This window comes from Symphodus melops (genome assembly GCF_947650265.1).
Source record: "Symphodus melops genome assembly, chromosome: 9".
Lineage (NCBI taxonomy): Eukaryota > Metazoa > Chordata > Actinopteri > Labriformes > Labridae > Symphodus > Symphodus melops.
Window position 1 is genome coordinate 22176983 of NC_136699.1, and position 144179 is coordinate 22321161.

At 41.2% G+C, this 144179-nt stretch overlaps 6 protein-coding genes across 12 annotated transcripts in view; 1 reads left to right on the forward strand and 5 right to left on the reverse strand.

The window, feature by feature from the left end:
- Positions 1 to 2262: 2262 nt before the first annotated feature.
- fmr1 (fragile X messenger ribonucleoprotein 1) lies at positions 2263 to 21424 on the reverse strand. Its single transcript, XM_079351912.1, has 15 exons — positions 21059 to 21424; positions 16676 to 16728; positions 16499 to 16592; positions 15665 to 15736; positions 14977 to 15125; positions 14320 to 14413; positions 14024 to 14140; positions 12382 to 12552; positions 12137 to 12215; positions 11812 to 11987; positions 11305 to 11391; positions 9089 to 9326; positions 8749 to 8949; positions 8417 to 8496; positions 2263 to 5264 (listed from the first exon to the last, which is right to left on the reverse strand). The coding sequence occupies exons 1-15, from the start codon at positions 21107 to 21109 to the stop codon at positions 5067 to 5069; spliced, it is 1860 nt and encodes a 619-aa protein (XP_079208038.1). The 5' UTR covers positions 21110 to 21424; the 3' UTR covers positions 2263 to 5066.
- Positions 21425 to 23024: 1600 nt separating this feature from the next.
- Positions 23025 to 43819, reverse strand: rab33a (RAB33A, member RAS oncogene family). Of its 3 annotated transcripts, XM_079352181.1 has the most exons (6): positions 43469 to 43819; positions 42679 to 42719; positions 32599 to 33147; positions 29285 to 29425; positions 26777 to 26857; positions 23025 to 26686 (listed from the first exon to the last, which is right to left on the reverse strand). In XM_079352181.1, the coding sequence occupies exons 3-6, from the start codon at positions 32992 to 32994 to the stop codon at positions 26462 to 26464; spliced, it is 843 nt and encodes a 280-aa protein (XP_079208307.1). In that variant the 5' UTR covers positions 32995 to 33147; positions 42679 to 42719; positions 43469 to 43819; the 3' UTR covers positions 23025 to 26461. The 3 variants fall into 3 exon arrangements, with proteins under 3 accessions (XP_079208307.1, XP_079208305.1, XP_079208306.1); XM_079352179.1 differs by lacking the exon at positions 42679 to 42719; XM_079352180.1 differs by lacking the exons at positions 42679 to 42719; positions 43469 to 43819 and having other exon boundaries at positions 32599 to 33551.
- Positions 43820 to 45908: 2089 nt separating this feature from the next.
- Positions 45909 to 73291, reverse strand: LOC306829858 (matrix-remodeling-associated protein 5). 2 transcript variants are annotated; one of them, XM_079353050.1, is made up of 17 exons: positions 72904 to 73291; positions 66107 to 66228; positions 65854 to 65990; positions 61630 to 61759; positions 60032 to 60270; positions 58659 to 58810; positions 54208 to 57225; positions 53745 to 54013; positions 53275 to 53515; positions 52637 to 52834; positions 51884 to 52402; positions 51539 to 51641; positions 50136 to 50402; positions 49877 to 50003; positions 49439 to 49519; positions 47411 to 48557; positions 45909 to 47007 (listed from the first exon to the last, which is right to left on the reverse strand). In XM_079353050.1, the coding sequence occupies exons 2-17, from the start codon at positions 66191 to 66193 to the stop codon at positions 46454 to 46456; spliced, it is 7269 nt and encodes a 2422-aa protein (XP_079209176.1). In that variant the 5' UTR covers positions 66194 to 66228; positions 72904 to 73291; the 3' UTR covers positions 45909 to 46453. The 2 variants fall into 2 exon arrangements, with proteins under 2 accessions (XP_079209176.1, XP_079209175.1); XM_079353049.1 differs by having other exon boundaries at positions 51539 to 51710.
- An 11405-nt stretch (positions 73292 to 84696) lies between these two features.
- Positions 84697 to 93084, forward strand: hdac3 (histone deacetylase 3). Its single transcript, XM_079353065.1, has 15 exons — positions 84697 to 84901; positions 85635 to 85717; positions 85836 to 85978; positions 86104 to 86185; positions 86625 to 86681; positions 86775 to 86830; positions 86911 to 87044; positions 88165 to 88245; positions 89336 to 89409; positions 89534 to 89598; positions 90713 to 90802; positions 90896 to 90954; positions 91121 to 91200; positions 91702 to 91859; positions 91949 to 93084. Exons 1-15 carry the CDS (start codon positions 84847 to 84849, stop codon positions 92016 to 92018), a joined length of 1287 nt encoding a protein of 428 aa, XP_079209191.1. The 5' UTR covers positions 84697 to 84846; the 3' UTR covers positions 92019 to 93084.
- Positions 93085 to 94012: 928 nt separating this feature from the next.
- myot (myotilin) lies at positions 94013 to 124511 on the reverse strand. Of its 2 annotated transcripts, XM_079353057.1 has the most exons (18): positions 124343 to 124511; positions 115094 to 115138; positions 114838 to 115003; positions 114149 to 114211; positions 113852 to 113993; positions 112191 to 112214; positions 110394 to 110513; positions 110086 to 110296; positions 102582 to 102792; positions 101501 to 102462; positions 101168 to 101318; positions 100763 to 100864; positions 99674 to 99711; positions 99200 to 99338; positions 98815 to 99022; positions 98481 to 98646; positions 97303 to 97436; positions 94013 to 95935 (listed from the first exon to the last, which is right to left on the reverse strand). In XM_079353057.1, the coding sequence occupies exons 2-18, from the start codon at positions 115099 to 115101 to the stop codon at positions 95793 to 95795; spliced, it is 2988 nt and encodes a 995-aa protein (XP_079209183.1). In that variant the 5' UTR covers positions 115102 to 115138; positions 124343 to 124511; the 3' UTR covers positions 94013 to 95792. The 2 variants fall into 2 exon arrangements, with proteins under 2 accessions (XP_079209183.1, XP_079209184.1); XM_079353058.1 differs by lacking the exon at positions 100763 to 100864.
- Positions 124512 to 130341: 5830 nt separating this feature from the next.
- Positions 130342 to 144179, reverse strand: part of LOC306829860 (mitogen-activated protein kinase kinase kinase kinase 4) — a 50843-nt gene continuing 37005 nt past the window's right edge. For all 3 annotated transcript variants that reach the window (XM_079353054.1, XM_079353055.1, XM_079353053.1), the window contains 12 exons: positions 143906 to 144000; positions 143407 to 143491; positions 142380 to 142544; positions 141319 to 141421; positions 140587 to 140742; positions 139780 to 139923; positions 139417 to 139551; positions 138453 to 138553; positions 137803 to 137952; positions 133989 to 134148; positions 132354 to 132493; positions 130342 to 132098 (listed from right to left, as the gene is read on the reverse strand). In XM_079353054.1, coding sequence (XP_079209180.1) covers positions 132015 to 132098; positions 132354 to 132493; positions 133989 to 134148; positions 137803 to 137952; positions 138453 to 138553; positions 139417 to 139551; positions 139780 to 139923; positions 140587 to 140742; positions 141319 to 141421; positions 142380 to 142544; positions 143407 to 143491; positions 143906 to 144000 — 1518 coding nt within the window. In that variant the 3' untranslated portion in view covers positions 130342 to 132014. The remainder of the gene's footprint in view (positions 132099 to 132353; positions 132494 to 133988; positions 134149 to 137802; positions 137953 to 138452; positions 138554 to 139416; positions 139552 to 139779; positions 139924 to 140586; positions 140743 to 141318; positions 141422 to 142379; positions 142545 to 143406; positions 143492 to 143905; positions 144001 to 144179) is intronic.

Sequence of the window (144179 nt, forward strand, 5' to 3'; positions counted from 1 at the left end):
AAATAGCTCCACTTCAGAAATCTTTGAAGTTCACCACCAAGTTACACTTGTAATAGCCACTTTTCTGTCTATATAAATTAAAACAGTGTTTTTTCTATGGAGATGACTACCATTGACTTTGGAAAGGGGTCAAGGGTCATGAGCTCTACTCAGACATTAATCCTTTTGATATCATGCTATATAAATATGAACATCCAAGACCAATAGCTCAATCAGGCCATAAGCCACAAGCTTATATTTGCTAACGTCATATACTACACTGAATAGAAAGCCTTCAATGTTGAACTGGATCAGCTGGTCCAAGCAGGCAGTTGTGAGGTGTGCAAATTCACCAATACAGTGCTTAGCCAGCCTTTGAAATGTGAGAGCACATGACGTATCAGCACGAAGACACTTTAATACGTAAGATTCATTATCGACTTCAATCATCCCGGATTTACATGTTTAAACTGTAAAACTAAACAACTAACCAAAGTTAAAGGCACAGTGCACACATTAGGAGATGTTTCTGGGAGTGTAGGAAAAGTTTGTGTAAATCCTAAAGGGTCTGTTTTTTTTTATTTACCCTAATATTTCAAGCAGCTGTTGAAGATGGGCCGCAGTGGATACTCTAAATAAGAAGTCAGGTATCTTATTTTGTCTGCTTGGGTGAAAGTATTAGGATCATTTTATTTATGTATTCAATGGTAAATCATTAATTTTTTTGAAGGATTAGAAAATGTTTTTGTCTTGTTGTATGTTTTTTACCCGCAGAGATTAATGAGCACATTGGTACCAGCTTGGTGGGTATGGAAAGGCCTACAAGGGTACAGGTTAGCATAAAAACTGGAAGCATGGAGAAGCTTATAAGAAAATCACCTTGCCAAAACAGAGATCCAGTCTGCTCTAAAACCACATATAGTCTATTAAAAAAAGAAATGTATATAGATTGTATACAGTTCAAAGAAACACAAAGTAATGATGTGATTTTACATATTGTACAAAATTCATTTTGAACATTAATATTTCCCTAGCCTGTGTATTACCTTCTTAAATCATGAGAAAAGTCCATCCTCTCTTTTTCCTGCTCTACTTCTCAGAAAATGTGTGCTCAAACAGGCTGTTTGGCAATTTTCCTTTCATGACATCACAAAGAGCAGTTACTCCTCCTCCAGGTGGGTGACACTCCCACAGCTAGGTGTTCGTTCTGCCCTCTGAATCTGTCATCTTACCGTAAACAATAGGAAATGGAGCGACAAAGCCCGAACCACCCAAACCCTTCCAGAGAGGGGCGTGGTCAGACACAGCTCATTTACATTTAAAGCTACAGACAGAGAAACAGCCTGTTCTGAGCAGGGCTGAAATAGAGGGGTTTATATACAGTACATGATCAAATACAGGATCAGACTGGATTTACAAGAGGACACTTCAAACAAATGTGAGGGGCTCTGACAATAATTACTTGTTTAACAGAAGGAGAAAACGTGACCTTTAAAATAGAGGCGAAGGGGGGAACTGTCCTGAGCTTTGGCGAGGCACAATTATACCTTTAAGGAGATGACCTGTTCTCTGGGCTGTGGAGACTTTTTTTTAAAGTTACAGGCATCAAACTGAAAACAGGCACATGATTACACGAAAACAATGAAACGTCTCAGTTGCGTTTGATGTTGGTTGTTTATGCTATTTTCATTTGTGTGGTTTCATTGGGCCCCATCACTAATATTATAGAAATGTCTGAAGCAATACTATAATAATAAAAGATGACGTTGAGGCTAATGGGGTATCATGGGAGTTCTTTTAGGAATTGAGATTAAGTAATTTGTTTAAGAATTCAACGTTTGCTCACACCAATGTGTCTACAAGAAATAAGTCAAACTGAATCAAATATGCAAGAAGCAACCCTGTTTGTGTATGAAAAACACTTGAGAGAGAATTGGAATATGAATGAAATGGAGGACCATAAATCCAAGGCACAGCATTTTTTTAAAGATGTCCGAACAAAAAACAGCGACATGACTGTGGCTCAAACGTTTGTTAATAAAGAGGAGATTTCACAAAGAGGCTGAGATATGGAGTCATGTGAATGGCACTTTACTACACCTGACTTGAAACTCTAGTTTGGGATAGTTTCAGAATATGTACTCGAGCTTTAACTTAGTCAGGTGATATGCAGCGTCGGGTTCTGTAGGAGCAGGAAGTAAATGCACAGGTGATATCTCACATGCAAAAAAGTTAAACACAAAAATGCATTGCAATGCTTCTGATCACTGAACAAGACCTGCATTTATGGTTTCAAAGATAACAATTTATTTTGACTCAAAGTCAGAGACCCTCCTCTCTATTTACACAAACATAGGCAAGAGAAAAGAACAATATAAGATGAACGACAACAGTTCAATAAGAAGGCGTATTAGCCCCACATCAGTTTGAAAACCAGGAAGTGAAAATATGAGAGCAAAGGTTTATTTAGTAAAGGTACACGTCGGTGAAACGTTTCTTCTACAACACTTCAAACAGGTTCTCTAGCTGCAAAACAAACAGTAAAGTACAAAACGTTTGTATAAATTAAAGAGAAGCTCGTGGGCTCACCCGACTACATTCATGAGGATGCCGCCTTAATCGTTCAACCTTATCAAGTTTGTCTGAGAAGCAGAACGTCACTGTACTCATTAAGATGGAAAACAAATGTCAACCTAACCAAGCAAAGAAAGTCCTGGTCACAGGCTAAGCCTTCTCTGTGTCAAACAGCCCCGCAAGAGACTTCAAAAAGGCTCCCATCAGTGTAGCGGGGGACACTTTTAACCCGCCGTTTCCAAGGAGATACTGAAAAATAAGCTCCTCCCTGTACAAAAAGGAGAGCCAGTGCAGAAGGGTACTACAAACATACTGTATATCAGAACATATGTATCACAACAGCTTGGATTCTCTGTACAACAAAGTTTTATTGATGACTGTTTATTTAATGGCTGTACACTGTTTGGGAATATAAAGGCTGAATCTGAGTTTTTAGACATTTTATTGTGAATTGATTATTTCTTTAGAGGTGCTACATGGTGTGAATTATTCACATATACAGCAGCTACTCTTCTCTTTTTTTGTTTGTTTGATTCCCATAAGCGTCGAGGCCAATCAGTCGAACGTTATTGGTGTAAACCACTCCTCCGTGTCAGCACAGACATGTTTGAAGCAGGAATAATGCTGCTGCCTCGTATGTAAAAAAAAAAAAAGCCTCACGTATGACTGCAATGGATCCGTGTTCACAGTTTCACCCTGGACTGAATAAGCTTACGATGAAAGAATCCATAAATAAAAACACTTTAGTCTTCTCTCTGTCTAATCCTCATGTAGCCTAACTTCAGACATGTTTACAGTAACTTCCTCGGCCAGCTCAGAGAACACGTTCAGGCTGTTTCCTGTCCACCCAGCCCCTCTGAGGTCTGTGCTGCAGGTTCTCAATACAACCAAGGGTTGGAGTCTGTGGGGACTAAATGGCTCATGTTTCATCAGTACTCACATATAGAAGAAAAATTAAAGTGAATTCACAGGGAGTCTTGACTTAGTCAAATGAAAGTAGAGCCCGGCCAATTCATCAGCCAGCCGATAATATCGGCCTCTATGAGCATATCGGTCAATTTTATTGCATGTATCCGCCGATATTACTTAATTTATTCACCAGTCTAATGGCATATCATTTGAGCATCGTTGTATTACAGTAGGAGCTCTCTTTCTGGTTGTCTCCAGCAGAGGGCGCTGTGTGGATGACAACACGCTTCATCACTCTCCAGAGGGTCAAGCAGTGATGCAGTATATGCTCAGTTACTCTCCAGTTTAGGGACCATCTTGTGTTCATGAAGTGCTTGATGACAGCGTCATGAGTGTATATCTGTATCTTTCTATTTCTACAGATCTAACATAGATCAGAGATAGATATCGGCCAACATATCGTTTTCAGGTTGTTTTTTTATCTCCTCAATGTCGACATCGCTATTGGCCCCATTATCGGTCCCTTATCCTTATTTTCATCGGTCTGGAACTGATGAAAAGTAATTATTTAAAATGAAACCCTGTTGGCTGACATTTTTGTGTCTTGGGTGTCTTTGCCTCTGACGTGCCTCAGATTTATGTCTCCACATTGGTGTCGCTGAATGAATGCTTGGTCACACAGTCGGGGAGACTGAAGATCTAAATACCCGAGTTAACAAAACACAGATGACATCAATGATGGAACAAGTAATTGTTGGAAATTCATTTGCATACCAGTATGCATTTCCATCTGCAACACTGAAACATCTCTCTGATCCCAAAAGCATTTATGATTTAGACACAACGATATCGGTGCTAGGATAACTATCTTATAAAAAAAGAAAGAAGAAAAAGTTAAGTGCTGAAAACATCTCTTCCCCCCCCAAACGTCTCCAGGTGACACCAAAACACACCTGCAACTTCTGAAGAAAAGGTTTCGGAATGAATCAAGAAAGCTCTAAAGTCTCTCTGGAGAAGCACCTGGAAGTTGCTGAATGGACTTTCTTCGTAGCAATGTTCTTTATGATTGCCAAGTGTTGGGGGGGCAGTGAAGCCGACACACAGTCAAAGTGGGAGGGGCACGTGGGCTCTTGTTTCCTCGTATGATTTCTTTGATTCTATTTTAATGTGAGAAATGTCAGGTCAATGAAAAAACAAAAAGTTTAGCCTTGAATGGAAAGGGGAGCACGTTTGACGTTATGCCTCTGTGAGTGATGAGCTGTAATCTACTTCGTTTCTGCTTTTTTTTTTTTTTTTTTTAACAAAGTGGTACTATTTTTTTTTAGTTTTCAATCAAGTAAGAACAGGAGAACCCAGACCAGTCAAGAGGAAATCCAGTTCAGGACACTCAGAAGTCCCCAAAGCAGACCAAACAGAACCCAGATCCCCTCTGCTCTTCACAGCAGTAAACTCGTCCATGCTGATGAAATATGTGTACCTGCGTGTTTGACAACAACAGAGAAAGAAAAAGCCGAAGAGACTCTATGATGCTTTTACGACGGGGTTGGTCGCGTGTGTGTTTCTGAGTGCGGTTCTCTATGTGAGAAGTTCCTCCAGTGGAGTTTCTACGACACTCCGTTCACCAGCGGAGGAGCGTCCTGTTTTTCCTTCTTCATCCCTCGCTCTCTGACCGGTCTCTGATGGTGATGGCGAGATGGGCCCTCGCTGCCCGCACTGATGCCAGCCTGGGATGAGTTCGGACCTCCTCCTCGGCCTCCTGAGGAGTGCTGCACGCTGCGCTCATTGTTACCGTCCACGCGGATCTGTGGAAGACATCAAGTACGACCTGATTTCACAGTGAACAGCTACAGCAGAGATCTATGAAGCTGACCATCAGAAGTCACTAATCCCATTCATACATCACCTACGAAGCACTTCAGGTTTAAACCAGAACCCATCGACATGAGGCTGCAGGAGCAGGGGATCGAACCCTCAACCTTCTGGTTAAAAGACGACCGACTCTACCACTGAGCAACAGCCGTTGGAACAAACGCATGATCAATGATAAATTGGGAGATTTTTTATCCAGCACCTCAGGAACAATCTGGGTGTGTAAACTGTTAATTCTTACTGTGAGTATTGTAAATACCAGAGATAAAGAGTGGAAGCGATATAAGCAGGAGGACACAGGGTCATGAAGTAAATCTGCAATGAAAGCCTCCATATATATGTGATTAGGTATATATGGAAAGCCTGTCATTCACTGACAGCACTAGTTATGACTGGAGCTGTCACTTTAACGCGTTAATTAGATTCATTAATTACAAATCCTGTAATTAATTAGATTCTTTTTTTAATCGTCTGACAGCACTAGTTATGACTTCATCTGAATTCACAAAGTATTTCAGAGAAGAAAATCAGCTCAAACTTATTTGATCCGACTTCGGCGTACAGAAGTCTAACTGAGGGAATGATCTGTCTTCAGAACTTTGAACAGCCGTTTAAAACAGCGACAGAAGTCGATTTAGACCAGACAGGAGAGAGTGCATGTCAACAGATGTTTCCACGGTTGAACACAGGATACCTCAGTGTGTGTGTGTGTGTGTTTCTTGTTCGAGGCAGACACACACACAGAGGAGTGATGGAGGGCAGACTGACTCATTAGTGAAGACACATCGTGTTCAGTAAAGTGTACAAAGTTCAGATTCTGTGTCGCTCTTTTCTTAGTTTGCACTCTGACGAGATAAAGTCTGGCAGATGAGCTACGGTGAAGTTGTGAAGCAAAATGGAGCACTTTATTTTGTTCATGTTTATTTAGGGAACAGTGTACCCCGGTGTTCAGTCACGTGGTGAGGGAGTAAAGCTGTGCAGACAGACTTCTGTCTTTCAGGCACAGCGTGCAGCCTGCTGTCAGTACACAAAGATGAGGGATGTGTTTTTAATCTCCACAGGTCGCACGCAGTGACAGCGCTTCTACCGCCGCCGTAACAACGGCACGTCTGCAATTAATTAGTGCTCATTTCTTCTACGTTATGTTTCCTTACATTTAAATACAGATGAACGTGTTCTTCTCACAGCCTCAGTAACAACACGTCTCATTTCATCATCTACAGGGACACGACTACACACAGAGAGGGTGTGTTATCTGTAGAGTGTGTGTGTGTGTGTGTGTGTGTTATCTGTAGTGTGTGTGTGTGTGTGTGTTACCTGTAGAGTGTGTGTGTGTGTTACCTGTAGAGTGTGTGTGTGTTACCTGTAGAGTGTGTGTGTGTGTGTGTGTGTTATCTGTAGTGTGTGTGTGTGTGTGTGTTACCTGTAGAGTGTGTGTGTGTGTTACCTGTAGAGTGTGTGTGTGTTACCTGTAGAGTGTGTGTGTGTGTGTGTAACCTGTAGAGTGTGTGTGTGTGTGTTACCTGTGGTGTGTGTGTATTACCTGTACAGTGTGTGTGTGTGTTACCTGTAGAGTGTGTGTGTGTGTTACCTGTAGAGTCTGTGTGTGTGTTACCTGTAGAGTGTGTGTGTTACCTGTAGAGTGTGTGTGTTACCTGTACAGTGTGTGTTAACTGTAGTGAGTGTGTGTGTGTTACCTGTACAGTGTGTGTGTGTGTGTGTTACCTGTACAGTGTGTGTGTTACCTGTAGAGTGTGTGTGTGTGTGTTACCTGTAGAGTCTGTGTGTGTGTTACCTGTAGAGTGTGTGTGTTACCTGTACAGTGTGTGTTAACTGTAGTGAGTGTGTGTGTGTTACCTGTACAGTGTGTGTTACCTGTAGTGAGTGTGTGTGTGTTACCTGTACAGTGTGTGTTACCTGTACAGTGTGTGTGTTACCTGTACAGTGTGTTACCTGTACAGTGTGTGTTACCTGTACAGTGTGTGTGTTACCTGTACAGTGTGTGTGTGTGTTACCTGTAGAGTGTGTGTTACCTGTAGTGTGTGTATATATGTGTGTGTTACCTGTAGAGTGTGTGTTACCTGTAGAGTGTGTGTTACCTGTAGAGTGTGTGTTACCTGTAGAGTGTGTGTGTGTGTTACCTGTAGAGTGTGTGTGTGTGTGTGTGTGTGTGTTACCTGTAGAGTGTGTGTGTGTGTGTTACCTGTAGAGTGTGTGTTACCTGTAGAGTGTGTGTGTGTGTTACCTGTAGTGTGTGTGTGTTACCTGTAGTGTGTGTGTGTGTTACCTGTAGTGTGTGTATATATGTGTGTGTTACCTGTAGAGTGTGTGTGTTACCTGTAGTGTGTGTATATATGTGTGTGTTACCTGTAGAGTGTGTGTGTTACCTGTAGTGTGTGTATATGTGTATATATGTGTGTCTTACCTGTAGTGTGTGTGTTACCTGTACAGTGTGTGTGTTACCTGCACAGTGTGTGTGTGTTACCTGTAGAGTGTGTGTTACCTGTAGAGTGTGTGTTACCTGTAGAGTGTGTGTTACCTGTAGAGTGTGTGTGTGTGTGTTACCTGTAGAGAGTGTGTGTGTGTGTGTGTGTTACCTGTAGAGTGTGTGTGTGTGTTACCTGTAGTGTGTGTGTGTTACCTGTAGTGTGTGTGTGTTACCTGTAGTGTGTGTATATATGTGTGTGTTACCTGTAGAGTGTGTTACCTGTAGAGTGTGTGTGTTACCTGTAGTGTGTGTGTTACCTGTAGAGTGTGTTACCTGTAGAGTGTGTTACCTGTAGAGTGTGTGTGTTACCTGTAGTGTGTGTATATGTGTATATATGTGTGTCTTACCTGTAGTGTGTGTGTTACCTGTAGAGTGTGTTACCTGTAGAGTGTGTGTGTTACCTGTAGTGTGTGTGTGTGTTACCTGTAGTGTGTGTATATATGTGTGTGTTACCTGTAGAGTGTGTGTGTCACCTGTAGTGTGTGTGTGTGTTACCTGTAGTGTGTGTATATGTGTATATATGTGTGTGATACCTGTACAGTGTGTGTGTGTGTGTGTGTGTGTGTGTGTGTTACCTGTAGTGTGTGTGTGTGTTACCTGTAGTGTGTCTTCTGGCCCTCTTGGCTTGGAGTCTCTAACCTGACGAGGTCTCGGGTCGCTCCACTGGATGTCTTCACCTGAGACGAGACAAACACATCCTTAAGTCTTCCTCTCTCTTCCTCTTCACCTCATGACATCATTTCAACCAACACGCTCTTTATATGAAATCTAAATAAAACGCTGCACAAGCCTCTTCATGTCAGGGAGTTTGTAACAGAGCCACTTTTAAACTCTTCAGCCTGAGAATCAGGAATCTCACGATTTGATCAAGACTTGGGCTTAACCTTATCATCCAAACTCGGTTACAGCCAATTAAAGACCCTACTAACCTTTGTAACCTCCCCCTCCTCTTCCTCTCCCCCCGCGGCCCCGCAGCCCTCCTCCGCCCCCTCTCCTTCTCCCGTCTGTTCGTCTTGGCATTGTCCCGCCTCCGGTCATCAGCTCCTCTGTTGGGGCGAGCGACCAATCACTGAGCTCCTCTCTGTGGTCGGACTCGGTCTCTGATGCATTTGACGCTTCTGAATTGGTGCCTGGAGAGTCGAGAGGACGTGTGTGACATTTAATTTAAACGTTTCATTCAGTAAACAGACTTGAACGAGCGTGCTACTTAAAAGGAAACATGATTATATTTATCATAGATTTTATTGATCAAAATGTCTCTTCTCTTACCTGAGGCAAAAGCTGCACCCCCGCCTCTTCGCCCTCGGCCTCCTCTTCCTCCTGCATAGGGCTTCCCTCCTCCTCCGGCTCCTCGTCCAATCCCCAGCCCGCCCATGCCATTATCAAACACGTAGGTCTTGTCTTTGAGGTTCCGAGGCCCCGTCCCTCCTCCTCCTCCACCTCCTCCTCCTATCTGCCTGAGCTGCTCGTCAATCTGAAGGCGCTCCAGACGAAGCTGATCCACCTCCTGGAAATCAAGGAGTTTAATCAATAATTCACCTAGTGTCTTTCAATGTGCACTTTTTAATCCCGATCAAGCATCTGAAGAGGCTGTGTGTAGTGGAGAGTCAGGCTGATGAGCTTCTCATCAGACGTTGTGCTCTCCTTGTGTTACGATTAGAGGTCTGTAAAGTCGCATCAACACATGCGCTCCACAAATAACTATCTTGATGACCGCTCAGGATGTAGCCTGAGGTAAGACGTGATGTAAAAAAAAAAAAAAAGACCCTGAAGTAGCAAGAGAACAATAGAAGGACAACGTTTGCCTTTTCAATCGTAGGCAAACCCTCTGTGCACCGTGCAGCAGGCAGAGGATAGAAACTTCACTCCCTCTCTCAGTGGCTCGAGGTGAATTCTCCTGATTATATCCTGCTGTGTTCTCACATCAGCTCACTTGGACTTGCTGCGGATCAAACACTCGGGGTCTGGCAGCTCATCAGGAGTTTTCTGCAAGTGTGAAAGCTTTATGAGAGGGAGGATCCTGAACTTGTGTGGCTGGGAAATTATAAAAGATCTGATCAAAGACCGATGATTAGAGAAAAAAAAATAACACACCTGAAGTGAAGGCCTCTTTAAAACACAACATACTATATTTATTTTAACAAACATGACCCACTAAACGATGAACAAGACACTGACATGTATCTGACCATATTAGCGGTTAATGCTAGACTTTCTTGTTGTCTTTGATTTTGACGGACAGGGTCGGAACATTTTAATGACCTGTCATTTTTCTTTTTTATATTTTTATGATAATGAGACACTGACTGTTTATTCATTAACTATTTATTTAAGCATTTATTACAGAAATCTTGATCACTCGCACACCAAGATTGTTCCCCCGCTGACTCACTATGTGAACCGGAGCAGGTTTACCTCTGTTTACCTAAAAAACACATGCATGGTTTAACCTTTACCAAAGGTTCCTATGATCATTCAAAGGCTCATTGTTAACCCACAGAAGGAAGCTTATCTCTTAAACCCATAAAGGATAAGTGAAAATTTTGAGTGCCTTGAATATAAAACTGCAAAGTGACCTCATCAGCACTTCTCTATCTCAGGGTCCTTTCATGTCTCGGTGTGTTTCATTTTAATACATAAAGCGATATTGTTCTCATCTCATGATGAACCGTCTGACACTTGTTATACACAAATGGCAGGAGGACTGAAGGAGATATACTTCTACCATTACACTTGTGTGTGTGTGTGTGTGTGTCTGTGTAATAGTCACGTTGATGCACGTCCGTGTCGCGCTGCCACCTTTGTGTTTTTATGTGAATTAAAACGGCCAGTTTTCTTGTTTCCACGCCTCAGCATGCTCAGTGTGTGCAGGCTGCAGGCGACACTGCTGAGCCACAGACTCACCAGCATGACGTCAGAGGCTCAAAAACGATCTGAAAGGAGTGTATCCCAGCTACCAGCAGCAGGTCGTCACAGCGTTGCATCAATGTGAGTCACAGGCAGCTCAGGACGGGGGGCTTTAGTCTGATTAGAGGGTACCAGGTTGTTTTAAATGTGCTGTAGAAATAAACTTTGATTGATTGATTGATACAATCACAGCACGAAACGCTCACTTTGGAAATGATTGATAGAAGAACAAACATGATGCCCCCCTTTTCTTCCTCTTACTCCATCTGTGTGTGTGTGTGTGTGTGTGTGTGCGCGCGCGAGTGTGTCAGACGGCTGAACCCAGCGTGTGCTGAAAGTAGGAGGGGCTTTAGATTTGAAATCAGAAGATGAAATAAAGACCAAAACAATCAAAGGCACATTATCTTATTTAAGAATCGACAGACGTACATTAAAAGAACCTGCATTCATCGAGTACTACATTTTTCTAAAAAGAATACATACATGTATGGCAATGTCCATTCTTTACTCTACTGTTCATCTATAAAAGGCAGAACGAAAAGCAAAGCACCCTGGGAGAAATGACTGATTAAACTCACCTTCAGGTAGTTGAGGTGATAGTCCAGCAGGACGGTGGCGTTGGAGATGCTCTCCTTTGTCCCAACAAACACAAACGGAACCATTCCCTGTGAAGGAGGGAGAGGAGAGCGTTCATTCCCAGGAGTCACGAAATGTCACTGTCCATCTTTAAACTCTCATTCAGTTCAAAGAGGACACTGCAGGTAACCACCCACAGGTAACTGTGTGTGTGTGTGTGTGTGTGTGTATACGTATGTATGGTTGGGGTGATCCTGTGTATGCAGTAGGAACATGAGCTGGTGATGCAGGGTTTTTTTAAAATGTGTTTCATGCTTTTGAATCTCTTTGTCTTTTTTCTATGAGTCTGTTTTTGTCATCTGTCACATTGACTTTACGTTTGTTTGTAATGTGCTCTGAAATAAAACAGAATTATTGGAATCTGAGGTCAGCCATTTAGGGTACGACAGTTAACCCTGACCTTGAGACTTCTTTCTTACAAAGGCTTGGATCTTTTTTCACACACTGACCTCATCTTCTTCTGCTGCTCCTGCCGCCACCGTCACTGCCGCTGCTGCTGCTGCTGCCGCCGCCGCCGCCGCCGCCAGGGGCTTTTTATCACTCTCAGGCTCAATACGAACACGCACCACACCAGATTTATCAACCACTTCCTGGATCAGTTTGCCGTTTTTGCCGATCACCTTCCCTGTTAGGGCAAAAACACATTCAGCTTCAAAAACACATTCAGCTTCATTCACTTTACATTCTGCTTAAGCATGAAGGTTCGGTACTCTTCTTCACTCTTTCATCCAACCCCGGACGGTTCTCATCGAGAAGGCGCAGCATCATTCTCACCTACTAAGTTCCGGGGAACTTTGATGACGTCTTCAGAGAACTCCAGGTAGCTCCTGGCCATACGGACAGCCTCCTGATCCTGAGACAAAAACACAGAAGAGAAAACACATCTGACCATACCTGCCCCCATTTTAACGTGCGTACGAAAATGTAAAGCTGACAAGTTTGAAAGTTGGTCGCACAGATGAACAGAACACACAGTGTACATGGGATGTAACACTTTAGTGTTTGGAAGGACATTGTACCTCTCCGTATATGTGGAAGGTGCAGGTCTCCTCATCCAGGTCTATGTTCGTAACTCCTGGGACTTTTCTCGCCTGCTGAATGTTGGCGCCGTGAGTCCCGATGGCCAAACCCATCAGATCATCCCGAACCACGAACTGTTCATGAAACCGTGACGCCAGCTGCCTGGAGCTCTGTGCAAACACCAGAGAAGGGACGAAAAGAGGAACACAAGAACACAGGATCATTGGCACAACAAGGGGAGGAGGTGTAACTGAAATGTAAAGTGAAACTCCTCCTGGAATAACTACATTATCTATTTATTCTTGTTTTGAACTGTGTATCTATCGGTGTGTTAAACTGGCAGATCGAACAGAGCGATGTGTAATCACACTTAGCACAGGTTTTCATCATTCACCTGCAAGAAGGACTCCAGACTGGTGTTCTGAGCTAAGCTAACATTAGCCACGACCGTCAAATCTATTTGAAAGGGTTTACTGATGGCCGTATTTAACCCGCCATGAACTACATTTCAGTTCACTTCAATGCTTTTGTCCGGTACGCTTTCTATCCATAGACTGTATTAATGGATGTCAGTCATCTGTTCCTGCAGGAGGCACATCAGCAGCAGCCGCCGCCGCGCTGGAGTTCCTGTCTCAGCCTAAAGCAGGGCAGATTTTGGGATTCCACTCTTCAAACCAAAGTCAACAAAGGCCTGTTTATCTGATGTTCCAAACATTAACTGTCCAGATTCTCCTGTGAGGTGTGTCAAGAATGATTTTTACCTCCCCGATCTCCTAAGAAGATGATCGGGGCCGTCCCGATTTGAAACTGTTGAACTATTAAATGTTTTCAATATTTACGATCAGAAATCCTGTTGTGTGGGGAGAACACTGAGGACGGCCAAGCACCGACAAACAAAGGTAACCATGGCGACATCAAGCGCAAAGCATGGAGATCGATCGATGTCAACGACGCGAGTTACATTGCAACGTGTTCTGTAAAACAAACTACGATCCAACTGACAAGAAAGGAAGTTGGATCAAAGTGTTTACTGTAATGGATCTACGAGCTAACAGCTAGCCACATTCAGCTAGCCATCATGTTTGGTTTACTCTTAAATCACGTCTTGCTGCGCGAGATGACACGTTGTGATAGTCGAGACTCTGCCTGTCGGCGAATTAATCGGTCAGTGTGTGTGTGTGTGTGTGTGTGTGTGTGTATGTGTGTGCTGAGTTGATCTTCTCAAGAAGATCTGAGCTGTAAATCTGTCATGATTGTTGTCACGTGTAGGCTCTCTCACATTTTCAAACCCGTTTAGTGTGTGACAGGCACTTTGAGTCAAAATAACCACAGACTGAGAGCTGGAGTGAGGCAGCTTTTAAACCTCATGACAAACTGTTCCATAGCGTCGACCTGTCAATCACGTCTGCTACACGCCTAAATTACACATATCGTTCATACAATCTAAACTGAAGCGTTGTAAAAAATCTGATCAAAGTCACATATGAGCAAAACCAACAGCTTGGGGTCACACTGCTGTTTGTGAATAAATATACGTATTGTTTGGGTAGACTGCAAAGAAAATCCCTTAGTGATGAATGAAGTGACACCTTACTGCAGAATAAATAAACACGAGCGTCCATCCTGTGTGTATATATTCACCTCCAGCTGTCTGCTGGCCTCTTCGTTCCTCAGCATGAGAGACAGTTTGGTGCGAAGGCTTCTGAAGTGCATGTCACTCATCATGTTGGCCCGCTTTGTTGTGACCTCGTTCACTGACTGCGAGAACAAGAAGAGCTTCATTCACACAAACACTTTGATTGATTGATCCTATCTGTAAATTATGACACAGAGTGTCGGTCACACTTGGCCATGACAGAAAACTTCAACGATGTACATAAAGAATCCTTTCAGAAGTAGACATGTACATGTTCTTCAAGTCAAAGTGATTCAGTTACCAAAATGACCAGCTGCTTCTTCTCAGAGTCGTAGGTGACACTGAACGCTCCCACAGCCTTTTTAAAGTCTTTGTGTGCCGATTCCTTGGAGCACCTATCAATGCAGAGTGAAACAAGCAATCATCATCACTATTAATGTTATTATCAATATTATTATTGAGGGACAAAGGCTGCATGTACATCCTCAAACAAGTGCAAGTCCCAGCCATTTCAAATCAAAACTGGCGTAAAAATATCGGCTTCCTAAACGTGCAAGTGAAATGTTTGCATGTCGTGTTGGAGCATTTAGCCCAATAGAAACCCACACTTCTGTTTTTAAGTTAAATCCCTTTGACAAGGCACTAACACCACTGTTGGACTAACACGGCCCAAGAGCTTTACAGAAGTTTCAGCTGGTTCTCTCTATGCTTTCTTTCTACTTCCACATGGACAGTGGACTTGAGCATGGACTGTGCCGTGCCACAGATCAGGCTTCAAGCGTGTTAAGCATGGTACGGATTGCCGAGCATGAGCGTACCTTAGTAAACATTTCAGTGCTTTTAAATCTGTGGTTCCTTAACGTCTCTCTCGGAGTCCAGAACATTCAGATAACAAACATCTTACGCTGACTTGGCGCTGGTGCATTTGCTGGACATAACAGGATGTGTGCAGACTCACATCTGTCGTAGATCCTCTGGTACATCCAGTCTGATCTTGATGAAGGTGCTTTTGTTGGCCGGTTTATTTGGGTTGACCGGCCGTAACCGCTCCAGTGTCACTATCTCGTTTAATGTGGCATCACATGCAGCATACTCTATGACATAAAACTGGAGAAACAGAGGAAACAATGATGTCACACTGAACTTTTTTAGACATTGTGAAAGTCAAACAAAGTGTCTTCTGTGGACTGTTGTAGCAACAAAGTGTGCGTTCTGTCTTTAGTTCTGGTGTTAAGTCCACAACGTTGAAACGAGCTTCTTTGCTTTATGCTAAAAAGTAGAACAGAACAGCCAAACCAGCCTTTCTCTGCGTAGTTTGTGCTTCCTGCAGCCAATCAGTGGAAAGCATTTTGTCGATGTGGTTTTCATTACAGTGCTAATTATCTCTGAACAAACGGCTACAAAGAAACTTCTGTATGAAAATGTATTTTAAACATGACAATGCTTCAAGATACAGTGAAAACAACCGTCATCAGAAATGAGAACCTCGTGAAGTGACATCTAAAGTCCTCCAGTGTGACTTCTGCACATGACGATGCCAAGAACCAATTAAAGTTAGTGACGTGAGAAGGGATGTTTTCGCCTTCTCGCTAATATCTGCTGTTCTGACTTGACTGTTAGCCATGATCTGATATGACTTTGCCTACCTCTCCTTTGACCATGCGAACCTTGGCCAGCCACCATCCACATGGCTCCTTGTCGTTCGCCCTGGAATACACCTGGAAGAAAAGACCCACACAGTTCACTTTGTTTCACGGGCAAGTCTGGAGTTACAGGTAAGTAACCACAAAGTATGTACTATGTGACATATATATATATATATATGACAAGAAAGGAAGGTATCTCCTGGCCATACGGTTTGTATTATATATAATGTGCACATACATATATGTACATATGCACATCATTTATAATTTAATTGAGTGCAGATTTGAGGATGTTTTGAAAAAAAGAGCATGTCCATGTTCCGTTGTCTGCTCAGCACATAATACGACATTAATAATCAATAATGTGTTTATAGAGAAGCTCTTTTCTCGTTCCAGTCTGATTCAGATACATTTGTACTGTTATTTTTCTTGCCATTAGACACATGGTTATTGATGGCAATATGGGGAAGGTCACATACAGCAGTAATAAATCCAGTTGTGTACTTCTTGTGAAAAGTGCAAAAAATAAACAAAGTGTCATAAAGAAGAGTGTGTGAACTGTGTGCTGGCTTCACGCACAAACAGGACGCAGCAACAACTGTGAGCTTTTCAAATGGAATCTTTTAAACTGACGTGTAAGAGTTGGACTTTTGATCGTATTGTCTCGTTTGAACGTCGTCATGGAGACGATTTGTGGACACTTATTGAGCCTCAACAAACTCTTTAGCCCACTCACACTGCACTCCTACTATCCTGGATTTCTAATGAAGTTCTATCTGATAGTAAAAAAAAACACTTTTCTGAGTCATTCACTCAGTACTTCGTCAGTCCCACCTCGACCTCGTCACTTTCGTTGATTTCCTTGCAGAACCCTGTTGGAGGAGGAAAACGCACATCCTGGAAAGGGATCTGACGTTCTGGTTGCCAGCTGTGACAGAGAAACGCACAATAAGCAGGGATTTCACGACGACCACAGAACATGAGGTTTTGTTGTGCTTGTGCGTTACTCACTTGTTTTCAAATGCCACAGTGACGGATCCTTCATGAACGTCCTTCACAAAGGCCTGCAAGAATTACAGGTGACAAAACAAAGGTAAGAATAACAAGAAGACATAGCGCAACAAATAAATCAATGCAGCTTTTTCCTGGCATCCAGAGTGTTAAAGGGCACATGTTTTTGGTTCTCAGCAGTGACTCAAACCTCAGCAGCTTTTGGCTTGAGTCAGGTTGGGCTCTGCTGCTACTTCAACGTGTGTCAAGTAGTGCAAGTAGGACATGCAATGCCTCGAAAGAAAAGGAGGAGATAGAGAGATAGGGAGCTTAGGCTAAAGGCCTGATTAGCTAACAGATAGCAAAAAAAATTAATAAAGACAATCTTTGACATGAAGAGAAACCTTTTTAAGCAGAGCTTCTCAAACCGAGGGGCGTGTCCACTGTGGGGACACAGAAACATGACAGATGACACAGAAGTGGCAGGGCAACAGACTGTGTAAAACGTGTCCCGCGCACAGACTTGTACCTGGCTCTGATGTCCAGGTATATCTGCAAACCTGTTTGTTCTTATTTCTCTATATGATCAAGATCTAAAATCATTAACTCTTATCTCTCACAAAGCTCCAGGGGGCGTGGCTTCAGAGCACCAGGTGAGGAAGAGGCTCCAAACGGGGCCGTGGTCCCTATTGAGGACACACAGGTCATGTCCTCAGTATTTTTCCCTAAGTTTCGTTTCATTAAAACCGAAAGTAAACATGGTCAAGTGACTGCAGGTCTATTTTTAGAGCGACAACTAAATGCATCGCAACAAAGATGTAACGTAGTGTTAAGAGGCTGAAACAATCATGTTATCATTTGTTGTAGCAAGAAAGGCAGAGGATGATCAGGCAAAGAGGAGGAAAGGTGAGAACTGTAAGACGCTAAGAGAATAAGAAACGTAGTGAAGGAGCCTTCAGATGCAACAGATAAACAGTAGAGATGTAAATGAAACCTAGACTGAAAAATGAAAGAACATGATAGAAAGATAGATAGATAGATAGATAGATAGATCGATAGATACTTTATTGATCACATGCGATGAATCTGAATATTTTCAGTTCATGTTCAGAATTTAAATATTACTTTGTTATTTAGATGGATAAATAATAATGTGACTAAACATGGCATTACAATGATAGTAGTCAGACAGGAGGATAGAGCGAGAAAGAACCAGTGAGATGCATGTGGAGTCAGGTCCAGCAAGCCCATTATCAGCCCAGGACCCAGAAACATACAAAGACCAGGACCCAGCTACATACAAAGACCAGGACCAGGACCCAGCTACATACAAAGACCAGGACCCAGCTACATACAAGGACCAGGACCCAGCTACATACAAGGACCAGGACCAAGCTACATAAAAAGACCAGGATCAAGCTACATACAAGGACCAGGACCAAGCTACATAAAAATACCAGGACCCAGCTACATAAAAAGACCAGGACCCAGCTACATAAAAAGACCAGGACCCAGCTACATAAAAAGACCAGGACCAAGCTACATACAAGGACCAGGACCCAGCTACATACAAAGAGTCTCTCAATCACCATAGCCTACCAAACACTTAATATAAAGATAGAGATCATCTCAGTTGTCATTTATTGTGAGGCAGCAACACACACACACACACACACACACACACACTTCAGTACATCATGGAAGTGCAACAAGTGGATAAAAGTCTGAGCCACACAGGACCACAGAATACTGAGTGACTTCTTCACTTAAGGAACAAACAAAGACTGAAGCTCATTCATGAATTAAAAAAAGCCAACAAGTCACACAACCAGATCATCACCAAACTCAGACAAAGAAGGAAAAAATATCCGCAATAACCTTCAACCCATTTGGCCCAGTTAAAACCTGTGTGGGCTTAATTTAACACTTCAGAGATTAACATCCTGGATCTTGGCTTCAAAGTCCACTTCATCACCAAATCCAGGAAATGTGCACCACCAGCACAGTCAGGTCAAATACACCTGCATCCTCTTCAGTTACATCTGTGAAGGGAAGCCATGACACACAAATCAAACCTAGAAACCAGGACCTGAAACTTGGAGCCGTTGGCCTGATTCTTCACGAGATAAACCAGGATGGGTTCAGGACATAAAAATGGTTTATTGGTGATCCAACAAAATTCCCATGAGGCACCTCTGCAGTATGTGTCACCTGCACTACATTTGTAATAAAGCAAAAGAAATAGGACTGGAAGAGTTTCTCTGTGCCATGACGTCCATCCCACAGGAAGATAACCATTTACTGAAACGCTTATCTTTTACTTGATCAAACTCCAACAAGATGAAACTTTTATCAGACAACAGGACGCTTTTATACCAACATCATCAAAGAAGCTTGTATAGGGCTTTTCCAGTCTTCTGACTACTCAAGGACATGTAGCTGCAGGAGCTGGGGGTCGAACCCTCGACCTTCTGGTTGAAAGACGACTACAAACTGAGCCTCAGCCCTGCATCAATCACACCACCAACCTTCATCAGGACAGGAGCGTTCATTTAATCAACACGTAGGGCTGGACAATATGACAAATTATCAGGATGAAAGTCAAATCATTACCGTACTGAAAGGCAGATTTCGACTCTTGAGTGAAAGTTGAAGAAACCAGATGGTTCATTGTGCTTTCATGATTCTATAGAAAGACAAATTATACTTAAAGAGAGGATTATTGCTGTTGTTTTATCGTCTCAACCGAAAGCAATCTACATGACAATGTCCAATCTTCGTTATTGTCCCGCCTTCACGTCAGCATGACATGATTGACATCATTCAAGGGTGATGATAATAAAAATAAAGTTCTGTTGTGAAGCAGCGGAGGCGTTTCTATCTCAGCGCTTCACTCAACAGCAGAAAAAAAGAAGTAGAATTTGCAGTACATGATCTCCAGTGATTACTGCATAACAAAACATAAATCATACAGCTGTATATTTGGTCATGCGGGTGAGGCGGGCCAGCAGCGTGAAGAAGGACAGACAGTGAGAGGAGAAATAGACTAATATGGTTACGTTACTTTAATACGACACACGATGTCCACAGAGTAAACAATTCTTTCTTCTCCTATCATGCTTGAACACACATCAGTACATATTAAAACTTGACATAAACTTTTGATTATTTTTATGGCAGAGCCGCGTTATGACACGTCCGATCCACAACATAGAAGCAATTTCCGTCGTTTGGACACATTTTGTCTTCGGGGAAGACGACACCGAACAAAAAGAAGTCAGAAGCGGAAAAACTGTTTGTAGAAATGCAAGTTACTTATAAAATAACCACAAACTAGTTAGTCAGATATGCACTTCGTCATTAGAAACAATATCTCAGCTTTAATAGTTAATAGACCCTGTGGGCCTACTATGAGGGCAAAGCAATAGGGCTGGTTAAAAAAAAATCAATTTATCAGTGCATTTAAAATATTATTTTACTAATTCAACATCGATTCAGGAAAATCCTGAGATTGTTTTTTTTTTGTTCTTGTAATGACTGACTCTCTACTGGGGGGGCACAATGCATCTGTGAATTCAGATCAGGCACAAACGTGTACTTTAGATCATATTGGTCTTTAATGTTTCATTCTTTGTTGTATGAAAGATTAACGCAACAACAAGTTTGTTCCAAAGCTCTATGCAAATATAATTATTTAACAAATACCAGAAGGTTCTGTGATGAGTTCTCTGGATGTTCTTGTCATCTGTTTGTATCATTAAACCGATATGATGTGCTGCTGTGATTAAAAATAATAAAAATCATGTAAATGATACTTGGATACATCCCTACTACTCATCGTCCCACATGTTGACTTGTTATTCGCTTGGACAACATGCAGCTCTAATGAAAGACAAACTAGCGGCCAGCTTAAGGAAACAAAACAAAATGTGTTGATGTTAGTCAGAGATCAGCGCTGATTAAAGTGACTGACTGACACATTTAATATCAAATGAAGAAAAACAACTCCTGTCTGATGCCCCAGTGGTTATTGTAGAGGTGCAAGAGGGCAGCCCAGGTTCGAGTCCAACCTGTGGATCCTTTCTTGTATGCAAGTCCCCACTCTCTCCCCTGATCCATCTCTACAGTAAAGGCAGATAATGTCCAAATGAACCCTCCGTCCTCCATCTCTGAACAGACCAGACGACTGTAAACAACAACGTTACTATGACATCAGCATATCCACACGATGAGGGACAGACACATCAATGAGGTGATGAGCAGTAGTTTAGTGACAGATTTTCAGCGTCCACGTCCCGGAGGCTGCTGGACCGCTGAGGCCCGAGGCTAATGCTAGTCCATCAGTTAGCCCAACGTTACGCTGTAAATAACACGATATAGTGTTTAAACATGCATTTATCTTACCTTATAAAATGCCCCACTTGTTCCCCTCACTTCAACGACTTGTTCATCCATGACGCAAGTAACCACAGCTCGCCAGCTAGCCAACCACCGTGAGCGACTTTAGTAGCTAGCTAGCTAGCTGGCTGGCTAGCCTTCTGCTGGACTCGATCTCTGGACTTCGCCGTAATCTTGTTCCCCGTTTTTCACAATCTGTGAATTTTGTTCCTGTGTTGTTTGTTTTTATAGATTTGACATTTCGGATGTAAAATAAATATAATTCGTAGGTATGTAGCACGCTATGTTAGCATGCACTGACTGGGGTTTGTTAATGTTGTGTGATTGGTAGTGAAGCAGCAGCTACTTCCGGTTTGTATTTTCCATGTGACGTCATTGCTCGCTTCATCTACGGAAACCGAAAGGCTGGTTTCACTCATCATTGCTGTTCTCAGCCATAGACTGTCAACATGCAACAGGGGGATGTCAGGAGAAGGGTGTACAGTACATTAAATACAATTGAGTTTTATAAAAGTTTAATAAGTGTATAGATCCTGTGGTATTGTTCATAGAGAACAAACTAAATGATGTAATTTTAATGGCCAACATGGAAGTAGCATCGCCATGGGGTCTTTTGAGAATTTCACCTGTGTATGGCGTTTAATGTGCTCTAAAACCACTGCAGTCTCATTTAGCCATTTGTTATCAACAGCCATTTTAAAGACACATACACATTTCAACATTTCAAAGAGGGGGTACTATGTCGTCTAACAAAACCCCAACATCTATTAAGCCACATTATTTCACGCATACCACAAACCCATCCAAAATCCCCATTGAGTTTGAGGAGATAGACCCAATGCCGCTAAAATGGTCACTGACTTCTGGGTTTTAGGACACATTCCTGTGGCGCATTATACACAAACTGTGCTCAGAGGAAAATGTGGTCCCTGTAAGTGTCTGAAGATAAACTGCAAAGCGAGAAGTTTTGGTGGTGGGCCTGTAACAAGGGATCCATTTTTTCTTTAAGTAAAGTATGTGTATTCAATTCAGAAAATACAGCATCGAATTGTTTCACTTCTCCAACTTGATTGATTGACTTTATTATTCTCAAAGTATTTGGACTATCACAATCAGTTTCCTGCCAGTTTTCCTGTTTTAGTTCTTGAAATAGCCTAACATTTATTTAAAAATTATAAGAGAATAATAAATGTTCTTGATAGCTGATTTACAATACCAACACATACTTTGCCAGAAAAATCTTAACGCTCAGATTATCTCAAAATGTCTATCCCTTTAAGAATTTAATTTTCTAGTGTTTTCTATTATGATGCATAGGGCAACTATGGGTCCATGCAATTACTCTTAAAAAATATCTTTATAAGACATAGCTTAAATAGCTTTTCATACTTCACTAATAGTGGTGTAGTGGTGCCTGTAGAAGTGGGTATAAGCGTAATATTTCCCCAACACATTTTTTTAAGTCACCCAGAAGTGGATTGATGGCCTCTGTCATAAAAGGTGATAACGAAGATTCCTCTCACATTTTTAGTAAGTGAATAATAGCCAATTAGAGACAGAGGAGTGAGAGTCACCCATTCACCATCCTAAAAAAAAAAGGCAGTGCAGCATATTTTTATTTTTGTCAATTAATCATTGGTGTGAATCAGAGGGGATTTAGAAGTGGGTATTCCACATGGAGACCGAAAAATAAGAGGGTATACTCTGTGTACCCTGCACTACACCACTGCTTATAGACCTGGAGACGTCTGCAGGCCAAAAGTTTTTATGGAAAAATTCACAAGATTAACTGCTTTGTGAATGAGAGAAAAATATCAACAATCCTACAGTGGTAAATAACAGGTAAAAAGAAGTGCATCACTGGTGACTGGAAAGGTCATTATGTTCATATTAAGATGTTAAAAAACAAAAAAACAGAGGTAAAAGTTAAATGTAAAATGCAACGCTCCAAAAAGGATTATCTGAGACGGGCTGAGTTACTTCAGCAGTTTTATCAGAAGTTTGTGAGATTGTAATGACAACAATGTTACATGAGAATTGTATTATAGAAAACGATCTTTTACAGCAGAGAACAATAATAAACTCATAGGCACACCCATTGTCAGTTTTAAACAACATTAAATTCACAACGAAAACAGTCAACTCGGATTTAGCTATTCTCATAAAATTCAGACAAGAAAGTAAAATATAGAAAGATGAGTGTTAAGGCGTTTTTGGAAGGAGAAACTTGGTATATTTATTTAAAAATAAATGTTTTGAAGTTGAGACTAAATTTATTGTTCTGTTTGAGGATTAGATTTCTGTTAAGAAGCATCATGCTGGAAAGAGCTGCTGTGCTGGGCTGACCTCAGAGCTTTTGGTTTGTAAAGCAAAACAGAGCCATATATTCATACAAAATAAACAAATAAACCATTTATCCATTAAAAAAGTTCACACAGGTTCCTGTAGATTGTCTTGAAACATAACCTAATCCTGTTAAACTTTTGTGATGGATTTAAAAATACAAATTGTACACTGAAACTGTAAAATCTGAAGAATCATGTAAAGTCAGAAAAACATAAATGTGAATATTTTCAAGCGTGATCCATTTCTTCTCTCTAAACTCACAGATGGCTTTCATCTTTCGAACATTACAGAACATCTCCAGTTAGTGGATTACAGATTTTGCACTGTTTCCCCCCCACACATTATAACTGTAATCTAACATTTCAATGTTTCTGTTGTGGAGTGGAAAAAATGTTTTTTTTTGTTTTGTTTGTTTTTTCGTGCAATAGTCCAAAATACAAAGTTATTCTGCGTACTTTCATACAGGACCAGGAAAAACAGCAAATATTCCTATTTCAAGCTGAAATCACATAAACAGCACAACTTATCAGGAGTCTGTGCTCTGATCACACAAGCACCACTTCCCCATACTGGCTCTGTGTGCTGATTCATTTACACTATATCCGTTCAATATTGAGACATCTCACAGATAACAACAAATACCTGACCACACTTGAAATGGATAAGGCATCCCTTTAACAGCAAACCTCTCATGTTGAATCATCATCAAATGCAAAAATAAACAAAACATAAGAGTAAGGAAGGCAGGAGAAAACATTTTCATTATACATTGTAAGACCCAGATAAAACACGACAAATTATCATTTTAAAAAAGAATATTAAATGTTAATAACAAGGTTAGCCAAACACTTCCCCTTTTTAAATAATTTCCATCCAACTTAAATGTTATCATACACAGGTCTGGTAGTTTATGAAGCTCATATAGACGTGTTATTATTTTTCTTCCTACTAAGCTTGTCCAGCTTTCTTACATGTATAATGGTGATTAATATTTCATGTTATGCTAATCTAATGTTAAACAAAGCCACAGATACTTTTTTTGCAGGTACACAGATGCAGGGTTTTACCCCTTCTCTCATGTACACTGCAACTGGATATGATCCCGCCTCCCAACGCTCCCAATTCATGTGTTCTTTTGCCCACTTGTTTGTCCGTGTAACACAAAGGAAATTTCAATAAAACATGAACTGAACCTGATAGACCTCTATGTATTTCACTTGCACAGTGTTTAGATTGCTTAAGGGTATAAACTGAACACCAAGGCCCCAAGGTGTTATGCTGGGCTGTGGAGTGAATTTGATATTGTGGTCAAACATGTAACTGCAGCCTCTGGGAGCGTCATGCACCGCACACTGACCCTTAAAACAACATTTTCCCAATCTGCTTTCAAAATGTGGACGTACATGTGTTCATTTGCGTATATTGAGTAATATCTCAGTAATACTGATGTAGAAAGCACATCTTCCAAGACAGACAAACAGCTGTTACTTTGACTGAATTAGGAGTTAATGTGGCCTACTGGATATATTAAAGCCATATTGTGCAAAGACTAAATCTTTTTGTATTTTCCCACAAAGTGATACCTTGATAAGCCACTCTGCTAAGAGGCATGGAGAGTATATGTTTACATCAAGATTAGTTGAGAGAAAAAGGTGCCCTGAATAACATCGACATTTGTTGTCCAATGGGCAAAAGGAACTTACAGCTGATAAGATAGTATGTGAAATGATGCCTGACTAACTTTTTCAGGAAACCTTGTTGCCAAGCTCTTCTTGCATAGGTCCTTTGAGCTTACCTAAGAAAAATCTTATTATTAAATCATATTATTATGAGCTTTATGTTTTCACACATGCACTGAAACATTTCTAGAAAATTTCAGGAAGGCCTCCATCTGATATCTTCCTGAGTCTCACACATACCTCACAGAGATCGACATGTGAATTGCCCCTAAATCAATGCTACGTGTATTTGGTCATATTCACAGTATCACGGGAATGAAGGAAAGGAACATGGTATGCTGAAAAAAGTATGAAGCTGGCACTGCTCTGTAACAATAATAAAACCAGTCGCCAACTGGTTGCATGATACAAACAATTTTACCCCCATCTGCTAAATTACAATGATTTTTCCTGAACATTTTCTACTTTTTTCACAATGGCTAAAATTTAACTCAGGGAATGGCAGGAAAAGCTTGGATAAAGCCAAGTTGAAAAACATGCAGCTCACCCTAAAAATGTTATGAAATTTTCAGTAATTTAGTGCATGTGTGAAAACAGCTTTACTGTGATTAAAGGTCAACTGTGAAGGTCAATAGATATCAGATACATTTCAGAAAACGAGTTAAAAAGAGTTTCATTAATCCTGGGAAATAGTCCATATTTAGACTGAAATCCTCCTAAGTGGTTACAATATTGAAAACCTTTGGGCCTATGCTTGTTGTGCCAGATTGATTTCACCTAAACAAGACAGATCAAGCTTTTTAAGGCAGGAAATACAAGTTTAAAAATGCTGCTTTCAGTTGAGTTTAAGATCAGCAAGGGTGTTATAATAACAACAAACTGAAGAAGGCTTAAAATATTAAATATGTAAATAAGAACATTTCTTGAGGATACCCAAATGATAAAGTGTAGTATGTTCCTTCACTCTAGGCAGACTGAAAATATTTTGGTATGTGTCTACATATCCATAAATTAATGAAAACATTTATTTTCTATACTGAAGTCAAAAAGGCAACATAGTTTTGGAATTGTTAGAAATTATACCCCTTAAAATCGGATCTATTTTCTATGTATCTCCACATCCACATTCCTTTATCGCCCCATCCTTTTGAACGAGACTACTGATATGTCAGTCCCTTGCAAAATCATAACTCCATATCCTCAGCTTCTAGAAGCACAAGGCTTTAAGTTCCAGGCTCAGCCCCTAATCTTCCTTCTTAACCAAGAAAAGTTACCCAAGGTTTAAAAGACATTCTCCATTTATTCTTGGTCTTCTCCTCTACTCTGACATGCACAGTTTTCCTTCTCTCTCTTCATTTATCATGCCTCAAATGTGTCAGTTTCCTCAACATGGACAATTACTTTTTGTTTCAGTCTGTTGTGTGAGTTGAACTTTCCCATTCTCTCTCTGTACATCTCTGTAAAGCAGGGATTTCTGTGCTTTAAGGCGGCACGCCAGCGCCATGAAGATGGAGTCAACGTTTTGACTCTCCCTTGGGTCCTTAGCTGATGTCTCAAACAGCAGCATGTTGTGGGCATCGGCGAACTTCAACGCGGTGTTTGAGGGCACCTGTGAAAGCACAATTTCTTGGTTGCAAACTCATATTAATACATAAGGGTCTCAAATGATCAGGTGTGTTCCTGTTTTGAGTTCACTCACCTGTATTTGGTCCACAAGGTCACACTTGTTTCCAACCAGGACTCGAGGTACTGATGCTGAGACACGGTGGCCGTTACACTCCTGAAACACAAGATATACAGTAATAATCAACATTCTTATCGTCAGTGGATTTATTTTTGGGAGTCCTTTAAACGTCCTACAGAATCCTCTAGAACAAAATAAATATTGGACTTACTCTACTGTTACCCAAAAGGCTCTCTAGCCACCTTCCCAAACAAGAGTTGGGTGGTTCCAGAAGAGTGACGATGATCCCTCCTCCATATGCAGATTTATGTTTGTAAATTGTACCTCCCTTCTCTGACCCTCAAAGTCCTCCTCTCCACATCCAGTGACGTCAAAATGTTTTACACCAGATCTTCTGTCACTAACTAATTCTACCAGTACAAGCACTAGAAACTACTGTTCAAAGCAGTGTTTAGAGAACTCCTGTCTAGTTTAAGTCACATCACAGTACCAAGTGATCCTTAAAATTAAAAATGATTGGTTGATAGCAGTTGACTTTTGACTAACACCAACACAAAGAGGGTGGAGCACATTACACCTGTGCTTCAATCACTGCACTGGCTGCCTGTGTGTCAGAGGATCGACTTTAAAATCTTACTACTGGTCTATAAAGCATTAAATGGTCTTGGCCCTAAGTACATGTCAGATCTACTTGTAGAATATAAAACATCCAGACCGCTCAGGTCCTCAGGAAGAAGTTTACTCAGTGTTCCCAGAGTCAGAATCAAACAAGGTGAAGCAGCGTTTAGTCACTACGCTCCTCAACTGTGGAACAAACTCCCTGAACAACTGAGGACTGCTGGCACACTCAACTCCTTTAAATCAGGCCTTAAAACTTTGTTATTCGCTCAGGCTTTCAATTAGAAATATACTGTCTGCCTTACTGCAACACATTCTTCCTTCTTTGATAGTTTTAACAGTTGTTCCTTTATCGAGTATTTTCACTTTCATCCCCGTCTTTTAATGATGTATTTTGCATTCTTTCCTTAAGCTCTGTTTTAATGTTTTTCTGTTTCTATGTCTGTAAAGCACTGTGAATTGCCTTGTGTCTGAACAGTGCTATATAAATAAACTTGACTTGACTTGACTAACAATCAGTGGTGTAGTGTATATGCAGGTATATTGGATATACCCACTTGTTTTTCAGTCTCCATGGGGTATACCCACTTTGAAATCCACTCTGATTCAGAGCATTGATTGACAATATTCAGGAGTTTGCTGTCTGTAATTGATTAGTACATACTAACTGAATGTGCTCCTTCTTGACAGATTAGCTTTTATCAGATTTCCTGTTAACGTTCTCACCTGCAAATCTTATCTTTCTGGCCACACACAGTTGGTCAAACTCAAAAATTACTGATCACTGCTCTCCCAATCACCACTGGTGTTCCTCAGGTCTCTGTCCTGGGGCCTCTCCTATTCATTGCCTACCTCACAATTTGGTGTTTATTTCATAGCTACGCTCTCGACACCCAGGCTCATCATCCAAGCCGAACTCTGCCCTTCCACCATCTTCCCTCTCCAACTGTCTACTTGAACTTAAATCCTGGTTCTCTTATAACTTTCTCAAAATGAATAGCAATTAAACATCTTTTGCTGTTACTTAAGTTCTGATTATGTGCTGTTTTTACTGTTATATTTGAAACGCAACTTTGATTGTTCTGAAAGCATACCTTAATAAAATGTAAACTTCATTATCATTATTACAATAAGTGATTCAATGCCAATGTTTCCCTTATTTAATATAAAAAATCACTTTCCCTAACTTCATAAATGTCCACAGTGTAATATTCAATAGGATTTTATTAAATTTTAAACAAATATATATATTTATCTCTACCACAACAACAAATTCGAAGTCACCTGTTATATTGTGACTTAAAATGAGGATGACACAAAAACCTGGAATAGTTCACGTTTGTCACGATTTATTTATCTATAAAAAACTAGGTGTTATTTTTAAACGTCTGCTTTGATTTTTTTCTGATGAAAGAGGCAGAGAACTAAAATAAACTGCGAGTATTTTATTAGTTTTAAACTGTTGTTGAGTAGTCTATACTCTATTAATCTTAATCAATTTCAGTTATGTAACTGTGTCCCACCAATATTTTGCATTGTTCATGTGTTTGTGTGACTTTAAACAGTGGAAACTCACAGCATCAGACTTAAAATAGCTTTGGAGTAAAACTATTTTTTGCCAGTGGGTGTCAGTAGCAGCAACGTAATTGCTTACTGTACTCCTGGTTTAGCAGAAAGTTAGCAGTAGTAGCAAAGGATGCCAATGTTAATAGTAGATTGTTTTTCTCATATGTCTGCAGGTCAAAAGCCCCTTTGCTGACAGGGACAACAAAAAAGAGTAAGTTGTGGCTGATCTGATCATAACATGAGAATAGAATACATGGCCATGAGATTATTTTTATTAGACACTTTTTGGGTCTTTGGGTTTTTTTAATTGTTTCTCAGTAATTTAAGCCAGATACCTACCTCAATCCATGTCTGTAAATTGCGAAAGGAAGCCATCTTGGTGACGTCATACACAAAAACCACTGCATGGACATTGCGGTAGTAGTGTTCGACCATGGACTTACGAAAACGCTCCTGGCCAGCTGTGTCCCAAACTTGCACCTGTAGAGAGATTCAAGTAAAGACAGTTTGTTTTTATATGATTGAAAAGGTATAGTATGTTCAGGTTCAGGTTTGTGATTTTAAAGACATCGGAGCGTGTCATAACCCATGGGCAGTGATAGATTTGGTTGTCAGAGAAACAACAGCATTGAGAGTAACACAATCCAGACAACAAAGGTAACTATGATCAATCACAGGAAAATACAAGAAAACAAAAATATAAAACTGGCAACAATGAGTTGTCCGCCTAATTGCTGGCAAGACACGGCACATGACAATGTACTTTATCAACTTGAAAGAGTGCAAAGAAATATTGGGCCATAGGGTCTCAAGAGAACACATTTCTATCATGATAGACCCAACCAGACTGAAACCAAACTTATACCTTTTACATCTTTGTAAGTTTTAAGCACTGAGTTTTCCAACATTTTGATAAAAAAAACAACAACTTATTTATCAGCTGTTTGAGAAAATTGATAATGAACAAAGTAGTTGTCACAAAAAAACAATAACACAGCTTTTTAAACCAACCAATTTTTCATTTACATATATTTTTTCTTAGCTTTTGTTATTACAGCTTTTTAAAAAAAGTTTATGCTTGGGCTTTTTATGCCATTATTTAGAGACAGGATAGGAAGAGTCAGAGGCAGAGAGACCAAAACCAGGCTGTCTGATTGGTGGACTACAGCCTCCCAACATGAGCGTGCATTCTATCCACGATGGCTGCTGCTGCCGCCACTATGCCTTACAACTTACACAACGCATACACAATGACTTATAGTATAAACACAGCAGGAGCTCCTGCAAACACACACACAATGAGACATGCACACACAGACAGCAGTGTTTAACCCTAGCAGCTTTGATATTATACATCACCACTCCCTCCATAACGCCTCTGTTACTAACTCAGATGGCGAATCAGGAGAAGGACTTCGCCCACCATTCTGTCTCTTTGTGTTTCACATTGTGTTCGTGGTGTCACAAGGTCGAAGCTTTGAATTTGCTTATCGCTTATTGACACATGATGAATGTTGACATAATTCTCCCAGTCAATCTATGAATCATAATCTTGGCTATATGTCACACATACCTGTAAATCATTACAACTATATATTTTCAACTCAATCCTACCTCCAGTCTTAGAGCTCAGTTCTGCTATTTTTAGTCCCCTGCAGCCTAAAACATTTTATGTTGTCGATTAGTGTGCTGCTTTTATGATCTGCCAGAGGACTTGAAAGCAAAAGAACAATCCAGTGAAATCCTTCAACAGTATAATTTACGCACATGTTGAGGTTATTCTACACAAATCCTGTTCCATGAACACTTTGAGCCAAACCTTTAACTTGAGCTGCTACTGTGAGCCTCCCTTTGAGCCCTAATTGATCAGTGAAGTAGTGTATACTTTCACTTTATGGATAGAATTGTGGAGGCAATGAGATCACCATCTGCATGATTACACACACACATAGAGCAGATGCAAAGGGAGGAATCTTCAAGTCACATCAGCCTCATTTCTTAATGACCCAAGAGTATGTTAATAGTCAGTTTGTAGTACTAAAAGGTATCTGCAGACTTCTGCACAAACTAATGGGCAACGTTTGGGTTCCCACACATTGCCAGTTAGTTCATCAGCAAGTGAGACAGAGTGCATAACTTTCTCATCCACCTGTTTTATGAAACAGATGTGCAAAGGTTTTTATATACAAATTAAAGTCTTCTGCAAAATATACCAAAATAGATTCAAGAAAAGGTAAATGGCCAAAGAAAGATTAGGATTTTTTGGGGTTTATCGGATAGTACAGAAGAGACAGGAAATGTTAGGTGTAGAGAGTGGAGGGCAACATGGAACAAAAGGTCGAAGTTGGATTCAAACCCACAGCCTCGTCAACAACAACTTTAGCCTGTGGGGCAGGCAACGTAAACGCACTGACACTCCCCTCAAGGTGCTTTTTAACCACAGGGCACACCTACACATTCATTCAAATTAAATTAACTAAAACATTCATTCATATGGCACTTAAAAAACTGTGTCTATTGTTTTGGCAGAGCCATTAAAAAATATTTAGTTGATATATTTTCAGTTCTTGAGTATTGTTCAAAGGACGTATCTGTCTCATGGCAAACAGTCAATATGATGCAGTTATTCTGCATCCTGATGCTGGGACTTAAAAGGTCAAGAGGTCACCATCCTCCTCTGGGGACCATAAATATCTGCAACAAAATGAACGGCCATGCAGTTTTGTTGTTGGCCAAAAGGGCAGACGTACAAACTCACATTAACATCGCTGGATATGTTGGGTTCAAATGAGCTTAACTGAGATAACAATATGAAAAGAAAACTTCAATAATCCAGGGATGCTGATAACAGGAGAGCTGAGAAGGTGTACACGGGACGGGTGAGTGTGTTTGTGAGTCAGCATTAGGGGGCACCTGGAGGACAGACAAGCTGTTTTACTGAGACTGAGGGGGGGGGGGGGCTACACATTCAGCTGTATGACAATAAACAACACAGAAAACAATCTTAACAAGGAGCACGACATGTGGGTGAAAAAATGCTGGAGTAACTAAAGTAAAGTAATTTCAAATGTCCTCTTACATGATTTTGCTGCTGTATTGACTGATATAGCTACATTTGCTAATGAGACTATACGGAGTAATACAAATAATAGCACTGCAATTCATTAATTCCAAATATATTTAGAGTGCTAATAGCCTATAATTAACATTTTACATGAAGAACATTTGTTGTGGCTGTTATCCGCTATACTCTGTCAACAAATTAGGTTTCACTCATGAGTCCAAAAATAAGTTTTAACAAACTGAAGACAAACAAGTGCTGCTTTTTTTTTCTTAACAGAAAAAAAAAAATCATCAAGGGAAGCTCTTGATTTAGACACTAAAATAAAATACAGCTGTAAACAATTTTATTTATCCCTGCTTTGGGGTAGGCCTATTAGAAATTAGGAAAGGCTATGTTCCCAAAACCAGTTATATTTCTCCCACAATAAGACATGAGAGTTTTTAGTCAGAAAAACATCCAAAGGAAAGAAAATGGCCTGAAGACTTTAGAGCAGCAGCTGCATAACAAGAAGAAGGGAAAAGGAGAGGGGGAGGAGGGGAGGAAAGAAGGAAACACAATTGATTAACATCCATCCTCTCTGTTTTCTTACCTTGATTGTTTCCCCTTCAATCTCCACCGCCTTCTCCCTGAAATCAACACCGATGGTGGCCTCGGTCTTGTCGGGGAAGCTCCCCCCGGTGAAGCGAAAGGTGAGGCAGGTCTTCCCCACGTTGGAGTCCCCGATGACGATGATCTTAAAGATCCGTGTCTGGATGCTCAGCTCCAGGGAGGAGGTGCTCAGATCCACGGAGGATGTAAGGCTTGGGGCGGCTTCGTTAGTGATGCTTGCTCGGCCCCGACTGGCTCGTTGTAAGTCCATGGAGGATGTTAGGATGGTGACATTGTCGTCCTCTCGGTTCCGTCGTGCGATTCCTTTTCCACCACCTCCTCCGCCGCCACCACCGCCGGGAGATCGGGTCTCCTCCTCCGGAGAATCGTTGGTCATAATGCCGGAGAAGGGTAAGCTCAGTCCGACGCGCGTTTGTGGAGAGGAGAGGGGGTGGGATGTGTAATCAAAGATAGAGTAGAGGAGGAGAAAGGAAGGAGGAGACCAGAGATGCAACAATACCAACGATGCCTTCTTTCAGCACAGAGCCGTCTTAAAGGGGGAAGCATTGTGAAACACAAGAATCATAGTTAAACCTCTTTACATTTGACATCTGATACTGTAGGTTATGTAACAGGCTAATCATGTAAGGTGTTAAATTATATAGCCGATAAATTATATGGATCAGATTGAAAGAATGTTGTTAGTTACCAAAAACTATAAATCAAAAACATTGCTGCAATTAAAGGGAGAGCAATAACTTAGTCCTACATTAGTCTCAAGAGATGTAAGGGAGAGGGATTTTTTCAGGATAATAAACCGTTAATAGTATTACTATTGAAACATTTGTGACCCCGAGCCCCAATTATGCATACATAATGCTGATACAGTCTTTGCTTTGGTTATTGTTTTGTTGGGACAAATGTAAGCCTACTTTTAATTCCTTTTCATTTCAGCCAGATGTCTCACCAATGTATGGTTGGAAATGGTAACTGCAGCAGGACAAACACAGTTTGTGTTTGTTGTCTAAAACTCCACCCTTACCCCTTTTTGCAGAATTAATTTGCATGCAGAATTTGTTGAGTGGTGAGATATAGGCTATCTTAACCCCCTGTTGGAGCTTGCAGGTCGATGCGGGGGGCGGTGATGAGGATGAAAGTTTAAGCACGGCAGTTATACAAGACAGCAATGGCAATGACGGTGCTGAGGGTGGACCAAAAACCTTGCAACTTAAGTAAATGGGAAATTAGCACGATATGTTGATGGGATATGATGATACAAAAGGTCAGGAGGTTCTCTCTCTCTATTTTTGTTAATGACATAAAACCTATTGACTGCCTTCAACAGCAGAACTGTTATTTAAACTTCCACATATGATTTAGTTTGTGCACAATCGTTCTTGATTGATTAAAGGCCCCTGACATAGCTGTATACTGTGAATGAATCGAGGCTGTCTGAGTCTATGCTTCAGATGATTTTTTAAATATCAATGTTTCTTTTTATTATTTTAATTGACAAAAGAAATCAAAAGTAACGGCTCCGAAGATGTTTCTTCATTACCCAGTGTCATTATTATTTTATTATTAAGCATACCAGCCCGCCTCACTATAGTAGCCTACTTCCCATCTAGTGTTTAAAATACACCTGCACACTCGCTCAAACACCACAAACAGTTTCACATAATCTCAATGTTTCAACTATGAGGTCTTCTTCAGCTTCCTTGTCTTGTGGAAGAATGTGAAACTTTTTTGATCCCATGCATATATCGCTCTCGAGCACAAGCATGAAACCAAAACAAACTGCTGTTTGGTGACACCTCCGCTCTCCTCCAGCGACACACCTCCAACCCTTCTCCACAATGCGGAAATGCTGAACCCTGCAGTTCACCTAGCGTCCACTTGAGGCTGCCTCCAGGAACACGGGAAGTCACACGCAATAGGCAAATAAGTTTTACAGCATAAATTCACATGTTTACAGCCTGCTACAAAAACCCAACATCGTTTTGATTAGTTTCTGTCCTCATGGGCACACTGTATGTTTTTGAACGGCTCCATTTTGAATTACGATGCGTGTTATCCAGGTGCGTATGTAACATGACTGACAGGTGGGTGTGATGTATTGTAGCTGGCGCTACAGAGTTGTGTATGGGTTGCCATGACGACAAGTGCGAGATTTCTTTCCGTTTTATTTTATCTTTTTGATAAATGCACAGTTGTCTGGGTAAATTGCGTGGCATCATAGTTTGTTTAGTTTGTTTTATATGTTTAGTTTTTGCAAGAAAATACCTTGAGCGGATATGACGAGAAGCGGAAATGTGTAACGGACAGCGGGAGAAGACGAGAGAAACTTAAGGAACGGAGGGAGAAAAAAGAGTAATAAGGTCGGAAAAAAACAGTGAAATAAGACAACAACGATTCCTACTCTACTGCTGGTCATACAGGCGCACACGGTAAAGTTTTATTTTGTAGTGCTTTGTTTAACTGAATTTGTAATTTATGTAAATAATGACATGAAGAGTTTAAAATGGTATTTGTCCTTTTTATTTTAGTTTTCACGGTGTTCCTTGACTTCAAAGATATAAAGAAGATAAATAAACGTCTGTGGACATCAGTCGAAACGTGAAGTCCTTTTTTGAGCTGGCCAGAGTAGCTAAAGTGAAAACGTGACCTGATCCATCGCACTGAGGCTGCCTCGTCCTGTATCCACACGGTGGCGCCAGAGTTCTTCGCATCCTGCAGCAAGCTACACGCTTCAGAGCAAGACCAAGTCGAAATGCGCAACCTAAGGTCAGATTGAGAAAACTGCATAAGGCCTCAGCTACTGATGGATAATTAAAGACTCAAATAAGTAACAAAATGACTTCCTATGATAATCCCTTGTTACAAAATGATGGCCAAATCGAGATTGAGCTTCAAGAACAAAGAGAGGTCTGTAAAGAGGCAGATGTAAGACCAAAAGAAAATGTAAAGTATGCCGTAACTGATCACTCTGAAACAGAAATAAGGAAATCCTCCCGTGAAAGACATTTTACTCCCAAAATGCAGGAACTGAAAGAGCAAGAGCTAGCTCAAAAGGAAAGAAAGTTCCAATCACTCTACGACAAGTGGAAAATTAAAGTAAGAGACATTCGCACAAGATTAAAGGAAGCATGTCCAGAAAAAGACTTATACAGCATGATGGATGATGTTGAAATACTAGATTCTGACTTGAAGGAAATCTATGACAATATCAGAAAGCAAATAGTCCCATGTCAAGATATCAGGAGAAAAGTTGATGCCTGCTCGGCTGTAACGTTGGACTTGTTGCGGTTAATGAGAGTACGGCTAACAGAAGAAGAAAGTGAGTTTGATGCTGTAGCAGAAAAAGCAAGATTACGCATGCTCCTTGAGAATGAATGTGCCAGATCAATATATGGATCTACTGCCAGCCGAGTAATTGCAAGCAACCCTCGTTCTGACCGTCTTTCAGACTCACCTAGCATCTCAAACAAGAGAGCAGAGACAGCTGCTCAACTAGCTGCAAAGAAAGCTGAAATAGAAATGGAAGAAACTATCGAAGCTCAACGTCAGCAACTGAAAAAACTTGAAAATCAAAGAGATATCGAAGTGATGCAAGCAAAACTGAAAGTCTACACTGAAGAAGAGATTAAAGAAAAAAGTGAAAGAGTTGTACATAGCAAAGTGAGTTCTTCCCTATCTGACTCTTACATTGAATGTGATGATCAGCCAGTCACAAAAAGTGAGTCTGCCATTGTGCAAGCAGTTCAAGAGTCAATAGCTCTCACTCGGTTACCAGTTCCAGAGCCTACTGTGTTTTATGGTGACCCTTTAAAGTTTGTAGAGTGGAGCACAAGCTTTAAGGCTCTTATAGAGGGGAGATGCTCAAACCCTGCAGAAAGACTATTTTACCTGCAAAAATACATAGCAGGAGAGGCTAAATCTACTCTCGAAGGCAGCTTCTATCGCAAAGATGAAGAAGCCTATAAGCAAGCATGGGATAGGCTAAACTCAAGATATGGACATTCATTTGTAGTGCAACGCGCCTTTAGAGAGAAACTCAACAAATGGCCGAAAATTGGTGGTAAAGAGTATGTCAAATTGAGATAATTCAGTGATTTCCTTCAAACATGTAGCGATGCAATGCCATATATAAAGGGTCTACAAGTGCTAGATGATTGTGAGGAGAACCAGAAGCTATTGGTCAAACTTCCAGATTGGATAACGTCCAGGTGGAATCGATATGTAACAGCACAGCTGGATGAAGGCAAGGATTACCCAAGCTTCAAAGACTTCACTGCCTTTATCTCTAAAGAGGTGCGCATAGCTTGTAATCCAGTGTCATCTTTACACGCGTTAAAGCCACCTGCAGAAATACCAGTAAGAGAAACAAAACACACAAAAGCAAACGCCTTTGTCACCAATGTAAGAGCTTCAGACACCTCAACCCTCGCAACTAAGCTCAACGTAGAGGAAACCATGCCAAGAGTCATTGATGAGAAAAGGAAAAGAGACATACCACCACAGAACTCAAGCACAATCAAGTGTATTTGCTGTGGAGAAAACCACACCATACATAAGTGTCCAAGGTTAACTGACATGTCTGCAGATGATAAGAAAAAATATGTCCATGAAAACAAACTGTGTTTTGCATGCCTAAGGAAAGGTCATAACTCAAAAGACTGTAAGAACAGAGCTACTTGCAGCATCTGCAGAAGGAGCCACCCAACTCCTCTGCACGAAGACCGCTCTCCAAGAGACAAACCTGCACAAAGCAAGGCAGAAGAAAATGTGTCCGCACTCTCTTGCTCTGTGGAAGGAGGAGAGAATGGGAGCACCTCAATGATTGTGCCAGTATGGGTTTCAACAACTAATTCTCCCGACACTGAAACCTTGGTGTATGCTTTATTAGACACACAAAGCACCCACACGTTTGTTGATCAGGAAGTGTGTGAAAGGCTGCAGGTAGTCTCAGAGCCAGTAAAACTAAAGCTCGCAACCATGGTCAAAAGAGACAGTATTGTGAAGAGTCAAAGAGCACAAGGACTTAAAGTCAGAGGATTCTTCTCCAGTACGCGCATTGACCTACCTCCAGCTTACACAAGAGACTTTATTCCACTCGAGCGCACGCACATTCCTACCTGTCATACAGCCAGCAAATGGAAGCATCTTGCAAACATTGCTCAAGAAATTCCTCCTTTAATGGACTGTACAGTTGGATTGCTGATAGGCTATGATTGCTCCAGAGCCCTAGCTCCCAGAGAGGTCATCACAGGAAATGACAACGAGCCCTATGCTGTTAAAACAGACCTAGGATGGAGTATCGTAGGAGGGGCACCACGGTTTATCAATGCAAGGGATGTAACTGGCCTATGTCATCGTGTGGCTGTGAAAGAGATACCCCCCATAACTCCATCTGCCATTATTAAGGTACTGGAGTCAGATTTTGCAGACACCAAATCAAGTGGCAGTGATATATCACAAGAGGATATCCGGTTCCTCCAAATCCTCAAAGAAGAAATTCATCAAAATGAGCATGGTCATCTTGAAATGCCTCTTCCCTTTAAAGCACGCCCCCAGCTCCCAAACAACAAAAGTCTTGCTCTAGTCCGTTTAAAGCACCTCAAAAGGAAACTTAACAAAGATCCGAAGTTTAAAAATGACTATGTCAAGTTCATGGAAGGAGTTCTCAGAGACGGTGATGCTGAAAAAGCAGACTCAGAGTCAACAAAAGGAAATGTCTGGTATATACCACACCAAGGCGTCTACCACCCTCGAAAGCCAGACAAGATAAGGGTGGTATTTGACTGCTCTGCAAAATTTGAAGGGACAGCTTTAAACGATCACTTGTTGACGGGGCCTGATCTCACAAATGGCCTGACAGGAGTGTTATGCCGTTTCCGTGAGCACCCTATTGCAGTTATGTGTGATGTAGAGAAGATGTTTCATAGGTTCCACGTCAGCTCAGCAGACAGAGACTATTTAAGGTTTCTCTGGTGGGAAAATGGGAACACAGACTTAGTGAAAGTCCACCTTTTCGGGGCATCCTCCTCCCCAGGCTGCGCTAATTATGGCATGAAGTGAATGAAATGCCATATGCCAATGAAAATGAGAAAGTGTACCCGTTGGCAGCTAACTTTGTCAAAAGGCATTTTTATGTGGATGATGGCCTCGCAAGTGTGGAAACTGTTAGAGAGGCAATTGAGCTTGTAAAGGAGGCTCAAGCTTTATGTGCCAGAGGGAAGCTGCACCTCCACAAATTTCTTTCCAACAGCAGAGACGTTCTAGACTCAATTGATGTGAACAACAGAACGTGCAGCTGAGATAAAGGACATTGACCTCAACTACACTGACCTTCCAGTGCAGCGAGTACTAGGTATCAGATGGAACATAGAAAATGACAGCTTCTTCTTCCAAGTGACACTCGATGAGAAACCAATGACACGCCGTGGCGTTCTCTCTGTTGTAGCATCTCTCTACGATCCCTTGGGTTTCCTTGCCCCTTTCATTTTCGAAGGAAAGAGAGTGTTGCAGGAAATGTGTCAGAAAGGCATTGGGTGGGATGATCCGCTACCTACTGAACTGAAGCTAAGGTGGGAGAGTTGGATGAAAGATTTAGAAAATCTCAAAATGATTCAGATCCCCAGGTGCTTCAAGCCCACGAACATCGGTGAAGTCCTGAGAGTTGAACTTCACCACTTCTCTGATGCAAGCAGTCATGGGTATGGCCAGTGCTCATGCCTCAGATTGGTGAGTGAACATCAAGTACACTGCACTTTAGTCATGGGTAAAGCAAGGGTTGCACCAACCAGAATAGTCACTATTCCTAGGTTAGAGCTGACAGCGGCCGTGACCTCAGCTGCTGTGAGCTGCATGCTAAAAAGAGAACTAGAGCTCCAAGTCGACAAAGAATACTTTTGGACAGATTCACAAGTCGTCCTAGGCTATATTAACAATGAGGCCAAAAGATTCCATGTTTTTGTAGCCAACCGTGTCCAAAGAATTCGTCAAACTACAAACCCAGAACACTGGTACTACATTGACACAGCAGAAAACCCAGCTGACCACGCCTCGCGTGGATTAACGGTATCTGACCTCACCAATTCGAACTGGCTCACAGGTCCCAAATTCTTATGGGACAGAGAGGTAGTAACAGAGCAAAGCATGCCAGAGCTGTTGGTGGGAGACCCAGAGGTGAAGACTGTACAAGTGCTGAATACTGAGGCTACACAACAATGTGACATTACAGAACATTTGGTACGGTTCTCAAAGTGGACTACTGCAGTTAATGTTGTTGCACGTATCCAACGCATGACGAAGAGAATAAAGACATCAGAGCCTCCAGATGTGGAACAAAGGAGACGAGCCACATTAACCCTTGTCAAACTTGTTCAACAAAAGGCCTTTCAGGAAGAGCTGAACACGCTCAAACAAAAAGCGCAAAAGTTGGCATGTAACAACAGACTCTATCAACTTGATCCATTCCTCCAGGATGGTGTAATTAGAGTTGGAGGTAGGTTGAGAAAGGCATCCACGCATTATGAGCTAAAGCATCCCGTAATACTCCCTAAAGATGGCGCTATTACACAGCTCATTATTGCACACTATCATGACAAGACGCAGCATCAAGGCCAAGGACAAACCTTGAATGAGATCAAAGCTAATGGATTTTGGATTGTTGGTGGAGGTAAAGCAGTAGCTAAGTACATCAGACAATGTGTGTGGTGCAGGAGAGCTCGTGCACCACCAGAGGAACAAAGAATGGCAGACCTGCCCGATGAGCGCACGGACCCTTCCCCACCATTCACCTACGTAGGTATGGACTGCTTTGGCCCCTTTAATACCAAACAAGGCCGTAAGGTGTACAAACGCTATGCCCTTCTCTTCACGTGTCTCAGCTCTAGAGCGATTCATTTAGAGATGCTGGAGGACATGACAACCGATGCATTTATTAATGCCTTACGCTGTTTTATGGCTATTCGTGGAGCTGTCAGACAAATCCGATCAGATCAGGGATCAAACTTCAAGGGAGCAAAAAATGAAATGGCAAAGGCTCTACAAGAAATCGACAAGGAGAAAGTAACATTATACTTGGCAAATAAGCAGTGCGACTTCCTCATGAATGCACCAAGCTCAAGCCATGCAGGAGGCGCATGGGAGCGTCAAATCAGGACGGTAAGGAGTGTGCTGAGTAAAGTTCTTGCCCAAAGTGCTGGAAGGCTGGATGATGCATCCTTAAGGACTTTTCTGTATGAAGCCATGTACATTGTAAACAGACCTCTTACTGTTGATAGCATCAGTGATCCCACAAGTTTAGAGCCTTTAACACCTAACCACCTTATCACCATGAAATGTGCTGTACCACTGCCCCCACCTGGCAAGTTTGTTCAAGAAGATGTGTATGCCACAAAACGTTGGAGAAGAGTCCAATATCTGTCAGAGCAGTTTTGGAACAGGTGGAAAAGAGAGTATCTCGCTAACATTATTCTTAGACAGAGATGGCATGCCCCAAGACGCAACATGAACGTTGGAGATATTGTAATCGTCAAAGATGAAAATATCCCTCGTAATGAATGGACACTTGGTAGAGTTGTAAATGTACACAAGGGCGATGACGGACTGGTTAGAAAAGTGACACTACAAGTTGGAGACAGGAAACTTGGACAGAAGGGTGAACGCTTACATAAGCCATCCATTATTGAAAGACCCATTCAAAAGTTGGTTGTTCTTGTGGAAAGCAGTTAAAGGGTATAACATACTGTTAGTGTACTGATGTTACTAAACACCCATATTGTTTATTTTCTGAATGTGTAAGGTTAGAGGAAGTTGTTTATTTAGAAATTACCATTGATTTATTTGTGTCAAGTGTAACATCATTGTGTATCAAAGGTAATTTGGTGGAAGTGTAGCTGGCGCTACAGAGTTGTGTATGGGTTGCCATGACGACAAGTGCGAGATTTCTTCCCGTTTTATTTTATCTTTCTAAATGTATGGGTCTGCTGGAGACCTAAAACCCGCCTCAGCTGCAGCTCTCAGCCTTCGTCATAGGTTGACTCAAAGAGACATTTACTGACAATATAAATATTCTGATGTATTTATGTGTAAAATTGGGATTTAAAATGTAACCTTCAAATATGTATGTTGTTTAAACTTGGACATGTATCTGTCTATAAAAATGAAAATATATAAATAAATGTATCCAAAAATCAATTCGAAAACGCTGACATAATGAACGCCTTTAATTCAACATATCAGATGTGTTCACTCTTTAAGCATTACTGTATGGTTTGGGGATTTGTCTTAGATGTTTTTGTAGGGAAACAATACTTTTTTAAACACCGTTTGAATGGATGGGCATGAAAGCAGGAAGCTGAACCACAAATAAATGACCTCCCATGAATTAAAGATCCCTTTTTAAAAAGCATTAACCTCTGATAAACACTTTCAAAAGCAACACAAAACTCAAAAGCAACTTAAAGCCATTATTCATTCTGCAAAAGAGGGCAATCAGGATTGTTCACAAGGTGGGGTTCAAGGAACACACGAACACACTGTTTTTAAGGTCACATGCATTATAGATCTGGTTAAATTTAAATCTGCAATAATGTACAAAGCAAGAAATAATGTACTTCCAGGCAACATTCAAAACATGTTTTGTGACAGGGAGGGGGGTTATGAGTTAAGAGGCAAATTAAATTTTAAAAAACAATGTGTTCGTACAACGAAGAAGAAGCTGAGTATTTCTGTATACGGGGTGGAGCTATGGAATGGGCTGGCTGAGGAGCTGAAACACAGCGCAAATATTATAAGATTTAAAAAACTTCACAAATAATCTATCTTTGATGAATAGGAAAGAGTAAAAATTGTATTAGGAGAAATACTTTATTATTTAACAACATTGAGGGATTAATAGGATTGTGATACACCGGGATTGTTATACCTTTCAGGGGGCAAACAATCAGGGAAATGTTTGTTTGCACATGTGTGTCAATATTCATTGACCACAGAGGTTAGCAAAAACATGATCTAACCTTAATGTAAGTATCAATGACCACATTTTATTTTACAACTAAATATTCACTATGACCTCTTAAAGGCAGAAATACAGTTAATAATAATTCATGTGCTCTGAAAAACAAACAAAAACAATTCGTCATTTCATTGGGTATAGATGTACCCAATAAATGTTAGCCCCCTCTTAAATGATATGAGCCTCTTTTAGTGTTTGTAATGTAACCAGTGTAAGCGGGCTAACATTAGCTAGGAGGCTAGCGTGACCACTACTGACCGAATGTGCATACTTTTATAGATAAATGAACAAGAAGATACACATTTAGAAACTATCTGTAGTCAATACAAGTGCTTCTAGCCTAGTAGAACAGTCCATTACTGATGGAAGTGAGCGAGACAAGGAGGTGAACATTTTGTTTTGATGGTAAAGCTGCAGAATGATGAGTAACGTTAAAGTGACTGCAATGAGGACATTTAGATTGAGTCCAGCCTGGATTTGCATACATGCATGTTTAAACTGTTTCAGGTGAATTGCCCTTAGGCCACCATAGTAAAAATACTTGATATTCTTTACATGCAAAAAATTAAGTAATTTCATGTATTTTCCATTTTAGTTAAGAGTCAATAATCATGCCACTGCTTGTGGTGGCCCTGTTATACCATATATAGCTTATTTGAAAATGAGAGCAGGTGGACATGCTCTTACTAAAGTTTGGTTGATTTTCACCAGTTAAGATGTTCACCTTTTTAGATAAGCATGTGAGCATGTTAACACACTTTGTCCATTAACCCTGCACACAAGATACAGCTGATGCTATTTAATGGCATGCTCCACTTTTTATGCAAAAGAAAAATGTGTCACTCACCATATAGAATATAGCTGTGTGCAACGCTGTCTTGTGGTTGGGTCGCTTTACTTCCATTTGGACTAGCGGCCTGAGTAAATCAACACTACACTCCCTGTTTGTTGATATCAGACTGAAATGCAGACAGAAATACTCAAACACTTTGAGACACTCCCCTCTCTACATCAGTGTCCTTACAGTCACACACCAAACACTGTTACAGTCACACATATAGGCACAGAACTGACAGTGTTGAACAATCACTCACACACAAGCACAATCTCTTCCTCAGATATATACACCATCCCAAAGAGACACACATGATTTTTATCTCTCTCTCTCTTTCTCTCTCTCTCTCATACACACACACATACACACACACACACACACACACACACACACACACACACACACACACACACACACACACACACACACAGACACTTGCTGTGTCAAACAATCGTAATGCTTGTGTCTCACAAAGCTCCCTTTTCTTTGTTGAATGGTCTGTTTGTCTTGAAGCTCGGCTCAGTGACATTTTAGGGAACACAAACCTTCAGTGAAATACTGTATAGCATTTCTATACATAAACATATTTGGATGTATATATACACATTTAAGTAGTTTCCGAAACACTTTACGAGGCTTTGGCATAGAAAAATAAAGCGTAGGGCAACAACCAATTTCGACTTCTGTCCTTTGTGAATAAACAGAGAATTCTTTTCAAAGCTGAGTTATCTGATTTAAATGGGCTATACTTCTGTTTGCATCAAGAAAAGCAAATTCATTTTACCTACAGGGGAGTGCTGTTGTACGATCATAGAGTGACTGACTTCCCCCAGCACTCCTAATAAATATGAATAAAAAGAACAATCTGTTATTTCTGTACAGCGACAATGAGACAAAAGTAAAAAAAACAAAACAATAATTATTTGCTAAAATATTCTGATGTGCTCCCTTTTAGTTTTATTGCCACTGAAACCTGAATAAGTAAAATCAGTTTGCATCTTAAGTATTATAAGCTATAACTGTATGTAGTTGCATTAATAACATCAACATACAGTAATTGATTAAGTAATGCACACTGTGTTATGAATATGGTAATAAAATTTATGTTTTATTGGAGTATGTTGCGTCGGTTGTGTCTTTGCTGTCTTCCTGTGGCTCCCACCAATGATAGGCTGAGGAGAGGTCTTCCCCACTGTTAAAAGCAGGAAGATGATGTCACCGCGTTGCAGGGAGAACCCCATCATCATCATCTTCCATCTAGGCACGCCACGTTTCCTTTATTAAGCTACTGTTATTAGCTCATTTTGTGTTAGATGTGATGGGGGTTGCTAATGACTTTAACATGGTTTTTTTTCTTGTTTTTGATTAGTTAGGGAGGTAACTTGGTTGATTTTTTTCCCTTTGATTTATCATGTTAGTTTGGGCACCAATTTACCCTTATTCTTAGTTATTCATATGGTCACCGAAATATTTGGGGTGGCTCTCGCTCAGTTGGTAGAATCAGTTCCCTTTCAACACAAGGTTAGGGGTTTCGATCCCCAGCTCCTGATGCAAAAGAAACCAAACCCTTGCTGCCTTCTATAAATAGAATTAATTTATGAATAAGATTAGTTTCTTTTGAAGGAACGTTCACATAGAAACCGCTACCATCAGTGTGTGATTGTGTAGTTGTGACATGCAGTTTTAAACTGCTCAGTTGATAGAGGTGGTTGTCTCTCAACCAGAAGGTTTGGGGTTTGATCCCTAGAGGCGCTGCTTGTCAACAGGCAAGTCAAGCAATTGCTTGGGGCCCCAGACAAGTAGGTGTCCCGGGAGGGCTGACAAATTTTAAACTAAATCAGCAACACATAATGTGAAATTATTTCACTCCTGGGAAGTGACAGAGAAGAAGAGTCTCATTAACGTCTTGGGACCCTGTTGTGAAAACGTCCTTTAGGGAGTCCCATCTGACAGCATTCACCCTCATATCCTGCTGAACGTTGGTTGGAGGGCTCCCCCAATTCATTTTTGCCTCTGGCCCCAATAGACTCTAAAATCAGCCCATGCACATGTGTAATTAGGACTAGTTACTACTGGTACACAGACACCTCTGCCTATAGCTATGCCATGAGGTTTGAAAGCACTTTGAGTATTCAGAAGACTAGAAAAGCACTATACAAGCTCAAGTCCATTTACCAATATATCCCTGTATATTATTAATGTTAAGAAAAATAAATAATGTTGTGGTTAAAAATGTTAACTTGAAAATGAAGGATTTGGGCCTGTCTTTGTGTTGTTTCTTTGCTTCCCTATGATGGGGCATAATAAGTGGTATTGAAGAGCATTTGAATTTCAAACCAGAGTCACTGCTCACTGACACATGGCACGAACACACAAGTAAAGCCAGAGAATCCTTGATATGTTCATTATAAACTGCATTTCTCATTACGGATGGTTTTAAAACTTAAGGCGTGATGCATGTTTGCTATGAAAACTGTTTACTGTAGATTTACCAGAACACCAACAATAACAATCAAATAAGGAGTACACATTACATTAGGATTTTCCAACCTCAAAGAGAAAATAATTTTGAGCCTTTCATTTAAACTAACATAACATAAACTTGAAACACTTTATGTTGAGCAGAATGCAACAATAAATATTTGTGGAAAGATCAGGGTGGCAAACTTTTAACAATCATGACAGCACTTTGAGGAGATGCACTGCATTTACATGTCAGAAATGTAGATTTACAATTCAGTATTTATACTTGTTCATTCTCAAGACCATACAACAAAAAACTGCAATTAAAATCCCCAACTTTGAAAGTTTAGTAGGACGTCCACATCCAAAATTTTAAAACATTGTTCAGTGGAAGCTGCTTTTCATTTGAACTCAGACCGAGCCACTCATCGGGAAGTCTTTGTTGTACTGTAAAATCCAATCCTGTGGAAAGAAATCCTCTATAGGTTGTAATTTTGCTTTGGGATGTCCCAATTGAACACTCAGAACTGCCACTCAAACCACTTGTAGGTAAGTAGATTTAAAATCTGTTCCAAGTGCATTTTTAGCATTGCATTTATAAATGCCAGAGTTCATGAGGACAGGGTTCTGTATGACCAGACTGCCCTCTTCTGTCATGTGAATCCCTCCTTGGACTGTGTACCGGTTATGTGGGACCAAGGTTGTGCGTCCAGGCAATGTCCATGAAATATCAGGCTTTGGAATGCCTGTCGCAACACAGTTCAACGTCACTGGTGATCCCCTGCTGACTCTTGTGATTGAGGTCAGTGTGTTGGTGATGTGTGGCGGGAAAACCATCACTGTAACTGGGTAGGATAGTGTTGATGAACCAAAAGAGTTGAAAGCTTTACAGGTGTATGTTCCTTTGTCAAAAGTAGACACCTGTCTGAGTTGGAGGGTCCCATTGGAGACTAAAGTTACTCGGCCGATGGTTTGAGGTGTATCCAAAACAAGTCCATTAGGTAGACTCCATGTGATTGACGACTTAGGCCACCCATCCACAGTGCATGGCAAGTTGAGATTTAGGCCATAATTGATCTTCACCCCTCCTAGAAAAGTGTAGTTAAAGCAGCAAGTCATTTTTACAAGTTAAGATAAAAATAAGTCAACAGATTTCCATATGTTCTATTATTTAATTGCTTTTTCAAACCTTTGCTCTGATCAATTGACCCTTGGGTGACACCTTAGACAACTTCAGTTTTGGTGGGTCCATAAACAAGCCTCTTCTTGATATCAAGAAGAATTTCACAAGTTAAGGCTAAGCTAAACCTAGAGCAAAGAATCAAGGCTAACAAGGAGCTAATTTCCTTGTTGGAATATTGTGGACTTAAGACCTTTTTGGATTGAACAATTTGGAAGAGCAAAAATATTTAATTGCTTTAACTTAGTCTCTAAAGAAAAGTGTATCTTTAATCTTTAATGGAAAACCTGTTAAGTGAATTGCAGCCTTACCTGTTGATCCTCTGATCACTGGCTTTCTGCCGGTCTCCAGTGCGTAACGTTTTTCAGCTTGTCCTGCCACATTTTTTGCTAGGCATCGGTAGACTCCCTTATCACTTGCAACTGCTTGAGAAATCTGTAGACTTCCATTCCCCAGATGATGTGTGAAACGATGGAGTCGAACACCAGGTGTTAACATTGTCCCATTGGGTAGAACCCATGCAAACTCTGGTTTTGGCTTGCCACGTGCAGGGCAGTCCAGGATCAATGGCCCACTATCTTGCTTTAAAGGTAAGATCTCAATATTTGGAAGAGCAAAACTTGGTTTCTCAGCTAGTGATGCCACATCTAATTCAACCCAAAGAGAAGCTTCACCAAGGTTGTTTTTAGCCAGACACGTGTACCTCCCTTCATCTGTTCTCCTCATTCCTCTCAACTCCAAGCTTCCATTTAAGTGTACTTGGAAGCGTCCTCCCAAGTAGGGCATTGGTAGTGAGTGGCCATGAGGAGAAACCCACCAGACTCGTGGTTTGGGTTTCCCCTCCACTCTGCAATCCAGAAGAACTGTTTGGTAGGAAACGGCCAAAACTGTTGTGGTGCTCTTCCCTTTCATGCCATTGATAAAGGGTTCCTGTGGTTCGACTTCAAGTTTCATGTTGTTAACATCTTCACCAGCCACATTTCGTGCTATACATACATATTTACCTTCATCAGCCAGTGATATTTTTTTCACTATAAGCATCCCATCATCCATGACCTGATATTTTCCTGATGAGATTGGTATCACGTTATTTCCTGGTGATATCCACATAATTGTTGGTGTAGGTTCCCCTGTTGCCTGGCAATTAAATTTGGCTGATTCTCCCAACTTCACTGTCACCACTGATGGTATTTTTGATCTTATCTTTGGAACAACGGGACCCACCATGACACTCACTTTTCTTTCATCCTTTCCAAGTTTGTTTTTGGCATAGCAGGTATAGTCTCCTTCGTCTTTTTTCCCCGCTTGATGAAGAAGTAAAGTCCCATTGCCAAAAATAACATAGCGTCGATTGCGAAGGCCACTGTCGTCTGATTGAAGTGCATTGTTAATTAAAGTTCCATCGGGAAGACCCCAGGATACATCTGGATCAGGGAGGCCAGTTGCAACACAGTCCACCTGAAGGGGCGAGAAATTGACAAAATTATTTGAAGTGGTAGAATACCTTGACACATTTCTAATGAAATGTAATTGGTAAATGTTGTATTGTGGATTATTTTACCCTTTAATAATGGCACTGTCTCTAGATTGTAAGATTAGAGATATTAGTCTGATTTAAATATTTCTTGAGCACAATACATTTTCTAAAAGATTAACAAACAAAACAACTGACATCTTCAAATTATTTCTATTATAGGGTTACATGTTTCATCCTTTTTTTTCTTTTTATATTTGTCACATAGCAACAATTCTATGAGTTATAAAAGAACAGTTTGTGTTAATACAGTTAATTTTTTTGTGGGATTGTACATTCCGATTCTACTTCTCAACCCTCATTAATCCCATTTCCAAACACTGCAGTCTGCTGTTTCAAGTGTAAATCTCTGATCAACCAACCTTTACACGAACTGCGAGAGACCACTCATCAGATAGCATATTTAAGCACATGCTGTTCTATTGAGTTTCTAATGTGATATTACCTACGAGAACTGTTTGAGGCCAAATCAGAGATTACAGAGGTAAAATTTGACAATGAAACCTCCAAATGAATATCAATAGATTGTATCAATGGATGTGTAAAAAGGAAACTGTGCCGTCTGTTATAAACTTTATAGGGTGGTAACATGTAAACTTTGTGTTGTGTCAGCAATGATGCTAAAATATTTGGTGTTTGATGTCCATGATGACTTTAAATGAAATCTTATTTATATGAAATCACATAATTCTCCCATAATTTATGGGGGGGGGGGGACTAAAAAAAAGGTGATGGAAAAGTTCCTTCAATGTCTGATCCAGTGTGTAATATAAAAATATGTACTATGATGGCTTCCCAAAGCTACCTGGAAATTTTCACCAAAGGTGACTCGGGTCTGCGCAGTCCTCACATGTTCAATTTTAGGAGGGGTCATGACCACCTCTACCTTAAAAAAGCAAAAACACAAAGGATTATAAGCAAATACAGAAATGATTTTTTAGTTGAAAAGATTCTACTGAAAGCTGTTCAGAGAGAGACTTTGTCACTGAATGACCCACTTTTACAGCTTTTGCCATTCCTCATTCCTCAGGAAATTAAACCCTACTTGAATGTAAGGATGGACCTCCATTTTAATTATTTGAAGGAAGGCAATTGTAAGTTGTCTTTACAACAGTGACTCCTTTCATTGACAAAGCAGACATGAAACAAAAGTGTTCTTGGAGACAAATGAACAAAGGCCTTTGGAAAGAGTATAGGTAGCAAAAAAGAACCTGCCTTAAGTGATGATCTATCCTGTTCATACCTGGAAGAGCTCTATATCCTCCCCATTGGGCCGCTGAAAGACACAAAGATAATTTCCACCATCCAGCTCTGTAAGCTGAAGAATCCTCAGAGTCCCATTACGGAAAACTTTGATTGGTCTCTCTGGACTGCAGAAAGAAAGGGAAAATAAATTACATTGAGATCGGCCAGTCGAATATGTTTCTGTAATTGACAACCCTTTGATGTATTTATAATGTTTGTAGCATTGTTCTCATTTGTGAATTCAGAAAGTTTGCTACCTGTATTGATGTTCCATGATGGTCTTGGAGGGTAGCTGCCAGATTGTCCCTCTTGTGGAACCAGTTGACTCAGGGCAGTGAAGAAAGACAGCAGAACCGTACATAGCTGAGACAGAGTGCTGGCGGGATGGAGCACCAACGTGGTGGGAGTGAGGGATGGGAAGAGAATGAGGAGGCTGGTGGAAAAAGGGAGAGGAATCTGCCCTGACCTCCAACTGAATGGTTCTTTTGGCTATGCCCACAGTATTAGTGGCCAAACATTCATACCTGTGGAAGGATAAACCCCAATCGTGATTGTTTTTCCCAAACTCACAGCATGATATCATCATTGTGTTGGAATATATAACATTTGAATATTAATACACATTGGCTTACACTTGGACAACACATTCTAATATTCAACACCTTCCTGTATACTTGGCACCACACAACACAACACAAGTGATTTCTGCTTTCTCTTGAAGGTCTCTTGATGTCTGTCTTTCTCCTTCTGTTGGAGTCAGCTTTCAACACCTCATGGTAACGTTTTACTACAAGGCTTTCTATTGTTTTAATCTCTCTTTAAATGTCTAAACGTTTTGTTCTTTAGAAGAAGAAGAAGAAGAAGTTATACTTTATTAATCCCACGAGGGGAAATTTGGTTTACACTCTGTCTAACACACACATAGGCCGAGATACACACTCATGCACAAACAGGGTTCCAGTGACATGCATTAATGGAGAGGTCTCAGAGTGAGGGGGCTGCCCACAGCGAGCACTCCAGAGCAGTTTTGGGGTTCGGTGCCTTGCTCAGGGGCACCTCGGCAGTGCTCAGGAAATGGACTGGCATCTCTCCAGCTACCAGACCAGTTTCCGGACTTGGTCCGTGCCGGGACTTGAACCGGCGACCCTCCGGTTCCCAACCCAAGTCCCTACAGACTGAGCTACTGCCGCCCCAATTTATATTTGAATTGCTCATTTATCTTCTTACAGCCTCGATCTAATGGTCTCAAACTGAGTTGCTTGGATTCTAGTGATGTTTGGCTCCTAATGTTTGTCAGGTTTTTGTTTGGGTTGTTTTACTGTTGTTAGTTGGGTGTCTCTTTCGTGGGTTGCTTGTTTGTGAAGATCAAGTGCTATCATTGTTGACCACAAGGTGGTGGTAGTGGTTAATTATTAGAGCTATGAAATGTGTTTAAGATAGACGGAGATAACTGAGTAACTAGAAGATCTTGGCTAAGCATTACCGGGAATAAACAACATTCGTAAACTGAAAAAAGTATTCTTTTGCAAACCACGAACTAAAAAGCGTTGTGTTTTTTTTTTCCCTTGTGCTTTGTTATTGTCTTGTATTCTGCATCTCTAAAGGCACTTTTTAAACCTTTGTTTTAAAAAGTGCTATACAAAAAAGTTATTATTATTACCTTCCAGCATCAGCCGGCACAACCTTCTTCAGAAACAGCGTCCCATTGGGAAAGACAAAAAGCCGGCGTCCAAGGAACTGTGATGCCTTAACAGTAACACCTGCTGGAAGCATCCATTTCAGAGTGGGCACAGGTTCACCTTTCACAGAGCAGTGGAAATACACACTCCCTCCTGTTCAAAGAGAGTTTACTTGTTTAATAATTTGTCAATGTTATATTCTATTATAACTATTGTATTACTCATTACTATTCTATAATTACTATTATTACCTCCCATAGACATTTCTTTCTATGGAAAGTTTGGCGGCTTTTTTTTTTTTGTGTGTGAGAAATATTGAAGATTACCTGGTTGAATGATCACAGTATCCATTCCACCTTCACTGATGCTTGGAGGCAGTGCTGCCACATGCAGATGATAAGTTATTGTATCCGCCCCTGCTGCATTGCTTGCAATACATTTGTAGTCTCCTTTGCTGGAGAAATTGGAGGAATGAATTTGCAGGGTCCCATTTTGAAGCAGGGACATTGGAGAAAGGAGAGTGTGAACGATTCCGACTTCACGTACAAATGTCCTGTCTGGGAGAATCCAGGAAATCTGGGGTGGTGGTTTCCCCAAAGCAAAGCAGTCAAGAGCTACACTTTTACCTAAATAGACAGCCATCTGTGTTGACTTTGTGGGCTGGATTTTGGGTGCCTCGGTCTGGACAGCTAAGGTTATGACAATACGATCTGATCCAAACCTGTTCTGGGCTGTACACAGATACTGGCCTCTATCCTGAAGCTGGATGTTTTTAATAACAAAAGATCCATCTTTTAAGACTTCAAAACGAGGACCATGTTTAGTATTGGCTGGGATGGTGGCTCCTGGGAGGGGAAAGAAAGGATTGAGAGATTAAAATGCTGAATCTTGTGCTGACTGAGTGTGGCACATTTAAAAATTATCTTTGACATTCTGAGGATGAAATAAAAAGTTAAATTGGATAAATGCAAAGGCAACCCAATGCAGAATGTGTCAGATGTCTTTTTAATTAATAATCTATAATTGCTTGTCTTTATTACATTGTTTCTGTCTTTGTGTTTTATCTCTCTATGTCTTACCTGTTGAAACTTTGGTCCATGCAATGCTAGGTTCAGGATTCCCTGTTGCTTTGCAGGGTAGGAACACATCACTCTCTGCCAGTACTGTCACACTAGCTGTGGCTATAGTAGTAATACGGGCTTTCACCCCACCGCTGTCAGCTCCCAACACCCGGCGAAAAGGAGGTGCGGCTGTGGGGCGCCGAGAGCTGATTCGACCTGCACCAGTGACACAGGTCAACAAAACAAAAAGATACAATGAAAAATGATTGAAATAGTTTCACATTCCACATTGATGAAGCAGGAGGGTTTTTGACCTTTTTCAAGGGCATTGTTGTCCAAACTTAACATAGCCTACTGTGGGCTGTATCACTCTGCCCCAGTTTTAAGACTCACACCAGCTGGAAGCACAACAAGCAATTTTTCTGTCAGGCTTTCACCTCGTTGTAACGATCAAGATATCTTGAACAGATCACTGTCATAAGTACCATGGTGACAGACACTTATGAAAAGTCCATAACTACCCCAAGAGTAATTTACTTTAACATAATATACAAGTGACAAATATGTTACCCATTTTGTCACAATATATAATAATTAACTGTGATTTTCCATTAACATGAAATAAATAGCCAACATCTTTTCAATTATGCTACTACCTCCAACAGGCCATCGACCTCCATACAGTCCCCAAGGGGTTGTGGGATGGTAAGGACGAGAGGTTGTGAAGCCAGAGAAAGACAATGATGAGGACGCTGTGGCTGCTGGTTTGGGGATGTAGGGTCTATATGGAGATGGATTGTGGATTTTAGGAAGGATGGAAGGTTTAAGATTGCGGTAGGTTGAGCGGGGTTTTGGTGTCACAGCCCTCCCTAGCTGAGCGATGCGATCAAGCTGCGCCTGAAAAATCCAGATGAAAATAATTACCTCTAACAGTTTGTACCCATTCACCTGGAGCAAATCTCCTTTCAATGATGACTTGTCTCCCTCAAGCGTACAAGTTATAGCAAAACCTCATGTAAAAGTGTGCCTCTTGGGCTGTGAATCTGAGCCATCATATAATGTAGGCGTGATGTTGCATATTTTTGAGAAGCCGCTTAAAAAGGCAGGGTAGGTAATTAGATCATACCTGTCTGTATCTGTTCCTCAGCCTTGAAAAAAAGAGTTGATCTCTGGTTTGGGTTGTGCCATCTAAATGATGATTTGGATGACGATGATGATTGGACAGGTTGGGATAAGAGATTTTGTGCCTGAAGTTTCCTGTTGTCGCAGAAATGGTAGGCATGGGCTTCACTGTTTCAGCTGTGATTTCTGGACGGTTAGTGACAACCCGGTCTTTCACCCAGGGATGGGGGAGAGGCCATGGTCGATGTGTGGGTACTGGTTGGGACCCAGAACCTGGATACAGAGAGCATCTATTAATTAAACTTCATCCCTGCATCCTGATGGGAATCATAACATGAAACCAAGCCAGCTCTGATAATACATTACATCAAGTGTTAATAAAGTCCCTTTTCTTTATCCTGTATTTTTTCAGTCACAGTTTCCATAACACCTAATTGCTAAAAAAGGTATAAAAGCAGATGTTTTACCTTGCCTTGGAGGAGTAAATGATCTTTGACCTGGCCAGTAAGGGTACAATGGGTAGTAGTGAGGTTGATGATGGTGAGAAGGCCAGCGAGAGGTTGGGGGGACACTGGGAAGCTGGGAATGCCGTCCTGAATTCACTCCACCTTGTCTTTGTCTAACCTGGACTCTGTCTTGGTTAACAGGGGTTGGGCTTGAAGTAGCACGTTGCCCTCCTCCCTGATTGCTCTGATGGAGCCAGGGGTGAACTGGTTCCATGACTGGGAAACTATGGATTTCCATCTTTGCTTCCGGCTTGTAAACGTCTTTGTCTTCTCCCTTTGTGACTCTGCCTGTTGATGAATGTGAAGTCATAGTCTTGGAGGATGAGTCTCTTGTTTGGGTTGGTGTATTTTGTTCTTGTGAAGGTCTGGTTTTAGATCTCTCTTGTGTTGACAAACTTACACTATCTGGGCTATTGTTGTTCAGTGAAACCCTCTCATTATCAGATTTGTTTGCATCTTTGTCATTGCAATCTGTGTTTATGTGTTTTTCTGTGTCTTTGTTAATAGTGGCATCTATCTCCTTTTCTTCAGAAGTCCTTTCAGTTGGATGTGGGATACTGTCCAGCTTTGGAGTGACAATCGTTTTTGGGAAAGGTAAATTATTTTTACTTTGAGAGCTACCTTCTTTGGATTCTTGTTCTGGTAAAAATGTGGTAAAAAATGTAGTAGTCGGAATTACACTGTTTAAATCTTTCCTTGCATCCCAACCATCAGTCTGCTTGTGAGTGTGTTCTTCATTGTAATCATCTTCATCTTCCTCAGTCTGATACGCTGCAGAGATGATTTCATATTCCGTCACAGTGGTAGTAGGAATAGAAGTAGTAGTAACAGCAGTGGTAGTAGTGGTAGTAGTAGTGGTAGTTGTTGTTCTCAGTGTGGTTGTTGTTGGGGAAACAGGTCTTTGGGGCTTGACTGATGAATGGTGCAAATGCGGATGGACCCTTCTCAATGGTGGCTTTCTCCGTCTATAAGGTGGCCGTCTCCTGTTTGACCGATTAGGCATGGGGTTGTATTTCCTTCTCCCCTCTCCTGAATGCTGATTTTCTGACTGTTCGACAGGTTGGGGAGTTCTAACGCCAGAATGGTCTGTGACTGTAGCTGCTTTTTCTGTGCTCTCACCAATATAGAGTGGTGTTGATTCTGGAGTTGGATTTGACAAAACCTGTGTCTGACTTTCTGACATTTTTGAATCTCTTTCAGTGTCCCCACTTTTATTTGTAGATAAGTTGTAATTTGTTGTTTTTGTATTTATGGGGAAATTGGTTTGCTGTTTACTTAAAACAGAAGGGGTTGTGGTCGGGACTAAGTTGTAAGTATTGGAAGCAATGGTAAAAGCAGTTGTAGTAAAATGTTTGGGTGTGACTGTAATAAATGAAACTGTGCTTGGCTCTGGTAGTGACTGCTCCGTAGGCAGAGAAACATTTGGTTTAGCCTTAGCCCTGGTGACTATCTCTTCCCGATGATTTAGATTCAATTCCTTAGCTGGTTTATTTGATTTTGTTTTTGAATCTTTAATACCTAACTTTTTTGAAAAAACTTTGGGATTTCTTTGGTGTGTTTCTTGCTTCTTAGGGATCTGCGTAGCAAAAGGACGAATAATTTCCTGGTAAACCCCTCCTGAACCTTCTCCGTCCTCCACAGCAGATGGCAAGATTTGTTGTCCTTTTGACCGATCAGAAGCCTTTTTTTCTGTGACTTCCACTGTGTGAGAGAGCATGTCAACTCCATACAGATTTGAGGTTAAACAGCTGTATTCCCCTGCATCTTCTTTTGTCAACCTTTTTACCACCAAAGTCCCATTTCCCATTACTTCTGCTCGTCTTGTCTGTTGTGTGGGAAGAAGAATTTGGTTTTTGGGCAGGTACCACATTGTTTGACTGGGCTGGACTGTGGTAACTTCACAAGGGAACAAAAAAGATTGTCCCTTTTCGACTATGATTTTCTCACCATTAAAAGCAGTGGGCCTGAGTGAGCGTTCTTTTACAGTGAGCCTTAGTGGCATTAAGTCTACTCCTGCTTTGGTTCTGACCATACAGTGGTAAAGACCTGAGTCAGACAGTGTGACATTTAAAATCACAAGTTCTCCTCTTTCAGAAATTTCTATTTTACCAGTTACTTCTTCAGCAATGGACAAATCTGGGAGCATCCACTCAATTTTGATCTCTGGATCTGAAGTGACAACACGACACTCTAACTGGACCTTTGAACCATCAAGAACAGTCTGAATCCGCCCTGATGCTTTTCTTTGAATTAGAGCCCAGGACGGGGCAGGTTCATTGTCATCCTGCTGCCCTGTATTACTGCTCATGTGTCTTGTGATTACAGTATTAAAATCCATTACCAGTTTCTTGGTTGTTGTCTGCTGTCTGTTGAGCTTTAAAGTAACTCTTGGTTGAAGCAGCCATGAGGGTTCTGCTACCAAATACCCCTTTAAATCTGTGAAATATGGGGAATTTTCGTTTACAACTTGTGCATATTGATAAGTAACTCTGCTGTCATTTCCTCTCTGGTGACCTCTCTCCAGGATAGCAGGGCTTTCATAGTAGTATGCAACCAATTGCCACAAATTTTGCAACGCCTCTCGGTCAATCTCACATTCAAGGGCAGTCATTAACGACACATTTACAGATACCTCCCGAGGTGAAAGTGGATTTACTGTCCAGGTCATCGGTGAGCTGTCTCCAGGGTGACGCACATCACATGCCAAATGAGCATTGTTTCCATGGCTGTCAGAGAGAACAAAGGTCAGATGCCCTAAAGGCTTCTCAAAGTCCCTGGTGTACGGGAGGTCGGGCTCTGCTTCAGATTCAGCCCACACAGGATTGTCCCACTTTTTGAGGGGGGACAGAAGAACTGGAGGCACACAGGTTAGCTTGTCAGAAGCCAATCCAAGCAACAGAGTTCCATTTAGGGGTCGAGGAGAAGAGCACTGGGGGCAAGTTTCACTGGAGCCACGCTCCTTCTTACACTTTATTATACCTAGGAGAAGAGAAAGGGAGATTGCAATGAGAAGACGGGGAAGAAGGTCAAATGTAAACAGTAAAAAAAGAAAGAAGGAGAAAGGATATAGTTAGTAGTTAGGAAGTTGTATGTGGGGTTAAGGGAAATATATGGAAAAACTTATAAGGTGTGTGTGTTAAAAGGTGTGTAAAAGAAAGGGGTTACATTAAGGAATTTTGGAAGATGCAGTAACTCCTGCCTTTATGAGTTTGAGTTCAGTGGAGGTTCATGCATTAACTCTTAAAGATCTGGCAGTCACAGTCTCTTTGTTTCCACAGAGGAAGATAATAAAAATGATTTATTATCAACTCCTCTGTTGATGCAAACAACTAGCATATGGGAATAGTTTAAGATTGTCCATGAAAACTCAACTAAGGAAATAAAAATCTAGACAAAGCTTGTGTCACAAATAATCTTCTTTTAAAAAATAAGAAGAAAAAGTCAACAACTTGACGAGTAATGAATGAATTTATAGGGATTGAATGCAGTCCATTTGTTCTTCATCTGTTAAGCCAGTTGCAGACATGAAACATTTTCTGCTGGTACAATGTTTTGCTTCTACTCAGAAACACAAATCCAACCCTGATATAATGGTTGTTAATGAAGCCTTTTCTCTCAACGTGACACAGAACTCCAATACCCCCATTCATTTGTCCCACAGTTTACCTGGTAGGTCAGTGTTTATCGTCACAAATTTTCCATACATTAGGGATGTTAGCTGAATGCAAAAGTTGAGCCTGCATGTTGTTGCATTATTTTAGTTGGAGCTTTGTTGGAGCCTCCTGGTGTTTACAATCTTTTGGAAGTTGTATTTATCTGTTTTCAGTGATTCAGTCAAACCAGGTGCATATTAATTAAAATTGCTGACTGATGGTCAGCTGTTCAGGTCAGAGTGTTTAACAGTTGTTGACACCTGTCCTGCACTTTGCAGTAAGTTACAGTGTGGGCAGTGTTGTTTGGAACTATACTGAATTTTCTTTCCAGTAGTACCAGTAGTTCTAGTAGTTTGGCAAACTGGAATCTATGATCTGTAGTCATACTTTATACTGCAAAATGCTACCATGTGGTCACACCAGTACAGCTAGTACAGGTGGTCTCTCAGTTAGCCTGTGTGTTCCTTTCTTGCAAGTCGGTCTCCATCGTCTGTGTAAAGATATCAGGCAGTCTTCTACTGTTGGATCCTAATGGTTTACAAGTTGTTAGTCTTGTATTCTTAAATAAGACCAGTGATTTGCATCAGCACCATTTCTGAAGTCATCATTCAGTAACATAACAAATGTTGTTTTAAGACACTTTACAAAAGAGCAGGTAAAAGACCTGACTCATTGCTATAGTATCTACAAAGAATGAACTGTCATGAGCACAGTTCTAACGTTATTCCACACAACGAGAGTATTGATTTGTGTCCCGACCTTCATGTGAGGAGCTCCACTCTACCAACCAGTGCAGTTGGCAGTCACAGGTCCAGGGATTACCATGAAGAGTGAGAAGCTCCAGCCTGGAAGCTGTCTTCAGTGCTGCAGCAGGAAGCTGCTCTAAGAGATTGTCTGACAGATGTAAATGTCTGGGGAAAAAGCATTATAGATTTTCTTTATTATATGCATTTGAGAATAGTAATTATGCCTATTAGCACTTTGTATTTGCTTTAAACATGATTATAAGATACACTCCAGAAGTTCCACTGTAATTCCATTGGTAAAACCAAGAACACGTCACCTTATTAAACAAGTCCTATTGGTGTGTTCCTCCTCTTCACCCCTTCACCAGCCCTGACATAAGAGATTGTGATCATAGGAATCTGGCTATCAATCTTATAAGAAGACCCTCAAGTTTCCAAGAGCGTCTTCACATAAAAGGGGCGGAGTTAACTTCCTTTAACTATAACCTAGTCTGCTTTAAGCAAATCTTCATATAACAATCTTGAAACTAATGATTTTAATAATATGAAGAAGTTTAAGGAGAATAGGCTCCCAAAGACCAACGCTTCACAGCTGCAGCAACAATTGCAGGAACGACAATTGTCAGAAAAATGTAAACATTTGCGAGTATCAAAGTGCAAACTATGGCTTATTGTATTTTTTTCCTATCGTTGAACTGACTAAAATAAATTCCCTTAACCGACTTTTTCATGTGGAACATATAACATTGTGAGAAGTTATATTTCAAACAAACATGGAGACAATAGGAAAATGTCTTCGAAATCTATAAGAATTCTTTTCATAATTTTACATCAAAAAAAAAAACACAAGTAAAGGCTCTGATTCTTTATTGGTCTCTGTTTAGGATGAAGGATGATATCAGTAAAAAGTTATTATTCACTTTAAGGACTGTATGTAAAATCTTGTGCCACATGAAGTCTTTCTCTCTCTCTCTCTCTCTCTCTCCTCCTCTCTCTCGACCACAGGGCTCCACTATCAAGAGATCAGAGATTTTCACTGGTAGATCTCTCATCTCAAACCTAACCTGCTCCAGACGAGTGAAGATGTGCAGCACAAGTTACCATGGCAATATATCCAGGTAAGAAGTAAACCACTTCTGTAGGGTTAACCCTGTTACCTAGCTTACCCTAAATCCTGCCATCTAATGGAATTTCTAACATTTATTTATATTAACTAATGAAGAGGAGCGAATGATCATGATTAATACATTTAATCGTTTGACAAATTAAACTATACAGTATAAACAAACAGAAGCTTCAATAGCTTTAATGAAGTGATTTTAAAACCGATATTTCAATATTTAAATAAAAACATCCACTTCTTCTGTAACAACATTAACGTCTTACCTGAGTCCAGAGGTCCAAAAGGTCCCAAGGATTGACACTGTAATAAAGGTATGAGGGTGGATCTCTTGGAGAAGGTTTCCCTCCAGCTGCAGGAGCTTTAGGGAGCTCAGACCAGAGAAGGAATATGGCTCGATAAATTCTATCAGGTTGTGGTCCAGATGGAGACGGATCAAACCAGCAAGACCCTCGAACAGACCAGGGTTTACTGACGTTAGCTTGTTGTAACTCAACTTCAAGATCTGAAGAACAAAAATAAATAATTAGACATTAATAACACATCAAAGCTGTAAGCTAATCAAAAACAACTCTGCTATAAAGCTGGCTGATGAAGGTGCCTAGGCTTTTTTCCAAACTGCTTACTACGGACTACTGTCGAATGTGATTTGCCGTATGTACTGCATATGTACTGTAAAACATTGATTAGAAAACATGCCCTACATTTATCATGTTATAGATTTAGAAATAAAGACTGCACCAGACTAGAATATTACTTTTGTCTTGAAGTTCATTTTATTTTATTGGCCAGGTTCCTCTGAGTGTTAACTATGCACATCTAGTTAGTCATTAAACCCATCTGGGCCCAACAACACCTGCTGCTTTTCTCGTTATGCATCCCATTTGCAAATAATTAACACCTTTAATGGGATTTAGGTAAGGGAAGATTGGCATTGGCTCTAATTGAGTTTATTTTTACACATCGATAAAAATGTTTTCACTCTGATAAAACATTTCACAAAATTAAAGACTCAAGCTTGTTAGAATCATACAGTACACACAAGAATTGCAACACATAGCTCATAGAATGTGATTACAAACATCAGTAACACTTTGTCCTGAAACAACATTGGTAAATTTAAACAAACTCAACTTCAACGTTAAGGTATGAGGGACTTTAATCCTCTTCTCCCAATGCAGGGTTATGTTTTAAGGTTATGTTTTATGGTTATGTTTGATAATCACTTCAACCAAACTTTGTCCGTTTCTTAGCCATTAGGAGCAGCTGCTTCTGTTACTGTGCATTGATTTATATCTGAGATCGATAAAGGACAAGCATGCAGATGCCAAAGGGAATCATGAGGGTTTGTATAAAACTCGAAGGCCTTTAAAAAATACAACTTGGTTCTGAAGATGGGATGACAAACAAGGTATTGGTAGGTCTTTTGTAGTACATTATGGGGTTCATGGCTGCCATTAATGAGGTCATTTCATAGAGACAGCTGAAAACAGTCACAATTAACATGTCTAAGAGCATGTTTGTAATATCACAATGCAGTTTTGTTGTTGGTCAGTTTTGTGTTCCTATGTTTACACTGAATGGGTCAAAATCCTTTGAACAGAAATTCTAAGAAGTCCTTTCACATCCTTGTATAAATGCCTATAGTATCATCATCATTGTATGTATAAGCACTGGCTCCAAGTCTTCTCTCTCTGTAGTCATCACATTTTCTGCTAAAAACTCAATGTGGACCAGCGTTCTGGTCCACATTGAGTTTTTTCACACACAAGCACACACACACCTACACCTACACACACACACACACACACACACACACACACACACACACACACACACACACACAGATAGATAGAAACTTTACCTGTAGAGATCTCAGGCTGTAAAACGCTCCAGGCTGGACCGTGCTAATGTCATTGCCATGCAGCATGAGCATTTCCAGTTGCTGTAGTGACCTAAACTCTGACCCCTCCACTTCTGTCAGGCTGTTATAACTATAACAGAGAGAGAGGGTAAACAGGACCAGTTACTGGGATGAAAGAGAAACCAAGGACCATTTGTGGTGTCAGAGGAAAGGAAAACATAAAAAGTTAGAAGTTGATTTTTACATGTGTTTCTTGGCCTTGTGACCTTTGAACTCAAGGGTAAAATATCAAAGATGTTTCCCCGTCATAAAAAGCACCAATGTAACATTTCAAACTGATGAGATCTTTGTGCATAGGGCCAGCAACCTGAAAACTATATCAGCAACCAAAAATTCAAAGATCTGTTGAAAAGCTTCTTTTAGAGTCTTTAGCTCAAAGCCAATAAGACATCTGTCACACAAAAAAAAGCATCTGTCAAATACAATATAACCAAGTGATTGCCAAATACACCATAGAACAGAAAACTTTGGAGCTAAACTTTATGTCCATCCTGGAACACAACAGAGATCATTGACTATTTTTAAGGGTCATCCGCATTTGGCAGATTTCAATGTTTGAGAGTTTACTAGGCCATCTATAATGTGTAGCAGAGTCCTCTACTGTGAGTTCCTGTAAAACATCCAACATTCCCTGCGCTCATTTATCCCTACCCAATTGAACACATATGGGAGAGCCTTCAGTTTTCCACTGCCAGCAATAAAACCTCCAGCTCACAATTTATCATCCAATGCCTTTCAATCCAGTAATTCACATATTTTTAGAGTAAGTTTCCACAATGAAAATTGACCTTTGACCCTTTCTCTTCCACCATATCAAAAGCTGTTGAATTCATTCAATTTGCTGGATTTCCAAGCGATTGCATTATATATTTCAAAGCAACCCAACATTTAAGAGCTGACCCAACATTTGGTAAAATCAGTGACTTATCTGACCACCTTACCTTGCAAAACTAAAAATCTTTGGTTTGCCTCAACTATTTCTATCGGATGTATAAGCAAATTATTCATAGGCACTTCATATGCTGTCCATCAGGACACCACTGTTAAATGGAATACTTTATCACTTTGGATGGACAAAATGGTTTTTGAACTTTAGCACTGATACAATTTATTAGTTGGAAATAATGCAACACTTGTGGATGCCAACTGCCAATAAAACTCCACCGCAGAGGAAGAGTAAAAAGTCCTTGCTGCATGCTTGATGTCAGGATCTGATAATTCATGTCAGCACTAAAGGGCGACACAAAAACACAGGTACTCCCAATGATCAGCCATGGCAGTGCTAGTGGCGGCACTAGCTCAGTCGGTAGGGCCTTGGATTGGGAACCGGAGGGTCTTTAGATCAAGTCCCGCTGGAAGTTGGACTGGTAGCTGGAGAGGTCACTTTTCGAGTGCGAGGCCTGAGATGCTCTTGAGAAAGGCACTCCACTAAAAACAGCTTCAGTGCACTCCCAACTCGGAATGTATGTTTGGGCCTATGAGTGTGAGGAGCATGTCTCTCAATGGCATATTGGAAACCCGGATTTCCCTCAGGGGTAAATACTGCTGTGTCCCAGCATCCATCAGTTCAGGCGGAGAGTTTAAGCATGCAGACAAGGCTGTGCCCCAGTGTGAAAGAAAGTTTGCAGCTGCATGTACTTATTCCAAGGGAACTGTGCTAAGGGGTGTTCCTGGAGAGCACAAATATCTTGAACACCGTGTAATCATTACTGGATATTCTTTGTAGGAGAACCTGCATGCTCTGAACCATGCGGAAATGATCATTGAAAAAAGTCTCAGATTCCAAGGCCACATACAGTATTTTCTAAAAAGGGAATTTCATTGATGCAGATCACATCATCAGTGATACAGCGCCAGGTGACCTGATTTTGCTAAGGTCGTTTGGGACTTCTCTTATAGTAGACAACCTCTCTCATAGCTGTGGAACCAATGAGAGCTTTACTGAAAGGTTCTACAGTTTCCAGCTGTGAATGGACAGATCATGCACACCACCATTGAAACAAATGCTATACCTGGCAGTCCAGCACTTTTGAACCCCCCCTCCCAACATTTGTTAGCACAGGTGCATCACATGAATGGACTGGGAGGTGTGCTGATAAAATAAACCCAGACAAGACTGACTGTACTGTAGTATATCACAGAGCTTCATTGCATCTGTGTGGGCCATAGAAATGGGAGGTCATATATCTGGGGCCAGTGCTTCACAATAAGAACAGACCATCTCACATTAACAACACTGCTCGCTATCAGAGGGATTGTTTATTCAGCTATGAAAGTGGCTGGAAGGTCAGCTTGACCTCCTCTGTTTGACCTATAATATGGAGTACAGACCAGGGTGCATATATAACCCATACACTTGCTGCATCAGTGATGGACTTTACAGCTTCCTCTTTTTTTCTTGGGATGTGGATCCTATACTCCATATTTCCTGATATGACAGTCTTTGTCTGATGCTGTAGTTTCAAATTTATTCTATATCCATCTCTCTCTAGCCTTATGCATAGCAACCAATTATCCATCCTGTGTGCACCAAACATGACATTAAGTTTAGATAATGTATTATCATTTTTAGAAAGATCCTTCTTGGCCCAATCACTTCAGAAAAACTTTAATTAAGTAGGATAACTAATACTAACATAATGAACCAATTTCAAATTCAATATCAGCTAATTATGCTTGGCAAACGTTATATTTAGCGGTGGAGATGGGACGTTTGCTAAAACGTTTAACCATGAAGGCGCTTTTTGAAAGGTTTTAATCTTAAGCCCACTGTCAAAGCAACAGTAGCTTGCATATAATATTTTCTGCCTTTAATTTAGCTAAAACCTAAAAAAAACAAAAAACCCTCCCCATTCGTTTTCCTTATTCCTTTAAGAAAAGGAATATAAAAAATAAGGTCTACCATCAAACCATCCATTTCTATTACTCTTTGATGGTGAATAGGTACATCTGCATTTACACTGTGGGTACACGCTTTGGGTGTTGATGCACAGTTCTTTGTTGGGTAAGTTTAGCAGTTTGAGTCCAAAAACTAATTTACAAACACATAATCTTCCTGTTGGATTTGTCAGTCCTTTTAATTAGTCCCTATAACAAAGATTTAATAAAACAAGATTCTGCTTTCAATTTGCTCCTTTCCACAAAAACCATTGACCTTCCATGTCAGCAACACCTGCTGCTAAACAGCTTCATTTAAAAAAAAGTTTTCTCTCTGGGTTTACAGTGCCACCAAGTGGTCAGCCCAACAAACAAAACAGCCAAAAATGGCTATAGGTTATGAACTCTTCAGTGTCTTTGCTGTTGTTAAAAGAACTCTGTACAGTATGCATGATATGTTCTTATTTTGGCCTGAAGAGGGTGGTGTAATTTCACATAAATCCAAATCTTTATTTTGCCTTAGTCTTCCAAACCAAGACCCTTTAGTGTGATGCTGTTGATATAAAACAAACATGCATCACCTGCATAAACAAAAAGCTCTACTGAACTGTAAAAAAAACAATAAAAACAAAAATTTTTATAAAAGTGATTTGTAGTTTTTCTCTTGTGACATAAATAGTGTACCTTTCCCCACTTGAATTGCTCCATCCCATTCAAACATTTAATGCAGAGCTGGAGAGCTATGCTACTCCTGAATAGAAGTGAGAACATGCCAATAGAAAGTGTAGCACTGGAGGATTTTGCCAAGTGATTTGCCATGCAAATATGTGTTGTTTGGAGCCAATTATTTAACAGGGCTTTTTCTCTGCTGTGCATGAAGGTGGTAAATGTCCCAGATGGAAGTGATTAGGAGGTTCCCTCAGGAGAAAGTTCAGAGTGACATGTTGGTGTGTATCCATCATCGTCTAGGCCCAAAGCAGATGTTCAGTTCATTCTGTATAATCCACACTCCTAATGAGATCCAGTTCTCTGTTGGATCCAGGGCAAATAATATGATGTTAAGACAAATGCTATAACAAAAAGACAAATTGCACACACCTCAGCATTTCAGTTTGTGAGTTATTTGTAGCAGCGCTGACCATCTGGGAGCCAAGCAAACCACAAATCAGCTACAGCTCCACACATTTCCTCCAGAGTGTTTAGTTTTATTCCCCTTGGGCATGCATTCATAACAAAAGCCTCAGTGCTACCGGTGCACGTGTGTGTCAAGGAAAGTGATTGACTTACCCTAGGTTGAGCCTCTCAGTGTCTTTTGGAAATATTTTTGGTATGGTAGTGAGGTGTCTGAAAGTACAATGGACCTCTTTAACCCCTGGACAACTGCAGCTCTGTGGGCAGGCTGGGCCGGCATGTATGGGTGAGATCTACAGAAAGACGTGGAGTGTGAGGAAAGTGAAGATAGACACACATGAAATGTTTGTTTTTCACTTAAGCTTCAATGTTTTAGGATGCTAAAGTTGTTTACTCAGTTGAAATTTACCAATTGCCACAGCAGTGATGAGAAGAGCAGGGGAAACCACGCTGCAGCCAACCTGCAGGAGATGTTTGCACACCACCACAGCAGCATGACTGGATGGCTGTCTGCTCACGTCATTAAAACACCTGCAGAAAAGGATTAATGGATTTACATAATCACAAACCAAACAGTATAACATAGGATTGAATTAATTTCATTTTTTTTCATGCTCATAATTCATGTTATGGAGCAACTTTTTTAAACTTTCAATACCAATATCAAAAGTAACTTGTGACAGTTCATTAAACATGCCTATGTTAAAGTAGACTACCTGGTTTTGTAGGGAGGGATGTAAACAGACCAAAGCAACAGATCTTTAACATAGCTGAGTAGCTGTTTATTTTAAAGACTAGACCAGACCAGTACTCGTCGGATTTGTGAGCAGGAGAAAAAAAGCTGATTTGCGGAAGAATAAAACAATGCTTAGAAACCATGAAACGTCTTCATATCAATCAATCAATTGTTATTTTTATAGCACCAAGTGTTTTCTCAAGATGCTTTATAAAAGAGCATATGGGACAATATGCAGGCAAGATTTCTATTCCTCGCGTTTCTGTTGTCCACACTTCCTTGCAGCTTAGGTAGGTAGGTACAAGGAGCCCACAAATCTGAGCGACAGGCTTTTCAAATACACCAAAGAGAAATGTCAACACACATTTTAATTGCCAGGAACGTGTGGGGTGATATTTTTTCATCCTCCAATACGGGAAACTTTCAGTATTGTTTGCTTCATATAAGTTAATGGCACTGAAGAAGTAAACTAACCTGTGCAAGGTTTCTAAACTATAATTCACACAGCCTGCCTGAGCAGCGTGTGGCAGCTCTGTCACTAAACTGCTGCAGTTTCTACTGTCTTAGTTTCCTGTCTAAAACTAGAGTTTAAATGGTAAATGGACTTGAGCTTGTAAAGTGCTTTTCTAATCTTCTGACTACTCAAAGTGCTTTAACACCATGTTACACCCATCCATTCACACAGTGATGGCTGGTTGCTACGTACATTGACCATCAGATTTACCTAATCTCATTTAATCACATTCACACGCCCCTGACGCAGCAGGAACAGTTTGGGGTTAACCTTCTTGCCCAAGGACACATCGGACATGTTGCTCTGGTGTAACGCAGCAGAGTACACGTAATGCACCATTATAGCCTGATCCACCACCCGAAAAGAAATTGATCCTTTTAAACTGTCAATGACAATTAAGAACACAACCTTACAGGCAGGAAGTCTTCCATGTTTTATTTTTCTGTATACCTTCTACAATGTGGTCCATTATGTTAGTGACATTAACCAGTGAGAGCACTGAGCAATCTCAACACAGATGCTAAGCGTAAACAAGCTAAATGCCTTTTCTGTTTTGTATTGTCTAACCCCTTCTCCTTATTTTTGTACTTTATTTGTCATGTATATCTTACCAGTTTGTCACGTTATTGCACCAAATAAGCCCCCCCCAGAAAAAAACAAACAAAAAAAACAAGCTAAATGGCGAAGCGAAAGAAGAAAAATACAGTTTGAGCTACAAGATGGAGATATGAGACATAGGAAACGTTTGTTGAGGTCTGGCAACATTATCCCTGTCTGTATGACCTGTTGTAGAGGGACCACGACAATAACAAAAAGAGAAATGCTGGTGAGAATTAGCGGGCGAGCTTCAGCAACCTTATGAGTAACTTTAACTGTTAGCTTAGCCTTAATCTAACAATTAATTCATCCTAACATTTGGATAGATAAACAAATACTCTTTAATCACTCAGTTGGCAGGCACATCTAGCTATTTGAATAAGGTCGTTAAGATCCTGAAATTAAAAAAGGAAGTCCATTTTTATTTCATGAACTTCAGTGACTCAACGAGCGCAGCGTGGTTCTCTGCAGCGCCGGCTGTCTTCGCCCATCCTTCCCCTCTCTGGATTCATTCACTGTAGCTTTGCTTTCTTTTCAGTTTTGTGAAAGGAGCCACAAGTCGGATATAAATCCTGGATACCATCCAGAGGACTACAGCCTCTGTACATGGGCATGCAGAGCAACAATCAGCCTACCAGATACAAGAACTATGTTCATGTGATTCATTGACAAATGATTTTAGCAGTCATTAGAGGCCAGTTTGGGGGTTCTGGTTTCCACTTCTACCTCTGTATTTGCTCCTCATAGGGAAGCTAATTCACCTAACAGCTGTAAATGAATGTGTGTGTGTGTGTAGGTGTGTGTGTGTGTGTGTGTGTGTGTGTGTGTGTGTGTGTGTGTGTGTGTGTGTGTGTGCATGCGTGTGTGATACATTCATGACAGGAAATGCCCCAGATTTTGACCTGGACTGTGGGTTTTTTTAAAATGCCAAATATGTTTTGATGGTTACGTTTTCTCTCTCTCTCTCTCTCTCTCTCTCTCTCTCTCTCTCTCTCTCTCAAGAAGACTTGAAGCTGGCAATAATACTATAAACTCAAAAAACAAAGAAATGGGGTCATTGCCCATTATACTTTTCCCACACCATCTGCTACTTATAAAAATATGTGAATCACCTTTATGGCTGGCTCCATTTAAACACAAACACATGCACAGGTAGGATATGTTTTATGTTTAAATATGTGATCTTTCCTGTTCAGTAAAAGTCTGTTCCTGTGGCTGTTGTAAAAAGTTTTTAAAAAGTTGCTGATGCCGTTCAGAAGTATGTTCTTTCATTGACACAAAACTTCCTCCACAAACAACCCGCGTGAAACAGATTCAGGTGAAAACTATCTCAACTTTTGTCGCATGAAAAACATTAATGAAGAGAGAGACAAACAGAGAGTTAAGCAACTCTGTGCAGAGATATAATAACAAGTGGATGTCAATCAAGTTCTAGTGTAGCCCTATGTATCTGTGTGTGTGTGTGTGTGTGTGTGTGTGTGTGTGACACAGCACTACTATAAGTAGTAAAGCTAATATCAGTTCATCAGTTGGAGCAGCAGCTGCCTTTTTAAAGCATCTAAAAAGCTGCTGAGGGATGCTTTGATTGAGTGTCGAGGTCAGCGACCCCTGTGCACAAAGCAGTGTGTCATGTGTCTGTGCTGATCCTCAACTCATCTCATTACCTTTCAAATATCAAACATGTTTCTTACCATGAATCTATAACATGTAAAACGTAAACAGAGCTTCTGATATGATTCATGGCTGACAACAAGGATACTTTATCAGGAGCGACAACCACACACACTTGAAATGTTCCTCACAGCTCTCTGATGACCCCTATCTTTGGCCAGATCAGAAAAAAAGATTGTGATTATTAAAAAGGCCAAAAACATGAAACTTTATCTCACTATAAATGTATCTTGTAATATTTATGTGTGGTCATCGGTCCAATAAGCTTATTAGGACAGTATATTACAGACTTATTCACTGACCAGCTGACTTTTACAACCCAGGACAAAACGTTGACATGTTGCTGCAGCAGCTTCTACCTCGACTTTATGGAGTTATAAAGGTGTCCATTCAGTCAGTTCCTCGTTGTAAGGGCAATGATCACAGGTAAACACTGTCAGCCGGCTTGTTCTCTGTTTCTGTCCTCCTTTAATGGCTTTACCAGATCGCCTGTGTTAACACTTTGGAGACAGGAGGGAGGGAGGACAGGAAGGGAAACAGAGAAGTCAAGGGGGTTTTAATGAGAGGACAGGAATGGAAGGAAGCAGGAATGAGTGGGAAAAGAACAGCTATAAAGAGAGTTAAGATATGAAAAAGCAAACTGATCTATATAGATAGATATTAGTACAGTCAAAGCCATGCTAAATGAAATAGTGTTGCTGTATTCAAAATCAGTCTCAGTCTCAAGGACACTTTTTCAAGGTTTCGGTCTTGTCTCAGGACTCAGACTCAGAAGCATTTTTACTCTGTGTTATTTCAGTCTCAGACTGGGCAGACTTGGAGGGAATAACTTAAATTCATTCATAAATTGATTTTCACCCTCAGTTATTACTGCAACCTTCTCTGAGTTACGGTCTAATTGAGTGACACGCCTGCTGCACACCAGTTGATGATATTTATGGTCTTGTCTCGGTCTCGTCCTATCTTGGTCTTTGTCTCGACTCGGTCTCGATCACTAATTGTGTCCGTCTTGTCTCGGTCTCGGAGCTCTCTGGTCTTGGGTATGTCGTGGTCTAGGTTAATGTGGAGAATACAACACTAAAAATGAAATCCATTAAAACCTTTTCCTGAGGTTCCTCTGCCACAGTCAAAGTCAAACTACCTCAAAGTATGTAAAATAGAAAAACAAGACGTAATCTATTTTCAATAAATGAAGGACGTCCAGACCCAAAACATGATGATGAGGGTGGATGTTCAAGGCAGGAATTGCTCAGTGAAATTGACAATATTGATGACAGTACTTTCCTTCTAAACAAGGTTCATGACAAAGACATAATGAATCGCACAATAAGAATAGACACAATCATGATCTGAACAGCGTGATGTTGGGGATTACTAAACTGATGCTGGCTGGTGAAAAACGACTTACAGGCAAGTCGTCCTTCCTTGAGGCGATTATGTCTGAGATGTGAAAGCGATCGTTTCTCCCATAGGTGACTGTCTGTTTTTAGTCTTAGTTCAAAAGAAAAATATGTTATAAACAGTAGCTTCTTTCGTTCCCTTCAGTGGTAGCCCTCATTTGAAATAGATTCAGTTGAACACAGGGTCGTCATGTGGTGGACACTGAAGCTTCAGTGTTTAGCCAGCTCTGCATCAGTCTGTAAACCTCTCTATGTTATAACTTCTCTCCATGTTTCAAAAGCATCTCCAACATTGATCCTAGTTTGAGCAGGTTTCTGCTGGTGGAGCTTATTAGAAACATGCAGAGGCTTTTTAGGGGGGGGGGGGGGGGGGGGGGGGTGGGTCTAATTCTATCGTGGCAAAGTATTCCATAGTACATAAATACATTGTATTAATATGTGCTTATCAACAATACGATAATGAGGGGGGTCTTTGGAAAAATTTCTCATGTGAAAGGGGTCCATGTTCTAAAAAAGTTTGACAACACCTGCTGTGTCATTGCTGCAATATTTAGTTTGAGTAAGGAAACATTAACAGAGGTGTTTTTTTTAACACTACTGTAATTTATTTTTCTTTGTGATAGTGTAACTTGTGGTGGCAAACCAAACTCCTCGAAACATGTTGCGTTCCTTAAAGAATGTCTGAGTGAGGCCAATACATCTTTATATCAAAAGCATCAGGCTTACTGCCAGCCAAGTCACAGCTGCTCCCTTCAAGATAACACATGTCATCAGAAGGCTACAGTATCATTCCCACATGTTTTTCTTGGCATGTCTGTAACGTCATGTGCTGAACATATATTCTCATTCAGATATCTCCTTTTTACATACTGTGCATATGTCTGCATGCGCTTAATTAGCAAGTTGAAGAGCTGTGTATCATGGCTGACTTTTATGACTTGACAATTCAGATTTAAAAACATCAGAGCAGTCGTGTGATAACTAACCCTATAGCCCTGCTGATTTCTGCAACGGATGGCTCATGTTCAATTGTGAACATCTATTGTTGCATAACTTTGGTTGAGTTCAAATTGGTTTCAGGAGTCTGTAATATTTATTGATGTCATTAAACTTGTCAGCCATGTGGGAGACAATATGGAACAGATTACCTTTTTTTTTTTTTTTTTGAGTCAAGAAGTCAAGCTCTGCGATGAAATGAACTGTAATAGATGAAACAAAATAAAAAGACTGGATGACAATTGATCACTTGAACTGTTTAAATGATCAGATTCCAAGTACTTTCTAAAATCTGTCAGAATTATAAAATGGCTATCAGTAGCTGCTTGACAAGAAAAAACTTTTGGCTCTTAAATTATTCTAAAATACTTTGTACCGTCTCGTAAAGTTGAAGAGCCTCATCTTACCCCTGGCATGTATTTTACTGAAAGCTTCAGTCATTAAACAGACATGAATGTAGCTAATAAGTGCTCAAGAGTCTATTTATATTTAGCGTCTGTTCGCCTGATGTGCTCATTGGAACCATTAGGACTAAAATTCACATACCTGAAAAGACCTGGTTACAGTAAACACACTTCCATTACTACCATCTGTGTTTGCATACATTATATGGAAGTATACATGTACATGTTCTTTGAACACAAGTATGTGGGAAACGCACTTTATTACAACTTTTTTTGGGGCGGTTTGTGAGCAATAAGAGGTCACACATAGGTCAGAAAACATACAGAACCTTTGAAAGAGGGCTCTGTGTTGGGTTTCTTTGTAGTTGCACACAAGAGAGATGCTCCAGAGAATAACATACAACACACGGGTGTGTTGTCTTCTGCAAGTCTCACTTGGTGCAAATCAACCAACGAATTGAATCTACTCTTACACTTAACAACATTAAGGAACAGACAAGATTTGAAAGTGAGAGTGCATCCTTTATGTTGAACATTGGCTCTAAAACTGTCACTTCTACAACCTTCTGACACACATTCAATTTGTAGTTTTAAAGGAGAACACTGAGTCATATCCCATACACTAGTGGCAGTAAACTGCTGCAATTACAATCTGTGAACGATTACACACAATCCCTAGGTTTAGTTTTTGTATAAACATTTAAAGAGTTTTTTTGTTTTTTGTTTTAAATGAAAGTCTCCCTAAGAAAGCCAAAGATCCAGTGAAGAAAAAGGTACCCTGAATACTAACAAGCCTCAAATGCAAACCACAGCCAGTGTAGTAGTTAGTTATCAGAACATCTGGGAGCATTTAACAAGCTCTCAGAATAAAGACCACGAGAGACTCACCTGAAAATTCCTCCAGAAGGAAAAAAAAAAAACAGTTTAGGTAGAAATAGAATCCAAAAGGGTCCTTTAGGTCTGACTGCAAACTGGATGCTCAGGTTTTTACAAGACAAATGCTTAAAAAAAAGGAGAGAGTATCCAGCTGATGTTCTCGTCCTGCTGCTGTTTGCTGACATGCAAAGCCAATGAGGTCTCGAGGTCTGCAAAAGTGGCAGCGGGAGAAGGGATGGAGCGCTCTGTGTGTTTGTGGGAACAAGTTTGACCCTCCGTTGGTCCTGAAAGCATCTGGATTTCAGTTTAACTTCTTCCTTGTTCCGTTCTGTAAGTGTGCGGTCAGGAATGCTGCTTCTCCATCTCCTCCTACACCTACGCTCCTCTTTTCACCTCCTACATTCATCTCCTCTCCCTCGCTCCCTGCCCTGTGCTTTGACTCCCTCTCACTCTCCCTCCCTGAGACTCAAGCAGGGCAGTCCTGGTGGAATCATCTTCACTTTTTTCACTGTTTTCTTTCCTTCTATCTGTTTGCCTGCCCTCTCAATCTCAGCTTCCTTCGTTTCACCGCTCAACCTGTTTTTCTCTTTACACCGTCTCATATTTCCAACTCTCCTCCTCCCTCCTTCTTTCTATTCTGCACTTTTTGAGTTATATTACAGCTTTTGAATTCAGATGAGTCAATTATAATAATCTTTCTATGGATGTCAAGCCTGTGCCGGTGGCTACAAACACTGACATGAACTCTGCTAATGTTGGCAGGCAGTCAGTATTAATGTGATCAGCCCACAAACATTTAAAATGAATCACACAGGACAAGAAGGTTTTGACAGTTAAACTGCCCGTGCAGTCTGACTCTATGTACGTGTTAACTGTTATTATTGACAGTCTATGGTTGAAACACTGACACAAAACCAACAAAGCAGATCATGATATTGGAATGCAGTGTCTTTGCTTTTCACAACAGCCTTGAACGTGCATGTTGGCGACGTAGGTTTGATCATTCTGTTACTATTCGGTACTTAAGGTACTGACCTGCTCATTCATTCTCTAACTCTGAACACGTCTAAATGAAAAGCTCCTTAGCTTTTGTTAATGTGCCCTGCCTTTTCCTGTTCTTTTCAGATCACTTCTCTCAAGGGATGAAAGACACAAATACATTAATGTGTGGTCTTGAATGCTAAAGCTTGTGAAACATAAATTAGACTTTTTTTTGTTTAATGTTTTGACGGATATCCGATGACCCAACATGAATTGAGAAATACATTGTCTCTCAATAGGGGTTCGATCCCCAGCTCCTGCAGCCAAATGGAAAAAGGACTCAATGGACATGACACTTCATCACTGAATTGCTCCCGCTGCTTAGTTTATGGTGTTTGAATGTGAACGAATGGGACTAGTTTTAGGTGTGACCTAAGGAGTAAAAGTAGTGTTTATGTGATCTACATATCTTAAGAGTGTAAAATCTATCAGGCCGGACTTTATTGAGGTAACTTTTGTAAATTGACGAACCCAATCTCACAGTTTGCATACAAATAACACAACATTGAAATGCTGTGCAATGCATTGGCCAAATTGCAATTTTGCGTGCCTATGATACGCCAATCCCTAACTTTCGTCAGGGGTCAAGGAGTTACCCATAGACAACTATTTTAACCTCTCTCTCCCCACCCAATCCAATCCTATCCTACCCTTCTTTCTGCATCTTGTCCCATCTCCCCCATCCCATTTTCAAGCCCAGCACAGTTTAGCAGATGGCTGTTCCGTCATGAGCCCGGGTCTGCTGAAGATTTCTGCCTGTTAAAAGGAAGTTTTTTCTTGCCACGCTATGACGGATTAAGTGGGGCTCTTGTAATATAGCAATAAGTAAGGTCCTTTATCTGCTTTTTGTAAAGTGTCTCGAGATAACCCTAACCCTAACCCTAACACCTGTTATGAATTGACGCTGTACAAATAAAAAATGATTGATTGATTAACTTTCCTAACCTTAACCAGTCGGTATGTGTTGCAAGGCGTATCATATGCATGCAAACTTGCAATTTGGCGTATGAACAACACAACATTTCAATGTTGCGTTATTTGTACGCAGATTGACGAGACCGGGTTGGAATTGACATAGATTCAGCGGGCGAGGTTCAATGACGTAACGTGACTATGGATGAGAGTCCACTGGTGCTTGTAAACAAAAACAAAAGCTGGAGTCAAATGAGAAGAGGTCAGTTTGAGTAAAACATGTCAAATAGGCAAGAGATTTTAAAAAACCAAATCAACTGAATCAGGACACAGAGTCAACGATCAGTGGTGTGGTGGAGATGGAGTCCTTTATATGGAGCAAGTGGAGTTCAATGGAGATGGTTAGCAGCTGCAGTGCAATCCCTGCACACATTATCCTTCTCCTGCAATCAAACACACACACACACACACACACACACACACACACACACACACACACACACACACACACACAAAGAAAGAGAGAGAAGTCCAGGGCATGACAATATAAACAGAGTAATCTTACTGAGTTTCAACAGAAAGAGAGACAAACTATGCTCGACAAAAGCAACAACTTTGACATGTGCTCCAGTTTGATCTGCCTTCCAGAAGGTTTTCATTACCTTCTATGTTTGTTTTGACCCTTTGTTAAGTTCAGGGAAAATCCTGTCAAACCCTTATGGTTTTCTAGTAATCTCCTCCTTCCTTCTCATTCATTTTAAATCCCTTGCTACTGGTCTTTCATTCCTCTAAATCTCACTAACTCTGAAGTTCTTTATCATAGTCCCTCTCTGTCTACTTCATCTTCCCTGTCCCGCGTTCCTATAGGCTGTCTATATGCTCGCTCTTTGTTTTTGTACCCTATGGAAGAAGATTTAAAAGCAGATCCCTCTTGAAAGGAGCTCAGTCTTTTATTTGACGTTTGCTGTGGCTCTCTTTAAATGTTAGTCGTCGGATTAGACCCTTGCTGAAAGTAGCTCAGCTAATGTCTTGATTTCGCAAGTCATCCATGTGACCTTGTGCTTTTCTCAACTGTATACCAAAGTAAGCCATACGAATTAGATCCCGTGCACTAAATAAAAATTGCCTTTTACAACAGAGACGTTGTTGTAATAAATAACTCTTGCCCCTAGAGTCTTTGATAAGTGGACTGGAGGATCTTAGTTGGCTGTGCAAAGTGAACAGAACAATATTTAAAAAAAAACTGCGATCCATCTTGGTACTGATGGATCGATGCCCCAATAAAAACCTGCTTAAGGTCTTCCTTGAAAGTTTTCTGTCTGTGACTGAACAAATCAAAGAGGCAAACATAAACTAGAGTATCAACATAACTACAGTTATATCAATTGTCGATTACTGCTGGAGGCAGTGCTTTATCACTTAATATGATCCATCTCGCGCATGTCAAAGTAGAGTATCTTATTTCACAACAGTGACATATAACCTGGTAGGACGCAGGTTCTTTAAATATGTCCGCTCCTGCTATTTCTGCATGACTATTCAAAGTAAAATAACAAAGAAACCCTGTCAGCTGATATGTCCCGTCCTCCCCCCCCAAAAAAAACCCAACAAAACAAAACACATAATTACCTGTATGAGGAAATGACTCACCAGCGAGCATGAAGAAGAAACACTCAGCCTAGCAGCTCTTTGAGTTTATTCAGAGTTAAGAGTGAATTTGAGTGTTTTAGCTCCTATCACGTGATTGAAGGCCTCCCAGAAAAAAGATGTATTCAAAACTATACGTCTAAATCCATTCTCTCCATCTTTTCCCTGCTCCACTTTTCAGCAATTTTGGAGATTTTCCCTGCATGACATTACTAAGGGTAGTAACCTTTTCCCCAGGTGGGTGACACTCCCACAGCTCAGTGTTTGTTCTGCCCTCTGAGTCTGCCTTTTAAACAATAGGGCATAGAGCAAGAAAGACTGAGCCAACCAAGCCCTTCCAAAGAGGGGCGTGGTCAGACACAGCTCATTTAAATTTAAAGCGACATACACAGAAACAGCCTGTTCTGAGCAGGGCTGAAACAGAGGGGTCTACACATTATCAAATACAGGAATACATGAGTGGAGCTTTGGCAAGAAATTCCACAGACATGTTTTGGAGACTCATTTAAAGTGGTTGAAAATGAAAATATGTGACTTTTAAAAGCCTGTAACTGTATAAGGTTGATCCAATTTTCTTATGGAACCTGGACAAAAGTTTGCTCGGTTATCCATCACTGAGTAGCTATGAAATTACATTTCAAAATCTGTGTAATTTACCCAGATTAAACCTTTCTAGGCCCAGATTAACCACAGAGACATAGATGTCTTCAGATGTTCTTCTCTGGGTTTTTATTCTTCTTTATTTAGGTTTTATGTTCATTTTCTTCCCTCGACTTTCTCTGAGTTATCAAGCCCAGCTGTGTTGATTTGTCAGCGTGATGGGAACACATGGAAGAAGCACCTGTGTCTCCCTCCCTCTTACTGTACCAGCTCTTGTCACGTACTTCTGTTGCTTCCTCACTTATTTCTTCTCTGAGCCAAGATTCCATCACCTGCAGGATTATAAAATATGTTGTCTTGTTTCCATATGCTGAAGTTCCTGACTTTCAAAGGAAAAAACATTTGTAACATATTTGTAACCAAACGAAGTAGGGAAGATTGCTTCTGGTGATGACTCTGTAATTAGCACAACTGTTAATCAAACTGGACCTGCGGCCTTCACCATTGTAGGATTAATTTCAGGCCTTTAACTGAAGCTAGCATTAGATTAAGGTTACTTTCAGAGTGGCTGTGGCTCAGTTTGTAGAGTTATTGCATCTTAACTGGAAGGTTGACAGTTTGATCCCCAGCTCCTGCAGCCAAGGCCTGTTTTTATGTGTCCCTGGGTAAAACTTTTAACCCCAAATTGCTTCTCATTTAATTTTATCTAACATTGATTTCATTAATAATTTCATATTTACTTTGGTCTTTTACACTTACTAATAGATGTCTTATGATTGATGGCATTGGAGGCAGAGCACCGTAAATTTGTCTTTAATTTAATAACTTTTAGGACCTAATGATCTTAAAAGGGTTATTTTACAGAGAAAAGAGTCTTTTCGGGTCCAATGGCATCACGTAATGCTTTCCAGAGAAAACGTCACGCAATGCTGCAGCACATGTAAAATAGTGTTTTTCACAATCTGCACACTAACCCTGCAGATTGACTTTCTCCCCATATTGTTGCAATTCCTGCCTTTGTGTTCTGTTGTGCATTTGTGATTGTGTTTCAAATACTTGTTTTCCCCTGTCTGGTTTGTATTACCTGAGTTAGATCACACCGTTGTATTAAGTCTGGTTCTCTTCTGTGCCAGTTTGTTTGCTCAACACCTCGTCTGCACTGTTTTTTGTGCAGATGTTTCTCTGCGTCTTTTTAATAGACCAGGTTGTTTTGATGTCGATGTCCCTGGACTCTGTTACAGTGCCTTTGTTTTGTCTTGTTTCTATTCAAGAGGGAGAAATTAATAGACACAATCTTGTGTTGTCCTTATTAAATTTTTTTCAGCAACTGTCTCTGAACAGAAATGAAAGCCACGTTCCTCTAGATGTCTACACTGCCTGCTTCAACAGGTTTCCCAGTGTTTCACAAAGCTTGATGTTACTCATGCGGAAGGTATTTTTTTAAGTATTAAGAGTATGTTTTCAGTGCAATTTCTTTTGTGTCTCCTTATTAATTAGATTTGGTATAATCTCACAAACGCCTCTAGTAGTGTTCACAGTTTGGTTCATGTTGATGTTTCTAAAGGTCTTGCAACATCTGATGATGTTGTCGAAAGAGCTGTCAGTGATCTGTGCTGAAAACATCTCTTCCCCTGACTAAGATTTATGTTAGACAAACATGGCAAATCTTCATCCGCCATTGTCGATCCTGCAGCAAAGCTGTACACAAGATCTATGTTTATGGTCAAAATGTACGAAATCACCAGACACCGAAAAAAAACCTGAAAACCTCTGCACACATCTGGAATACAGTCTTTTTTGGCGAGTGATTGCATTGACACTGATCTCAAGTTTTCACAGCTCATCAATCAGTAAATGCACGAATCTCTGTGTTGTATTGATACAGTATGACATTATTTTTTATTACCTGCATCCATTTATAATATACACCTGGATGTCCTGTATTGTTATATACTGACTTAGCGGTTGATAATATCATAGATTAGGTTATCTTTTTGTTTTATTATATAGCTATCACTCTTTCCCAGGTACTGGATTAATGTAAATGAATTCTGATGCAAACATTCCTTCTTTTGACTTCACTCATCCTTGTATTTATGCAGTCATAAGTTTAGATTCCCCTTTCCCGTTTCCCCTTGCCATGTACCTCGATTTTTAAAGTCCAGATAATGAAAAGAAACTAAATCACACCACTAGCTTTAAGAGGCTGTAAATTAGTACTGTTATCTAAATGCTTTTGGGGTGGTTTTCTTTAAATGGCAACGTATGCTGAATTTGTACAGATGATGAAAACACAACAGCATCAGAAGTGTTGCAGTGTTGGGGCATCCAACAGGTTTGTGAACCTTTGATATTGCTTTAAAGGTCATCAGACAATTAAATCAGCCTGTGAAATGAGACCAACCATATATAAATATAACATATAAAGTACATATTTAATGGTAATGAGGATCGTGATTTGCCGTAACAGCAGCACCACTTAGCTGTTCATCTCCTTCCACGGGCTCCCAGTTATCGCTCACATCAAATTAAAAACTCTGCCGCTCGCTCACCAAACACAAAAATCTAAACCCTCATCCAGGTCTACACTCCCTCCCGCCAACTACTATCTGCCAATAAAAAGGCATCTGATCAAACATTCACAGCAAGGACCCAAGCCTTTGGAGAGATTCTTCTCCTCTGTCGCTCCCCGGTGGTGGAAAGATAGACACATAGATAGGAACTTGTTAATCCCTTGGGAACTTCAGAGAGAACTACCAGACTCCATTTGATCTGCAGAGTCCCTTTGCACCTTTAAGAAAAAACTAAAGACCCAGCTCTTTATGAACACCCACACACTTACAGTAACACTACTGATTATGTATTATGATGATATTAAGGATGGTTTAGATGCAAATCAGAACTCTGAAGAACGTCCTCATTTGCACTTGCTGCTGTTGTTTGTCTTCTTTCTAGATCCTTGCTTGTGTTGTTCTTACTCTCTGATGTTCATTGCTTTGGATAAAAGCGTCTGCTAAGTGAAGTGTAGAATTGTAGACATCTAAGAAAAGAGACGTTTTATGGTGTCATACTGTACGTATACACATCAAATGTACACCAATAGACATGCTGATAAAGCAAGAGGGTAAAGCAAAGTTACATTTCTCATCACTCAACTTCCGGGCCAAAATCATTTCTCACCCAAGTAAAAACTCTGCAGAGCTGGGATCAACGCTCGACACTCTGCAGTGACTGAAATGGATTGATGTGAAAAAGTTTATTCGTAGCAAAGAATATGAATGAATAAATGAATTGACTTTATTGTCACCTTGGGGAAATTGTTTTTCAAAACCCAGAATATAACACAGAGTAAGACAAGAGTCAAGAGTTCTACTCTGGCCTGTTTCAGCGAGGCCTTCTGCTCAGGGCCCCTATAAGAGCAGGGACCAGGCTCCCCCAGAGACAAGCCTTTCTGCACCTCATTGCTCTGTACCTCCGTCCTGAGGGAAGTGGGGGTGAGGTGAGTGGGTGTATGATGTCCTGTTCTATGGAGGTTGCAATGTGTGTGATGGCTGTCTTAATTAGTTCAGGAAGGTTTGGTGTGGGGAGACCATTTAATGCATGTGATGCACGTGAGTTTAGCATTGTGTTTTACAGGTAACACGTTAAAGAAGCCGGTGGAACAGTACATTAGGATGAGCTGAATCATGCTCTGATAAAGCAGCAGGAGGAGATGAGGGGCGACATAGAGTCCTTTCAGTTTGTGAATGTCTCTGATGGCACTGTCTGATGTCTGATTTGATGGCTCTTTTTTTGGATGTCAGTGGTGTGCTATTCAAGACTGAGTCGATTGTCTAATGTAACTCCAAGGCCCATGAAACTATTTACTATTTCCACAATTTCTTTTATTTGTGGCTGCAAGCTAAACTACATTATTGTTGCCATTATTTTGATCTGATAAGCAAAGAAGCAGGAAAATGATAGAAAAAGAAAAAAAGATTGATGAATGAAGGTATACTTAAATGCTTGAAATTTTGTGCGTGTGTGTGTTTAGGTGTGTGTGTGGGTTGGGTCCTATGTCTGTGTATTATGTGCCCATAGGGCCCAGACATCAGTTTAAGTTGTAACAACTTTCAGATGTATGTCATTAATAAAACCTCACTTTGTATATTGTATACATCTCCATGGCAATGACATAGAGGAATGAGTACGTGCATGTGTGTGTGTGTGAGAGTGTGTGTGAGTGTGTGAGAGTGTGTGTGTGTGTGTGTGAGAGTGTGTTAGTATGTGTGTTTGTGTGAGTGTGTGTTTGTGTGTGTGTGCGCGCGTGAGTGCGTGTGTGTGATCGTGTGAAAGGGAGGGATTGTGTTCCAACAAACAGGCATAGACAGATGCGTGGGGCCTGGGGCCAAAACAAGCCGACTATGGATAAAGATGAGGACCTGGTGCATGTGCACGCACACACACACATGCACAGACTGGTCTTCGAGTCTCATAGGTATGCAGATGCTGAATTTGACAAGACTCTAGGAGTGCTTGTCATCAGGTGTGCTTAACTATTATTAAAGTGAAAAAATGCAGAGATGGTGTCTCTAAAAGTGTAAGATCAACAATAAGTAAGGATGTCATATATCTAACAATAAAGTATTGATGCTTGGAAGATATAAGTGGTATGAATAGTATGTGTCAGCTTGTGAGTCATGCCCACCTTTTTCCATGTGCATGACAGACAAAGGCTGCATTTATTTTATTTCAGAGATCACAACAGTTCTAATAGTGGACTGACAAACCTGTGAAGAGACTTGCCTAAAAAATGCAGACGTCATTTTATTACTCTTCCCTTTATGCAAGTAATTTAAAAAAAAGAAAGAAACAACATTGTGTAAAATATATCACCAGCTACTGTTGTAGGAAATATTAATGTCTTGTGTTCAATTCTGAAATATGAGATTACATTAATTGAGATACAGAAGAAGAAATGAAGCAGGTGTGTCCATGTGAGAGCCACTAAAAATACAAAATGTCTATACATATATAGTGTGCAAAGAAGGGGGATTCCAAGTTCAAATCCACACACACAAGCACACCAGCAAGAACACACACACACACACACACACACACACACACACACACACACACACACACCATACGAACACGAACACGAACACAATCCATTCCTAAGGCTCACCTGTTGAATCAACTGCAACCTGTAACATCAGGAATACATAATAAACCATTCAATTCAGGTAAGTCTGCCATTTAGCTGCAGGCAGAGAAACACTGAGAAGGAAAGGGGTGTGAGAGGGTGAGAGAGGACGCAAATAAGCAGGAGGAAAAAAGGTTAAATGTACGTCCAAACATTCCAATGCAAAACAGCCGACAAGCCAACACACATAACGAGAAGTGAGGGGAAGGCATTGTTGCTTTTTGAAAGATTGTTAGAGTCAACTTCTCCATCACACTTTTTAAAACCAATGTATCGACCAGGCAGAGAGAGAGAGGATGTAAGGACTCGGTAAACATGGCCTCGCCACTGCCACAACACTTAGACCTGGCTCCCCAAAGAGGGCACCAGAGACACTTACTGCCCCCTTGGATTAAAAAAAAAAAAACGTGCACTGCTCTGTTAGTTTAACATTGAATCTATGTTATATTTTGTGTTTTCTTTTGACTTTAGCACTGTAAATTTATTCAATGCAAATAAAGCCTTTTGAAATGAATTGAATTGAGAAGGACAGAGAGAGAGAGTGAGTGTGAAAGCATTACTATCAACATGTAACCTATTTGTAATTCATAAAAACCAAAGGTGCAGGTCAAACACAAATGACCAGGCACTATTTTACCATGTGTGTTTTTGTAGGGCTATTTACAAACTGCACCTGCCTATCTCTAACCCAATGTTGTCTGATTTCAATATATTACCTGCACTCCGGAAGTCTAGTTTTATTCATTTCATTGTCTGGCAAATCTCCATCAGTGTCTTGTCCAGATGTTTTTCAATGAACAGGTGTTCAAACACAGTTCCAAAAAGGATAACTCTTAAGCTCTGCTTTGAAATCATAATCAAGTTATTCATGAGCGAGCCTGCAGAGACATGTGACAGTGGCTGTTAACATCAACAGATTATCAAAAAAATAATCATTTAAAAGCAATTCAAAGGTAAACCTGATCCACATTGAACTTCATGAATGGACTTTGGTTTTGGCCTTGACAACAATTTGCACAATGCAGTGATTCCTCTGATGTCTCTTATAGATAAAAATTTGCATTTTTAAGATGTGCATATAAAAATAAAGACATGAGTCCAACTGCCTCAAGAAATAAATCACATCCCACTCTATTCTGCAGCTTTTGAGTTCGTAGATTGGACTTCACCCTCAAGATGTCTTGAAAAGTCAAGCTGAAAAAAACGTGATCCTTTTGTGAATACGTGTAAACATATTGGCTCAGTGTTTTACAGTAATCTGAAGATCAGGGGTTTGAGCCAAAGCCCCTGCAGCAACATGTCTGACGTGGACCTGGCCAAGACACTTAACCTCATGGTTCTGCTTTATCGGCAGCGTATGAAATTGGATTATTAACTTTTGATTGTCACTTTACACAGCAGCCTCTGCCATCAGTGGTGTAAAAGCGCTTGAAGTAGCCTATCAGCAGAGAAAAGCTCAAGTCCATTTACCATATACCAGGTCCATATCAGTCGTTTTTTAATAGCCTATCTAATTATGCATACTTTAAATACACTAAAGAAATGGTCTCAGTAATAGGCACTGGCTTCAAAATAATGATAAGATCGGCCTACAGCATTAGTTATTCCTAAGCCATGATAGTTTGTTGTTTTGTTTATTTGTTTTATTTAAGGGGTCGAATTTACATTAGCTTTTTTTCTTCCGGCTGACAAACTGATGTCTGTCAACCTAATTCAGAAAGCTAACTATTTCTGCAGATAATATTTTTAAAAAACGTATTATTCATTATGAGTGACAGGCCTAACACAATTCACAATAACAAAATAGTGTAGTGTTGTACTGTGCAGAGAGGTTAGATTTCACAACCACGGCTCCTCTGTGGGTTTCAAGGGCGGAGAGGCAGAGCTAACTGGTGAGCCTCAATACTTTTTAATAAGGACCAGAAGTGGCCTCTGCTGTCGGGAAGATGACACTCAGGGACTTTAGAGCACTATTACATGGACACAGAACAGATCACTACAGTCCAAGTCTGAGTTCATTTCAATATTTTGTTTTTTTTAATGTCTTCAAATTCAAACTATTTAATTATTAATTCACACAGGCACACAGAGCAGTAAATGAACAACATCGCTCTATGTCATATTTCTGAATTACATTAGATATTTTTTGATCTTGAATTTCCCTCGGGATCAATAAAGTATCTATCTATCTATCTATCTATCTATCTATGCTCAATGTTCTCTGTGATAGTTTGATTTCGTGATTTTAAAAATAATGTGAATGTCACTTTTCCCGTTGTCATGATGCTTTTAATGTCATGTCATTTTTAAATTACCTTGTTGCTGAAATGTGCTTGCTTATATAAATAAACTAGGAGTGACTTTAAATAAAATCATTGAGAAATCAAATCACAGACTACATACGAGCGTCACTCCTCCTCCTCCGCCCATCTCTGCCATTACTGTCCACTGTTGATGACGTAGGCCGGCAGTGTTTATCATGGCGGCTATCTGCTGATTGAAAGAAAATTGAGGGTTAACAGCTTCATTAACATTTCTACGGAAATAGTAAAAAAACATCTTCGTGCAAAATGACCAACAGGACATCCTACTTTTACGACCCAGATGTGGGCAACTTTCATTATGGTGAGTGTGGTTGCCGTGGTTACAGGCGTGAAAAGGAACACGGTGCTAACAGAGCTAGCTGCTCTATGCTAATCAATCAGATCTGTTCAATGTTGATGTCCAAACATCCAACGTTTTCCCCTGGTATTACAATCGGTGTTCATCGCATGATTGAGTAATACTATGAATCAGTTTTTCATGTATCTGTATTTATAGTGTTTTATTTAAAGGGTCACTGCATGCTAGCAGCTAGCTGCCTTGTTTGACAGCAACACATTAAATTCAAATAAAAGTCAAAGTTTGGGCTCAGACGCTAGTTAATGCAGGTTGTCTGATTATTAGGTAGCTAAAGTACAATGTTATTGTGTATTACAGCAGAAAAAGCTTAATTAATAAAATGACTAAACATTTGGTCGACGTATGTGCAGATTAGTAAACATTTATAAACACTACATTTATGTGTCATTTTCTGATTTTCTGATTTTCACAATAAAAGCTCTATAGTATCCTTTTCTTAGATAGCTAAAGGACAATGTTATTGTATTACGAGTAGGGCGATATGACCTCAAAGCAACAACACAATGAACATTTGACCTCAATTACGATTAATGAACCATTATTTAACCGATAAGTCCATGTAATATGGCTGTGTTAATGTGACTATCATTATGTGGTGATTTATTTATCCACTCGCGTTGTTTTGAATGTCAGATCTTTGATGGAAGTCATATGTGGAGGTGTCTGTCTCTGCCAGGTGCTGGCCACCCGATGAAGCCTCATCGGTTGTCTCTGACTCACAGTCTGGTGCTGCACTACGGACTCTACAAGAAAATGATGGTGAGCTGTACAACACAAACGCGGTTCAGATTCTCACTGTTCAAGTCCAATAAAAGGGAACAAAAAAAAGACTGTTATATGTTAAAAGTTCATTGTTTGATCATGTTTCCTCTTTAAGGTGTTCAAGCCGTACAAAGCCTCTCAGCACGACATGTGTCGGTTCCACTCTGAAGACTACATCGACTTCCTGCAGAAGGTCAGCCCCAACAACATGCAGGGCTTCACTAAGAGCCTCAACACCTTCAATGTGGGAGACGACTGGTGAGCATGACTCTGTCTTAATGATACAAGGCCTCTCCTCCTAACCTTGACTTTATTTAAAACAGTTAGCCATGCAGGCTCGTTTCCACCTGCCGTCCCTGAGTCGTGTTGTGTTTTTGTTTTAGTCCTGTGTTTCCAGGACTTTTTGAATTCTGCTCAAGATACACAGGAGCATCCTTACAGGGAGCCACACAGCTCAACCACAAGGTAACACACACACACACACACACACACACACACACACACACTCACACACACACTGTAGGCCAGTGGTTCTCATCTGGTTTAGTCTCAGAACCCACCACCAACTCCCTCATGAAAAATATGACCAATCAGAATTTTTTAAAGAAAAATGTTGCTATTTGGACCTCAGACGGTACAAAACGTGACAGGATAAAGACACGCACCAAAAAAAAAAAAAAAAAGGTGTTTTGAAGCACTTCATAGATTTTTTGACCAGGCACACATTGGCGTCCCACTTTGGTCCCGACCCAGCAGTTGAGAAACTCTGGTATAAATCAATGCTTTCATCTGATCTGCCTTTTGTATTTGTAGCAAATGATCCATAACAATCAGCATGTTTTCAGCACCATTGTTTGGACAGTTCGATTCGATGACTTTATTTAAACAAATCTTTGTTTTTCAGATCTGTGACATTGCCATCAACTGGGCCGGTGGTTTGCATCACGCCAAGAAATTTGAGGTAAGAGCAAAGTCCTCTACGTCAACATTTTCTTCTGAACTCCTTCATCTGTCCTTCTCGTTGTTAAGGTGTTTTTAATTCTGTGTTTTTCAGGCATCAGGATTCTGTTATGTTAACGATATCGTCATCAGTATACTGGAGCTACTCAAGTAAGAACTCCACTCTAAAAAAGTCTTTCACACAACGTTTGTCGTGTCAGTTTCTCTCCTTACACGTGTTCACGTTACAGATACCACCCCAGAGTTCTCTACATCGACATCGACATTCACCATGGCGACGGCGTCCAGGAAGCCTTTTACCTGACGGACAGGGTCATGACCGTGTCCTTTCACAAATACGGAAACTACTTCTTTCCAGGAACAGGTCGAGCATATTTTCTGAAAACACATTTAACCCTCAACGTTCACAAGCAGACTGTGGAGAAGTGTGTCATGTGGAGCTCGCACTAACACGTCGACACATAACATTATAAACATGAACGTGCACATGAATAGAATATCTGTGTGCGTTGTGTGTCAGCTACGCTCCGTTACGGCTTCATGCTCACTTATTCCCATTTATCCTGAAAATAAACGGGATGTGTCAATGCGCTCGAGTTTCAAAGAGAGACGTCACTCTAACCTGAGAAAGAGGGAGGTTACTTTATCTCTGTTACTATGGTAACGGTTACTGTGGTAACTGAGTCTTTTAACCTCACCTGGTCAGGAGCAGGTTTTTTTTTTTGTCAGCGAACCCCGAGCTTCTCTCCGTCCTCTCCCTCTTTCATTCAGTCCGTATCACGCATGTTTGTCGGATTACAAATCCAGGTTGTTTCCAGGCTACATTCACGGCAGGAGATGTTAATTTAGTTTGTAGTTAATAAACTAAATGGGTTAAAGGTGAGAGGACTTCATGTTGGATATAAAGAGAATGCACATTCAAATGTGAACATTTTTATTTTGTTTTAAAGTCCCTTTCCTTCTGCTGGATTACATCTTAATGAAAATACATCTGAGGTTTAAGACCACTCCACCAGTTTGGACCTGTGGTATTATAATTCTAAATGAATAGTTTATGTGCTGACCAGCTGCTGTTTTCTCCTCCTCCTCTCTGTCCTTTACGTTGCAGCAGTGTTCCTTTTTCGTCTTTATTAAAACCTGGTCATATTCTCCGTATGTCTGCATAGAGATGTAGTTTATATTTTGAGATGGTCAAAGTACGAGGAGCTCTTTTTTTGGTCACCTGTTGCCATGGTGAATCGTAGTATCTGGGTTCTTTATCGTCATGGTGCGCATGCTGAGCAGGGTGGATGTACTGAACTCAGCAGATGGAGACCCAGAGAGTTTATCACCTGAGGGGAAATCAACTCAGTTTGTTTGTTTGTTCAGCCTCCTTTCACAAACAACTGGTGAATTGGTGCGCTCTGCTTCATCGAAGCTAGAAGAGGACTCCAGACTGTAACTGAGCGTGTGTGTGTGTGTGTGTGTGTGTTTACTCTCTGCAGGTGACATGTACGAGTTTGGAGCAGAGAGTGGACGGTACTACTGCCTCAACGTTCCTCTCAGAGATGGAATCGACGACCAGAGTGAGTGCACAAACTTTGATATATTGTAATCAATTCAAAGTTGCCACGGTTCACATCGATACTGTAAAAAATTAATCCCCGTGTATGAAATCAACACCAGCCAAGCGCCAAATGCGGATAGATTTTCCGTTTGGTGTTTTAATTTCAGAGAGCTATCTGCTATCTGTATATGTTTAATGTATATGTATATGTATAACCATGAAGTCAAAGTTACGCCTAACCTTGGCTAGTAAGTCAAAAAGTTAATTTGGGACCCCGTCAGCATCTCTAGAGCAGGGGTGATTGGTTGCAACAATCAGACAATGCCATGGGAGCTGCAAAGACAGTACAGTTTGTCGCCTCGTTCACCCCAACGAGTTTAAGAGCCAAAGAGATTAGGAGGTACATTGTTTTCATTTAAAATTAAAGGAATCTTTTTTTTAGTCGTAATTTTTCTTCAGTCACATTTTTTTTTTTTTTTTAAATTGTGAAAGAATCGTATCATGAATCGTTTCACAGGTTGAGTGAATCGTTATATCTCGTCCTCAAGCAAGACACTAAACTGCCAGGTTAGCATTTTGAAAATCTGCCTCTCTGCTACCCTCTATGAATGTGACATGTTCTCCTGTTATAAGTCCATTTCTCATATACTTATTTGACTCTGAACATGTGTAGATATGTGTGTGTGCAGACATCAGCCTGTCACACACACACACATACACACCTACACACACGTACACACACGTACACTGCTAACATATCAGGTCCTAATGAATGAATTAATCTGGATGGACAAACCTTCAGCGATACCAGAAGAGCAGACGACATCTTCATCTCTGAGCCCCAGCTGGCCTACTCTACATGTCATATAACTGTGTGTGTGTGTGTGTGTGTGTGTGTGTGTGTGTGTGTGTGTGTGTGTGTGTGTGTGTGTGTGTGTGTGTGTGTGTGTGTGTGTGTGTGTGTGTGTGTGTGTGTGTGTGTGTGTGTGTGTGTGTGTGTGTGTGTGTGTGTGTGTGTGTGTGTGTGTGTGTGTGTGTGTGTGTGTGTGTGTGTGTGTGTGTGTGTGTGTGTGTGTGTGTGTGTGTGTGTGTGTGTGTGTGTGTGTTAGGCTACAGGCAGCTGTTTCAGCCGGTTATCAAACAGGTGGTGGATTTCTACCAGCCGACGTGCATCGTTCTTCAGGTCAGTGTGTGATTCTTCATAACTTGAACGTGTGTCTGGGTGTGTGTTTAACTGTGATTAGGACCACATGCTGTGACCTTGTTGAGCATGATCCTGTATTGATTATTGAATATTCTCCCATCAGTGCGGAGCAGACTCTCTGGGCTGTGACAGACTGGGCTGCTTCAACCTCAGTATACGAGGACACGGGTGAGTCACACTTCTTTTAGTTAGTTTTTATCACTGTTTTGTCACTGTTCACTGTTCACCTTTTGATCAGGGAATCAAATCACCAAGCAAAGACTTTTTGCTCTGCTAACTCAGAATTTTGTAGTTACAATCAGATAAGATAATCCTTTATTCATCTCACAAGCAGAGAAATTTTACATGGCAATCACACCGTTATAAATGCACTCGGGGCGACTCAGTTGATAGAGGCGGGTGTCTCGTAGCCCAAAGGTCACTGGTTCGAGCCCAGGCTCCTTCGGCCCCGTGCCTGATGTGTCCTTACCCTCGTCACTTCACCCTATGTTGCTCCAGCTGCTTCGTGGGCTGTGTATGAATGGGATTAGCTACGTCTTACGGTCACATTGCATCGTACCATCAGTCAGTGAACGTGTAGGTGTGACCTTCGATCGGTCAAATGACCAAACAAAACGAACAAAACAAGCTCAAGTCCACATCTTTATATTTACAAACACATGCCGTTTAAACACAAGTAAGACATCGAAACCAGAACATGTCCACCATGAAAACAAAACTCCAAGACTAAGACTTGCTGGACATTTAAAAGTGCTCACATGCTCCACCTGCTGGCCTGGAGTTGTAATTGGTAAATAAAGGCTTTGCCTGTCGTATGTTGAGTTTACTATTTCACTGAAGGAGGACTGTCATCAAACATTCATTAAGCTTAACTCCGACATCTCCTCTGTAAACTGTAGTGAAACACTACTGTATGTCAATGGTGGCCATAATGGTGTACTTCTCTGTTACTGGGGAAAGTTTGAGAGCCACTGCTCTACTGGATGCAACGCAGCAGTTCAAAGCATTCAGGCTGTGTTTTCTAAAAGTTATAAAGAATGTTTACACTTCTGATCTGATCGTGTGTGTGTGTGTGTGTGTGTGTGTGTGTGTGTGTGTGTGTGTGTGTGTGTGTGTGTGTGTGTGTGTGTGTGTGTGTGTGTGTGTGTGTGTGTGTGTGTGTGTGTGTGTGTGTGTGTGTGTGTGTGTGTGTGTGTGTGTGTGTGTGTGTGTGTGTGTGTGTGTGTGTGTGTGTGTGTGTGTGTGTGTGTGTGTGTTTGTGTGTGGGCTCTGCGTCTCTCAGGGAGTGTGTGGAGTTTGTTAAGAGTTTTAAGATCCCTCTGCTGGTCCTGGGAGGAGGAGGATACACCGTGAGGAATGTGGCTCGCTGCTGGTAAGTCTGACGAACACATCTGCAGTGTTGGCGTTGTGACTTCTTAGGTTTGTGTTGAAATGAATGGCGTTTTTTTATTTTTTTTTCTTGCAGGACATTTGAGACGTCTCTGTTATTGGATGAGTCCATCAGTGATGAGCTGCCTTATAGCGGTGAGTGTTGGGTGGTCCGTGGTCTTTTTGACGTTTCTGCTGTGCAGTTACAGGAATCATCGGAGCCACCTGGAACAACGCTGTTCTTTTCTTTTGTTTCACTTTTGAGGTTTTACTGTTTTTATTTCATCGTAAAATGTGACCTTAAACACTTCTCCTCCTTCAGAGTATTTTGAGTACTTTGCCCCAGATTTCACTCTGCATCCTGATGTCAGCACCAGGATAGAAAACCAGAACTCCAGACAGGTAAAAACATCAACACTGCATACATTCATATTGACAGCACTAATATAGTAAAGACGTTTACGTACTCTCCAGAGAGTCCACAGAATTTAGCAATGGTTATAGCAGACATATCCCTGCTTTCCACTGCTGAGGTTTTTCTTTTTGGGGCTAAATTGAAAGCACAGGGTCCTTATTTGGTGGTTGTGGCTCAGTGGTAAAATCTTCTCTCGACCAGAAGGTCAGGGGTTCGATCCCATGCTCCTGCATCTCCGATGTCTCCTTGGGCAAAACAACCCCAAGTTGCTCCCGCTGCTTCATTGGTGGAATGTAAATGAGTATGGATGAGATTAGTTTCTTCTTATGGTCACTTTACTCAGCAGCCTCTGCCATCAGTGTGTGAATGAGGAGGTGTGACCTGCAGTGTAAAAACACTTTGAGTAGTCAGAAGACTAGAAAAGAACTAAACAAGCTCAAGTCCAGTAAACATTATTGTTGTTGTTGACACTGAACCCTTTGTTGTAGTACCTGGAGCAGATCCGCCAGACTGTTTTCGAGAACTTGAAGATGCTGAACCACGCGCCGAGTGTCCAGATCCATGATGTTCCTTCTGACATGCTGAGCTATGAACGCAACGACGAGCCGGACCCCGATGAGAGGGGAGCTGAGGAGAACTACACCAGGTCAGAAAAAGCATGGACATCAGACAGGAGCTAAAATCTGACTCCTGAAATGTTAGAAAAACTCATCCTGTACTTTCTTTTGCTTTCAGGCCAGAGGCAGCCAACGAGTTCTACGATGGTGACCATGACAACGACAAAGAGAGTGACGTAGAAATTTGACCAAGGGGAATGTAACGTCACATCACTTCTACAGATTTAAGCAAAACTTTTATGGAAGGACGGGAAAAAAACTCTTTACCTCTACTGTAACAGTGAGAAGGTGCTCATCATCAATAAGTCACTCATCCTGACGAGTTTGTTTCACACAGTTCACCGGAAGACACCGGACGATTGCACTAGATTGCATAGATACTTCAACTGTTTTCACAGCACAAGTATCCTTTACTTTTATTCAATGTTTGGGTCAACATATGTCAAATATTCTAACAGGCGAGATTGAAGGTTTCATCATTCTGGAAACTGAACCATAGCTGTTAAATAAAATGATTCATGAACATTAGCTGTGATATACCATACATGTTCATGTTAAAGGTCACATATTATCCTCCCTTTAAATCAGTGTAAATGAGTCTGAGAGCTCCCCAAGTGTGAAGTGTAAATCCACTGTATGGATCCTGTATTTGATCATGTCTATAAACCCCTATATTTCAGCCCTGCTCAGAACAGGCTGTTTCTGTGTCTGTAGCTTTAAATATGTAAATGAGCTGTCTGACCACGCCCCCTCTGGAAGGGCTTGAGTGGCTTGCTCTTTCTTGCTCCGTGTGCTGTTGTTTACAGTGAGAAGGCAGACTCAGGGCAGAACAAACACCTAGCTGTGGGAGTGTCACCCACCTAGGGGGAGGGGTTACTGCCCTTTGTGATGTCATGAAGGGAAAATCTCCAAACGGTCTGTTTGAGCACACATTTACTGAAAGGTGGAGCAGAAAAAAGAGAGAGGATGGACTTTTGTCATGATTGGGGGGTTTGTCGACAGACTCGAGACAAACAGGTTTAGAAAAACATGGTGAAGTGCATTTTGTATAATATGTGACCTTTAATATCACAGCTGTTTCCTCTTATTTTGCATTTACAAGCAGCATGGACATATATCAGGACTTCTAACAAACCTCTCCTCTGTGCTAATGAACAGTCGACATTTTGATCTTTTCCACTTGTTTTAGTGTTCATATTATCCTAGTAATGAATGTTACTTTTGAAATAAAATAGTTATCTGTAACAATGTAAACAACGCCCGAGAGTTCAGTTATCTCAGGAGTGTACATGTGGAAGCACATGTTGATGGTTTTCAGCATATTCAGTGTTTTCAGTGTCAAGTTTGTTTTGTTTAATTTCTTCTTACTTGGTTCACGTGCCTGCCAGTATCCATGAGTTACAACTTAGCCAGATCAGATGTGAAACAATCATGCTTGAAGAGTTTGAGACAAAATGATTCCAGCTGCCATTTCACTTCGATACTTTGATCTGTTTTATATTGCTGAAGATGTCGGTATGGATTTCTACAAGTGAGCGTTGGGTTAAAAAGCCTTACGAGCTGAGCTGAACCTGAATCCTCTGTCTGTGCTTTCACTCCATCGTCTGTCTGCTGTTTTTCTCCCCTTGTTGTATAAATGCATATAAATATGAGGATGTTGCGTGTGTTCATTCTGTAGAGGAGTAAGTTGGAGGGGACGAGGAAGTATGCTGACTTAATATTTGGTTTGACGGAAGCAGGTCGTCGATTCAGGGAGAGATGAAGGAGTGCGACTGTCTTCACACCTGCCCATTACAGATGAACATCACACTGTACGACCAATCCCCACTCTGCCTCTTTCAGCCAGTTTTTTATGTACTTTTTATATTGTCTGCTTTTTTATAAATAATAAAAAAAAAATACTTGAATGATTGTGTGCGTGTTATTTTTTTATTTTTATGAATCTAACAAGAAGCTGTTTGTACTTAATCAAATTAGTATTGAAGTGCATGAAATCGGTATCAAGACCAATTTTTAAAGGCCTTCGTCTCTTCTCTGAATTTTTCATTTCAGTTTCACATTATGTGCAGTGTTTGTAATAATTGAAGTCAATTTGAAGATGAAACGTCAGAGTCAGGTCTTGCTTATAGACAGAGCCGCTCTCTGACCATATCTGATGAAAGAAAAAACACAGAGGCAACACTACGTTTGAAATCAACTTTATTCCTTCCTCATACATCCTGTGATATGTAGAACTTCTTACACAACAAACAGCACTTAAGGAAAACACACAATACTACCTGCAGTTACACAGAAAGGTCTTAATACGTCCAGAAACAATTCAAGTGAAAAGCACTTTCAACGCAAATGGTCAAAGAAGCGGGACTACACTGCAACGATCCAGACAATGCAGTTTCCATCTTGATGTTCCTCTTTTGACCTGAACCTGTTTGCATGCACATCCAGCCAAAATAAATGTTAATATCCAAATGAATTCTGTCTGGCAGTAACGACAAGCTGTGGCATGCAGGCAAATCAAGCCTCATTATGATCGTTATTTTTATTAATGTACTGTAATGCTCTGGAGTTAGCAGTTCAGGGTTCAGATCTTAATAACTGAAGTTAATGATACATGGGAGGGGAACACAATGATTGTCTCAGCTTGTCAAAACACATATTCTCTGCACTGCAGATGTGATGAAATGTGAACTATCCCCAAATGAGATCTGAGGACCAACATCAGTTCCATGTTCACTTGTCGAGGTCGGCTGTCAGAATGGAAGTCTGTCGCTCTTTGACCAACTCGGTTGACGGCTAATACCACTGCAAGCTTCTGACTATAACTTCAGGTCAAAATGATAAATAGCTTCATTCACATACACTGTATACAAGAAACCAGCTTTAAAACACATTTCAGGCTCAACTTATAGCACAGCAGAGAATCTGAGCAGTAACTAGAAGCTGCATGTGACTGTCCAATAAAGATGGTCATGGCTGAGAGAGGCCACTCATTTTTTAAATGTGTAATGTCAACCACAAAAGGATTATAATTCAGCTGAAGTCTTCTGAAACGTGAGCGAGAGCGAAAACAAGAAAACTGTCAAGATCAAGGTGCAGTTTTAGGATGATGGCAATGTTGTTTCCAGGTTCTGGAGTTCAAAGAGGGTTTGTTCTGTTTTCAAACCAAGATAAAAATGATTTGTGGAGCTCAGGAGTTTGTCACAGGAGTTGGGTTAGCACTATGAGTGACTCTGTTACCCCATGTGCAGGTCTATTAACACATCCATGATTTGTACAAGCTAGTTTGGGCTAGTGAGGAGCGAAATGGAAGTATATCAAACATGGAATCAGCAGTCTTGGGTGTTTCTATATTAGTGCACAAAGCACAGCTCAAAATGTATTAAGTATTGGAGGTGAGGCTGTTTTGAGGATGTCATATTTTGAAAATGTGATAAATGTTAAAATACTTTAGAAATTTGACATATAACTGTAAAATGCTAAAAGAATACAACAAAACTTTAGATAGCTTGGACTTCAAATGAATCTGAAATTGCAGCCTTGTCTGATGTTCATTTGTATTCAAATCATGATTCGACTTCTATCTGCCTTGAAAATGACTTCGCTTCGCAAAAGCGCTGTCACCAGTCTCAGCTGTCATAAAGTCTTTGTGCAGTTGTATCGGTTCTGCGACGGTGTTTTATGCTTGTACCAGTCTGTGAACTCACATTGCATTTCGGAAAGCACGACAGAGCAGGAGCTCCACATACACACACACAGTCAGACATGCACAAACACTGTGCTGTGCTCCCCCGCTGATAACGTTTAGCCTCAGTTACTACCTCTAAGGCCGCAGCAAATGTCAGGGGGCGTACTGTAAATACGGCTTAGGATCAGCAGTCTGAATAGGGCTACTGACTACAGGCTCCTGCCCCAGACGGACAGCTGTGAGATGTGTGATGGCGGTCTGAGGTTCAGTTTGGGGACTACAGCTCCTCACTCTCGTACAGAGGGGCAGTGTGCTGTGCCGGAGTGTCCACTGTCAGTGCAGGCTCATGGCTCAGTGAGGACAGCAGCTTCAGCGTCTTTGAGCCAGGGGGCGCTGTTTTCATGGGTGGGGCTGAACGAGCTGCAAAGGGCAGAAAGAGAAGAAATGAATTCAAACGTTCTTTGACTGATGCAGTACACATTACAACACTGAGTCAATCATTTCAGATCAAAACAGACAATAGTCATCTTAAATTGGAATTTTTGAATTCCCTCCCAGGGACAAATAATGTTTTTTAAATTGAATTGAATTTGGCAAATTTTTTATTTTGCTTCTTCATTTCATTGATTGTAGCTCGAAGCTGAAATCAATAATATATGACACCCATGAAGGGGTAGAAGATTATGAATACATGTTTAGTCAATGAAGACTTTCAGGTGTAAATCTGAAGCCCACACAGTTATTATTGTTATAAGACGACATGAATGACACCAGGGGTGTCATGGACCGCAGCATTCCTTCCTCGCCAAGTGTCTTTAAATAACTCTTTTTCGCTGCAAGTCATAGCACAGTGCAGCCAGACACCGAACCCGAACACATTAGTGAAGTCACCCTTTTAACCAACATGAATCTGTGTGCTTGTTCACTGGAATGTGCAAATGTGGAGAAAGCAGTTGAGCTTGTGAGGACAAACCCTTAAGAGACACAAGTTTTTATTCTTGGCCAGACGGTAGAAAGAATTGTTCATTTTCTTCATATCTAGAAAATCAGAAAAGTCTCCATAGAGCTCATCCACTTTTTTTTGATAAAATCCTCATATCAAGAAATTGGAGACTGTAGCCATGACAACCAGCTACCCCAATGCTCGTGACTATAAAACATTTCATTCAGCGCCAAAACAGAATTAAAAAAAAAGAAGAAAATGTGGTGCAGATCGCTTAGCGGTTAGAGTCCCGTGTATGGAGGTTATAGACCTCATATATATATATATATATATATATATATATATATATATGTATATATACAAAACATTCTCCAACACCTGCGCCCAGTTTTAGACATTGAATTCTCAACCTGAGAATGAAGTCCAGCTCATGCGTAACAGGGGGTCAGAGGTCAGGTTCTTTTCTTTGTCAGTCCTGTCACTCAGCTCCATCTCCACGACGCAGATGGTGGGCGCTGTCATCGCGCAGAAATCCTATAGCTGTGTTGTACTTTCCCCCAATGAGGGGATGGATTCCAAACTTGTCGTTGCTGCTCAGTGATAGTGCAGCGAGCAGCTTCATGCCTTCATCAAGTTTCCGCTCGATCACATAACACAGCAATTGTCTGCCGCTTCTAGGTTACAAGGCTGGCTTCACTGTAGTGTTGAAAGGACAACATCTCCCATCTGCTGTTTCTAACTTAATTTCTGCCTTCATGGTTAATTAACGACCATACGATGTCAAACAAGAGCTGAGAGGCCTTTAAAGTGCACATGCATAGAAAGATGAACACAGAGGACTTACTCCCTACATCAAGCCTCGCGTTGCATGTGGACATGCCGGCTTCATTGATGGCAGAGAGAGTGTACCAACCGGCATCAGACTTCGTCACCCTCTCTATCAACAGACACTGACGGCCTGAACCATCCTGATACAGACTGCAGAGAAACAAAGAGAGATTGTAAAGCACATTTCATCACCAATCAAACAAATGAAAGCATCTTTCACCAAAAAAAAAAAATCTAATGAAAAAAGAAAAAGGGAATTCAACAAGGCATAATTATATTTTTATACACATAGAAACACTAAAGGTTACAAGTCACATAAATTGAGGCAGACAGAAGGAGGCTGGGCGAGTCGTTGTTTGTGTGCATAATATTGCGAAATAAATAAATAAATACCCCCCTAGCTAGAGCAGTTTAGGGTTCAGTGTCTGCTCAAAGACATGTGACTGCAGGAGCTCAAGGTTGATATGGCTTTTTGTTAGTGTCCATTGGTTCTCTGTAACTAACTCTGTCTTTTACTGTAAAGCACTTTGGCTGGCCACTCGCTGTTTCAAATTCGCTATATAAACACAATTGACATTGACATTATCTTTCTTTTCTTGTATTTAAGTTCAGATTTTTTGTGACAATTTCGATTTTAAATGATGGATTAAAGTGAAGAGGAAGACAACAATACATTTGTGCCCTTTATTGATGTGATCCATAAACCATAAAGGTCACGTATAATACAAAATGCACTTCACCATGTGTTTCTAACACTGAAATGTTTTCCGAGTCTGTCTACAAAACCCCCTAATCATGAGACATGTCCATCCTCTCCATCTTTAGCCTGCTCCACTTTTCAGAAAATATGTGCTCAAACAGGCCGATTGGAGATGTTCCCTTAATGACATCACAAAGGGCAGTAGCCCCTCCCCCAGGTGGGTGACACTCCCACAGCTAGGTGTTTGTTCTACCCTCTGAGTCTGCCTTCTCACTGGTTTATAGGCATGATCAAATACAGAATCAGAGTGGATTGACAACAAGACACTTCACACACATGTTCTGAGGAGCTCTCAGATTTATTTAAACTGGTTGAAAAGGAGGAGAATTAACTTTTCACAATACTTAATACTCTCAGTGAAGGGAGGTGGGGTGGGGGGGCTTCACTATCATCTTTGAGTGCAGAGTGGGGAGAGTCTGGATGAAAGTATGTACCTCATTCTGGTTGGATCAATACGCAGCATGTCTTTGTCTTTCTTCCAGAAGAGCTGTGGTTGAGGGGAAGCGTCCACTTTACACTCTAACCTGACAGTGTCGCCCTCTAGAGCTCTGGAGTTCGACATCTTCACGACAAATGTGGGAGGACGGAGAGCCTCCTGAGCTACAGAGGAAGAAGAGGTTGCATAAAAGGGGGATTCATTCATTCATCCTAGCATAAAGAACAACTTCACAAAGTATGACAGGTATAGACTGTATTGAATAAATAATGATAACTGTTATGATGAAGTTGTCATACAGAAAGCCACTTAACACAATGTTCACGTCTTACCTATAACGTCAAGCTTCATGGAAAATCTGCTCTCGCCTGCTCTGTTCCTGGCTACACACTCGTACACACCAGCATGGTGCACTGTCACAATCTCTATGATGAAGGACAGCATCCCTTTCTCACACACCAGCATCTTATGGTAGTCATCTGGACGGATGGCTTTACCATCCAGGTACCAGCAGACATCTGGTGCAGGGAGGCCTCCCACCTGGTTTAAAGAGTATATAAGTCCAGATTTTATTTTCTCTATTTCAGTTGAATGACCCTACTGTATGTGCTTTCTTAAGTATCCCCTCACTTTCTAGAATAAAGATGTGGATTAATAAAGCTGAGACGTGAGAACATGTTTGTTGTTGTTGCATGCAAGCATGTGATATCAATTCACCTTGAAGTCAATCCTACAGAAGCGCCCCTCTTCTACTGTGAGGTCTGGAGGGATCTGCAGAAAGCGCGGAGCGTAACACTTCTCCTGAATAGCTGAGCCCTCATTTCCCCTCTCATCTGTCCCTGAGTGGTGCTTCCCCCTGCAGAGACAGCAATTATTTATTCATGACCTCATTTTACCTCACTTTAAATGGCTGCATTGAACAGTCCACAAGTAAAGGCACAAACACAAGACACCATATTCAACCTGATTTGTAACCATGGTTACTGTCCTCTTCTGCATGGCTACTGAGGAGAGGCCATTAGAAATTTCCATCTATCTTTATTCAGTACTTGAGGATTAGTAACAATATTTTGGACAAGTCTAAACATGAAAATAAAAATAATTATTTTGAATTCACCAACTTTTAAAAATGAATGTAGTTTGAGTAATTTAATGCAGCCATGGCAAAATGAATGCATAAGTTGTATTTACCATAGTCCACCAGTGTGTCTTCCTTCTGGTGATTCTGGCTAAAAGAGAAAACAGATGAACATAAACAGAGTGAATCAAACTTTGATGACATGCACAGCATGTAAATGATGTTCAGTTATGCGCAGGCGTACGTATTGTGACACAAAGGTCCTTTTGTCAGACCAATGGGCTTGTTCTCAGACAGAAGGCTGGAAATAGCCTCTGACAAACCTTGTTGGCATCAGAGGACGTTTGTGTCGATGTGTGTACATGCATGTGTTGTGTGTTTGTGTTGTGTTTATGTGAGAGTGAAAGAATAGATGGTGCAAAGCTCTGTGCGTATCAGAGGCTTTCTGACAGGACACGCTACACACACACACACACACAAACACACACACACACACACACACACACACACACACACACACACACACACACACACACATACCTACACACGCACGCACGCACACACACACAAACACACACACGCACGCACACACACACAAACACAGTGTAGCCATCCATAATGACAGCATGACACAGCTCACTTGGGCTGTTGGATAAACTCGCAGGCTTTTCAACCCTGGGAGGCCCTGAGAGGGAAATGGCTCCTTGTGTAAATAGTAAATGGACCTGAGCTTTTATAGCTCTTTTCTAGTCTTCTGACTACTCAAAGCTCTTTTACACCACAGGTCAAACCTACACACTGATGGCAGAGGCTGCTGAGTAAGAGCATCAGAAGTAACTAATCCCATTCATACACATTCACACACCGCAGGAGCACCTTGGGGTTTACACATCGGATGTGTGACTGCAGGAGCTGGGGATCGAACCCTCAACCTTCCAGTTGAGAGATGACCAACTCTACCAACTGAGTCACAACAGCCCTGTAACTATTGAAAACACAAAGATGCCAATAATGAGTGGTCTTCACTTCATAGCACAGGGAGAGCTCATGGGGGGTTTTGGATCAGATCATGTCTGTACAGTACAGTCCGCACTGCAACACACATCTGTTCAATCTGAAACACACTGTTAGAAACGATAAGGCTGGAGGATTTTTAGAAGATTTAAAATTTCCCATGGCTAAATAAAAGTCTGTTGTCGTACCTGGTCTGGTTGTGAGTCTGAAAGATTGTCTTGGTCAAACATGTAGTTGGCGTTGTCTGGACCCAGCAGCCTACGGGCCATACGCTCCTCATAGGACAGTTTCTGTCGAAATTGAAGCTTTATACTGTTAAAGTGTTGTTTTCATACACACATCATCAGTGTGATGGTATTTGTTTTGGAAAACAGATATAATTTCTGTTAGGTTGAAACAGACACAGACTGTGAGCATGGATGAACTGAAATGAAATGGAGGGTGGGGGAAATGTTTGTTTGCTTTTTGGGCCGATGACACGTATGACTCCTGTACTACAATTTAGTTGACAGGACACACACACACACACACACACACACCCACACCCACACAAACACACCCACACACAAACACACACATACACTCGCACACACCTGGCTGGTTCTTCTTCTGGCCTCTTTAGAACGCAGCTTCTTTTCCAAGTCCTGGATGAGAGCATCTTTGGAGCCCTGGATGTCTTCATCTGTGGAGCGAGCGGAGGAAGGCCGAGGAGCTACAGACTTCTTGAGGATAGGCTTAGGAAGGCTGAAGGTTAGAGAGAGTGAGAAAGCGTTAGGAGGAGGTAGAGCACCAGAAGAAGCAGAGATGGGAAAAACATGTTTCTCCACCTTGATTCATATGTACAAGCTTTGCTCTTACTCAAATACATCACCTGAGCTTATAGGATCAGTGTTGTCTAGGATGTGCTTACGTATACTTTCACTTACGTGTTTGGCGTTGCCTTGTAGCTGGCGGGCAGCGAGACCACAACAGGCTGTATTCGGTTGGGACTGTTGAGAGTGTTGGATTGTGGGCCTGAAGACGGAGAGACAGGGGAGCGAGGGAGAGAAGGGGAAACTGGCAGAGGCTGCTGAGGAAGGGAGGAAGGAGAGGAGGAGGCCCTGAGGGGGAGGAGGGGGCTGGAGGGGAGAAGAGGGGAGCGGGATGGGGAGATGGGGTGGTGGTGAAGGTTGGAGTTGGGAGACAGCTTGTTGGAGGACAGAGGGGAGAAGGCGGAGTTGGAGGGCAGCACAGAGCAGAGGAAGGCAGCAGGTGCGGACATTGAGTCCTGATTGGCTGACAGGGTGGCGCTGCCAAGGCCAGTGGCACTGGGGACACTTGGAGTAAGGGTGATGGTGGAACGCATGGTAGTGCGGGGCAGAGAGGATGAGGAGTCAGGGAAAGGAGAGGAGGAAGGGTTGGTGGTGGAGGGACTGGGTAAGGGAGCAGAAGGAGAAAGAGGAGGTGCAGGAGTAAAGGTCGGGGTGGACAGAGGAGAACTGAGACTGGATGAGGAAGGAGAGGGCTTGACTGTGCCGTTGGTCTGAGCCTGAGCAACAGATTGGGTCTGGTTCTGATTAAGGCTGAGTGACTGAATCTGTGATTGGGTCTGCACCAGGGACTTGCACACTGACTGAGTCTGAGAAAAAGACTGACTTTGTGAGGATATTTTCGTTTGTGTCTCTGTAACAGTTGGACTGTTCAGGGGACTGCTGAAGTTCTGTTGTGAGTTGTTCTGGTTCTCCTGGGCCTCCCTTAGAACACTCTCATAGCTGGGAGCCTGGAAGGAGGCCTGAGATTGAATAAAATGCCTCGGTCTCGCATAGTTGAAGGCACTGGGAGGGAAGTTGCTGGGAGTGAAGGTAGGCAGGTCGGAAAGGTTCATGTCGTTACCTCCAGAGTGGGAGGGCTAGAAGACAGAACAAACAGGAACGTACTAAAAATCTGAAAAGGCACCACTAATAATTCTACTAAAACATCTCAGAGAGCAAAACAAACAACAAGATAAAGTGTAAGAAAGGCTCTTACAGAAAAATTGAGCTTGCTTGGGGTGAACAGCTTGGGTGTTTGGTTAGTCCCCTTGACTTGAGTTGGTGATGGTGGTGGGCTGGGGAAAGGAGGAGGGCTGGATGCCACCTCTGGTGAGTTTTGGCTTCCCGAGTTTAGGAACCTTTCCTCTTCCTCACGGCCACCAAAAGGCTCTTCAAATGAGTGGTTGTCTTGATGAGGCTCTGGAAAACTAACAGATCAAAACAGATGTGTGAAAAGATTTTTAAAACGTTTGTATATTTCATACAAACGAAGGGTTGAAAATTAGGGATGGGCACGAGCACTCGAGCACTCGCCACTGACTCGATTATTCGAGTTCCAAGTCAGTACTTGCGCACCTGTGCGAGCGCTGCTTTTGGCTCATACAGCGTAATTCTTGTAACCCAGCTTTAATCTTGCGTCTCATGCAAGATTTTTTTAATGATAAAAAGTAATAATCATGCAAATAATAATAATCTGCGAGTACTCGAGTACTCTTTCATTAGGTAATAAGAGTACTCGACTGCAGAGATAACAGTAAATTGCCATCCCTATTGAACACATATATAATAAACAATGTACAGCAGGTCTCAGATCAGTGTTATTCACCCTCTAAGTCTCACGCACTAACACTAGCTCGCTAGCTTGACTTTTGCAGATGCTGTTATTGAGAAGTGGACATTCATTCAGCAACAAGTCCTAACGGTCTTTGTCAGACGTGATCTTTTTGTCCGTGATAAGAATATGTTTACAGACGATTATAACCAAGTACAATTGACATGACATTTTTTCGATGAAGCACATACCGCAACAGTACTACAGCTTTCAGTAGCAGTGCCAACGTTCTCTGACGTAATATCTGTTATTTCCACGGCAAAAAGTTCAAGGTTACAAGGTCAAGTACAAGGTCGAGTATGGAAATAACAGACGAAATCTGAGTCCATAAATGTAAGTATTTAAGTCAAATCAGTTCATGGACGTAAATCATTGTTGAAATCTTGTTGAGTCAAATCCAGAGAGTGTAAATATTAATGGTCGTGGCCTGAGTGATGTCACCCGTCTGTTACGGCAGGTAGCCAGTCGGTGTCTGTCTCCATGCTGGAAATCTGTCTCATCCTAACGGCCCGTCAGCCTAGCGACAGATTTCTGCATTTGCTTAATTTTTCCACACTGCAGCTTACTGGTCAAATCTAAGGAGAGTACCTTTGCACATATTTCAGCCCACTTACTGTTTTCGTTCCAGTAACACAAAGCCTGACTGTACGTCAACTTAACTTCCAGGAAAGAATGTTGTTCCCATGACAACCACGTAGTCTGGGCTGCGTAGGAGTATGATGACAGTAGCAGTGTCTCTTTTTCTTCCTCATTGACTGTCAAACTTGCTCACTGTTTTCCTGACTTTCTACATCTGTCCTGTGTGCACAGGAAACGTTTAGCCATCAAGCATCATCGGACCTGATTTGAGAAGACTTTTAAATCTGAATTAAATTGTAAATTATTATTATTATTTTTTTACTAAATGTGCCTCATTTACAATTTACCATGTGTGGCCTTTATGAAAGGACAAATATTGGACTACTCACTGCAAAAATAAAGATTTTATACCTCAGAATTGGTGAAGACTCAACTTGTTGAGGATCAGACTACAATTGGTGCGGGCTTTGGGATATAAATGCTGCACGGCGTCTTGCTGCGGGCTGTCAGGACACTCCAGTAGGAAACAATGGAATCAAGCTGATTTGGTCGCTTGTGTCTCATGCTGTTAGGATTGTTTAGTTCTACTTTCACCAAGTTCGACTTTTTGCTTTTGTTGAGACATGACAGAAGGTTTATGATTGGCCAAATTGGTTATTCAACTATGATGAAGAAGACAATTGATGTATCAATCCTAGCTCCTTCAATCATGAACTTGTAGACGCAGTCATTTAGGACTGGCCAACAGGGCGATCCAGCAGTCGGAGGGTTTCAGGACTCGATTAGTGAAAAACAATCAGCGACGTGTGACACCTCACAAACCCAGACACAAAGTCTGGCATGTTTCTTTCTTTTTCATAACATCAGTGACACTGACCAATGAGAGCACACTCTACAAACAGACGCCACAAGTGTAAACAAACAAAATGGCCGATTAAAAGATGAACGATGAAGTTGGTGCTGTGAGATGGACATTTGCAACAGAGGAAAGTTTGTGGAGCTTTGGCCACATTATCCCCGTATAATTCCTTCTGTATGACCTGTTATGGGGCGGCTGTGGCTCAGTTGGTAAAATTGGTCGTGTCCCGAGGGGAAAGGTCGGGGGTTCGATCCCCAGCTCCTGCAGCCACATGTCCGATGTGTTCTCGGGCAAGACACTTAACCAGTAGTTCCTCTCGCTTCCTTCGTCAGCGGCATGGGAATGTCTATGACTTGATCAGTTACTTCTGAGGGTCACTTTACATCGCAGCCTCTGCCCTCAGCGTGTGAATGTGGAGGTGTGCTTTGAGTAATCAGAAGATTAGAAAAGTTCGACACAAGCTCAAGTCCATTTACCACTGTGTTGACGGAAGATCACGACAAAGTAAAAAAGGAGAAATGCTGGTGAGAAATAGCGGACAAGCTCCAGCAGCCTGGTGAGTAGCTGCTGTTAGCTATAGCATCAATCTCAACGGCTAGTTTATTTTAATGTTTGGATAGACAAACACATTATAAACAATCATTTGGCAGCTTATGAGCAACATCGAGCTAAAACAAAGAGGGTTTCATTCATCCCTCCATTAATTATCACCGGTCATCATGATGATTGGTCGGGTATCCTGTAGTCTGACATACTGACCAGTACTGTAGTCTGAAGATTGATTAACGTTACAATCCACTAATATCTGCATGTTGAGCAGCCCGTAACAGTCCAATGACAAAATGATGATTGAATATTTGTTGTTTGTTTTAATTTGTGTGTGTGAGAGTAAGGCAGAGAGAGAGAGTGAGAGAGAGAGTGAGGGAGGGAGAGAGAGAGTGTGGGAAAGAGAGAGAGAGTGAGGGAGAGAGAGAGAGTGAGAGAGAGAGTGAGGGAGAGAGTGTGTGGGAAAGAGAGTGAGGGAGAGAGAGAGTGAGGGAGAGAGAGAGTGTGGGAAAGAGAGAGAGAGAGAGAGAGTGAGGGAGAGAGAGAGAGTGAGAGAGAGAGTGAGGGAGAGAGTGTGTGGGAAAGAGAGAGAGAGAGAGTGAGGGAGAGAGAGAGTGAGGGAGAGAGAGAGTGTGGGAAAGAGAGAGAGAGTGAGGGAGAGAGAGAGAGTGAGAGAGAGAGTGAGGGAGAGAGTGTGTGGGAAAGAGAGAGAGAGAGTGAGGGAGAGAGAGAGTGTGGGAAAGAGAGAGAGATAGAGAATGAGGGAGAGAGAGAGAGTAAGAGTGAGAGAGTGAGGGAGAGAGAGAGTGAGAGAGAGAGAGAATTTGTATGTGTATTCAAGTTTGTGTCATTAAGTGGGCATTGCTATATTGGTCTTGGAATTCGGACAACAGCCAGCAGGTGCAGACACTCCACTGGCACCCACTCTCTCTCTCACACACACACACACACACACACACACACACACACACACACACACACGCACACATAAGATCTGCATGACATTGTGGGTAGGAGCAGGCTAAGCTTTGAGTCCTCTTCCTGACCAATGACAACAGAGGAACAACAATATGGAGGGCTTAGCTGGCTTTCCTCTGAAGAACCAAAATACTGTAGTGACACACACAGGGTCGAGGATACATGGCACCACGTTTCACTGCCAAACGACTCGTGGACAAGTCTCATTTTCTTGGTTTGACTGTAAGTAGACCTAAATGTTTTCACCTGATGGCGACAAACGAGGACAGAATAAAGGGAAGATCTTTTCTGCACACAGCCCGACCACAGGTTCACCTCAAGCTCAGTGTTTACGTGAACTTAAGTAGCAAACATCAAGTAAACTAGTGTTATTCTAGAAATGACACATTGTTTAATAGGGCAATCATAGGTCAAAATATTGGGACCAAATGAAAGAGCATATTTGGAAGCCAAAATGAGTGAGCTCAGCCAAACGATCAGGAGCAGCTTCACATCACGAACTCAGAATCTAAAAGCTATAAGTCCGATCAATCTGTAATCAATATCAGCTTTTAGCTCTATTTTTCTGTGATCAGTCAGTTAAAAGCATTTCACACTTACAGAAATCAGAAATAAAGTGCATCCTCTGTAAATGTCTCTGAGTCATGACTGTTGACAAAGAATGAGAAGCTTGAGTCCCTCCAGCTGTGTTGTTGTCAGAGCTGTGTTTACATCATGTTTACATGGACCGGACGGCCTGTGTGTTTAAAGCTGTTTAGTGAAGGCCTAGAGAAAAGAAGAAGAACATACTCACTGTTTATTTGGACATCGTCACACAAGTTTGAAAAGATCCCTGTCAGTCAGTTTCAATCTATGTGCAATATGAAGCTACGAGTTAACTAAAGAGCACTAACATTAGCCTGCTAACACAACACTGCAGGACACAGGCAAGAGTCAAGCTCATGGGGTATGATGTCAAATCTAAACACCTATGTCTGCGTAATACATTAATGGAGCTTAATTATCAATCAATCAATCAATCAATCACACCATAATCAATTATGGTGTGTTCTGATACAAACTCATGAGTGTAGAGCGGATGGAGGTGTCACTGTAGGACGAGGCTTCAGTATGGAGGAGGTGTCACTAAACAGCATTTTGTTTTGGTTTCATGTTGGTGCGCAGAGGCGACATCTACTTGGTGAAAAAGTCACTAGTAGCCTTTTTTTTCAAAATGTATTTGTTGAGACATGTGTGCCTTCATTGGAGAGATAGGACGGTAAAGGAGCCACAGGCCGGATTCAAACCTGGGCTGCCCATGTTGAGGACTACGGCCTCCATACATGGGACGCAGGCACAAACCACTGTACCACCAGGGCACCAATAAGTAATAGCTTCAATAATAAATTACGCATACATGTGTTTATCTTTGAAAACATAGCCCTATATTAATGACGGCTTCAGTCTGAGTTAAACAGAAAGGGGCTTTAATTTTCACTATCAACTGCTCGCTCCTTGTCCTTTAAGCTTTCACCTCAGATTACAGGTGAGTCTATTTAACTCAACCTTTTATACAAGAGCACTGCCAACAGTTTATGAACAACTGGTGTTGTCTGTATCACTGGTGATGAATAGTCATTTCTGAAGGACACAGACGCCATGCCTGCACTTCATATTACGGATGAGATCATAACAGCGGACACAGATACACACAGTGGACACATACTGAGAGCTCTGCCAAACATACCTCTCACAGCACCCACTGCACTTCAATATGGACCAGATTTCACAGTCAGCACTGACATAAAAACACACACAAACACGCTGTATCTTTAAAAACATCAGCTCTTTCGTAATGACTCAATAAAACAAAAAGAAGATCAGACAGCCTTCACAGATGAGCTCAGCTGGACTCACTTTGGACCACTTGTCTCAAGGGTGACCTGTCAGGCAGCCAGCACATGTTTGGTGCTCTTTAAGACTCCTGAAGCGGCTCATGAGAAGAAAAAGGGAGTGACCTCAAAGACAAGGGCATATTACAGTTTTCAATTACAGTTTCCCCTTGATGAAATTGTTTCCTCACATTTCCCTTTGAGCATTTTAAAAGAAGCAACCCAGATGACACAAAGTCCCAAAATAGACTAAAGTCCACTTCCCAATCTCTCTAAACATAGTTTGACCTTTTGAAGAGGACAGCACATAAAGCCCAGGGCTGCTGTTTCAAGATTTTGACGAGGAAATGTAAAAGAGCCTGTTTTAAACGTTCATAAAATAGAAAAGCATCATTAGAGGTTTAAAAATATGACCTGTCAGAGCAAAGCTGAGAAGAAGAGAGCGTCACAGGAGAGTCTTACCTCGTCAAAACAAAACCAAAGGTGTCTGCTCCCGTGCAGTCAGCGCAAACAAACTTCAGCTCAGACTGAATGAACTTGGACTTTCTCTGAGCCGATGATGAGCGCGAGGCGGGACAGCAACAGGTGACACCGCGCGCTCACGATGACTATGCAGAGCGGGAACGCGCGTACAACAGATTAGTATAACTGAAACTCACCATCACGAAAACAAATAGTATACACAGCACATATATATCTCTCTATTATACAGAGAGTCCACGCTAACAGCCTGAGTAAGTATTCAATAACACATTATTCCTCTTTACATTTCCTTGTTTGAGAGTGTTTTTTAAATCCTACAATCATGCTTTCTTTCCAAGGCTGTATCTCTTTTAACTCTTATCTTCTTTATCTTTTGTCTTTTTATAGTTTTAATCTGCTTCTTTTGGCTGAATCTTTTATTTTTAAAGAGTGTCAATCTTTCAGTGGTTTCACTTTGTTTTGTTCACTTCTCCTGTGATTGCCTTATTGGTTTTAAGTTTTATTTCCTTTTTATATCTATCATTACTATTTTGTTTCTAATTATTAATCACAGTCTTCCTCACGTTTCTCTTTTATTTTTATTTATTTTATTATAAGGCTATACTCAATTATTTTTTTTGTTGATTTGGTTTTCCCCCTTAAAAGCATTTTTCCTTGGCAAAATACCTTGCTAATATAATCTATATTATCAGTAATCATGATCGTTATTGTTTGACTTAGAGTGTTATATCATCTCACATTATCTTCTGTTAAAAGTCTCAAGAAAGAGAGAACTTCAATTTGGGTTTTTACTACACTTTGAGAATAGTTTAACAGCGACCTCGTCTGGAAGTCAATATAAACTACAGCAGTGTTTATGTTTCTTTGAATGAAGGTGGGATTTACTACAAGTAGAAAATAAGTCAATTATATTTTTTACCTTTTCAAAAATAGGAAATAAGGGAGTGAATGAGAGAGTGAGAGAAGAGAATAAATGGCCTGGTGCTTGTAAACTTCTTTTCTAGCCTTCTGACTACCAGAAGCACTTTTACACTGCAGGTCACTCACATTCACACACTGATGGCAGAGGCTGCTGTGTAAAGTGACCATCAGATGTGACGAATCCCTTTCATATACGCCGCAGACGAAAAACCAGGAGCGACTTGGGGTTGAGTGTCTTGCCCAAATCAGACATGTTGCTGCAGGAGCTGGGGAGTGAACTCTTAACCTCCGGTCAATCGATGACCGTTTTCAGCCTCCCATAGTAGCTAAATGTATACACTATTAGTTGTTAAATATTACAATACAGTTTAAACGAGTGAATAAATAGGGATGAAAGTGTTCACCAGAAGTTTCAAAAGACGTCTTTATTTGTGTTTATCTACAAAAAAGAATTAGAGGTCCAACATGTCAAATCAGAGACTATTGACAGTGTAAGTAATTATTGTCTCCCCTCTTGATTCACAGGTACACTGATGATGTTTCCCAAGGATTAACATCATTCCCTTGTCTGAGATAAAGCTCTCATGCCACCCAACCAATGGTCTGTGTGTGTGTGTGTGTGTGTGTGTGTATGTGTGTGTAAGCAACTCACTCTGCACTGGGCAGGTTATCTTCTAAGGGGCTATCAGGCCACTCGGGAGCAGGGAGAGTAAGAGAGTCAGGTATGTCACTGGGAAAGTCCTCTGTTCTCTTTCGGGAAGACGTCTCATCTTTGAATGCCGCCTCCACTTCCTGCTCTGTCTGTCTCAGAGGAGCTGCCTCCTGCTGACGGATGGCCTCTATCTCCAGCTGCTCCTCCATGTCTGCAAAACAAGAGATGAGCGACACCAATGGTGTTAGACTCACCAGTTGGAAGTATTCATTTCTGTAGGTACAAATATGTGATGTGTAACATCTAACCGTCATAAACGTCCAGGAGTGCTGAACAGGAGACTGTGCCAAAGGAGTTGACGGCCACACATTTAAAGAGACCAGAGTCTTCTGGAAAGGCCTCTGTGATCACCAGAGTACACAGCTCCTCTGCAGAGGGAAACCAAGGACTTCAGTGCACGTGTAAACAGATGCTTCAAATGAGTCAATTCAAAAAGATGCATACATTTGATGATTTAGGTTTTAAATCAACTTAACTGTTTTAAGGGTGTAACACAAAGTTCAAGTTATTTATAGCAGTCACAATACTGAAACATTTATACAGTCCGAGTGAACAGTAAATGGACATGAGCTTGGAAAGCACTTTGTCTGATGTAGCAGCGAGAGCAACATAGAGTTAAATGTCTTGCTCACGGACACATCAGACACGTTGCTGTAGGAGCTGGGAATTGAACCCCTGACCTTCTGGATGAAAGTAGAGCAAACAATCTTTATATCTGTTTTGACACCACTGGAAAGAAATTGCAAATTCTAGTTACAAGTAAGGGGAATAATTTCACTTAGCAGACACTTTTATCCAAAGTGATAAACCTCTGAGAGTAAGTACAACACAAGCAAGAATCTAGAAAAGAGGAAACTATGTCAGTAAGTACAACGATCAGCTTTAAGTCCGATTGGACATACAGGTGCTGACAGGAAGCGATCAGAAGCAGAGCACAACATTGTCGGCAGTTCTTAAGAGCTCTAACCAGTATTTAACCATCCTAAAAGTCATAGTTATCAAACAAAACCACCATCCATACAATAGAGACCATCATCATCATCTATCAAGACCATCATCATCCTCATTGAAGTCAATATTCCTGAAAGAGATGGGTCTTTTGCTTTTTTTTAAAAAGGTTCAAAGGAACTCTACTGAACGAATGGAGTTTGGTATTTTTTTCCACCACCGAGGGGCGACACAGGAGAAAAGTCTAGTTAGCGTCTTAGTTGTGAAGGTTGGATCAGATGCCTTTCATCGTCAGGCGTAGTGAGCAGAAGCGAGTGTAGACCTGCAATATATAGTTTAGGTAAGGAGAAGACGTTTTTGTCGCCGTTTTCTAAGCAGGCAGCAGAGTTTTAAATTGGATCTTGATTACCAAAAGGTGCAAATAAACACATGAACACATTGTTCATGTCGCACTAATTAATTGGGGGGGAGAGGTTCTGAAGTGTGCCATGGAAAATTTGAGCAATTTAAACAATGTGCAGGAGTTTGCATGCCAGTTTTGATGGACCCATTCTTCCCTAACTCTCTTATGAAATAGACTTTTGTCTTTTAAAAGCTTTAGTAAACTTGAACAGATTTAACCCTGCAATTAAAGAGATAGTAAAGTAAAGTATAAAGAGGGAAGATTTTGACATCTTTATTTTAAAGCTTTGAATTGATCACTCCTTTTATGGCGGTGTGGTTAAAGCAATATCTCCTGGTTGACTGAGGCTGTGATGGAGGGGCCTCAAGTCTCATCCATCCATCCATTATCTACTGGATATTGCTTTTCCTGTTCGGTGTCACAGGAGGCTGAAGCCATCCTTGCTGTCATTGGGCGAGAGGCGGGGTACATTGTGGATTGTTTGCCAGCCAATCACAGGGCCTTTGGTGTGTCTTATCTTTTCTTAAAGATCTTTTCATGGGGCCCAAACAACCCCATCATAGAGCCTGTTATGTGTTATCAGCTTTTCACAGAGAATAAGAAATTACATTTTAAGGGAAAATTCATAAAAAGTACTCTTCAGATCGTATGATTTTCTTTAAAACAATGATATAACCAACATGTGTATACTTACCTGGCACTGACACAGAGCTGGCTTCTGGGGGGGGAAAAACACAAAGAAAAGTGAATAATCATTTACTGGGAGTGATCATGATATACAATTCTTAACTGCCACACAACAAAAGAACATCAATAACCCTTCAAGATTTATATGAAGGGCTTTAAATGTGTAACATAGTAGCCTTCAGTTTTGTGAAATGACCCTGCATTTATGTGGGACAGGCGTCAATACAAGACAAGCTTTTTCTAATCTCTTTTAAACAAGACTGAGAGGGCGATGAAATAATAAATTCACACCAGAAAAAAAAGAATTGGTAAATCCTGTAGAGCTGGTAAAGTTCTTTTCTAGTCTTCTGACTACTCAAAGCATTCTGTTTGTCTACACTGCAGGTCACACCTACACACTCTATATCCAAAATTAGGATATAAACAAAATGAATTACATATTAATAATTTGATCTTGCTTTGTACGACCAACTCTTAACGAAGGGGCGTTAATAATATGAAGGGAGCCCCGTTAATATCATCACTAAGGTGTAAAGTGTTACAATTTCACTCAAGGAAGGGCTAACAGATGTTTTTATGATTTCAACATTTATTTACGTCTCTTCAGCGAGCACATGCAGCAGAGTCCTCCTCGCACCTCCTGTCACTCACTGAGGTTTACATTCCTGTAGTCATTATTCACATCATCATGCAGGAGAATCTGAGAGCATGTGCTTGCATGTTGTGGATGCACACTGGTACACATAGTAGCATTATTCTGTCTTTCTTGGACAGATTTTTAAGTTCATAACTGAATGCATAGGGTCCTCTAACTGAGCCCTGCCCTTACTACAGGTTTTACTGTAGGACGGTTAAAGTTGTTTTTAATGCAGCTTTATTTTATAATCAATATATTGAGAAAATCAAGGAGAGGACTTAAAAAGTAGGAGGAGTTTGAGTTTAGACTTTATTGTCCCCGAGGGGAATTTCTTTTTCACCAAAAACAGTACAGTTTAAGGGCTGCATGCCGACACGTAGGTTTACAAATCTCTACTTCTTCTTTATGTCATATAGATTCAAGAAATAGTAAGTACTTGAGATTGGTCTTGGTCTCCTTTTTGAAGGTTTCGGTCTTGTCTTGGAATCCAAGTCTTGTCTCGGTCTCAGACTGGACAGACTTTAAATTAAAACCTTTCCACCACCGATAGGCTATTTGTCCTCGTCATTCGTGACAACAAAAGTAAAAACGCTCCTTTCTTAAACAACCAAAGAAACATGATTTTATTTGTAGTTTGATTTATTTCCACTGGTTATAACCAGAATCTTCCTGGTGTTATGGTTCACTTGAGTGACACAACATGATGATTTTTCTGTGAAATTTTTGGTCTTGGTCTTGACTCGCCCTGCCCTGGTCTTGGTCTTGGTCTTGACTCGCCCTGCCCTGGTCTTGGTCTTGGTCTTGACTCTGCCTCGATCCCTAAATGTTGTGTTCTTGTGTCGGTCTCGGAGCACTCTGGTCTTGGGTATTTACTGGGACTGGTGAGTGTGGTCTTTACTACAACACTATATTTAAGTTTCATACATGACTTGCAGCATAATAAAGTGAACGATGTCTGGACTGTTATTGAAAACGTAAGGCACATTTTATGACTCATGTTAAATGACTCCAGGCCAGCGTCAAACACTCACTCTTTCGTAGTATCCGAAAGTCATCAGAGTCCAGAATTTGTTCTTCCTCTCTGTACCACATAACCTGCAGAGGAGGAGTTCCTCTCAGTCTACACTCGAGGACCACCAGCTGACCCTTTACTGTGGACACATCATAGAGGCACTGGAGGGGTTAAAAGACAGGAACAAAGACGGAGAAGAGAATTAGATCAAGGAGTAAGAGCAGTGTGAGAAGGTGTTGTGCTCAGTATTCTTCAGTGATAAACGTTTTCTTCCATTCTGACTTACAGTAACTTACAGTGTGAGTCTGTTTATTACCTTAACAAAAGAAGGAGCCACTCCATTTCCTGCATACTGCTGAGTGTAGATGGGACTCTGAGTCTGCAATTAAAAAGCAGTGCATGTAAATTACATAGTTAAATTTTCATTTTTATTATCTTGTAAAAAGTGACTAAAACTACATTATTCCTCATGTTAGTGTTGAATGTGGATTATTGTAGGCAGGGTTGGTCATTTTCAAATACTAGCATGATGTTGAAAGTAGCATTCCCTCAGTGCTCCTTCTACAACCACCGCTTCTCGTCTGTACTCCCTCAAAAGCCACGCCCCTCACTTACATGCATTGTGTAGAAACTACGTTGTCTCATGTCTCATTTAGCATTAAATAAACAATACAGCCAATCTTTTACTACTCACAACGGTCAAAGACAAACTCGTAGTATAAACTCTGTCAGTGGTGACGTGCTACTCAAGCGGTAGAGAACAAGCAGGGAGACAGGGAGACGTGATTGGTTCATCACATTGGGTCCTTCTAGCAGACATTGGTGGACGTTTTTACAGGCTTGCAACTGCTAACGGATGATAGATTGTCTTTGTTCCATGAGTTATTAATCTCTGTCAGGACCGAAAGACAATTTCAACCTAAATCCTAAAAAGTGTATCTGGAGGAAATGCAACCCTTTCTTTGAGTCTATAAAATGAAGAAGACTAATTTGAATCGTGATTACCCTCTGTGGGCTGACACACATAGGCTGCACAAGACTGGAGTGCCTCTGAGCCATGAAGGTGGAGGAGGAGGAGGAGCAGGAGGAGAGCTCTCGAGAGGAGGATGCAGAGGAGGAAGAGGAGATGGTCAGGGACATGGTGCTTGTCTTCTTCGCCACCCTCTGGATGCTACGTAGTGAAGTATCAGCAAAGATTATCAGCAAGGATTAGATCAAATTGTTGTTTCTGTCTTGTATGTGTGACGTAGGTCAAACTTACTTTGCCATGTTTCAGGCGTTCCAGGAGGCAGTGGACGAGGTTATGCTATCAAAAGGAGAAGCAGAGTGTCAGACATGTTACTCTCTCTCCTTCTAGAGGTAATCAGTGTTACAAAGAGGACAGCTTGTGTCCGACCTGGAAAGGGGTTTTAAAAAAAAAAGTTATTTAATGTTGTTGATTTGTTGTAGTGTGTGCGTCAATTTTGAGCTAGCAGACAAAGTGAAAACAAAAAGGAGAATCAGTTTTACTGAAGGAATAATTTGGGTGCTGCACAGTGAGGAGAGGTGAGTGCTGTTGACACAGCAAAGGTTCCTGGTGGATTTCAACCAAAATATTTTGAAGTAATTCATTAAAGGTCACATATTCTCCGTGTAAATCAGTGTAAATAAGTCTCAGAGCTCCCCAAGACATGTCTGTGAAGTGTCTTGTTGTAAATCCACTCTGATCCTGTTTTTAATCATGCCTATAAATCCATTTATTTCAGCCCTGCTCAGAAGAGGCTGTTTCTGTGTCTGTAGCTTTAAATGTAAATGAGCTGTGTCTGACCACACCCCTCTCTGGAAGGGACTGGGTGGCTCAGGCTTTCTTGCTCCATTTTGGTGAGAAGGCAGATTCAGAGGGCAGAACAAACACCTAGCTGTGGGATTGTCACCCACCTGGGGGGAGGGGTTACTGCCCTTTGTGATGTCATGAAGGGACATTCTCCAAACGGCTTGTTTGAGCACACATTTTTTTAAAAGTGGTGCTGGCAAAAGGCAGAGAGGATGGACTTTTTTCATAAAGTTTGTAGACACATATTACACATTTTGTGTAATATGTGGCTTTAAAGTTGATTTGTCAAACATGTAGGCAATACATAATTTAAAGATCCTGAATTCAACCTGCACATGGTGTCCCACAATTTTCAGCCAATCAGTTGGTTGAAGTATTTCTCAAAGTGTTCATGGTATTTCTTTTTTCTTCCAGAAAAAAATCTATAAAATGAATCATTTGCAGGCAGGAATGTTTGAATGGTACAAGACAAGAAACACAATTAGCGTGCACTACACTAACTTTAGTAGCTGTTCAGGGAATCCTTTTGGGGTGAGACCCATTGATCGCACCAAACATTTAGATAAACAACCTTAAATTAACATTATTAATAAGAGACAGACTGCAGCATGTCTTTCATAAGTCAAAGGACACAACGTCAATCAGAGTTTGTGTACGTGCTCACAAACTTGGCCATTAATGCTGATTTAAAATGCAGCTGATTTGTATCTCATCAATCTGTTAAATGGAAAACTAAATAAGTCTTTAAAGGAAAATATGAAGGACTGTTATGAAAGATAAATAATTGAATATCAGTGATGTAGAACTGTATATTTATTCTGTCCCAAGCATACAGAGGACATCTTCTTAAATATCATCAAAAGAGTAAGAACAATAATGTAAACAGAAAATAATTCACTGAACCCCTCTTGATGTTTGACGGGAGAAATGTTAAATAAAAAAGAAGAAATCCATTAGCAGCAGCTGAGTAAGTTTACACAATGAAACTAAACATACTGTTCTGACTTTACTGTTCAGCACATATCTGACGTCTCATATTATTCATTAACCCTTTATAGGGCAAATTACTATTTTTGGTAATTTCCACAAACATTACATATGGCCACCCTTCTGCACCTCAGTAAGGTTGAGAAGCATGTGATCCTAACTCAGCCAATCAGAAGAGTCTCCCTAGTCACTGATCCTGCTATTGTGGTATTTGAACCAAATATGGTAACTTTACTACACAATTACAATTTTTGAAAAATGTTTTAACAGAAATAAAGTTATGTTATGTGCCAGAATAACAATATGAGATTGAATTTTTGAATTTCAAAGTATTTCACTGAGTGCCCTTTAAAGGGTTAAGCACAGTCAGAGGTGCTGCTTGTCAACAGGCAAGGCAGGCAACTGCTTGGGGCCCCCAGGTTAGTAGGGGGGCCGAATGTCTGACAAACTTTAAACCAAAGCATTGACTCAAAATGTTCAAATTTTACAATGACAGTAGGAAACCTGCCTCATCGGGCCCCATCTGACAGCACTCACTCTCAATGCCCTGCGAAGCGTTGCAGCATTATCCCTGTGAGAACCAAAATGAACTAAACCAATAAGGGAAAATAAGGAGGAGTTATCTGTCTGGAAAATAATAATAAACGCTAGTTGTAGGGGCCACCAATGAGTTTTTGTCTGGGGCCCCAAAAGACCCTGGAATCGCCCCTGAGTGCAGTGAAGAACATCAGGATATAGAATTATCGCTTTCCTTATAAAGACGAGTTCTGAATAAAACATCATGCTGAAATATATCCGAAATATTTTGAAAGATCTGTGGTCCACATGAGACGCTGGTTTACAGCTCATGTACAGTATACGGGCCGAGTTTTAGTGGAAGTATTATAACAGGGGTCGTAGAACAGGGTGCATCGTCAGAGGTGCTGCTTGGTGCCTCAGGCCAGTAGTTGGCTAACAAGAGATGACAAAGCTTTAATTACAGCAGTGCCTCAATGACAGCAGAAAACCTCCCTAAGGGGGCCCCATCTGATACAACCTGCTAGTGTGAAACCAAAGTGTGTCAGTGAAAGTCACCAAAGGAAAATGGAAATAATGAATGCAGGTTTGAGGGGGCCCAAACATACTTTACTACTGTGCATCATCCACCAATGTTTAATCAGACATCAGTTGTAACCCTGAAAACTATGGATGTGGACAAAGTGGGAGAGAAGCTCAGTCTGTGTAAAGCAATCCTGGAACCCACGTCTACGAATGCCGATTGAGGATCGATTAAATCGACTCCTGCTGCTGTTCAGCGCCCTCTACAGTGCAACCGTGCACATGCAGATACACACGTTGCACAGTTATGCACTTTAAAACAAATGCACACACAGATTTGTCGAATTCAAGTTAACAGTGAACTTTTGAATAAAAACTGCAGAACCTGACATGATATGATAAATGTATTGCTTCCATTGTAACCGGTACCAGAACTGTTGCTATGCCTTCATTTCGTTACAACAGTTTGCATATTAAGGCTGAAGGCTTTCTGAATTTCTCACTTGAAACACCTCACTATCCCTGCCTGCCACGCTGCCCTCTGTGGTTAAGTCCTGCTCCAAGAGAAGGAGCTGACAGAGGAGGCTGTGGTTCAGGTTTCCGGGCTAAATTAAACTCCTGAGCACAGCAGAGACTCTCTGACCTGAGATAAATCTGTGTCTCCATTAGCAGGTCACACACAGATAAACAGTGGAGGCTAAAACTATCCTTCACGCCGGATCTTCTCTTCTGTTTGATCTTTAATCTCCTTTATTCTCTTTTTGTCTGCTTGATGAAGAGCATTAACACATCATGTCTTAACTGTTGGATCACAGCGTAAAAAAAGACAATGTACAGCATCTTTGTCTACATCCAGTTTCCCCTCACAACATCACTCCCATCAGGTATTCTTGTTTACCTGTGCCTTTGTTAATACACTTATGATGGATCAACAATGCAAGCTTTGAGCCCCTCATATCACTTTTTTCTTTGTTGGGAACAAGGTTTGAAAGCAATCGAAAACATTTCTGGTGCCGTGCAAGCACACATTAGGCAAGCCAAACCGGGCTGGATGAAATGATATCATAATAATCCAAACAAGTACAAACATCCATGGTCAACGAGGTACCCCGTGCACACAAGTGCTCATGACTGCAGGGTCTAACCATGCATAATAAATCAGAAGTCCATGGCACACTACAGAGAACCTTGCTTTATTTTTAATAACACGTTTCAATGTCAAGTTAATGTGCGGTAATTGTTCCATTTCCATTTCCATAAAGAAATCCTTTTTTTCCCCACATTTATTTTGAGGCTTTTCTGTGCTTTTCTTTTGGAGACAGGGCAGAGGATAGAGTCTAAAACTGGAGAAAGAGCAAGTGAGGTGTGATATGGCTCAGGTCAGATTCAAAACCGGGCTGCCAGCTCTTGACGACTTCAGCCTCCATACATAGGGCATCCACAAACTGATAGACTGAAGCCTCGCCCCATCCCTTGATTTTAAATGGTCTAAACATCAATGTACCATCCTGACCTGATAATCATGTTTACTTACCACATTATTCAGTCAGACAACTCATGTTTGTATCGATTAAAATATTTATTGTAGCAGAACTTTTTTTGTGTTTGGAGTCTAGCTTCTGACCTCATCACAGTTTTTATTTACATCTAGAAATGTGAGGAGTGATGTGACCATATCTTAAACCGCCCAGTCAAAGCCTACAGATGCTGGGGTGGTGATGGGGCTGAGCGAAAGAGCAGAAAGAGCAGAGAGAGAATCTAACTCGAAGGACGTGTTTTCAGGTGATTGTAGAGAATGAGGCATGCCAAGAGTGAAATCAGTGTAGCTCAAGCTGACGCAGGCGTCTGCCATCAGCTTTTTTTCCCTGAACTTTAAATTGCTCCTCTTGAGCCTATGTCGTGTCATCTCTACGATGCTCCTTCACAATCAGCTTCTGGTGGTTTTTAAATGCACTCTAATAGGCAACTACAATTCCAAAAAGTTAATAATACTGCCTTCATAAGGAAACGTAAAGCAACATCACTGAAGAAATATGAATGATTCTCATTATCTTTTATACAAAATGGACTTGTGTATTTATTTTCTAGTTTTCTAACTACTCAAAGCACTTCACACACTGATGGTAGAGGCTGCTGTGTAAAGTGACCGTCTGAAGTAAATAATCCCATCCATAAACATTCATACGCCCCCGACAAAGCAGCAGGAGAAACTTGGGTTAAGTGTCTTACACAAGGAAATACACAAACCAACACAATGAAAAGATATCCTGTGTTTGAAGATGAGTACTGATTCATAGCACATAACTTTACACAAAGACTTAAAGCAACATGATGCAGGAAGTCAGTTTGTTGTGCTTTGGCGCCCTCTGATGGTCTCTGAGTGAAACACCAGTGCAGTTATGGCTCCCCGCACAGTCACGCAGTGTTGTTAGAAAGAGCCATGGCAACTGACGAGGTACAGTCATATTACTGGATTTCATACAGTGATTCTACTCGTGTCTACAGCCCATTGTAGAGACACCTTCTGGAGTAAGATGTAATTATTTATTTGTATCATACCTGAGACGTAACTCAGACAACTTTCTGAACCGTCACAAAGCTGGGTGACGATGACAACATCGTTAACATCGTTATCGTTATGACCCATTCGGTTCTGAATAACATCTGCAGGGATGTACACTCTGCTTCATCTGTCAACGTCTCCTAACCTCAGACAATCGAACCGTATCCAGGCTGACTGGCTGGTGCCATCAAGCCATAAACTAGTCTCGTAGTAGGCTACTCGAAAATGGTCTTGGACTCAAGACCACTTTTTGAAGATCTTGGTCTTGTCTCAGAGTCAGAGTCTTGGACTGGGCGGACTGTAGGTTTTAAGTCAAGACCCCAACTGATGCTGCTGACAGCTGTTTTTCCACGTTATTACAGAGACTAGAAAGAAAAAGTCTCTTTCCAAAAGAACAATAAACTTTAATTGTTCTTTTAATTTAACAACATTACGATCTAAATGAGTGACACGCTTGCTGTACACAGATGATGACTTTTCTTTTCTATTCATGGTCTTGGTCTTGGTCTTGGTCTTGTCTAGCCCTGCCCTGGTCTTGGTCTTGACTCAGTCGTGATCTCTAAATGCCTGACTCTTGTCTTGGCCTTGGAGTTCTCTGTTCTTGGATATGTCATCATCACCTGTTCAGAGTTGAAACGTTTTTCTTTCTCTACTTTAGAGTTCTTTAAGAGACCACTTTTCTCATCAGTCCAGATGTTTATGTCAGGATGAGTCATGGCTGGGAACTTTGTCCTTTCAACAAAAGGAAGTGTTCAAATCTGGCAGTATTGAAATATTACACCATGGAGACAAATGGAGAAAAAATACTGCAAGATGATTTCTTAAAGCTGTTGGCATAGATATATTCTTTGGCCTGAAGTCTTGTAGCAACATGTCATCAATTACATTAATGAACAGGATATACTGGATATATTTAAAATAAAATTTAAATTAAATTATAATATTTGGACCAATCCAAATCTCCACATTACATTTCACACCAAACGTGTATTTATTTGTTATTATTTATTATCAATAGATTGTGTCATCCGGCCTTGTTGATGAAGTCGCACTCTCAGGGGAAAAGAGGAGGAAACCTATACCTTCCCACAATCCACCTTGGTAAATTGAAACAAACCACCAGGTGTAATTCCAGCCCTTCATACAACACCATGGAGCCCTCAGCTGTGCTCAGATTTAGCACAGCAGCAGCACATTCCAGCAGGAGGAGGAAATCTAGCAGTGATCTTTCATTACGTAAGACTCGGCTCTTCTTTGATTCAAATGTGGCAGAACAAAAAAGTGAATCAGCCACTGCAAGAGTTCATCCAAGCGAAGCGACACTTTAAAACACATCGGTATAGTCAGTGTAGTTTTTATCCCTGATTAATCACAAACATCCCTGTGACACCGAACACATGCAGAAGAGTTGTAGAACGAAGCTGAAAGAAAGTAACATGGACTTTAATCATCACCAACAAACTAACAGATGACCTGAACTGTGACTGGATCACTGCATGGTTGTTTTACTGATAGCAAGTCTTGGAGTATTTATATTAAAGCGTAGAGTGCCCTCCTGAAGACAGTGTTTCAAATTGGCTGCTTTTGCATGTTCAGTTCCTCACATCATGTCTCGGCCACACTTTGTTGAAAGAACAACAGAGTTGCTTTTAAAATTTTCTTAAAATTCGTCAGCAACAAAAATTTGCTTTGGCACAAGAAAAAAGGGGCGGCTGTGGATCAGTGGGTAGAGTTGTCATCTCCCAACCCGGAGGTCGAGGGTTTGATCCCCAGCTGAGCAACATGTCTGATGGGTCTACTGCTTCAGTGGCAGTGTATGAATGGATTAATTACTTCTGATGGATGATGCGACATCAGTGTGAGAAGAGAGGGTAGGAATGGGTAGATGTGACATGTGCTTTGAATAGTAGAAAAGAGCTTTATAAGCTTAGCTTAGGGTTTGTTTGACACCTGACATGTCTGCATGTTGGTGCTACCACAGGAGATGAATGCTACATTTCTGTGCTTCATCAGTCTTTTAACGCACAAACTGTTTTTTTTTTTTTGAGTGTCAAGAGGGTTCAATATGCCGCTACGCTCAAAGGTTTCAGCTGTACTTAGGCACACCCATTCTTGGAGCTGAATGCTAACGTAAGCTTGCTAACATGTCGGCTCAATGTGTTGATGAAAAGATGGAGAAAATCATTGATATTGTTGCTTATTTGAGTACGTAAGTGTACTGCTGGGACTGGTGAAGATGACATTTGTCCTGAACCATATCATTCGACCAAGTGTTTGACTGATGATTGAATTATATGAAAATTAATGGACACTGATCAAGTTTCCACAGCAGCTCTACCTGTAGATATTTATTTATTTTAATGGATAACTGAGGACTTGGTCATGCCCCCTGTGGGCAAAGCAGTACCTTTTTTCCTCTTTGCTTACCTAATCATGCTTTTAATAAAGTGAACTGTACAGCTGGTTTTCTTCACCTGACAGTCTGACACCTCTCCTGCTGCACCATTTACAGTCATTCAAAATGCACAAACAAAATAATAAATCTTCCTGCTGGTGGTCTTTTTGAAGTGTGTTTGAGAGCCAGCGTAAAACTCCTCACAGGAGCATCAGCGTCTGGACCATATGTGTTTAAAAGCTGCCAGACAGACAGAGACAGACAAGCTGTTAACATGGCAGAGAAGAGGATGGATTTGGCTCCATGTAAACCTCTAATTCTCAGTTAAGGTTGATGTGGCACTCGTGTGAGACCCTGCTTTGTGTTGTGACTGAAGAATCTGCAGTTGAAAGGGTGATGGAGTACGACGGGATGTAAAGGGAGTATATGGAGAACAGGGAATTCCTCTGCTGCTGTAAGCACATTTAGAAAACTCTGATTGTATCATAAAAAACCCCTCACTCTCCGCCTTCATCTCTCCACTTAAACCAACTCCCCAACTTGTCTGCTCGAGAGACCGATTTAGCCTGGACGTGGTCAGCTGATCTCTATTTTCACCAATCAGAGCTCAGGAGCTGAACACAGCGTCATACAGGCATGCCAGGCTTGCACCCCCCCCCCCACACACACACACACACACACATACCGCCCACACGGCCTCGGCTTCAATGTCTTATGTTGCCTCACCCAGCAGGCTATAGAACTAAAATAATTTTTCACACTCATGTCTCTTAAAGTAACCGGAAGTTACAGATTTCTCATCCACTGCATCATTTTGAAAGTCTGGTATTTATTTGCACACACTGCAAACACAGATGCTTATGCACACAAACACACACTCACACAAACACACACACACATCTGAATCCACATACGAAATCAAACACGCAAACAGAGCTGCAGACTTAAAAGTTCGAAGGATATCGAGGGAGGGATAGAGGAGGTTATGATGTATAAATATAGATAACGACTGAAGTAACAGAAATTGACACGACATTCGAAGATACATGAAAAAAGGTATGATGCAATAACTACACAAATAGCAAAGATGGAGGACGGAGAGCATAAATCATTATTAGAACAGAATCAGAGATAAACATTAAAGGTAAACACTGAACTGTAGATAGATAGATAGATAGATAGATAGATAGATAGATAGATAGATAGATAGATAGATAGATAGATAGATAGATAGATAGATAGATAGATAGATAGATAGATAGATAGATAGATAGATAGATAGATAGATAGATAGATAGATAGATAGATAGATAGATAGATAGATAGATAGATAGACACAGATCATCACAGCTGGCCGTTCACCAAAAGAATCAATGATCGGATCACTTATACTTTGGGTTTGTCTTCTCAGCGTGAATAAAGAGAGGATGAGTAGGACTCACTTTCACAACAGAGTGTCATGTTTGAATCCCGACTCAAAATGTACCTTGATTGAGTTACTTTTTACTTTGATCGGCTTGTGTTTAAATTCAGAACGGATATGACATCTTTCCTGCGGTGAACGGTTCTCTCTGTATCCAAATCATGATATTTGTGTTCACATTCACATTTTGATCCTGCAACGTGCATGCAGAATAGGCCCATCTGTGCCTTCAAGACACAGCACAATAGACATCTCTGCAGAGAACACCCACCAAAGGACTTCCCATCTTACCTGTGTGCTCTTTTCCAAACAGGCTCTCAAACAACAACAAATGTACTGATCCAACAGAAAGTGTGAATGATCCAAATGCTAAATGCAATACTGCTGTGAAAGTGTGGCTGCCAGTCATGGCTTGGTCGTCTCCGTATACTCGGGGCGAGCTGACACACACATTTACACACACAAACACACACAGGAGCAAGTGTTGGGGGGTTGTGTTGGTGGAATGAGGTTGGGGGGAATCTGAGGCTGGTGCGGGGGGGTGGGAGGGAGTTTTAGTCAGGGGGGTACTGAAGGGACAAATTTAGAGCAGAGTTCAGTGTTCAAGTTGGAGTGAAGCTTGAATCTGCTTATGTTGAAGCTGGAGTTTGCAGCTAACCAGTCAGGGGTTTACGTAACAGTCAGAGGCAATTTATTGATTCTGCAGATTCACTAAAAGCAAAGTATGTCGCAAACAATTTCCCTGGGAAGAAGACAGTGTCTCTGAGGTGATGTGGCTGCAGGTCTGCAACTTCATCCAAAAGTGACGAGCCAGGAGACCTGCCTCTGGTGCCGCTGAGTCTTCAGAGGACACATGAGATGAGACGACTGGAAATGAGAGCGAGGCAGCGGATGATAGCCTGAAGACTGAGAATTTCATTTCAACATATATTACAATTCACTTACTATAGCAAACACTTTTGTCCAAAACAACGCACTTTAGAGTAAGTACAACACAAAAAAAGCATCAAGAGGGGATGAACCAGCCTGTGGCAAATCATGCTGGCTCATACCATGCTCATATAAGACTTGATATGTCCCTCCGGTAAATTGGATGGATTTTTATGCTCACTAACACAGACTCAAACACAGTTTGAAAGGAATAAGACCATTGTGTACGTAGAAACAAGTGTTAGATCTTTGATTCTACTTTAAAAAATTGGAGCAAAAACAAGGACTGCATTTACAGTATATTAAAGTTCAGTGTAGAAGTTGAAAAACAGGGAAAAAAAGACATTAGTGGGTCATGTCATACCAAGGAAATGAAAAGAGACTAATACTTCTGCTGACAGCCTCAATATTTACCTCCTTTTCAACCAGTTTAAAAAATCTCCTCGCTCCCCTAAACGTGTGTGAAGTTTTGTAAATCCACTCCGGATCCTGTATTTGATCATCTATTTCAGCCCTGCTCAGAACAGGCTGTTTCTGTGTCTGTAGCTTTAAAAGCAAATGAGCTGTGTCTGACCACGCCCCCTCTCTGGAAGGGTTTGGGTGGCTCTGCATTTCTTGCTCCACGTCCGATAGTTTCAGGTGAGAAGGCAGACTCAGAGGACAGAACAAACACCTAGTGGTGGGGGTGTCACCCTTAGGGGAGGGGTTACTGCCCTTTGTGATGTCATGAAGGGAAAATCTCCAAGCGGCCTGTTTGAGCACACATTTTCTAGAAAGTGGAGCAGGCCAAATACAGGAGGGACTTTGTTCATGATTGGGGGCTTTGTAGACAGACTAGAGACGCGTTAGTGTAAGAGTAACATTTAAAGTGTATTTTATAGAATATGTGACCTTTGAGTGAAACAGGGCACGCTTGTGCTGAGTCATGAACGTGGACTGTGGGAGGGGTGGACATGACAGAAATGTTTCAAGCAAAAAACAAAGACAAACACTGTTCAACTTGTTTATTGTTGTCTCACTGATTTATGTCTCCAAATGGAAACACAAGTTAGTGTATCTTCATCTCAAAGCAGAAAGGATACAGTATACGATGCATCAAACATAGGTCCAGTGCAAAAAAAAAAACAAACATTAAAAATGCTACAGAAATTAAATAGTTAGGGGGAATATATCTTCTTAAATGTATATCTATATAATATTTTTTATTGTCAAGTTTATTTACAATTCATAAGAACAAACTGTCCTGTTTGTCATCAACTCCACACGGCGAGCAGCCGGTATCTTTAACACGTTAGTACACGCCAACACCCTAACCCTTAAAAGTCTGTTGTCTTTCTCCCTCTTTCTCTTCATCTATACATACTTCACTCACATTTACAGTTTGGTGCCTTTGGATTAAACCTGGCACTGTTGTTGGGATGTGAGCTCAAGGTCAGCTTTCTGATAGTTATGTTTGATACTGAGGATGATTGTTCTTCCAAAGACAACATCCATGTTCCCTCTTTTAGCCACCACATCTCGCTTCCATCTTAATCCTTTCTTTCCCTGCCTGACAGAATCTGGACCCGTCGCCCTCCCACACAAACACACACTTTCTGAACAGCTGCACATCTCATCAACATACTGATGTGCATACAGTGGCTGAAACAAAATCACTGTTGGCACTTCAAGCTAAACTTTCTGTGTGAAGAAATAAAACCCCAAAACATCCTCAAACAGTCCGGTCTGCTGAGGTCCGGCCCGGTCCCAGAATAAAATGACTTCATGTAAGGTGTACAGTAGCTGAGACTAAAGGGGGTAATGAAAAAGGTGTTATTGGTCCCTCATGTGGTCCCCAGTGAACAGAAAGTGCCTCAGATCATGGATGTAGTAATCACAACGTAAATCACTGCTGTCATCTGAAAGCCTTCATTAATTGAGCCTGTATGCTTTTACGCCCTCGTAGAACCGGGCCTGACTCAGGTTATTATCTCTACAGCACCTGAACTTTTAATCAATATTGAAGCTCTGTAACGGACTAAAATCACTTCACTGATTTAACTGCTTTAGTTTGTGTTTTACCGTCATCCCTACAGTTCTGTCTCTGCATTTTGCTAAATGTCACTTCACCAGCGGGAGAGGATCAGGGGTGGGTGTATTCTGAAAACGCTAAATCACGCAGATTATTTGATGCAACAATGATATGTCTAACAGAGCAGCAGCTCAGACACGAGAGGAAACATGAATACAGATCCATGACAATGAGAGTGACTAGAGATCCTTTAAACAGTAAGCCAAGATGCTAAGATGTTAAAAGAGCAGAGGGAATGAAGGGAGGAGAGACGTGTGGACTGATTGAGAGATAAAGAGATGGAGACGTGAGTCACTGCTGGCCTGAAACAGAATCCATCATCATGGGGAAGGTGTACTGTAGGTGGAAGCGCACTGATCTCTCTGGTTACTGCCACACTGAACTGCTCAACACAGGAGCCCAGAAGACAGAGAAGTTTGTGCTAATGAGCAACAAACATTTTCTCTTTCCATTCATCTCTTTAGATGGCTAATATATCAACAGCGAGCTAATCCTGGTTAGCAGGGAGCAGAGTCATACACCAGGATTTAAAACAATGCCGACAGACGTCATGTTATCTGGAAGATAGCACAGGGAAATGTTCGATGAACTTCTTTCATGTGGAAGAACATCGACTCAAATAAAAGCTTCAGACCTCGGCACATGGAGCTGAGCTTTAAATCCTCTCACACGTTCATTCACTTTTCTTCTTAGCCCCTCCCACTCTAACTCTCCCTGCTCTGGTGATCTGCTGATTTGACTCGTTTATTCTTTCAATAATAATCCAACCAGATGTTGCCACAACATGCACAGCCATGTTGAACTAATGCTGCCTTCATGTGCTGTCGGACTCCTCGGAAAAATGAGTTTCTAACACATAAAAGTGCCCGACTAACCGCCTTGACATTAGCCATCACATGGGGGGCAAAATATGTTCGGTCAATGTTCACACACTTTTTATTAATTGACGTATTGCACATCAACTTTTTGACCCCCTCCCAGCACCTGAATGCAGCATTAGCTACAGCTCATTTTTCAACCTCTAAAACCTACACTCTCGATTTTCTTGACTACGGATGAGTTTCTATCTCGAAGCTGCATTTGAAATGAACATATGTTCCTTTGCACTGCAGGACCCGGGGAACATGGGGGACGGAAAAAACACTGAGAACATTTGAAAGCAACTTTTCGATGAGACAGTTATGATCAAATAAAAACATTTTCCAGTCTTAAATATTTTCACAGAACCAGCTGGAAGTGTGTCATAAAAACTAACGCTCAGAGTGTCACAGATTCTGAGAGGTCCAACATTCAAAAGGAAATATGAAAAAGCTGATATGTAGATGAGCGTCAGAATGTTTGAGTTCAATCTGAAGGATCAAAATGAGAAACATTGAAAATTCACATTTGGAGATATATATATATATATACTCAACAAAAATATAAACGCAACACTTTTGTTTTTGCTCCCATTTGTCATGAGATGGACTCAAAGATCTAAAATTCATTCCAGATACACAATATTACCATTTCTCTCAAACATTGTTCATAAATCTGTCTAAATGTGTGATAGTGAGCACTTTTGCTTTGCTGAGACAATCCATCCCACCTCACAGGTGTGCCACATCAAGATGCTCATCAGACACCATGATTAGTGCATAGGTGTACCTTAGACTGTCCACAATAAAAGGCCACCCTGAAATGTGCAGTTTTGTCTCACAGCAAAATGCCACAGATGGCGCAAGCATTGAGGGAGCGTGCAATTGGCATGCTGACAGCAGGAATGTCAACCAGATCTGTTGCTCGGGCATTGAATGCTCATTTCTCCACCATAAGCCGTCTCCAAAGGCGTTTCAGAGAATATGGCAGTACATCCAACCGGCCTCACAACCGCAGACCACGTGTAACCACACCAGCCCAGGACCTCCACATCCAGCAGGTTCACCTCCAAGATCGTCTGAGACCAGCTACTCAGACAGCTGCTGAAACAATTGGTTTGCATAACCAAAGAATTTCTGCACAAACTGTCAGAAACCGTCTCAGGGAAGCTCAACTGCATGCTCGTCGTCCTCATCGGGGTCTTAACCTGACTCCAGATCGTCGCCGTAACAGACTTGAGTGGGCAAATGCTCACATTCGATGGCGTCTGGCACGTTGGAGAGGTGTTCTCTTCACGGATGAATCTCGGTTTACATTGTTCAGGGCAGATGGCAGACAGCGTGTGTGGCGTCGTGTGGGTGAGCGCTTTGCTGATGTCAATGTTGTGGATCGAGTGGCCCATGGTGGTGGTGGGGTTATGGTATGGGCAGGCATCTGTTATGGACGAAGAACACAGGTGCATTTTATTGATGGCATTTTGAATGCACAGAGATACCGTGATGAGATCCTGAGGCCCATTGTTGTGCCATACATCCATGAACATCACCTCATGTTTCAGCAAGATAATGCACGGCCCCATGTTGCAAGGATCTGTACACAATTCTTGGAAGCTGAAAATGTCCCAGTTCTTGCATGGCCAGCATACTCACCGGACATGTCACCCATTGAGCATGTTTGGGATGTGCTTGACCGGCGTATACGACAGCGCGTACCAGTTCCCACTAATATCCAGCAACTTCGCACAGCCATTGAAGAGGAGTGGACCAACATTCCACAGGCCACAATTGACAATCTGATAAACTCTATGCGAAGAAGATGTGTTGCACTGCATGAGGCAAATGGTGGTCACACCAGATACTGACTGGTTCTGAGTCCCCAGACCCTCAATAAAGCAAAAACTGCACATTTCAGGGTGGCCTTTTATTGTGGACAGTCTAAGGTACACCTATGCACTAATCATGGTGTCTGATGAGCATCTTGATGTGGCACACCTGTGAGGTGGGATGGATTGTCTCAGCAAAGCAAAAGTGCTCACTATCACACATTTAGACAGATTTATGAACAATGTTTGAGAGAAATGGTAATATTGTGTATCTGGAATGAATTTTAGATCTTTGAGTCCATCTCATGACAAATGGGAGCAAAAACAAAAGTGTTGCGTTTATATTTTTGTTGAGTGTATATGGATGTTTTCAATGTATTAACCCTTTGCATTCTGAAGCATACATTTTTGCTGTAGAATGTGAACACTAGTACTATTATTAACACTGACAATGTTATGATCCATCCATCCATACTGATCCCAGCTGTCACTGGGTGAACCCTTAAATCCTTATTATTCTGTACACATACATGAAGATGGCTTAACGATTATAAAACAACGTGTCCTATGAAATGTCTCACAACATACAAAATAAGATGCAAAAAAATGTTTGTTTTTTTAAATCCGTGACTGTGTTATGCTTTCCTGTAAACTGCTACCAAACTGTCAGGATAAAATGACAGTGATGGGTGCAGTGATTGCACAGTAAGGATCCTCGGAGGAATGGGCCTCATTCACCAAAATCTTGTTTTCTTTATTCTTTATAAGGAGTTCAAAGAAGACTCTATGACGGCTTCTTAAATCAGCTGAGCTCCTATCTCCTTGTGTTCGTGAGTTGAAAGTGAGTGCATGTTGTTACTAATTATCATAGGTAACCGCCCACTAACGCCCATAAAAGGGCATGAGCGCAGTTACACGGGAAAACATGCTGGAAGCAAAAAAAATAAGGTTGTGGAGCGCTGAGGATGTTCGTGAGTGCAGCACTGGAGTCCTAACAGAGAAGACACTTGATGAGGTGTGAAGTGGAGGTACAGTATGACTGCAGTGTGAGGAGTGGTTACTGTTTGTGAACGAGGCCCAACGTCCGCATCTTTAAACTAACTTCATGACTTAAGTCATTGTTCTGTAACTTGCACGTAACGTGTGAAGCAGACATGTTATAATCAGCCTACAAGTTGGACTGCATGTTGAATTTAGAGCTCGGGTTAGGATTCGACATTTAAACATACCTGACTGGACCGATTTTGATACGTCTCTTGATACGATATGGAAACAATCATAGAAGGGAGGGACGTTGAAGTCTTTGTTTGGTGTCTTCATAAATAACACTGCTGAGGTTTGACAAACTGATGGAAGAAAACAACACAAAATGTGGAATGACGAACAGTTACTGTTCGGCTAAGCTAACGTTTACGCCCCAACAGTTTTGGCCTATCCAGGGAGGATTCAGTCCTTCCAAAGCAACACATGAAGACAAGCTGAGCCCAAACACCAGAGAGGGAAACGCAACCGCAGCGGCTGGTGTCAGTCGACCGAAAGGTTGGGGGTTCGATACCCAGCTCTGATGTGTCCTCGGGCAAGACACTTAACCCAAAGTTGCTCCAGCTGCTTCATCAGTGGCGTGTGAACGTGCATGATGGACTCTTTCCATACACAACCATCAGTGTGTGAATTGGCGACATGAGGTGTAAAAGCACTTTGAGTAGTCAGTAGACTAGAAAAGAGCTCAGGTCCATTTAAAAAAATGATCAATTTATCAGACACACACAGATTAAAGTATGACAGTGAGTGAGTGAGATGTGCGTGGGTTAGCTGAGCGGTATCCAGGAGAAATAGGCTGAACGGGGAACTCACTGAGCAGACTTGAGTGCAGATGTGACGGGTCCCCTGAATCGAGCTTACTCAGATAAATGTGACACAAAAGGAGAGGGTGATTCCTTGCCACGCGGTGCAGCTTCTTAGGATTTGTCACACTGCACACAGTGACACTGCTAGTTGTTCTGTGGGTAGATGAGCGCCGCTGAACTGCAGCTCTTTCAGATGAATCCAGGAGTAGATGACTCCAGTATCTCTTGAGGACGTCGCACATTGAAGCATGTTTTTAATGTTGCTTGAGTTTAAGCCCACACTGATCTGTGTTCCATGAAATGATGAACCACAGAAGAATGGATTCCTGTACGCCGTCAGCTCGTTGTTGTATGAACGTGAGTCAGCACAGATGTTATGAAGCTTCACCAGGTGGGCAGACACGACAGCTGATCCCGGACTTTAAGGTCCACTTGTTACCAGTTGAACAGCGAGTTCTGTCCCAGAGTCATGAAGTAAATCTGGCTGCTCCCTCCTGACTGCACCGAGGCAAAGAAGACCTGCAATGACATGAAGACACAGGAAGGACCGACGAGTTAAACACACTCTGATCAGTCATGTGACTGTCAACATGTGTTTTTCAGCCACAGGATGTTTTTGAACTCAAGGTCCAGGTAGAGGATTTCTTCCACTTCATCGTGTTTTAAGGTGTCACAATAAGGATATAAACGCTGACATGGAGACTAAAAGATTCTGCATGTCAACAGTCAACACTGAGATGTAGAAAGTAAAGGCACAGAGAGCTGAACTCGTACCTTGTCGTTCCGTTCACACAGGAATTTCAGTTTCTGGGCTTTCTTATGCATGAAGACTCCCTCCAGGTTCCCCGTGTTGGCTGACCTCAGCTCTATGGCTTTCTCTCCCCAACCCATCACCTGGTTCGACTGAAGGTAGGCTGGGGGGGGAGAGAGAGAGAGAGAGAGAGAGAGAGAGAGAGAGAGAGAGAGAGAGAGAGAGAGGGGATGAATGAACCCACTCAGCTCACTCTGAGTACTTTAATGTGACAGCTGCAGGATTTGAACAACATGAAGAGACAGTGATTGACTTCATGGATCATCTTTCTATGAGAAAACAAAAAGATCTTTAAAATAGCACTTTTCAACTTCTCACTTAACTGTAACAACAAACCACAATGCATCTCAACCCTCTAAACAGATAACACCCGTGGTGATGATGTCATCAGTTCCTGGACTGAACACAGCGCTCGAACACGGAGGCTGTTTTTCAATTCAAAAAAACTTGATTTGTCCCCGGGGGCAGTTCAAAGGCACACGGAGCAGTAAATGAATCACAGTGCAGCTATCTAAACATTTCACCAAATATAAAAGTGTCAACTGAAGAATAAAGTGTCATGATGCAAGTACAAAGATAAAATACAAAATGACAAAGTTAAATACAAAAGAAGGTATAAGTGGACAGTGATCAGACTAAAGATGTAAACATAAATATATGTAAACAGAACAAACTGCAGTAAATAATAAATAAATATATATATATATATATAAAGTTATGTGCAAGTAGGAAGATATCACATAATAAAGTGATAGTGGTGCAGTGCTATGAGATAAAATCAGTTTGTGAGATATTTTCTAAATGAAGACACGCTGAGAGTGAACACAGGAGAGTCAAAGCACTTTGTCTTTCACGTCTGCAGTCTTTCTACTCATTAAGCACATCTCCAACATGCACTCTGAAAACGCTGCTTTCTATTCACAAACCAGGAAGTGCAAAAAACATCTTCAAGTCTGATTGGACGCACATAAACAATGAAACGTATAATACTAAGAGAACAGAGACGAGGACTGTCATGTAGAGCTGCAGGTGATGTGAACCCAGAGGAGCTCATGAGAAATCTGAAGCCTCATGTGACTCTGATAAACTCTCAAGTCTATCTGTACAGTAAACGTTTCAACACACAGTATGTCAAATCTGCCACCAGGGGGCTCCCAATCAAAACAATAACAAAAGATGACGTTGAGGCTCGCGGGGAATCATGGGAGTGATTCTCTGTGCTACTCTGCCCCCCTCCCCCGGTGAAAACAAACACGCGTTGAACTAATACCAACAGGTGAAACCGACCTGAGGAGGAGAAAATGTTTATGGGCGATGTATCCAAGTAAACTTAACATGATGTTTTGACATAAGCCAGTGTTTCCTTGGCAACGATACACATTACGTGTACAAACGGGCGAGTTATTGAGTCCTTTTATTTTGAATATTATAATAGTTCTTTTATTCTCATGTCTGAACATTCTTATGACGACGAAACATTTAATTACAAATCAAAAAGATATACTTTCTTTATGAAGTTATTTTTTATATTCTCTTCTCTACTATTTCTATTCAGTACTTATTTACAGGCCCAAAGACTGTTCAACAGATTAACTTACCAACTGATGCAGGCATTTCCCCCCACTGCAGGACTGTATCCTTCGTGATGCGGCCGTATGTGTCAATGTAGACTCCTTCATCCTCGTAGCACACGAGAACCTCTGTTCCTGCACTATTTGGCAAAATGATGATGGCATGGGGATGGATGGAACCCTGGATCTGTGACAATAAAAACATGTCTTTAAGCTGATTGGTTTAAAAAATCGAATTCCGACGAAACAACAACAAGTCTACAATCACGCTTTTATCCAAAGTGACGAACGTGGGTGATCAGTGCAACATCTAGAGAGGAGGAAACACTGTCATTAGTCTGATTGAACACACAAAGGTGCTGACAGGAAGTGATCAGAGGAGAGGACTTAAAAACAACAACATTCAGTTAATATGGAGCTCAGTGTAAGTTCAAGCAGGAAGACTAGTTCTATTCTCACATCTTTCTTCATTTTCATCATTCCACTCAGCCTCTCTCTCTCTTCCTCTGTCTCCCTGCTCTGGTGATCAGCTGATTTGGGGCGTTTACTCTGTAAATTGTAGTCCAATCAGATTCTGCCATGACCTCTCTCCACCAATCATCCTGCTGCTTTCAGTCACTTTGTCCTTCCAGCTCAGCAGAGTTCAGATCCACTCCTCATCACATCCTGCTTTCTTCTATCACCACAACCACCACCAGGCTCTAGACTCCATAGGGGGGTATCCTCTGCTGCTGTCAGCCTCACGACTCCTCAGAGAACATGAAGTCGTAAATAGACTCTCATCCTCAAAGACTTTGCACATTTATTTCCTACATTGTTACATAAATAATTGTTCATTCATTCTCAATTAAGTCTCTCCTTATTCAAACATTGCGGGCTGTTCTTTCACTCTTCAAACCAGGCCACAAGACGGGTACCTCGACCGATTCAAAGGATACATGGACAGCAAACCTAAAAGGTATCTGGTCATTTTGGGTAAAGAACCCTCTTATGTTGGATGGAAGTATATAAAGTCAGGTCCCAGGGCGGCGTAGATTAAGTGAACCAGGGTAAGACACTTGTCCTGGAGATGATGGAGGGACAAACTGTAGCATGTGACAACAGACCAGCGGTGGAGTGACGACAATAGGAAACATTGGCCGAGGTCACGACATACATCAAGCCAAGGCACTAAGCCTTTGGATCGATGCTTTTTTCTTGAGTTCCTGTTTTTTTTATTTCACGTGAATTGGTAATATAATTTGACTGTCCTCTAAATCATGGCACTGACATCAGGAAACATGTTGAAGTGCTGGCTTCTCTGACATCAAGGCAGCAGCCAGTATTTCCTCCTTCTAACTTTAGATTCTGGTCCTGAATGGTCTGGATTTGTTTGGACCAGAGAAGGTAGACAGTTTGAAGGCCCCCCCACACGGCTAAAAAGCCTCTGCATGTTTCTAATAAGCTCCAGCAGCAGAAACCTGCTCAAACTAGGAATAATATTGGAGATGCTTTTGAAAAATGGAGAGAGGTTAGAACGCAGAAAGGTTTACAGACTGATGCTGCAGAGCTGGCTAAACACTGAAGCTTCATTGAACACAACATGGCAGCCTGTGTGAGCATCCACTCTGGAGAGGAGGATGAGATGGCTTTCTCCAATGTTTTGAATTTGTAATGCAGTACCCATTTTAAACACTCGATGTCAGAGTTACATGTTGCTCCTTCACACCAGTACAGATATATATCCTTCCAATTTAGAAATGCACATCCAGTCATGAACATATTACAAACCATTTCAGAAATACAAACAGTTTAAGAAAGGATGTATCTACTTCTTTAACATTACCGTGCTTTTAAAAACTCTGTTTTCATTAGTTAAAAACACTGCCATAGAATTATGCAAGCTTAACTCCAAACAAACAAGAAACCTCATCAGCATAAAGCTACCACAAACACCTGCAGTGTTTAGTGCTGTATAACAAAAAAGGACGACTTATTTTCATACAAGCGTCTTTCATACGTTACCAGAGTTTGAGCCACCACAATCCTGAGCACCAGAACAGGCATCCACAGACGCAAAGCAAACTTAATCCTCTGCCTTGGAATGCGCATTGTTAGTTTGCAGGTAACCATGGAGGAAACGTGTGTGTGTGTGTGTTTACGGTGTTAAGGGATGCATGGTGTTTGTGTGTGTTCCTTTTGGGAATGCGTTTCCATCAGTCAAAATAGTAAATACGTTTTACTCTGTATGTAAAAGAATACGTGTCAGAGTCTTGATAGCAGCTCAAAAGAGTCCAGGATAGTCGAGTGTCCTCAGAAGTACTCCAATAAAGAGCGTGTAAATGTGAGGGCTTGAAGCACTGTGTGCTGAAGCTGTCTGTGTGGAAGAGAGAAGCTCGACTGAATATTCAAGAAAAGATCAAGAAGCAGCAAGACGAGAGAGAGCGGTGGCAGCAGTGGCAGCATAAGGCACGGGTGTAGGAGGCAGCTCTGTGCTCACTCGCTTAATATACCAGAGGAGCAGTGAGGGTGGGAAAAAAAAAAAAAACAGGTCAGGACACAGAGAGTTAATGATCGCCAGAGAAGGAGGACAGCAGGGATGTATTTTTAGAGCTTGTCTCTGTTTTTCAACGACCATCTCTCCACTTCATGTTGGACTAACTTTTTGGACCGCATTTAGGCGGATGCACATATTAGAGAGGCGGGGGGCAGAGTGTGGGAGCACGCAGGAGGATGAGACAGACACAGGTGTGAAGAACATGAATGAGACAGGGAGGGTACAGAAGGCTTTAGAGGTTAGGATGACTAACAGCTGGAGAGGAAAGACATACAGTAAAAACAAAAAACAGAGGTTATGTCATCCATCCATTATCTATACAGCTTTTCCTGTTCGGGGTCTCGGAGGGTTGGAGCTGAGCTTAGCTGTCATTGGGCGAGAGGCGGGGGGTCACAGGGCTGACATATAGAGACAGACAATCATCCACACTCACTGTCACTGTCACTCTCTGGCATGCAAAGTCCGATGGGGATTTGAACCAGGAACCTCCTCGCTGTGAGGAAACCACTGCACCACAGATGTAATCTCATCTATGTGCTCATGTTCAGAGGCTCTTGTCTAGTTGTTGTTAAGTTAACATATTTAAACTGACGTGTCAGAACCAGAATGTGAAAGATGACTCACCAGAGGCTTCAGCTAAACATGCCCACATAGAGGAGGGGGGGAGACTATTCCACTTCTCTCTCGTTAAAAGTACCTGATGTGGGCGATTGATACACAGTAAGAGAGACAAATGCATTTGCACAAACCTTCTTGTTAGTGGATAGACATTTCACTTTGGGGCTGGCTGTAACAAATCTGAGAAACGTCAGGTCCAACAGATTTGGCTGTTTGCATTCACACATTTACCCAACGCTTCAACATGTGGAGGGATTTTCAGGCCTGCAGAACGTGTGACAGATTGACTGGTCACCCATCCAGGGGTCGCACCTAAACTCTCCAAACCTACAGATTGAACCACTACCAAATAAAGTCAACCTCACCGTCATGAAATCATGCACAGAAGCCTCATTCAGTGCATGATTCATTTCCACCATTTAAAACAAAATTCAAACTGCAGCTGATAAATAAAAACAACATCTGACAAAAAGTCCCAGCATGCTGTGTCAGCTCCACCTGCCCACTGACCGAGCAGAGGAAGAGAATGAAAAGAGGGAGTGAGAGCGAGGGACAGAGAGGAGAGAGACGTATTATACATTTATTAGTCCTTTTTATTTTAAAACAGCTTAAAAGCCTTTTTGAAACAGTCAATAAAGAAAAAACAGGCAGATGTGAACAATCAGAGAATAATGAACAGACTCTTACATGTGTCGGGAGGTAAAGGTCATAAGGTGTGCCGGAGTCGACGTCGATGGCGTGGAAACCAGACAAGGAGCCGTAGAGGACCTTTAACCTTTGACCTTCCTCCACGGTCAGATCAACGGACAGGGGTTTTTGAGGCAGAGACCTGAATGACTGAGTGGATGGGTAAACAAAGACAAATAGAGATCAGCTAAATGACTTCAGTCAGTATGAGCAGATGTCATCAAAGTAAAGACTGACACTGACATCGTCTACATCGTTTACATTTCAGGCATCAGAACAGAGTCAATATCATGTTCACAAGGTGGTGTATTTCTGGTCTTTTATGTGAACAGAAAGTAGCTCAGGCCACAGAGGACGCAGAGAAATGGGGACAAGAGTCTGCTGAGAATCTGTGTACGAATCTCTGGATAGCCTGGATGTGTCAGGACTGACCTTATTATGCAATGTGGTTATTTTTCCTGATATGCAAAGATGTGTTCAGAACAGAAACATGACAGTGGAGTTTTTTTTTGTTTTTACTGGTCGAAATGGTTCAGGAGAGAAATAAAAGGTTCTACCAGGAGCCAATAAAAGGACCCTTAGCCTCGAGTTCTCACCTTTAAATTCGATGTCAACATACAACACGAGTCACAAGCACAGATGTTTCTAACCTTAAATGCCATGAATTTGTGGTAGGGTTTCGGGGCCCAGGCATACACCTCCACAGCATTCTTCAACGCAATCACCAAGAACTTGATCTTATCGTAGCGCACTGAAGAAACAAAGATGCACAAAGAGAAGTTAGAAGAACAAAGATGGAGTTAAACTTTGCAGACAGACTGTTGAATGAGCTTGGCCATATTTTTCAAAATAAGAGCCAATCAGAAGGACGAGACGGTCTTTTACTATGTACTGTTGTTCTTTGTGTCCCTTTTCTCACTCACATCCATCATGATGATTTCCATGTTATGTTTGATATGTAGGTGATTATGTCCTTGTACTGCTTTTAGGATGTGTATTGTCTGTACGGATCTCTGTTGCAAACCAAATTGTCCCTCAGGGACAATAAAGATTTTCCAATTCAATCCAGTTTTGCAATCCAAAGACAACGCTCCGAGCACACACAGTCTACAAAGGATACATTCCTCACGTCGTCTGAGAGTTCATGGTGTTCATCAGAAGGTTTTTTTTTTTTTTATCAGCCAGTCTGAGAGGTTGATTCAGACTGCATGGAAAATGAAGAGAGCTAAAAATCACACATCATTGCAAACACTGAGGCGAGCCAATAAGGTCGTCAGTGACCCATCACATGTTCTACAGAGCCCGAGCAGCTGCTCTGTGGTCTGATGTTGAGAGTTCTCTGTTGAAGACTGAACAGGTTTAAAATGCATTGTTTCCTGTAGTGTGACAGGATAGGCACCAGACTTTAATTAGTTTCTACTTTTTGCACTCCTGTTGATTGTTTTTTCTTTTTAAGGCTGCAGCATGGGCCAAGAGCCAAAGACATGTCTGACTTTGTGAGACAAAGTTCATCGTGACCTTTTTACGACTCTGACTCTGAACATTACACTCAACTACTTGTTGTTGGTTTCATATTTGTGTTGTCTAGCAGATGTTATATATAGTTGTACTTACCCACTTTATAGTGCACACAGCCCTCAAGGTCACCTACTGAGGTCCAGCCCTGTCTCTTTTCCACCTCTGGGTCGTTGTGTAAGATTTTATTCCTTAACCAGGACAGGTAGTAGAGCCGGAGCTTGTTCTTTTTACCTACAAACGAGGGATGGAAAGCATGGTTAGGCTGAATTGAGATTATATAAAATAAAAACAGAAATATATGATGCATTAAAAAAAGAACATGAAGAGTCATCAGAGTTGATAAATCTTCTGTGGGTGTCCGTAAAAATTGTGCTAGCTAATAAAGGAAGTGTTGTGTTCTATAGAGGCACTGTGAATGTGTCAGCATGTGTTTAAAGCCACCGTCCTTGCTATACATACCTGATATAGTAATCAGAACATTGAGTCCTTCCAACACGTCCATCTGTTGAAACCTTCGCCTACTGATGAGCGAGTAGACTTTTCCCTGACCACTTCGATCCAGAAGCCACAGGCCGTTCTCGGTGCCCACTAACAGATTCACACCTGCAGAACAAAAACACAACTTACACCTCGTACTCTCACCTGTTTCCAAGATTATCAGTAAAGGCCATTGCAACCTGAGTCGGGTTTTTTTTGTCTGAAATGGAGGCACAAGAACTATGATTTCATGTTATGTCAATCATGTTTGCACACTGACTCCACTAACTCAAACCTAGTACAGGATCAACTGCTTAACGGAAGTTGGTGGTCTTCTTTTTAACGTGTGGTTCCAGTATGGAGAGCAGCGTACCTTTATGGAGGTGAAACTCTCCTTAATAAACAGCTGAAACTCTCCTTAATAAACAGGTGAAACTCTCCTTAATAAACAGCTGAAACTCTCCTTAATAAACAGCTGAAACTCTCCTTAATAAACAGGTGAAACTCTCCTTAATAAACAGCTGAAACTCTCCTTAATAAACAGGTGAAACTCTCCTTAATAAACAGCTGAAACTCTCCTTAAGCCTTATACTGCATGTTTACAATTAATGGAAAAATAAATGCAGCGTGCAAGGCGTCCCAAAGATGGGAATTCCAAATGGACAAAATTGAAAGTTTGTAAGTTATTCTGTTTTCATATTTGTATGTACACAAAACACACACACACACACACACACTTAATTGTCCTCTGAATTAATATTTAAACCAAAAACATGGAGAACTACAAACCCCAGAGTCCAGCGCAGAGAACCTCTGTGTTGAATTTTTTCTTGTACTTGCGGATCTCGGGACTGTCGCTCTGAGGTCGAATGTTGGTCGGGTTCACATTCACCACAGACCCCTTCCTATGATTCTCCCTTTTGATTGGCTCATCCTTACTGCCTGCTGCATAGACAATGTTACAATGTGTAAGTATATGTGCAATATTGACTTCTTCTAAAAGCTGCTCATGTATCAGTTTTTGTGATCACATTTCAATATGCGTATAAATCTGTATCTGTCTTTGTGCTTGTAATATGCCTCACTGTACAGAGGACAATGACACTGTAGACTGCACTGACGAAAACTAAGGAAAACTTGTTTCTAACCTTGTATGGATGCATGTGGATGGCTGAAAGTGATGACTGTACACACTTCATGTGCGATGACATTAGAGGCATACATTCTTTAAGTGGCTTTGTCCCCTAGTCTATCAAAGCACTTAACACCACCTACAGTAAGCTGAAGGTGAGTAGATGTATAGTTGTATTCATGACACATGATGTGTTTAACTGATGAATGAAGACGCTTTGATGTGTTGTTTCACTGTGAAGTTTACCAATGGGACAATACAGTTCATCTTAAACCTTGGAGTGTTCATTAGTCTTTATTTACCCAAATCTGTTAGAACGCAGTTAATGTTTTGTACTTCATTTGTGATTATATGAATGAATGTATGTGTTTGTGTGTACATGGGCTCACTTGGACTTTGCGGTGGCGAGGATATGGGGATCAGTCTTGGATCAATGAAGGAAAGGAAGGAGGAAGATGAGGAGGTGTTTTTACTCTTGGGACTGCTGACAGCCTGACAACAAATAAAAACAAGAACATGATAAATAAATGGACTGGAGCTTGTTTATCACTTTTCTAGTTTTCTGACTACTCAAAGCACTTTTACACCGCAGGTCACACCTACACATTCACACACTGAAGGTAGAGACTGCTGAGGAAAGAATCCATAAAAAGTAACTAATCCCATTCATACGCCACTGACAAAGCAGCAAATACAGTAGATGTAAAGTGTCTTGTCCAGGACACTTTGGACATGTTGCTATAGGAGCTACTGTAGGGACTGAACCCCGGACCTTCTGGTAAGGAGACGCCCATCAGCAGCTACTCCAACTCCATTACTTATAGTTTGTGTTTTCCTCCACTCACAATATCACACATCCTTCTGTAGATTTGACAGGTCAGTGACAGAATGATTGCATCACCATCTGTTCTGTTGTTCTCTTTGAATCCCTTAATTTCCGACATTTAGAGTTGAAGTTCACTGTTCATGGTTTGAGTCAGGACGTCCATGTCTAATGAAAACTGGAACCATGTTAAGACAGACTATGTCCCAGTTTGTACCTGTGCACATTATTTGTGCCACCATCTCCATCTAGAGGTCAATTTAAGTGTTGCAATTAGTCACATCCATCCATCCAGTATCTATAGTATACCACTTTTTCCATTAAAAGACACTGAGCCAATCACAGCTGTCATTGGACAAAGAGGCGGGTACACCCTGGACTTTTCGCCAGTCAACCAGCCACACTGAAATCATTTAGAGCCACCAATTAAGCTAAAGAGCATGTCTTTGGACTGTGGGAGGAGAACAGGACTACCCAGTGAGGACACACACAGACACAGGGAGAACATGCAAACTCCACACAGAGAAGTTCCTGTCCGACGAGGATTCAAACCAGGGACCTCCTCACTTTGAGCGCTAACCACTGCTAATCTTTAGCAATTCATTTTCCCCAATACTATTAACTCACATATAGTTCCTGGCATGTGTTGGATCGAAGGGCTGTGGGTGACTGCGAGTAGTTGAGTTCACGCGTTTGCTGCTGGCCCAGTGCATTATGGGTAGGACTTGGAGAAGAGGCTTTCTGCAGAAGGTCTGGAAGCAGGTAGGTTTCATCTGAGCCTATCCGAGAAATCTGTACAACAAGGAGTAGATGAGTATACCGGTCAGAAAAGAGTTTACCCTGAAATCACAGCAGTCCATTAGCTCTGACAGTGCAGATGACAATTCATGTGGCTGATAAAGACAACGATGGAGACAGACCAGCAGGAGTGCGTGTGGTTGTGTCTGAAACCACAAAGCTGGTTTGGATATGAAACGCTCATAGTAAATCGCACCAAGATGCATTGTGGCTGTAAGACTGTCCAATCAGCCAGTCAACTAAAGTAAACACTTGGTGCTGAATTATATTTGACATGCTCCCAAATAGGATTTAAATAACCACGTAGCTGTATTAGTGACAAACGTTTGCATAGTGATGCTAGCTCATCGAACAGAGCTCAAACCAGACGGGGCGTGGCGTGACACTTAATCCAGTATGTTGCTAACAGCACACTAACACAGTGGAAAATGGTAAATGGATTTGAGTGGTTTTCTAGTCTTCTGACTACTTAAATTGTTTTTTACACTGCATATCACCCCTACACATTCACACACTGATGACCATCAAGTAACTATTCCCATTCATACACGTTCATACCTGACGCAGCGGGAGAAATTCAGGGTTAAGTCAATCAATCAATCAATCAACCTTTATTTCTATGGCGTCAATTCATAACAGGTGTTTTCTCGAGACACTTTACAAAAAGCAGAAGCTGAAGTGTTTTGACCAAGGACACATCGGACATGTGACTGTAGGAGCTGGGGATCGGTGTGTGTGTGTGTGTGTGTGAGAGTGTGTTTCTGTGAGTGTGTGTGTGTGTGTGTCTCTGAGTGTGTGTGTGTGTCTGTAAGTGTTTGTGTGTCTGTGAGTGTTTGTGTGTGTGTATTCAGGGCACCTGGTTAAGATTGCTGTGAGGCTGCAGTACGATGCCATCTTGGATTCCACTGAAGTATTTCTGCGTTCCATTGGACAAGCCGGGCCTTCAAACACACACAGGTCCACATGTCAGAACTGAGCTGACATTCACAACATTTATTCTTTTTGGATTTCAACAAGAACATTATGGAGCGACAACAAACCATCGACTATAAACCCCACTATTTCAGCCCTTACTGTTTAGTTGAAAAAGGAGGGGTTACTGCCCTTTATGATGTCACAAAGGGGAACTCTCCACACGGCCTTTAAGCACACATTTACTGAAAAGTGGAGCAGGCAAAAGAGAGATTTGGGGGTTTGTAGAGTGTCTGACAATCCAAGGTAACGTAATGTGTATTTTGTATGTGACCTTTTATCACATATTGTTTTCTGATTCATAACTGCTACATCTGGAAACAGGTCACGTTTGACAGGAGTTCTTTCTTTCTGACAATCACTGAGTTAGATAAATATTTCACCTTCTGCTGTCTTCATCATCACTGCTGCCGACCTCGTCACTGGAGGAGGAGTACTCTGTGGCCTTGTTAAGCCGACCCTGAGCAGCTCTTCCACCCTGCATGGAGGACGTGAGAACAAATCTGAGTAAATGAGGTCAGGTGAGTGAGCGCAGTCGAAAGAATCCCACAGAGAGGACAACAGGACCTTAAGCTTGGTTTGGTACAGACAAAGATGATACTAAGACTGACGTGTTGGGCGTACTCCAAGGTCACTCACATTCGATGCAGAGGAGAA

What these genes read in the sequence shown, in the direction of transcription:
- fmr1 (XM_079351912.1), bottom strand. Translation starts at nt 21,109, where the DNA reads ATGGATGAACAAGTCGTTGAAGTGAGGGGAACAAGTGGGGCATTTTAT. An exon ending in CCAGAGGATCTACGACAGAT is followed by an intron (nt 14,414 to 14,976) that starts GTGAGTCTGCAC and finishes CTGCATTGATAG; the next exon opens with GTGCTCCAAGGAATCGGCAC. An exon ending in CCTTCCACATATACGGAGAG is followed by an intron (nt 12,216 to 12,381) that starts GTACAATGTCCT and finishes TTTTTGTCTCAG; the next exon opens with GATCAGGAGGCTGTCCGTAT.
- rab33a (XM_079352179.1), bottom strand. Translation starts at nt 32,994, where the DNA reads ATGACCAACGATTCTCCGGAGGAGGAGACCCGATCTCCCGGCGGTGGT. An exon ending in ATTTACAGACATGGATTGAG is followed by an intron (nt 26,858 to 29,284) that starts GTAGGTATCTGG and finishes CTTGTGTTTCAG; the next exon opens with GAGTGTAACGGCCACCGTGT. An exon ending in ACCTTGTGGACCAAATACAG is followed by an intron (nt 26,687 to 26,776) that starts GTGAGTGAACTC and finishes GTGCTTTCACAG; the next exon opens with GTGCCCTCAAACACCGCGTT.
- LOC306829858 (XM_079353049.1), bottom strand. Translation starts at nt 66,193, where the DNA reads ATGCTGCTGTGGTGGTGTGCAAACATCTCCTGCAGGTTGGCTGCAGCG. An exon ending in GTGGAGCTCCTCACATGAAG is followed by an intron (nt 57,226 to 58,658) that starts GTCGGGACACAA and finishes CTCTTCTCCTAG; the next exon opens with GTATAATAAAGTGTAAGAAG. An exon ending in AGGATATAGAGCTCTTCCAG is followed by an intron (nt 49,520 to 49,876) that starts GTATGAACAGGA and finishes TGCTTTTTTAAG; the next exon opens with GTAGAGGTGGTCATGACCCC.
- hdac3 (XM_079353065.1), top strand. Translation starts at nt 84,847, where the DNA reads ATGACCAACAGGACATCCTACTTTTACGACCCAGATGTGGGCAACTTT. An exon ending in CCACACAGCTCAACCACAAG is followed by an intron (nt 86,186 to 86,624) that starts GTAACACACACA and finishes TTTGTTTTTCAG; the next exon opens with ATCTGTGACATTGCCATCAA. An exon ending in AGGAATGTGGCTCGCTGCTG is followed by an intron (nt 90,803 to 90,895) that starts GTAAGTCTGACG and finishes TTTTTCTTGCAG; the next exon opens with GACATTTGAGACGTCTCTGT.
- myot (XM_079353057.1), bottom strand. An exon ending in CAGACTCACAACCAGACCAG is followed by an intron (nt 99,712 to 100,762) that starts GTACGACAACAG and finishes TTTCTCTTTTAG; the next exon opens with CCAGAATCACCAGAAGGAAG. An exon ending in ATTGATCCAACCAGAATGAG is followed by an intron (nt 97,437 to 98,480) that starts GTACATACTTTC and finishes GTTTCTCTGCAG; the next exon opens with TCTGTATCAGGATGGTTCAG.